The sequence below is a fragment of the Thamnophis sirtalis genome, unplaced genomic scaffold (assembly GCF_051295495.1).
Source record: "Thamnophis sirtalis isolate CommonGarterSnake01/CBP01778 unplaced genomic scaffold, rThaSir2_p1.2 scaffold_4, whole genome shotgun sequence".
NCBI classification, from domain to species: Eukaryota; Metazoa; Chordata; class Lepidosauria; order Squamata; family Natricidae; genus Thamnophis; species Thamnophis sirtalis.
In genome coordinates, this window is record NW_028261384.1 from 29,524,576 (window position 1) to 29,646,471 (window position 121,896).

A 121,896-nucleotide genomic window follows, 5' to 3' on the forward strand; every position below is an offset into this window, starting at 1 on the left:
GGTCTATAGTTTCCTGGATCTATTTTTTCCTTTTTTGAAGATGGGAACCACATCAGCTCTTTTCCAGTCCTCTGGCAGTTCCCTGGTGCTCCAGGATCTATGAAAGATATAGTTCAGAGGTTCTGAGATCTTGTCTGCCAGTTCCTCCAGAACCCTGGGGTGTAATCCACCTGGTCCTGGTGATTTGAACTCATCTAGGGTAGATAGGTAAGGTGACCAGACATCTCAATTTTGGCGGGACAGTCACGATTTCTAACAATTTGTCCCATGTCCTGGGGCGTTTTAAAAAAGTCCCTATTTTCTGGCTTCATGTTGAAAGCGCAGTGGATTTGCTTAAGAAATCCTAACCCAGGCAAGACAAAATACACTCTGCCTAACCTCTCTCTCTGTCTCAGTACTTTCATTGAAGATATTAAAACGTTAAAACAAGAAAATGGAACCCCCTCACGCCCCTTTTACTTACTTTTATAAGAAAAGATGACCCAGTACCATAGAGCTCCAGGAAATACTTTGGCTAGAGTAGTAGCGACTGTTCCTTCCTGGATTTCCCAGAGGGGAGGGGCAAGGAGGTTGGAGGTCAGCTCGTGTGGGAAAAATGGTGGTAAGGTTTCTTTGAAAAATATTTCCCTGGGACTAATTTCACCATTTTAATTTGCTCAGTTCTTTGTATTAACATCTACATCATTCTGGATTGACTTGGAATGCCTGCTGCTGGTAAGTGAGCCGGGTTTTTTTAAATTTTTTAATGTATTTTAAAATAATATTTTATTTATTGTGCATAGGATTTTTTTAAAATTTGTTTTATTCTGTGTGGATTCTTTTTTTAAATTGTCTTAGACTATTTAAAAAAAGATTCTATCCAAAATAAATTGAAATAAACCATTTTAAAAATTCTATGCACAATACTTTGAAATGTATTGTGCATAGAATTTTCAAAAATAGTTTTACTTCAATTTATTCTGTGTGGAATAGTTTGAAATGTTTTACTTCAATTTATTCTGTGTGGATTCTTTTTTTTAAATTGTCTTAGACTATTTAAAAAAAGATTCTATCCAAAATACAAAATACCAGCTGCAGTTATTCACTTAAGAACTGTGGCAAGAAAGGTGGTATAATGCATTTAGTGACCAAAGTTACAATGGCATTGAAAAAAGTGACCATTTTTCACACTTAGCAACCATTTTCACACTTAGTGACTGTTGCAGCATCCTCATGGTCACGTGATCAAAATTTTAATGTTTGGCAACAGATTCGTATTTATGATGGTTTCAGTGTTCTGGGGTCATGTAAATCGCCTTTTGTGACCTTTTGACAAAATCCAATGGGGAAACCAGATTCACTTATGTTATTAACTTATCAGCTGCAGTTATTCACTTAAGAACTGTGGCAAGAAAGGTGGTATAATGGGTTTAGTGACCAAAGTTACAATGGCATTGAAAAAAGTGACTGATGACCATTTTTCACACTTAGCTACCATTTTCACACTTAGCGACCGTTGCAGCATCCTCATGGTCACGCGATCAAAATTTTGATGTTTGGCAACAGTTACAATTTATATCCTGGTCAAAGGTGTCCCTCTTTACCAATCTGAAAATCTGGTCACCTTATAGATAGGTGCTCACTTACCATTTTCTTCCCTATTTCAACTTGTGTTCCTAATCTGATTTTTGTGGTGCTGTTTTTGATAGGTTGGACTGTTTCATCCCTTTGTATAAAGACAGATGCAAAAAATGAGTTAAATAGTTCTGCTTTCTCCATGTTGCTTATCACCTTCTTGCCACTTTCTCCCAGCAATGGACCAATTGTTTTTTTAAAGTTTTTCTTGTTTTTAACATTTTGGAAGAAGCTTTTTTTGTTATTTTTTTTACTTTTGTGGCAAGCCTTTCTTCATTGTGAGCCTTAGCTTTCCTCACTTCATCTTTACAGGCTCAGGCTATTTGCTGATATTCTGCCTTAGTTATGTCCCCTTCTTTCCACTTTTTATACTTATCTTTTTTTGTCTTCAATTTGTCACAGAGTTCTTTATGCAGCCATGCTGGTTTCTTTTGGGAGCTGTTATTTTTCTTCTTCCATGTGCTAGATTGGGCTTTTGTAATCTCATTTTTCAAAATTTTCCAAGCTTCTTGAGTTGTTTTCCCCTTGAGGATTCTCATCCATGGAATTCTTCCCAAACTCTAAGTTTATTGAAATTAGCTCTCTCAAAGTCCAATACTCTAGTTTGACTTTGCATAATGTTGAATTCCAATATTGCATTGTCACTTGACCGCAGAGTTCGTGTGGCTTCAACACCTTCAGAGGTGGGTTCCTACCAGTTCGCACCTATTCGGTAGAACCGGTTCGTCAAATCTACCGAACCGGTTAGAAAAGGTTCCACCAGTGGACCCGGAAAGCAGGCCACACCTACAGAAGAGGTTCCAAAATTTTTTGAAACCCACCACTGGTCCTTGGATATGATTATTCTACACTATCATGCTCATATTTATAAAACTCAATGCCTCTGTGAAAGGTAAGGATAACTACTGCATTTGTGATACAATCAGAACATTGCGTGTGTTGAAGTTCTTTTAACGCAAACCAAAGATGCCTTTAAAAAAACAAGTTTACATCATATTCTTATGCATGCCAGTGCTGTGTGTGAGGTAATTTAAGGTGGTTCTGACAAGTGTTGTCAGCATCTTCATATCCGGTCACATGGGCGACAAGCCACTCCCATCTGGTCACATAGGTGGCAAGCCATTCCCACAAAGGAGGCCACACCCACAGAATAGGTTCGAACAATTTTTGAAACTCACCACTGAACACCTATCATTTCCTCTCTTTTAGTGATAATTAAGTCAAATATGGCTGATCTCCTTGTTCCCTTCTCTACTTTTTAGGAAACAAAGTTGTCTGCTAGGTTTGTTAGGAACCTGTTGGATCTTCCACTTGGTGCAGAGTTTGTTTCCCAGTTGATGTCAGGGTAGTTAAAATCTCCCATTACTATTGTGGTATGCTTCCTACATACCTTAGTTAGCTGATAAGCAAAAAGTTCATCTACTTCCTCTGCTTGGTTGGGTGGAAATGTCATTCCCCCCCAACCTTTAATATTGACCCAAATGCATTCAAATAGTTCTCATCATTGTTGTGCTTTATTTCTGTAGAGATGTAGTTATTTCTTATATATAGTGCAACTCCACCTCCTCTTTTATTTGGTCTATTTTTAAAAAATAATTTAAATCCTTCCAGCTGTATGTTCTATTTGTGTGTTTCATCCCACCAAGTTTCTGTGATGGCAACAATCTCATATCTGCCCTCATTTACTTGAATTTCTAATTCACCCTGTTTATTCCTCATACTCTGTGCATTGGTGTATAGACATTTCAGTTCATTTTGATTGACCCAGTGTTTACTGTCTACATAACCTGTGTTATGCCTGACTGCCCCTATTTTCTTGCCACTTGTAGATTCATGCACATGGTATGGCACTCACTATTAAATGCTTGATTTTGCTTGACAGCAGGAGTGATAATCTTACCCGCACAAACTTCTATGTTACATGCACTGATAACCCTATGAATTTTAGATAGTTTGGGACAGAAATGTTCTGTATCAATTAATTTTCTGTCCCACTGTTCAGTTTAAAAGTTTATCCAGAAAATCTGCGAATTTAATTCCAAGTAACTCAGGCCCTTTCCTGGATGTCTTTTGTACAGTTTTTCAAGTTGGACCAGCTGCAGACATCATGACTAATAAAACCAAAGCCTTCCCTTTTATACCATTCCTTTACCACACACAAAACTCTGCTACACGCTGGCCCTTTTTGTTTCTTATATACTGGTAAAACCTCTGAAAAGATAAGCCTATAACCTGCACTACTAAGTTCATACCCCAAGCTCTGGAAATCATTCTGCACAGAAAGTACATCTTTTTGGGACAGATCATTTGTGCCAAGATGTATAATAGCATCAACGTCACAGTCCTTATTTGCATTCTTGACTATCTAAGAATATACCTCTTGTCTCTGCTGGCAGTAGCACCTGGCAGACACCTGACCTCTTTTAAAACCTCCATATCCTTTCCTAAATTTACATCCCTTATGTTTGAATCACCAACCAGAAGGTGACTTCTCTTTTTGCATGCCTTGCTCTTCTTGTGCGCCTTTCTGAAAAAAGTTCTTCATTTTGGATCACGATTCCCTGCTTATTTGAGTCATCATTATCACAACTACCTTGACCTGTCTCTTTAATGTCCCCATTAAGGTCAGCAAGGATGCTACATCTGTTATTCTGGGTCACAGCAAAAGCTTTGTGTTTATGGGTCATAGCTCTCACCCTGCCAGATCCCATGGTTGTCCAGACTGCTCTTCTCCTGCAGGATCTTTGCGGTAGAGGAAGCTAATAGCGTGGCATCTCCATAGAGTGGAATGGCTGAATTAGATACCTAATTTCTTCTTGAAGAGCACAGATTAGATATTCTAGAAAGGTTCTATTCAAGAAATTCAAACAACTATCAGCAGAGGTGGGAAACGCGGAAGACAAATGAAAAAAATATAGAACTACTGCTTAACTTTGCAGAAGTATTATGCAGAAAAAAGAAGAGTGGGGAAAAAATCAGAATGGGACCAAATACATTGCATGAGGTTTAAAGAGGTTAAAGAAGAGATAAAGTTGAAAAAAATATATACGTTGGATAAAATCAGGGAAAAAAGACTACATAAACCACATATTACAATGCAGAGATACCAACAGGTTAATCAAAAAAGCAAAACAAGAATCCTTGGGTTATTCTGGAAAGTCATTAGTGAATAATAAGATAATGAGCCTGCAAAATGTTTTTCAAAATAGTCAAAAGTATAGGGGAAAGGGAGGAGAATTATAACTCCTAGAAAAATAATCAATGCCAAGAAGAGAAAAACCACTTATAGCACCATCAGCAGTAATAGACAGATGGAAATGTATTTTTAAAAACTCTTCAACCTTCTAGGAGAGTGTCACAAGGTAACTGGGCAAGACTACAAAACAACTAGTGACATGCGGTGAGGTTTATGGCTGGTGAGGCACTGACACAGGGGTTTCAAAAATTTTTAGACTTGTGGACTTCAACTCCCAGAATTCCACAGCCAGGCATGCTCAGTTCCGATTTAAAGCGACAGCATTTGTTTTTCTCCTTTGCGAAAAAGTTTTCCTTCATTCTTTTTCTTCTCCCTCCCCCTCCTTCCTCCCTCTCTCAAACAGACACACGCACACAGAGAAGTTGGATCTCTCTCTCACTCACTCAATCTCAAACAAACACAAACACAGAAGTTGGATTGGATGTATTTTCCAATAGCTCCTCTGCCATACCCCACCATTCCTCTACTGCCTTCCAATCCGAGCCTTTGATTGCAGGTGGAGCCACAGTGCCTTTTCAAACTTGTAATCAGTGAAGCTGGGCTTATATACTTTTATCCAGGTGTGTGTGTGTGTGTGTGTGTGTGTGTGTGTGTGTGTAAAGGCAACGTAGCTCTGCACGCAATCAAACTACACTTGGGAAGGGATCTACACTTGAGGATGAAGTTTGAATTCCTCCCCCTGCCTCCGACCCACACATGTACCTTTTCCAGCTGTTTCAGAGAGGATTTCAACTCTGCTCTTGCCTGCCATCATGAAAAGAAAAAAAATGTAAAAGGAAAAAGGCAAGAGCTGAGATCAGGCTGAGCTAGTTGCTGCTAGAGTCACTGTGTGGATGACTCTGCTTAACTGTTTAAAAAGCGCCCTCTACAGGAGGCAGGAGAACCATGTGTCTCATTACATCAGGAACTTTTCGCCATTTAACCTTTGCTTAGCTCTGCTCGAGTGATCATAAAACCAGACTAGAGGAGGCAACTTGTTCTCCTGCCTCCTCCTGTAGAGGACACTTTTTAGAGGCTTTTTTAAACAGTTAAGCACTACGCAGAGTCATCCACTGTGACTCTGGCAGCAACTACCTCAGCCTTTTTCCTTTTATTTTTTTTTCTTTTCATGATGACAGTGGTGAGGCTCTGCCTCCCCTGACTGCACGTCCCTGAAAACAACAGTGTTAGAACCAGAAATAATGATTGAAGAAGTAGCAAGAGTAGATAAAAGGCACCTAAGCACAAAGCACCAGGAATAGATGGGCTGCCAACAAAAATAATTCAAGCAGCAGGGCAAAACAGCATCAGATAGTTACACAGAATTTTTAAGCTGCATGGACTCAGCTAACAGTACCCATTGATTGGTAACAAGCAATAATAATTCCACTATGGAAAAACAAAGGGGGTGGGCAAAAATGCACACAATATTGAGGCATCTCACTCTTGAACCATGTAGAGAAAAATTATGCGAAGATAATAGAAACAAGGTTAAGACTAGTTGTAGAACCACAATTAACAGAAGAAGAGATGGGTTTTAGAAAAAAATAGAAGCTTAAGCAACTAACAGAAAAGAATATGTGGTAGAATAAGAATCTCCTTGTAGGTTTCATAGGCCAAGAAGAAAGCATTTGACAGACAGGAAATACCATGTCAAACAATGGTCCAAGTAAACATCTTATTGGATTATATAAAACCTTATACAATGATTGCTGAAGTGTTTGGTGCAAAGCAAAGAACATTGGAACCCTTCATTTTATTGTACAATGAGTGAAACATGGAATTGTATTATTACCACCATTATTTATCACTTACATTGACACCATAAGCAAAGCACTGAAGCCCAGGAACAGAACTAATATCAGTGAACTATTCTTTGCTGATGATCAGGCACTGATATCACATAAAGCTAAGAAACTGCAATATACATCTCCTGTCCATGAACCAAGAATGCAAGATAATCCTCAAAGCCCCATAACTTTAATCTTAAATTGTCTACTGTCGCCCTCACCCCATTCCTAAGAGGTAAGTAGGGGTGTGCATAAGCGCAGCAGTGTGCCTAACATCCATGTCCTGCTGTCCCCATTTATTTGTACCCATTTCCTGTGTTCTTATTCATGTTTATTCTTATTCCTGTTATCTTGTACATGAGTGACAAACTAAATAAAAAAAATGTAGTATCAAAAAAGAGAAAATAGAAGTAAGGGCAATAGATAACAAAAAACATACTAAACACAGAGGACAAATATAAAATAAGTATTTTCAAATATCTAGGAATGACATTCACTGAAGATGGGAAAATGGACAAACAGATTAACATATAATGCAGTAAGGCGAACCAAGTATTGGGACAGTTAACTCCAGTTCTATAACACAAGACAGTACCAATCAGCACAAAAAAGCATTTCATGCAAAGCATATTCATCCCTACCTTATGTTACCAGTCCAAACATGGACACTTGCAATAAAACATAGGAAAAAGTCACCATGGAAATGAGATGTTTGACGTAAGCTGCTAGAGCGACCAGAAGGGATAAAATAAAAAATGAAATCATAAGAGAAAAAATTGGAATAGAACCACTCTTACACTACATACAAAAGCAGCAAGTGAAGTGGTTTGCTAACCTGGAGAGAATGTCTTCGGATTCCATACCATACAAGGCAACAAAAAGAGAACAAGGACAAAGAAACAAAGCCTACCTAGAAGTAGATGGAAAGGCAACATCAAAGACACACTACAACAGCATGAAATGACAATGGATGAGGCCTCCAGAAATACAAAAATCAGAACTTTGTATTTCCCTTGAACCTAAAGTGGTAAAAGTGGAAATTGAAGGAGGAGGAGCCAGGGGATTACAATTCTGTAAAGAGTTTACAGATTATTAATAGAGATCAGTGGTAGTCAACCTTTTTCTACCTACCGCCCACTAATGGAGCTTTCTTGATGGAAAAATTTCCTTACCGCCCACCAGTTTTTGCACAAGTGCGGAACATGAGCATATTTCTTTTTTTCAAACATGGGTTCTAAATTTGTTTCACAATTTGACAACTACTTTTACTCTTACGTTTTGATCTGCACGCCACACAGCGCTTTTTCCCCTCCTCTTTTCCCTTTTATTACAAACACCAAAAACAATGTTGTATTAGGTGCCAATTTTTATTAAGTGTCACCTCAAAACAAAAATCCTTTTCCTGCCTTCTTCTTTACCTTTCTTATAGTATTTCACTATATCAAGGATCTCTTTTTCCTTTTTTATTTTCTCTGTCTTCTTCCTTTACTTATTTCTTTATTTTATAAGAAAACAAAACTTATTTTATGAGCCAGACTAAACACTGCTTACTCTCCTCCTTTATTTTATCCCCTTTTCTCTTTTTTTCTTCCCTTTTTTGTTAATTTTTTTTTACCTTTTCCTTTTTATCTCCTTTTTTTTAACCTTCCTTAGGGCAATGTACAAAAGTAAGGCTGAGCTAGTTAGCTCACTTATTATTATTAGCCAACAACAATTCTCTCCCGCCTATAACTTTTCTTTCTCCTATTTTGCAACTGCTCTGCTCCGCTTTATTTTATAAGATAACAAAACTTATCTGCCTGTCCCTGCTATCAGTTTCTACTCCTCCCCTTCCTCTTCCCATGTGTTTGCTTGTTTGCGTGCACGTTGGTTTATTGATGTGTGCGCTCGCACTTGCCCACTCACTCAAAAGGAGGTTTTAACCTCCGAAGTCCCTACCGCCCACTTGGAATCCCAAAACACCCACTAGTGGGCGGTAGGGACCAGGTTGATGACCCATGATATAGATCTTCTAAAAAAGGTATAGACAATCTTGAGTTGAGTTCAACTCTTACTGGCTCCATCTAGGAATTTTCTTGGAGTATTTTGGAGGATTGACATTGCCTGCTTGTAGGATACTATTTGATTTTCTAATCAGCCCTGAGAATCCCATATAATCTCCTATCTAAGTACTAACCAGGACTAACTTTGCTTAGTTGGAAAATTATCTGCTGAGGCCTCCTAAAATCTCCCGTCAAAAGGCTCAGCTCTACTCCTTTTGGTAATATCACTGCTACACCCTCATAGTCTTGAAGACTTTTTCACAAATAAATTCAAAAAGTAGCAATCAACCAACCAAAAATAAAGTAAAAAATAAAAATAAAAATTGTCCTCCATTTTTCTAAAATGCTGTGACATTCTGTTATATTTGCTACAACAGGCAAGGAGAGTGTCCTAAGCTGTTATCAGTAAGAGCGGTTGCCTGCAGTTCAATGAACCAAACTATTTTTTTCCAGTATATTGAACTTTTAATTTCAGATTGAGGTCAGCTCAGGCCAGCTCTAGAGAAGCAAGATGAAGAAAGGAAAATCTCATTGGTGTTTTGTTATTTTTTAAAACACTGTCATTAATGAATCGGATTTCAGTTGAAATTCTTTATATTGTTTTATTTTAGGAATCTATTTTATACTACCCAGAACTGCAATATTTAGTTTATGCAGCCATATAAATGAAATAAATAAAAAACATTTTGTTCAAAGGATAAAGCAAGAATAACACTGCCCTGGATGGCTGTCTATCAATGTGTTTCTGCTCTCCTACCTTACACAAAATGCCATTCTAGCTTAAAACATTCAGTTTAAAGAGTAAAAATGGAAAAGGAGACTATAATCACCTAACAACAATTAATATCTAAATACTATACTTTAGAATCCTAAATACCAAATAATTTCATTGTATTTTTATTTAAATTAACTAAAATTATAATAATGATTTCTGAAAGTGGCATGTATGGATATGTAGGTTTTTATAAATTCCATGAATGTTCTATAGAACTTTGACTTTGGGAAATACATATTTTCATTGATGCCCAAGCAACTACTCTCAGTTGTAGAATGCTACAGAGGAACTCACTGATATATGTTGCATGTCAACATTTTCATGCTGCCTACAGGGCCGAATTTTCCTATAGGTTAACTAGGCTTCAGCCTAGGGCCTCAAGATCAAGAGGGGCCTACATTCAAATTGTTAGCAAAATTAAAATTATACTATTCTAAAAACAGTGAACACTAAAACACTGAACCGAAAATAAGGAGAAATTCTATGCATATGACTAATAAACAAACATAAAAGATCGTTCCAGCGCCATGGCAGTTGGGGAGCCTGCCCACTTTCCCAGCACCGGCGGTCGGGCGAGAGGCGCGGCCGCTCCCAGTAGCTGCCCCATCGACGTGGAGCCCACCAGCGGCCAGTCAGGTGAGGGCGAGGGGGCCGAGCCGGGCAGCTGAGCGCAGCAGGGGAGGCGGCTGGCCTCGTTGCCTTTGCCGCAGAGCAGAGCCGCCCTCCGTCAGGAGGCCAGCTATATATATTGATATATCACAGTAATGATGTATTTTATTGTCTCTCATGTAATTTGCAAACTTAAAAATGGGAGGTGAAAGGGCCTCATATGTTGAATAGCCTAGGGCCTCTTTTCATCTAAATCCGGCCCTGACTGCCTATGACATGCAACATATATCAGTGGGCAAATTAGAATTCAGTGGGCAAATTAGAATTCACTGTAGGGGATGAAAGAAATGTGCCTGCTAGCTCTGGGGACTGGTCCACCTTTCATGCTACCATCCTACCCAAGGAATCCGTTCTGTAGAACTAGTTCCTGTTAATTACAAAACTGAGTCATTGCTGAAGTGAGCTGTGTTTGCTTTTCAGTCTTGCCATTGCCCTATCTTCATTAATTTCTGCATCTGACCAGGATTAATATGAAAAAGCAGCACAGCCTTGTGAACTGTGAAATGCAAGCAAGACTGAAAATTAAAATATGCAAATCTAAAATGACATGCAAATCTCCTAGCTTAGGAACACAAAAGGCAGAGAGGGTTGTGCAATGGCTGAAAAGCTAGGAAAAAAGAGAGAGAGAGACTGTGCGGTTGCCCCATTATTCTGACAGGAGAGAATCAGGTTTTCTTGAAGATATTTCTGAATATATATTCCTACTGCATGCCGTTTGATTTTGATAATGAATTCAGGAATTCAGTCGTAATATCCTTCACCCTAGTGTTCGGGAGAGGTTTATTAGTTCTTAAAAATGCATTATGCCATGACAGTAGTGTGTCATTAAAATTGTCAGCTTTTGCAATAATGCCAACACTGGAAGCAGAATGGAATGTTTCTTTGCTAGATCTTCTCTGTCCTCTTGATCTGTATTAGCACAGCATGGGTGCTTATGCATATGTGTGTATGTGACCGTACCTACTTATATATTTGCATGTATCTGTGGGTGTCCACGCAAGTCTTTCTTATCCATCCGCCTTGTATCTATTTATCTGCTCCCCCTTCCCTTTTATATATTCACAATCATACCAGAAATGCATTTGAGGTGGAGAGATGATGAGATACTATAAGGAATAAGCAAAGTCACTCGATTCAGCGTGCATGTAAGCACTGACCAAATGGATATCAAATTCTCTCCCACAGGCCTCTCTTGCTTTATGCGTTTGTGAGATCCCTGAAGGAATGTCAGCCACAGCCAATTAAAACAAACAGCACTCATGTGAGGGGCAGATCAAAGCTAAAGCTGCAAGGACAATAGAAGTATTCCTCACAGGTGGCACAAGCAATTAATGGTCATTCCCTCTGAAAGAGAAGCGCCTTTCACACGTATGTGCTGCCTCTCACTGACAAATTATTTGGGCAGAGACAGGGTCCCCAGAAATAAACAAAAAACATAATTGAGAACAGACTGGTGGATAGTACTTGTTTTTAAAGTCCCAACAGGAAAAAAGAAAAATGGATAAATGGCTAGATAAATGGATGGATGGATAGGAGGGAGGGAGGGAGGGAGGAAGGAAGGAAGGGAAGGAAGAGAGGAGGGGAGGGAGGGAGGAAAAATCAGAAGATTTCTTATGATTTTTTAGAAATGAAATGTAGATTCACAACTTGTGCTAGAGGCTGAGAACACCCTGCTAAATTTGCTAAGAAAACCTTGAAACCTTCAGGAGTTTGTTTGCACTATAGTACACTGACAGGAGGGATGTATCCATACAGGCTTAGTTAAAAGCTGCCCAACTGAGCTTTTTCAGTCACTGCTTTAAATCTCTCCCGGCCTTAATGCAAGGTCACATATACATGGACATATTTTTTTAGAGTAATTATAACACTGTTGATATTTTCCCAGTGTTATTAGCTACTGCCAGAAAAAGGTCAGGTCTGTTTATATGGGCAGGAGTTATTAACTGTAGTCGCTGAAGTAGAGAAACATGTTTTTGCCAACTGAGTTCAGGGTAAAAGAACATCAGTCTTGATAACTTCACATACACAACCCGTGCCACCGGTGTTTTGTATAAACTTTCTGACATCCTGATCCTACTTCTGGTTTGGCAAACTAGTACTTAACATTTCAATTGACTTAACACTGGAAAGCGAAAGGACCTTAAAATACAATGCAGTTCCATGTTCCTCCATGTCTCAAATTTATTTTACGGAGTCACAACATTCTCAAAAGAACACTTTTCTGAGATTCTTTCTACAATTTCTCTGATATTGTATTGTCTGCATATCTTAGGCATGCGTACAAAACAAGAGAGAGAGAGAGAGAGAGAGAGGGAGGGAGAGGGAGGGAGGGAGGCAGGCAGGCAGGCAGGCAGGCACATAAGATATGCGGACAATACAATATAGGAGATAATATATTAAATTAGGATAAAACCATACTAATATAAGAATTGCAATAGGATAGATATTATAATTCGATAAGGAAGCTAACTATCTCACTGCTTCTGGTGTGACTGCAGTGATGTCATCCCAGGTGTCTTGAAATTTCCAGAGGGAACATTCTTGGACTATATGTGTTATAATTTGTTCCAGTGCACTACAGTGGCATTTCAGGCTCTCAGCCATTCCCCACTTAAAAGAGTTTTGCTAGTTCTGGCATGGCCTGTCCCGATTCTATTCATGTGTCTCCATATTATTTGGGTTGCTAGGTTGACAGAAGCTGGGACAAATAATGGGGGCTCACTCCATTACGCGGCACTAGGGATTCGAGCCACTGAACTGCCGATGTTTCTGATCGACAAGTTCAGCATCTTAGCCACTGAGACCGCATCCCTCTTATACAACATAGTTAAGTCACAATGCATGGTTAGCCAGTGTTACACTTAGCCATAATATGGTCTGTTTGGCTTTGGCTTCGTGTGAGATTAACTTTATACGAAGCATCACCAAGAACAATTTAAAAGCAGTATTGACTTGTGGTCTATCTTGAATGCATTGCTTCAGATTAAGTAAGAGTTAGATTTTAGGGCCTTATCAAGAAATTAAGATTACTTGGCAAGTTATGATTTATCTGTATAAACTCCTTCTTCTATATATATCATATTAAACTATTGGAAGAATAGCAGAACTAATTAAATATAAAAAGTAGTAATGTGGTCTTTTTATTTCTATAATGGTATGCTAAGAGCAGCTTCCCCAAAATTCTTACTTCCAGGTTGTGTTAGCCTATCATTTCTGTAATTCTCCTGCTAATATCTTCATGTGTTTAGATAGGTAATTCTACTATTCTCCTATAAAACATGTACAATATGTTTACTGACAGTAACTTTAGCTGAAACCAATAGAGGAAGCTGTGTACAATAATTAGTGAAAAAAGAAAAAAAAAGAAATATTGAAAAAACAGGGGAAAAAGAAGGCATTGCCATGAAAAAATAAATCTAATCTTTTCATACACATCCTCCTGATGCTAAGTGAATGGAATATTGTATTTTTCTTCCCTTTTCTGTTTTGAATTTAGTTGTGTGTGTGTGTTTTTAATGAATTCTAGATACTTAATTGCTGAGTATTGAAACTTGGCCAAATCCAGAAGGGAGTTGCTGTGGTCTTTGAAAATTTTCTAAATTGGAACAATATTGGTCTGTTATTCCATTTCTTCAAATATTATTCTATTTAACTGCTTATGTAAGCTTCAACAGTTTCTTTGTACAAAACAGTCTTTGTTTTCAGTATTCCTCATGAATTAATTTTTGCAATATTGGAAAGATTTCTCTCTCTCTCCCTCTCTCCCTCTCTCTCTCTCTTTCTCTCTCTGTGTGTATGTGAATATGAAATTTATATTTTCTAAAAAAGTAGACTATAAAAGGCATGTCAGACACTAAGCCAGATAGAGTTCCTTAAAAAAGGAGGCTGCACCAATAAAATAAGCTCCCTTTTGGGGAAAACAACTAGGTTGAAAATAATGTTTAGTTTTCTCTCTTTCTTGCAAGTAGTTTGTGGATTTCAAAGCCTTACTGTGAGAAGGGGGGAAATGTGGTACAGGCAAAATATTTCTGGTTCAGATCCAAACTCCTGTACTTTCTCTCATAAGAGCACTCGCAATTTGGTTTGGATCAAGACAATATCCAGATTGATCGTTATCTAAAGACAATATGGAGGCATGTAATGCCAAAGTTAGGGTTGTATTTTTTTTTTTTGCTCTTTTCTTCTGCATTCTTGAGTGAGTTACCTTCTAATGCCAACATGTGAGGATTCACCTTCTGACCTTGTAATTAAACAAAGCAATTCCAGAGGGCTGAAAGAATGGAGGACAAAGCAGATAGTTTTGGTCATTTTTGATATTTTTTATTCTTTATTTTAATTTTAAAAAAATCTTTACTTGTGAGTCAGAGGTGGATTCCTACTGGTTCAGCCTGGTTTGGTTGAGTAGGTAGTAACTCGGCCTGCTATGCCCCTGAACTGGTTTTCTCGGCAGTGTTGTAGGCGCCATCTTGTTTTTTGCAATGTGCATGCGTGCATAGCATGCATCAAGTGCATGCAGCATGTCCCTGAGCCAACCAACAGTAGCAGCAGCCAGAAACCACCACTGTTGTGAGCCATCCATAGTCATTGGGAGTTGTGTAAACAGACACAAACAAACCTGGGTTCTGGCAGGCACTACTGCCAATTCACTCAGGGACGTGCCGTGCTTGATGCACGGTGCACGTGCAATGCAATAAAAATTGTTTTGTGCATGCGCAGAAGTGAAAAACAAGATGGCAGCACCATAGGTGCCACCAGAGAACCAGTTCAGGCGCGTGGCAGGCCTGGGTCGCTGCCAGTTCCAGTGACCCAGGCAGCCAAACCACTACTGGTTCAGCTGAATCGGAACCAATCGCTGAAACAAACGAACAATTTTTGCCCAGTACTAGCCATTAGTTGTTTCATTCCGAAAGGCTTTTGAAATATATTGCACTATGATTAATATTATTTTAACTTGATAGGCACCCATTCCAAAATGATGACACCAAAATGCTGAGATGCATGAATACATGCTCCATCAATATATGCATGTACACATGCTCCATTCTTTGGCATTTGTGTTGAAGAGTTGCACTCAAATATGTAAGAGGTTCTGAATAGATATTTTGTGTATGGCATTCATATTTAGCTGTAGTGTTTTATTCTCTGGTTCTGGTCTCAATTTTAAAACAAGAGTCTTGATTTTGAAGTTATATTATTGTTGTCATTTAATTGCATTTGATGTTATTACATGTTTTAATTATGTTACTTTATATGCAGAAAGCTGCTGAGAAAGAAATTTTTGCAGAGTAGTATATCATCCAAATTCAGCAAAAATCTAGCGAAATATGCCAAATTTTTTAAAAATAGTTTTTATCTAATTAATTTGCTTAGGGCATATTTTTCAATTTTGAGACATGCTAATGAAGAAACAAAAAAGAAGTTACCATCAAAATATTATGTGCAATTTTTTTTTTCATATGGTAACTATCATACATAATTTATAGAGAAAGTTCAAGAAAAAAATAAAAATGGCTTCATTTAAAGTTAAAGGAAATGCATTACATTCTTAATAGAAGTGGGAGATAAATTAACATTTCTTTTCTATGAGAAAAGAAGGAGAAATAATTTAATTAAGTTAAATAGGGAATGTTTCTTTGTTCCAAAGACAGCAAAATCAGCTTTTTTCATTCAGAAAACTGAGATAGCCAAACCCATGGTGGAGAAAAAAATCTATTAAAAGAGGTACAAAGGAAGAAACACTCTTAAGCCAATACTGTCAAACTTGTGGGAGGAACCATGTGATGTATGTGTAGAGGTGATATTCCACTTTGTAGCAAAGGCATTTAGGGAGCATCTGTTCCTGAATTTTACATATGAAAAGTTAAAAGCCTTAATAACTCTGGTGGACCAGGAGGCAAAATCCATAAAGTTCAATTATATAGCAAAATAACTCTAGACTGGCTACCACAAAGACAAATAGTTGAGACCATCATTTGCTGTCCTATATTTTATTACAAATGTAATAGTTTGTAAACGTATATGCATTTGGAGAGCACCAGGTTAGAGAATGAAACAGACATAAAATCATTTGCTTTTAAGGCTATGAACTATGAAAGCACCACTGGAACTACTCTACAAATAATATCTGTCTTAATCCATGGCTATTTTATATGTCAGAAATCCTACTGGTGCCACTATATCTACAGACACTTTTCAAAACAGTCATTTTAATATATTTGAAGAATAACATTGAATCCTGTGGATGCAAAATGCCTGCAGATACCTCTATCATTTCCACAACTCTATGACTCTGATTTTGATCTGTTTATGGCAACCTAAAGTTTTAGCAGCTTGTCTCCTTCTATGTTTGGGGCCCTGAGCTCAATGGGATTTTCAGTCTGGTTTCAGGCCTGGGTACTGCACTGAAACCGCTTTGGTTGCACTTCCTGATGATCTCTGGTGGGCCAGGGATAGAGGACACTCCTCTATCCTAGTGCTCCTTGACCTCTCAGCGGCCTTCGATACCATCGACCATGGTATCCTTCTGCGACAGCTAGAAGAGGTGGGGGTGGGAGGCACCATTTTATGGTGGTTCTCCGCTTACCTCTCTGACAGGTTGCAATCGGTGTTGGTTGGAGGGCAGAGATCGACTCCTAGGCCCCTTAATTATGGGGTGCCACAGGGGTCGGTCTTGTCCCCCCTCCTATTTAATATCTACATGAAGCCACTGGGTGAGATCATTCGCCGGCACGAGATTAAATACCACCAGTACACGAACGACACACAGTTGTATCTGTCCACCCCGTGCCAACTCAGCGTAGCAGTGGAAGTGATGTGCCAGTGCCTGGAAGCTGTTAAGGTCTGGATGGGAGTGAACAAACTCGCACTCAATCCTGACAAGACCGAGTGGCTGTGGATGTTGCCCCCTAAGGGCAGCCCAGTTAGTCCGTCCCTAAGCCTGGGAGGAGAAACTTTGCTCCCCTCAGAGAGGGTCCGCAACTTGGGGGTCCTCCTGGATCCGCAGATGATGTTGGAACATCACTTGTCGGCTGTGACCAGGGGGGGCTTTGCCCAGGTTCACCTGGTGCACCAGTTGCGGCCTTATTTGGACCGGGAGGCACTGCAAACAGTCATTCATGCCCTCGTCACCTCAAGACTGGATTACTGTAATGCGTTCTACATGGGGCTGCCCCTGAAAAGTGTTCAAAGACTACAATTAGTCCAGAATGCAGCCGTGCGAGTGATACTGGGTGTACCAAGGTACACCCACACTACACCTATCCTCCGCAAGCTGCACTGGCTTCCTATTGGTCTCCGAGCACGATTCAAGGTGCTGGTTATTACCTTTAAAGCCCTACATGGCCTATGACCCGGATATCTACGAGACCGTCTTCTGTCGCACACCTCCCTAAGACCAATAGGATCGCACAGGATGGACCTTCTCCAGGTGCCATCAGCTGGACATCTGCTGCCGCTCCGGCCCTATGGAATAAGCTACCCCCAGAGATCCGGCCCCTACCCACTCTCATGACTGTCCGAAAAGCTATTAAAACCTGGCTATTCCGGCAGGCCTGGGCAGTTGACCTCTTGATTGAGGTCCAGCCCCGCTTAGACTGGGTGCATGTTGTGTTTCTTTTAATCTGCTGTGTTATTTGTTTTATTTGTTTTTAATTTTTTTTCTTAATTTTTATTTCTGTAAGCCGCCCGGAGTCCTCCGGGGTTGGGCGGCCTATAAATTTAATAAATAGTAATAGATTCACTGTTAAGTATGGTAGGGTCCCTTGTTGGCAGCACTTTTGAACCATGATTTCAAAAAATCAAGCAGGGTTGAACCTACTAAAAGATTACTAGAAATTTAAGATTAAAAAAATACATTTATAAAATTATTTTTATTTAAATAATTGTTTAGATCACCCCACTCATAAGTTGTGATTTTATAGCAGTGATGGTTAACCTTTTCGGCACCAAGTGCCAAAACTGGAGCATGTATATGCGGGTGTTAGAGCGCTGGTACCCGGAAGAGAGCAGCTGGTCGGGGTGCATGCGCGTGGTAGCCAGCTGCACTTCCAGGTTCCGTTGTGCGTATGCACGCCAGCCAGCTGTCAGGTGCACATGTGTACAATGGAACTTGGAAGAGCAGCTGGTGATGGCATGCATGCCCACAGAGAAGGCTCTGCATGTTACCTCTGGCACACGTGGCACAGGTTTGCCATCATGGCTCTATAGGCTGCATTTGGAAGTAAAAAAAAAATCTAGAAAAAAAGAGTAGCAATTCCCTTCGATATTTTCTATATGCCATGAAAATGTCACAGACAGTGAACAGCACACCTTGAATTGTGTTGGCGTTGTTGGAAGGAAAATCCATCTGGTTCAGTTTCAAGCTGGGAGAAAGAAGCTGGAAATAAAATAGAGGTTGGAGGTTGATGGGAAAGTAGGTCCATTTATTGATGAATGAAACCACCAGGGTTTGTGGTTCTGGGTCAGCTGAAACAAATGGTTGAATGAATGAATGGATCTTTATAGATTTCTGTGACTTTGAAGTATGAACTGTTCTGGGGGTGGTGCAAGAAAGAGGCTTAAATTCTAAAAGGGTGTTGGGCAATTCCTATTGTGGCTAATGGCTTTTGTCCTGTGCTGGATCTTGGGTGAGGGGCTGCTGTCTAATCCTACCATTCTCCCTTTGATAGCTGTCAAACTTTGCTGCAAAAAGTTTCAAAATATCCTGTCTTGAATGGGCTTCTGCTGGCAGTATTTGCTTTGCTTATGAATAGAGCCATCTAGATAGTTGTCTTCCTCCTTCTATAAGCTCTTTATCTCTTAAGTGCTGGTATCTGCTGTGGGCTATTAAGAAAGACTATGGGCCAGCAGGCTGCCTCTAAAAACATGTTTCTCAATTTCTCTTTTAGGGAAATATAATATTCTGCCTTTTTAATATTTCCCAAAATAGTTCATTCTTCAGGAAGAGGGGCTTTCCACAGCATACTATGATGAGTTCATCATGCCAACATTGCAACATTCTGAATCTGCTCTAACATGCAAGTGGACTCCAGACAACTTTCAAATTGATCTTCAGGAGACGCTCCAGATACATGGCTTTACAGTTATCTGCATGTGAATGGCTGGCTGAAGTTCATCCCAGTCCAGGAACAGGATGATTTCTATGAAGTCACATTGAGTTTTCTTGGCTCAAAGGAAGCTTTATTTTAAAATGCTGTAGGATTTAAGTAGAAATTCCTTCTCACTGTATCTATGAATAAATTAACACTGAACTTTGTAGGATTTACTTGACAAGTACAGAGTTGCATAGCTTATTTTTCTTCCTAATTAAGTCTGAAGTCCTAAAGTTGACATAAGCCAGACAATATAATGCACTGTACTACATCATGACAAACTGTTTTTTAAATGGGACAGGTTTCAAAGAAGCATCCTGTTTCAGTATGGAGAAATCTGCTGTTCAGAGAGAAATGAGGGTATGTGCAAATTTTGGGAGTATTTCTGAATTGCATTTATGCTGAGTGGGGGGAGGGAAGGGAGCTTGAGAAACACTATATGTTGCTTGCATGAAAAAAAAACCTCATGGATCTACATTACTTGGTATTCTAGCTACTCAGTGATTGCTTCTGCTAGAAGAAAAAAGGAAAAAAATGTTATTTTTGTTTTATTGGCTTTAAAAGTATCTTGTAGACATTCACAGTCTGTACTAAATTGGTAGTTTAACTTCAATATCTTTTTTTTATTTTCCAGGCCAATAAATCACTACATTAATTGGTATGTTTGATAAAGATATTTTAAATGATAGATTTTATTCAATGAATTAAACACACTGATTTGTCTTCTTGCATGATATACAAGCAGAAAAGTCCAGGGGGATTGCACAACTGAAATCTGCTCTTTTGAAAACACATGTTACAGCCATTGTAGCCATCATAACTCTATGGATACTTTCCCCAGACACCTTTGCATACAAATTGCCTTTATATCGTATTATAAATTCCATCCACAGTTGAGAAGGAATATTATAATTTGCAATATGTTATTAATGAATCAATTCTTTAAAGTATAAATAAAATAAAGCAGATCTTCAAATATTACTAAAAGGGAGCATATTTTCAAATATTAAAAGCACTTTTAAGCTGCTAATATATCATAGAAATGTTGTACTATAGACCAGAAAGTAAAGAAATTGTTTCTAACTGAATTTGACTGGTTTTTAATGTAATACTATAAGTAATTCAATCTTTGTGATTTGCATGATATAATTTGTAATTCAACATAGTGTGGGAGTTGAGGTTCAATAATTTATCCCACAACCTATGGTTAAAAACCATGGCTTATCATTTGTGAATCTAACCTTTCCAATAAGTTATCAATATGAAAATTATATCTGAGCTCTGTTTTCAAAATCTGGCACTGAATCTTGTCAAGGACCACTTAATAAATAAATTCATGGCTGAGTGGGGATGCACATATATATTTTATTTACTTTATTTATCATTCTGCAGCCAAAATCTCATATGCACCTACATTCTAATATAAGACATACTGAGTCTCTGGGAAATAATTCTAATTACAACTTTGCTTGGAACATAAAAATCATGAAATATGTGGCATTTTTGTCATAATGTAAGCATAAATTCCCTTTTCCCTTTTCTTTTCAGCACCAGCCTAATGCTTTTGAAACTTTATAATGAGTCATATATAATTAAGATTACCAGATTCTCTTCTTTAGTGTTAGGTCAATAAAGATATAGTGCTTTGGATCATCCTATTTTATGCACTTCTTTCACATTGGAAATTTTGTATCTGAGGTCTTAAAGGAATAAGGCCATTATCAATATATGTTTCTTTATTTGGAATGGCTTTAGATACTTATTTGGATACAAGGTATATAAGGCAAGGATAAAAAGGGAAATATTAAACCAGTCAATTTGTTATATTTTTGAATAGTAAAAAATATTGAATTGCAAGATGAGGGGATATCAAAGGTCAGTCTAACTTCCTCTGAAATCAATACAAGTGCTATATTGATTCCTCTAATGGAAATTAAGATTGGTCCAAAATCATTAAAAACACTCTGAAAAGCAAGGAGATAAGATGGTCAAAGCCGGCTGCAATATTAACCAGCACAAAGCAAGGATGATGGACATAAGAATTTCCTATAACACATATGCATTGTTTATCCATGATTCACAACCCATCCCATTAATAAATGTAAAATAAACTGATAAGTAAGAATGATGTCAACATTTTGTATGTATATGTCAACATATAGATAAAACAGTTTCTCTATAGCCCAGTGACATGGGGTGAGGATAACCATTGGTGAGGCAAGAGCGCGGCAGCAGTGAGAAGCAACGTCCCTGCTGCTGTGTCCGACAGGTGTCTTGCGTTTATGTCCGCATAAATGCGAGATGCCTGTCGAACACAGTGGTGGGGACGGAGAAGGCGGGGGGGCAAGGCGGCGGGCGGTGGCCGTGACAGTGCCTGGCGGAGAGACATGCACCGACCTGAAGTGGGAGTTCGGGCAGGCAGGGCCGGTGCGGTGGGCGGTGGCCGTGATGGCGTCCGGCGGAGAGACGTGCACTGGGCTGGGCTTCGTCAGCTTCTCCCTGCCGGAGGACGCACAGTGGGCCCTGAGCGAGATCCACATCGTCCTTCCCCGCCTCCTCCGACCCCGCCGCTGTGTCCGACAGGCCAGGCGTCTCGCGTTTATGGCGGACATAAACGTGAGATGCCTGTCGGACACAGCGGCAGGGACGGAGGAGGCTGGGGGGGGCGAGGTGGCAGCCGGCAAAGAAAGAGGAGAGGAGGAGGAGGAAAGGGAGAGGGAAGCAGGATGGGGCTCCCGGTGGGGGGGAGAGGGCTGCCCCTCTCTTCTCAAACAAGCTCTCTCTCAAATTGAGAGTTTGTCTGAATGAAGTGAAGAAAGAAACACACGCACGCACGCACGCACACACACAAACAAACACAAATTACTCACAATAAAAAATTACAAATTAAATTACAATAATTTTGAATCTCCCCCTCCGTCCGACCTACATACCTTTTCCAGCTGTGTCACAGAGGATTTCAACTCTCCTCTTGTCCGCCTGCCATGATGAATATATAAAAAATGTAAAAATAAAATGGCAAGACCTGCTGCTGCCAGAGAAGGAGGCAAGATAACCACGTGCCTCCTTTGCATAAGGAATTTTTCGCCTTTTAACCCTTGCTCAGAGTTAAGCAAAGGTTAAAAGGTGAAAAATTCTTTATGCAAAGGAGGCACGTGGTTATCTCGCCTCCCCCTGCAGTTAGCACTAAGCAGAGTCATCCACTGTGACTCTGGCAGCAACTACCTTAGCCTTTTTCCTTTTAATTTTTCTTTTCCTCATGACACTGGTGAGGTCCCGCCTCCCCTGCCTTCACATCCCTGCTATAGCCCTCTCTAATATTCTTCTTGTTTTACAGTATGTTATGTCCTTCCTCTGTAAGTACATAGAAAGATAAAATAGTAAATTTAATGTTTGAAATTATGGAGAAATTTAATAAATAATTTTTTAAAGACTCAGAGGACTTTTAAACAGTAAATGGCAATGCTTACAATAAATATTATTGATCTCAATTATATAAACATCTAGATATTTAAATATAAGGTGCTAGTCTTCTGCAAGATACATATATTTATCAAAATTCTGAGAGAACTTTGAAAAATAAAGCCAGCAATATTAGTCTCCTGAAAAATTCATATATTTTATTATTTTCCCTACGTTTGTTAGCAATGTTTCCAGTTCTATATTCCAAAGCAGAGAAAAGTTACAAACACAAGTTTTTTTTTCTTTTTTGGTATTTTAACCTTTTAAAATTTGCTTTGCTTATCTACTTTCCTTTTATTAAAAAAAACGCACACATACACACACATATGTATGTTTATACAAAAATATAATGGATACCTTATTATTCAGTTTAAGACTAAAATCTTTAATGTACAAAAATATTTCGCTGTAATTTGCTGCAGCATTTCTCTCTCTCTCTCTCTCTAATATTATTCTCTGTTCTGGATGAAAAAGCCAAATAATCTTATTATGCTTGTGATACTGACCATACTAAATTGTAGTTAATATTGACATTGGGAAATCAGGTTAGGTCAGCTGAGGTTGGTTCACCCGCTAAGGACGAGGACATAAGCTATTGATTTCAAAGGATGATCTGAGCTGATCTCCTGTTCTTGATACCTTCATCATACATACCTTCATTCATAATTGCTCTGAACACCTCTCCCCCCACTTCGCAGCAAATGCAGCACAAGAGAACGAGAGGGCGAGAGCACGCACCAAGTAATGCGCGGATTCGCGGTCTCCTAAAGCTGGGGTCTCCAACCTTGGCAACTTGAAGCCTGGAGGACTTCAATTTCAAAGCAAAGCTGGCTGGGGAATTCTGGGAGTTGAAGTCCTCCGGGCTTAAAGTTGCCAAGGTTGGAATGGAGACCCCTGCCCTAGAGGCAGCCAGACCAGTTTCAGCAGTCCCCTTCCTTACCCTCCCACAAGTGAGTCATCCGGCGACCAGGAGCCCCTCAGCCTGGACTCTCAGAGCGGGCGGTGGCTTTTCATCCAAGGAGCTCCCCCCCCCCTTCGTTCTTTCTCCCCCTCCACGTGCCATGGGAACACGTGGCGGGAATTCCCGGAGAGGTTGCTCCTTTGCTCCCAGCGGTCAGCACCATCCCGCCCTACAAAGCCTACAGCAGTAGCTTTGGGGGGTGGGGAGGAGGATAATGTGTTGCTTAGTAGCCCATCCCTCTGTCGCCCTCGTGCGGAACAGGAACGAAGGGAAGGGCGCGGCTAGATAAGCTTCGGGAAGTTGTGTTTGAAAGTCCAGAAACGTCAAAGAGGGAGGACAGTCGGTCAGCGGCGATCTTGATATAAAATAGCCCTTTATGCCCTGATATAAAATGAGCCAATAGGCTCATATTACCCTCTGGCTCATATTCTTTTCCATTTGTGTAAAACCATAAGCACTCAAGTTGAACTGAAAGCTCAAAACAAGTTTAGCACAATTAAAGGTTTCTATGTATTTGTGGTAAAAATAAAGCCACCTTAAGCTGTGCTGAATTGGCTCATAAGGATACAGGGACAACTTTGTAGTTTTCTTAGCAAGTAGTGAAGAAATGTTATTCTCTCTCCCCATCCTTCACTTCCTCTAATCATCATCATCTATCTATCGAATCTACATGGCTGTCCATCTCAACAACTGACTTGAGTGTCAAACAGAATTAAAATAAAATAAAAACATTACAGCTAGACACACTGGCTGGGCAACAATTAACCCAAATCACTAGCAAAACTAAAAATCATTTTCGTATTTTAAAAGCTGCTTAATTATATAGCTGTGGGATGTCCCCTAAGTGCTATCCAGATTTGATAGGCCAAACTTTCACTGAAGTTAGCCAAAATCAACAAGCAGCTGCTAATGGCATAATTTTAAATTTTAATTAAAACTCTGTTGATCCATGCTTTCTATTACCAAGATGCGAAACAAGCAATGGGCAATATTAAAAACTGATAATCAACATATAAAAACGGGCAGAGGTGAAGAATCCCTCACTCGTCGTGCCAAAATATAACCTGTATGCTTATGTCCAGCATACTTCAGAAACCTCAGAATCATATTTTAGGAAGGATCTTGGTGAATTAGAGCAGTGTTTCTCAACCTTGTCAACTTGAAGATGTCCGGACTTCAACTCCCAGAATTCCCCAGCCAGCGAATGCTTCAAGTTGACAAGGTTGAGAAACACTGAATTAGAGTATGTCTAGAGCAGAATAAGCAAGATGATAAGAGAAAAACTATGGAGGAACATCAAGAGGTATGAGGTATGTTTAGTCCAGAAGACTGCAGAAAGAAAGAAAGAAAGAAAGAAAGAAAGAAAGAAAGAAAGAAAGAAAGAAAGAAAGAAAGAAAGAAAGAAAAGACTTGATAAATAACCAAGTATCTGAAGGGCAGGCTTATAGAATTGTTCAGAAGTATTCCACAAGATCGGACCAGAATCATTAGGTTAAATTTCAAGGAAGCAAGTCAGAAAAATATTCTAATAGTCAGAGCTCTGGAAAAGTGGATAAAACTCCAGGGGAGATAGTGGAGTTTCCTTCACTGGAGGCATTTAAACAGACTTTGGAAGGCCATCTCTTCTGGATGGTCTGATAGTAGACATCTGCTCCGGTGTGGAATTTGGTTAGATAATCTCCAAGACTGAAACCTTATATTTAATAATTATATCTTTCTACAATTCCCAGGATTCCTTTTATCTGACTGGAATAATGCACTGTGCATCTATCTTTTGTTAGGGGCTTATTGTAGCTTACAGAGGGCAACACACCATCTTCTTTTTGATGTGCTTTTAAGATTCAGATCAGTCCCTTTAAGTCTGCAATATGGGTATTTCCACATTTCCTGAACTACCTCGTTATTAAACAGATACTAACAATACTAGTTGCATCGAAGAGCACTATTTTGCTCTACATGTATTATCATCTTAATTAAAGCCGTATTTAGGAAGAGAGTTACTTCAAAATAGTGTTCAATCTAAAGAATTTCAATCCAATTCTTTTTATTATTATTATGTGGTTAATATTTGGTGAGATTCACAGCCTTTGGGGCTGGTTGGTAGCTCAACAGCTTGAGTCCTAACCAAGGACCTAGGAACTGTTAAGGTAATGTCAGAGGATATAAGCTGTTCCAAGTAGGGTGGTTTTTCGTAGAGTAAGAATGTTCAAGTCCGATAAATTTAAAATTTCCAAATAACTAGGTAGCCCTTTAGGTATTGCTCCAAGGGCTCCAATTATAATCGGGACAACACTCAATTTCTTTTTCCACAGTCGCTCAACTTCAATTTGCAAGTCCCGGTACTTTGTGATTTTTTTTTGCTGCTTATCTTCAATTCACGCATCACCAGGTATTGCAATGTCAACGAACCAAACTTTTTTCTTCAATTTATTATATACTTTATTCATTAAACATGAAATTCAGCCAACTGAACATTCAAAAATTAATCACAAATACCATTGACTGGTGCTAATGGTTGATAAGAGTTGCTGCCAGAATCCTAGGTATCAACCAAGTACCTTCTTAAAATATATGATGTTCCGAGTAACACAGTTTTTGCAGTTCTGCTAGTGTTATTGCAGGAAGCTGCAATTTGTTGATGTATCTTATAAAATTCTTGGAAATAGTACCAAATATCCCGATGACAATGGGTATCACTGTTACATGTTTCATCCATAATTGTGTAGTTTCAATGGCCAGCTTGCAGTATTTTATGATTTTTTCCAGTTCTTTTTCTTTGACTCTGGCATCTCCTGGTACCGCAATGTCAATAAATTATATATTTTAGCCCTCTATAACCATGATATCTGGAATGTTGTGTTCCAAATTACGATCCATCTGTATTCGAAAGTTGTTGTTGTTGCTGTTGTTGTTATTCCTTACCCACATTTTGGGCCAGTTTATGCTCTCATTTCTTCTTAGCTTTAAAGCTCCCAGTTTATTTCACAACAATATTCAGTTAACTCAAAGAATAAATCTGAGATATTTGAAGCACCTGTACGCCCTGTTGTTAACACAACTTGTTAGAAAATAATTCCTACCTCCCTGGGGATATGTTCATCTGCAAGCAATGTCCTTTACTTGGCAGCTGTAATACTTAGATTTAGAGATTACAAGTGGTTTCCCTTAAAGCTCAACTGATAATATTCAGGGATGATGAATACAAAGTAGAAAATAACCAGATGGGCAGGAAAAGTGTGTTCTATTTTTGGGCCTAGATTCAGCTTTTAGTTTACTTAGTAATGACTAGATCCATCTGGAAGCAATAGAATGAATTACAGTAGAGAACTTCAATATGAAGACTTTGCACCAGTTCAGAATTAGTGCCAGATGTTTGATTGGACAATGTTAACTTATTTGGGGGAACTTATTTTGTTTCTGGTGCATTGAAACCAATGCAATTACAATGAGATGTAATTCAATTGGCAAGGAAGTACAGTTCTACCATCAGGAAAATGAATTAGTCCCCACACATTGCCAGCTGTGCCCAGATATCTAATCCTTGATTTATGATTTCCTAAAGCATGTTTAACTGATTACCTCATGTTTATTACATGCTAAATTAATGCGTATTGTATAAATTTGGTGTAGGAAAAAATGTACAAAGCTAGAAAGGTTTCAGTTTTTTTCACCTTGCATTTTAAAATCAACAATTGTGTGTAAACTATGAGCTGTAAACTCTAAGTCCTTTTCAAATTTGGCAACTTTTAAGATGTGTGAATTTCAACATGTTGGCTGGGGAATTCTAGCAGTTGAAGTCCACACAACTTAAAGTTGCCAAGTTTAAAGAATACGGCATTAAACCAAATAGGGTAAGCTTGCAGCACAATGCTTCTGGTGTTCTCTCCAATAGTTCTTTTTTGAGGCACTACTTTGGAAGATGGGCAGATTTAAGAATGGAAAAGTCAGCAGAATTATGATTTGCTGCCTGACTTGTCTCTTCCAAAGCAGAGGAAAAACTCTGTAGTCCTTAGCTAGTCTGACCATTTTTTTATCTTTTGTCTTCTCTTGTCTTTTTTCTTCTTCACAGTAAATGTCCTTTTCAGTTTTGAGAGCATTATCCTGCTGATGGACAGACATCTAGTTCCCGTCCAAATGATTTTGTACAGTTTTTATTTATTTATTTAATTTATTCATGTGAATAAAATTCTGGTGCTTGGCAACTGACATGAATTTACAATACATGCATCGTTCAGGTATCTATGTATATTAGAACAGCGGTTCCCAATATTTCCAGCTTGGTGGCTTGGCGCGCGTGTGTGTGTGTTTGTGTGTGTGTGCAAAAAGCTCGAAGCTATTTTATGCCCTCCACTTGTGTGAGTGAAGCTTTGGGCATACGCACTTGTTCATCTCTTCCACAGACTGGTTTTGAACAGACTGCAGCCCGGTAATGGGCTGCATCCTGGGGACTGAGGATCCCTATATTAGAAGACTGCATCAACCCTTAGCATTTTTTATATAAGCTAAAGAAACTCACTCTCATTAATTCCCCCCCCCAAGACTCTTCACTATCTTGGTAGCCCTTCTTCGAACTTGTTCGAGTCTATGACATGGCTTTTCAAATGAGGTAATCAGAATGGACAGAGTACCATATTGCAAGTGAAGCCTGATCAGGTCAGAGTAAAGAGAAATCAAAAGTTATGCAAATCATTAAGTGATATATATCTTGCCTCTGAAATTGTAATGTATAGAGATATTAAATTACACTGCAAAGTCTTACTTAGGCGACATGGTGCCTTTTCAAGCTTGGAAGGGTAACTCTATATCATAATCTGCTCTACTGAACTCACTTTAGAGAGCAAGGCTTTCCTCTGGAAATCAAGGATATTTATTACACACTAATGTAAGACAAATATGATTTCTTCTATTTTTAATGGGTATAATTCAATTGATTTTGGTTGTGTTTAAAAAAAATGATGACAGAGTATATCTATCAATATAGCCATTTGTGTTCTTGACATCAGAGATTCTCTGTGACTGATCACAGGTTCAAGCTATAAGTAACACAAATACTGTATGCTTTAAATTAATGTCTTTATGTTGACAAGGAAATAATAATCAGGCTTTGCTCCAGAACATGCGGTGATTCGGGTTATAGTTCCTTGCTAATTGTTCTGTCAAAAATTACTTCCTGCTCCTCTCCCAGAAGTGATTTGATCTCTCCAGAAGACATTTATTGTCAGTGTAAAGGTGGGTGTACAATGTTTGATAAAAACGTGGCCTGTGGTTATAATTCTGATCACAAGCATGTTCCACATACTGACTTTGCAGCTTTTTCTCCAAAATAAAAATCGATATGTCATTCTGGTTGTAATTCTGTTGCAAGTCTTTTTTCTCCCAGAGTGTTTTTAATTAAAATCTTTCTTTTTCTTTCTCTATCTGGAATATTTCCAGAGCAGAAGAGGGGAATCGTTGGTCCCTGTGTCATGCCCAGCCATATTTGGGGGTTTGAGAAAAACACACCACCCAAATTCACATACATTCAGAGTTGCTCTCCTCCCAGATTTCTCCCAACACATTTTCAGTTATTTCTTCAATGATGTCACTGCTGTGAAGCCACAAAGCTCTCTCAGAATTAGAGATCCTTATTTATTAATAGTAACATTTATTATGTAACAGCCATCTTAGAACAGTGGATTTTGTGATCTAGTCAGTAATACCTTCTATTCATAATCCTCCTGTGCTTTCTTACTATTTCTTCTACTGTCACAAAATATGGTAAGAAATCATATACCATTAAGGAGGCACAGAGAAATTAGCTATTGGTGACTAATAATGCAAAGAATACTTCATTAGAAGCATCCCTTACTTTAATCTACTAAAAAGGTTTATTGACTTGAATAGTTTGGCAGAAAGTGGGGCAGAAAAAAAATAAAACATGGTACAATAGAAATATAAAATCCAGCTGTTAAAATAACAGTGGTTTCCATCCTGGGTAAAGTACTATAAGCCTTAAATTGGCCCACTAGTTTATCTTGCTATAGGGATTGACTCCCTGTGTATACACTTTGAAGGCTGAGGTATGATGCAAAATAGGTAATGTATCATGTGTCAGACACGGCCAGATTCTCCCTTTTTTTGCAGCCCCCCCCCCAAAAAAAAAGAGAGTATAGAGAAAACTTTTTTTGGCTTTACATTACAAAGCTATCATTTTTTTATATTTTGATAACCAAAAAATGAGGAATGCAGGTAAACCTCAGACTGTACCCCTATTCTAAAACTCTCAGAACTGATGGGAAAAGGCGTTTACTCATTAACCCGTAGTCTGAAGATTGATTCATGGGGCGGAAAAGCAGAGAAAAGCAGATGATGGAGGCAGGTGTTTGTGCTCATTCAAAATAACAATGTTTTGTGTAGTTGAACATTTCTGCTGTTTAATGCATGGATGCTGCACCACAGTACATTGCACACTGGATACTGTGGATGCTGGATGCTGCACCACAGTACATTGCACACTGGATTTCAAAATGTGGCAACACACATCGCTAGGTCTCTTCCAACAAGGCTGAGAAGCCACAGTATGCCATGCTGCTCTCCAGGCAAATAGAATCCAGTGGTGATCCGACAGGCCTGGGGCTAAAGAGCTGTTGCCCCTGTCTCGAATGGTATGACTGTTGTGTGTTTTTAAATTATGTATTGTTATGTTTTTGTCTTTTATTTTCTGTCTGTACCCCCCTTCCCTGATTTGAATTGTGAGCCGCCCTGAGTCCCCTTCGGGGGAAAAGGGCAGCATATAAATATAATAAAATCAAAATCAAAATCAAATCAATAATAGCTTGTGGCCACCTTGACCCAAAGTAAATCTGAACGGTCAGACTGAGAGCATCTCACCATTCTGAGAATGACACTTCCCTTGTGCAATAATTAGATTATTCCTATGTCATTTCATTTTTTTTTCTTTAAAATTTGGATATTTATTTCAAGGGAAGCAGCAAACTGTTGGAATACTATCATCAAATTAATCTGACTGGATTTTAGTTGATCAATTTTTTTATTGATTTGGAGGTTGTGTTTCATTACTGTTTTGTGTTTACGCTTGCGTGCATATATGTAAACACAAAATGCTCTCCTAAATTGTTATAACTTCAGATGCAGCATTAACAAGAGGCTTAACATTTAAAAACAAAAACTACCAGCTTGATATGAGTAACATCATTGCTTCTTATTCTTTTTTGCTCTACTAAATTGTTAAAACAATTGAACTCATTTTGAACAAGAAGAACCTGATTAATATGTAAATATCTAATTTTAGGGTGGAACAATCAGAATTTGGAGAGGGAAAACGCAAGACACTAATATTCTCCCTTTCTCTCTACCTCCATTTTCTCCAAATTACTTTATTAACTTTTTGCTCCCTCAAGTGATTAAAAAGTTTGTCATAGGAGGGAAAGGCCAGCAAGGGACTAATAAAAAACTTCATTAAGCATGCTTCCTGTGCTGTTTGTCCTGTCTCTGTACAGTACTAAGAGAAGTTTTAAAATGAACATACATGCAGTCTAACTTTGTACAACTACTTTGATCTATTTTCTCAAACCAAACAGTGTTCTGATATTTTCCTAGAAGGAAAAGGTAGCTTAACCAGTCAGTCAAAGACACATATTTTGAAATTTCAGGTATGTATCCTTAAATGTTTTATTTTGCTCTTCATATCAAATAAGAATGTAGGATTTCTGACAGTTACCTGATTTTCCTATGCCGGAGAATTGTATTTGCATTTTCAAGAGCTATTCCACTGAAGTGAATTTAGAACCATTTTCACATCGGTACTTTAAAATGCTTTCTTGCCAGGAGAAAAAGTGATAATGTTAAAGCTGCATTTTTTCCTTTTTTAAATGTTAATGTTTAATGAGATAAACGTTTCTTTATCTCCAGCAGAGATTTTAAAACAACATTGTACACATAAAGTATTTCATGCCCAGCATCACTTCATGTATACAGACTGGCCCTGGTATAATAATTTACCAGAAAGAATATATTCTTATTTTCTCCCAAAGACCTACTACTACTACTACTGAATTCAACTTTTATCCGACTGATTTTTTTTGAAAAGCCACTCCTTTGCTGTTAAACCGTCATTCGGTAAGTAAGCAAAATGACTTGTGTGCCCCTGTATTATCCTTGCGCAAATACATGATTCAAATCAATAAAGGATCAAAGTCTTGCTTTGTTACAAATAGAAGTCCAAGTAGCTAGAATGACTTAAAAAAAAAAAAAGGATTTATCACTTGAGCCTTAGCAGCAGAGGCCATATTTCAGATAAAAAAAATACAGTTGGATTTCTCATATTACCCTAAAAAATATAGCAAAGTTAAAAGGGATGTTTATGATGAGTAGAATAAATGTTTTTCTGGGAAATTAGTATCACATATTAATTATAAAGTTCAAATAGCAATAGAAGCAGCTTTTTTATAGCAAGCTGTTGATGTGGATAGCCATTGTCTAGGATGTTAATTCCCATCATTGTTTAATTTGAGAGGGAAGACATTAAATCTGAGGCCTTGTATACGTTTTTATTCTTACTATTTTTCTTGCTTTTATGCCCTACAGTTCCTGCATGCATAATAGGTGGGAAGCCAAGCAGCTTTAAAATCAAATAAATGGACAAATGTAAGAGTTTTGACTCATTTGTTTAAAACTGGCTTTTCTTAATCTACTTTTATATAGGAAGTGTTTTCCATTTTTATTGTACTTTAGGACATTTATGTCCCAAAATTTTATAAAAGTTTCCAAATTTCAATTCCATAAGTGTCATGGCTTCCAGATTTTGAACATTCTATAAGTTAGCCCATTTGGGCTACTTTGATTCAAAAACTGTTGTCCAATGATGTCCCATTTTGCCCAATTAAACGTTACTGGGATAACTTTAGTAGTATGTCTGTTTGTGCACATCCCTGAGCAACAGCCCTTCTGTAATCACTGTATTAATTTATACTGTAGCGTATATGTTCATATAAAGCTACTTCCGTTATCAATTTGATCAGCTAAAGTTGGTGACTGCTAAATCAACCGCTTCAAAATATTTGTCAAAGATATGGTCAGATGAGACCCTTCAAGATTGAGCTATCAGGAATTGTTAGTTCTTCCAATGAGCATTGGACCTTCCTTTAAAGTAGCCTTGATCTACTCAATGGGGCAATTAGATTCTGCATTATGATAAATTTTATTTAAAGGGGCAGTATTTTTCTCCCGTATGCTGTGATTTATGAGAAAGTACTGCCTCCTAGAATGAAGGAGACTTGTCTTTTAGCAATTCATAAGTTGAGAAGCACAGCAATCTGTGGGCAATTTGTTGCAACTCTGACAAGATCTGTTTTATGTCATATCAGCCTGCTGGAGCATCTCACTTGTGCAGCAGAAACAAATGTGTTACCAAACCAACTCTGCATTTTATCAGCTTCAGTACGTGTATTTCCCAAGAGCTTTTAAACATTTTATTCCTCTAGGATTTAAAGACTTGGGATTACACTATTTTAAACCTGCTTTTAATGGCCATTTTACTTTACTTCATGTATGAATATTTGCTTTTGTTGTTGTTGTTAGTTGTGAACTCATGTCCAACCCATCATGTCCCCATGGACAACGTTCCTCCAGACCTTGTTTACCTTTAATCTAGTTTATTTTGTTGATGGTTGGAAATACTGAAACTTTCTTGGCATCTATTAAGAAACCAAACTATCTCTTAGACTTATCTTTGCCTTGGACTAGTCTGCCAAAATCTTTCTAAATAAAAGAAGAACAACAAAAAAGATCCCATGGAGTGTTCCAATACTTTTCTAGAGAAGAAACAGGGAATTGTAACGCAAGAACTGCTGAATTTTCCAGCACCATCAGTCACCATGGCCAAAAGTATGAATGTTCTATAGTTAGCAATATCTGTTGGGCCTCATTCTTCATAGCTGTTTTGTTGCAGGTAGCTAACACTGGTGTTCGGAGTTATATTGCTACCAACCCTCAAAATTGAGCTATTTTTTTTTTCCATTTTGAAAGCCATGTAAGCTACTGCTAAATATCAGATTTATCCAATACTGTATGCATTGTAGGAAATAGTATTTTCTTCTAAGCTATTTGTGATCTTTCTTGACTATTTAAAGACATTCTCAGATTTTTTTTTTAACCAAATGAAATTGGTGTTTTAAAATCAATTCAAAGAAAATCATGAATGCAGAGGAACTGCATTTTTTAAACATGTTGCTTAAAGATAATTAAATTATAGGCATGCGGTAATTATAATGAATTTCTGACTTTTAAATGGCAAATTCATTTCCTTCATAATATGTGGGCTAATTTGAAAAATCAGAGATAGAAACATGTGGCTATACCTTGATCATAGTCATAGTGACAAAGTCTCAGCGCTGTGAGCCGCAGATCATTAGCTACTACAGAGAACCGCACACGCATGAGGAGATCAATATTTGGAACATAATACACCCGTATTTTTTTTTAGATGACCACATAGCAGAATTATTGGCATAATAACCCATACTATTGGAGTTATTCTGTTTCATCCCCATTTTTCTTGATCTGTTGTTCTTGATCTGTGAAGTAAGCTTTAAATGAAGGAGAAAATATGAGAGACAAGGAAAACGAATAAAAATAGGACTAAGCCAAGTATCCAAGTGGGACTAACATTTTATGCAAATGTATGGCATTTCATAAATGATTGTTATCCAAAAGAAAAATGGAATGAGTTACATGTGAGTTTTATATACAGACTTACTGTTAGAGCCTTGATCAGAATTTCATCCTCTGCTTTGGGGCAGATTTTGGTTTTATATCATGTATTAGAATGGAGGCTGCTTTAGGTATCTTATCAATACCCCTCTCTGGTTTATATGTTTCAACTTGGGGTGGTGGTGGTAAATGAATATTTTCCTAGTATTTTTAAACAAACCTTTTCAATCTAGGTGTACATATTTATTATGTTTTATGAGCTCATTTGGACCAACCAAGCATTTTAACAGAATTGCACTGTGCAACCAAACCTTTATATGCACATTTGCATAATGACGCATAATTCCATTTCCACAGAAAACTATTTCTCCTTCTTCTTAGTAAGTTACCTTCAAGTTCCATTCTCCAACAAAGTGGAGGGCCTTCAAGATCTCTCAATTTGCCATCATGAACTTTGAATAGTCACTTTCAAGTTGGCGTAAATATTATGGTATACCATAAACTATATTTAATATCAAAGCTTAGGGAAGATATTCCATCAACTGTAAATCAATGAGAATTTGAACTATTATGGATTTGCTACATAAATGTCCGAAGGATACAAATACAAAGAGAGACAGGGTTTCCTAGCAAATCAAGAGTGCTTTATTTTATAAAGCCTTACTCATATCTAGAGTATATTTTTAGATAGGTGATACAATATGAAACTTCCTCACCTCTCCAAACAGTTTAACAGATAATGAATGGCAAAGACTATTACAGACAGAAAAGGGTGCTGAACGTATTTGATTAAAACACACATGGTAATTGGCCATAATGGAATTATTACTCTTTAATGTAACATGGTCTCCCAGAAATATTCTTGCAGTCTCATTAAACTTAGAAGCCACTATGTATTGTAAGAAATATAACATTCATATGATATTGGAGATCAGGAGTTTTCCATGTATGAGAGAAGGAATAAAAAACTGAAGCCAGTTATCAACTTAATACAGAAAAATACAGAGATGTACACACACATTACAGTACTATTAACATCACCAGGAGAATCAAATGGTGGTACAATTTAAAACCAATCTGGATTCTAGAAGGAGACTAAATGGACATCTACAGACAGGCATACTGGGATCATAAGAAAAATCTAGGTATGCCTAATGTACAGAGTAGTATTCCTAGCATATTGTGTTGTCCAAATATATCTCATTCCTGTCTTCTAATAATCGTGCTACATTGAATAAATGTTAAAAGTAATAGTAAACCTGGCTCACATATTTTCATGGTTGCTAAAATAAGGTATCCTAGGTTCTACCATTCAGTTAGATCTACTGTAGAACATATCACTTAAGTTTTAAATTTCAGATTCCTTTTCAGAACTGTTCATTAACCTTAAAAATACATGGAATCAAGTCAAAATGATATATTCTCCTATAAATGACCCATCTGGTGAACTAAAAATTTGTGTCAATTACATAATTAATAATACATATAGCAATATATGAATTCCCACCATAGTTGAATATTAACAAAATGTTTTAAAAGAATTGTTTTAAGAGTCCCAAGAAATTATGAACTTCAAATCCAGTAACCTTCGCAACTTGAATCTAAATTTTAAAGAGTGGTGAGATTTGCAATGAGCTGTTTGATAGTAATGGTATATTAAAATCTGCTAGCTTAGATTTCTATATAAGGTATGTTACTACAGCAAAAAATATTCTCTTTAATTGAACAAACTATGACCAAAAGCTCATCTTTGTAAAAAATCATCATGTGACAATTTGTATATAGTAACACGTGAAACCAACCAAATTCACAATAAATCAGCCCATAAGACAAAGGGAAATAAGTAGCAGACAACACTAAAAATGGAAGTGGTTGCCCTATCATGGATAGACATGGCTCTCAATAAATCAGAATGCAGAATCTTGAATTTAAACACAAACATATTTTTCCATATTGTATTCAGAATCGAAAAGCAGACTGCAATTTATTGACTCATTAGACATCTCTAACATAATTGAAGGTTGCACTTAAATTTGGATGGATATTGCCAGTGTCAGTTCCAAGATTAGAGCTTAAACTGCAGTGGCCAGTATGGGATGGAATAATTTATTGGTTGAATCCACCCAAATATTATGCCATAAAATATGCTTTACAAACATTAAAGTGGGTTCATAAAGTCAATCAATCACATTTTGTCTTAGCATAATGCATAAACCTAAGTTTTTTTTTTGCAATCAGACAAAGGGAATATTAAAGCTATCTACCAGGAGTCTGCTTAGATCCAAAGAAATTATTGTAACCATGCTGTAGCACAAACATACTCTCTGTGTGAAGCTCTTTAAAACAGCCATGCATTTTCCTGGAATCAAATGGCAGATACAGAATGATGCTACTTTCATTCTCCAAAGTACTCTTGCTGAGGATTTCCAAATTACATAGGACATATTGTCCATTCTATCTAATTATTGTTTAAAGACCATCAAGGCATTCAAAAAGAAATAAATACTGGGAATTTTAGCAAAAATAACTGAAATTTAAAATGTGGACCTGCAGTTATGACTGATAACGTTTAAGACAAAGAAACTGGGACAGAAGAGTACAGGTGAGAATGGAAAAGCTATCAATAGTAATAGGCACTTAACACACTGAGTTATTTTGGGAGTGTCTAGTTAATAGTATCTCCAAAGCAGTGCTATTGCAATTTGCAGACAAGAGGATCTAATCTGAAACACTTTCAGATTAGGTCCTCTGTCATTCCATATGATGTTTTGAAGATGGAAACGTCATTTAAGAAGAAACTGGGTTGAAAATTAACTGAAACAGTATTCAAATAGAAAAACAAAGGATTAACCATTTTGGAATTCATCTGATGGACGATCATAGTGCTAAACCATTAATTGGTTCAATCATGTGCAACAAATCATTAGGAAAATAAGAGTTCAAGGACAATAGTTTTATTCGGATAGGTTAACCAAACTGAGCAGTGCAAAAGGAAATAAAGGCTACATTTCTTTGTGGTAACAATAGCGCAGAGGATAAGTATTCCATTATAGATGGCATTCTGAGTGAAAAACACAACTGAAACTTGGAAGAAATTAGAAAAAGAAAGTTTAAGTGCCCTGGTTATAAAATGACAAAGCAATATAATAGATCAATATACTCAAATGTTAAAAAAGAGAAAGAAGAGATTGTGGCAAAATCTAAAATATAAGCTCTCAAAAAAACAATGTGACCTGTGGCTATCAGCTTATAGGAACTTTTGGGAATGCCATGCATTCAAAAAAGAGCAATAACCATATTTATAGGTTTTATATATACACACATATTTAAATCTTTAATTTAGTTTTGCTACTTATGAAGGACATTGTTTTATCTTATTGATAAAAGGGGACACTTGACTACAGAACTGGGGATAAGTATAATAATTAACCAGTCAGGTAGAAATTGGCCTGGAGAAATGCTGACTGTATAACAAATGAAACAGAATGAACATCCTTTATTTTAGGGGAATGATGCTTTCATAAAACCTATCCTGCCTTTTTAAAAATATAGCAGAAAAATAATCAAGGGAGAAAAACTGAAAGACATAGCATGTTTATCATGGGGAGAGATAAGAAACAAAATGAAGGTAACATTTGGAAATATGAACCATATTCTCCAACAGCTGCATCATACTTTATGCGGTGTATTAGGAGCTAGACTTGTAATGTGTGTGGAGTTGAGATCCATTTGGGCATTTAGAATTTTTAAAGGATGAAATGGATACCTTAAACCTTGCAGATTGCCCTTGAAACTGCAAAATTGGACAAAAATGCAATAAAATAAAAGGATCCAATATTTTCGGCTCCATTTTTGCACATTGACCTTAAGAAAATGTGCAGATCTGATTTTTGAATATTAATTTAAGAGGGAATACGAAAAGGAACTAGTAGTGGGAGCATTTGTCATTCTAGAGAACTACACAAAGGGGTGGGATTCTACTGGTTTGGACCAGTTCGGGCGAACCGGTAGCTCTGACAATGAACTGAGAGCAAACTGATTCCCCCCTGAGTTTCAGATGGGCCCACCCGCCTGCCAGCGCTATTTTCTTACCTTTATCTTCTCAGCTGATTCGCATGGCAGAGCAGATTGTCGCGCGAATCAGCTGTGTTACTCCTCCAAAGAAACCTGGAAGTGAAGATTTCTTAAAACTGCATATGCGCATGTGCAAAGCACATAATCACTGAACCGGTTATTAAACCAGGAGGATCCCACCAATGACTACATCTATCATTTTACTCTACACTGAAGCAAAAGCAGCATATAAGCCCATAATGTCAGGGAGCCTTATTTGAAGAGCCTAGGATTGTATAGAATAATAACATAAGTGAGAAAATACAATCTGTAATGCAGTAAAAATTAGTTACATTTATTAATAAATCTGAAAAGTCTCCCATGGTAGTAATATTTATGGTGACCCAATTACATTACATATCATCCAATTGAACCAGTAGAAATTCAGATAAGAAGAGAGGTACCATTTCATTAAGTGGCCATATATCAACTGGGACATAGCTGGTCTATAAAACAGCAACAATATCTTCCCTGTGGAAATTTGGAGTTCATTTATAAAGAATAAAATGTTTAAAGGCATGAATGTTATAAAAATAAATTGGATCCCAAGCAATAAAGGAGTTTCTAAAATAGGTATGATATTTAGGAATAATACATGTGTACACTCTATCCCTTCAAATAAATTATTAATCATTTTTCATTTTACCCTATCTCAGTGGTTCCCAATGTGGGGCCCATGCCCCACAGGGGGGGAATTTGATTTTTAATGGGGGCAATTTGAACCTTGTTTAAACCAAGTTAATGGCCTTTTAGGCTTCCTCTGTGTGAGTAGAGTTCACTTTTTCAGTAAAGTAAGCATTTTATGTAGCGGGGTGGGGGTGGGGATCAGGATTTTAGAGATGCTTAGGTGGGGCATGGTAAAAAAAAAGGTTTGGAACCATTGCCCTAACTCAAAACTTTTGCCATGTTATCTAAAACAGAAGGATGCGATTTTGAGTATCCTGTATGAATCAATTATTAAAATCTAAAACAGCACTTTATATTTTGAAACAACAAATAAAACTAAAATTGCTAAGGAAATGCATATAATATTCAGATATGTCACAGCTGACATATATTAAAATATTGAAATCAGCAGCAGTGTTAGGCAACAAAAAACAACCAATTGTAGACATTTATATAATGGGAAAAGAACAACATAGCTGGTGTGAAGCAAATGTAAAATATGCCTCTTTCTTCATGCAGTTACTGATAGTTTACATGCTTGTTGGAAAGTATCCCGAGCAATGAGATTGGGCAGCAGGATTTTCGTTGGTATTTTAAAGAAAAAAATGCTTTATGCCCAAATATACATGAATCCTGGAGCAGCTGAATGTTGTCTACACTAGCAGATCCCAGTGATCTCCAGAGGATCAGTCAGGAATCTCTTCTAGGTGACTTTACAGATTCTAGCAAGATAATGCAACACTTTTACTATGTTTTCCCGAAAACATGACCTGTCCTGAAACTAAAGCCTTGCCACATATTTCGGGTGGTCAAAAATATTAGCCCCTCCCAAAAATAAGTCCCCTGGACAACCCCCCCTCCGGCCAGGCAGAGCACTGCTCACCAACCTAGCAATATCCCGAAGGCGCCAAGCTGCGGGAACGAGGTGGGGGCAAAGGCGCTCACAGTGCTTGGTGCTTTCGGGGTACTGCTAGATCAGTCAGCGGCGCTGTGCCCAGCTGAAGAGGGGGGGTTTCCAGGCAGCTGCTCTCTTGCGAACAGGTTCCTGAAGCCTCAGGGTCAAATGGCTGTGTTGCACTGTCACAGCAGCAACACAGCAGCCATGAGATGACCATGCTCGCGAGCAGCCACCCGGCAACCCCTCTTTCCAGCCCAGCACAGCGCCACTAACCAACCTAGCAGTACCTGGAAAGCACCAAGCAACATGAGCGCCTGTTTGCCTCCCACGGCTCGGCGCCTTCGGAATGCCCCTAGGTGAGTGAATGGGGCTTTGCATGGCTGGAGAGGGGGTTGCACGAGCGGCTTCTCCACTCCCCGCTCGCGCAACTTGCAGGCTCACGATGCCCTTGGCTAACTGTACAGTACATGCAGAGCCAGGGCATCTCCACTGCTGGCGCTGCCCTCCGCTTGGTGTTTTTTTTTTTTTCAACTTTCAAAGCATGAAGGACGGATGCCACTCTGGAAGTATGCTCTATGGTTGTGGGCTGCAGAGCGTACAACCATAGAGCATACTTTCAGAGCAGCATCTGTCCTCTGTTGCGGCTTTTAAAGCACGGAGGTAGGATACTGCTCTGGGAGTATGTTCTATGGTTGTACGCTACCAAAGAGTGTACTTCCAGAGCGGCATCCATCCTCCATGTTTTGAAAGCCACAAAAAAACCCAAGCAGTGGGCAGTGCCAGCAGCGAAGATGCCCTGGCTCTCCAGGTACTGTAGAGTTAGCCAAGGGCATCGTGAGCCAGCGAGTCACGCGAGCGGGGAGCAGAAAAGCTGCTCGGGCAACCCCCTCTCCAGCCATGCAGAGCCCCATTCACTCACCTACGGGTATTCTGAAGGTGCCGAGTCGCGGGAGGTGGAGTGTGGCGAATAGGTGCTTGCGTTGCTTGGTGCTTGCGGTTACAGCTAGGTCCGTCAGTGGCGCTGTCTCCGGCTGCTCGCAAACGTGGTCACCTCATGGCTGCTGTGTTGCTGCTGTGCCCGACTCTTCTGGAGCCCGGTTGCAAGGGAGCAGCCACCCGGCAACCCAAAAACAATAAGCCCTCCCTTTTAATAAGCCCAAGGCCATATTTCGTGTGTCAAAAAAATATAAGACCCTGTCGTATTTTCGGGGAAACATGGTAGCATATATATTATGTACATTAACACTAGGTTCCCCCAATTCTAATTAGCTCCTTATTTAATAAATTCTCATTGGACAGTTTGAAAGGCCTGTGTAATTTGCTTTTGCATGGATACACAAAGACACATCTAACTTTGAAATGTCCTCAACTCTTTTCTAGACCAAATACAGTGTCAGGAGGAAGAATAGGGTTAGTTATTTTTTTAAAAAACCTATTAATTTTTGAAGCATTATTATTGGGGGGGGGGAACCTACTGAGATATATTTTAAAAAGGTAATAAGACCTTTTAAAAAAACAACCCACAGTTATTAACAGAGATGATATTGCTCCTGATCACATAAGATTGCAAGACCAGTTGTTATTTTATCAGAATATTCTAGTTAATGTTACGTGTTCCGAATTTGTAACTCTACTGACATTATATTAATAGAGAAGGCAATCTGGCACTCCAGGAATAAAATTATAAATTGCAGGGTGTTATTTCTCCTTAAAACTTGCCTACGAATGTCTACTTAAACAAAGAATTTTAAAAGGCACATTGTTTTCGTACAGGTCATACATACAGAATATAATTTTAAGCATCTCTAATTCTGTCCTTTTCAAAACCTCCAAAAATAAAAACCAGCAGATTGTAGGGAACAGCAGAGTTTTAGGCAATCATTTAAACAATATAATTTAGAGAGACCCAGAGCTAAATTAATATAATTAAAATAGCATTTAAAATACTTCAAAACAGTCTGTCACTGTTGTAAAAAAAGATTCTATCACAAGGGTGAATAAAATATATGCTCTGATACATTACTGCATGTTACAATTCAAGAAATTACTTTATCTGTACTGCAAAGTAACTTTACATGTAAACTTCAGATTCTCTAGCAAACTCAAGAGCATCCCTGTTTTCCTTCCAATGTAAACAATAAAATATAGGGCTTAGAAAAGAATATTTTAATAAAATATTTTAAAAACAGCACATATAAGCATTTAATGTCTTCTTTTGATCTCTTACAGATGAGCAAACCTTTCTACATCTTTGTTCATGTGGGGAAAATGCCATTATTGCCCCTAACAATTAATTTTTTCTAAAAAGCATATTTGAATTTCTTTATACTATACTCAGTTTCTATATGATAAACATACAATGCAAAATCTCCATGTTACAAGACAATTAAACAGTCTATATTTTTCCCCACCCTGATTCTCAAAATGAGTTTTGCCCTTGGCAAATACACAGAATGATTATGGCATCAGAATTTAATAAAACAAGAGCCAAACTTCTGTGTTGCTGGAAGACTCTTTCCTGTTGCAATGGGCTTACTTAGTAATATAGGTTTTAAAAAAAAACTGCCAAGAGGAAAAGCTTCCAGCAAATGGGGGTTATTCTTAAGGAGTGCAAACATGCAGGGTTGTTAAGTGTAACATTCACAATAAGATCAGAGTCATAATTACCACCTATATTATCTTGCATCTTTCAGTTCAAATTTTAAACTGATCCACAGTTTACAGCTTTGATTCCAATATTGTAGGTTCCAACATGCACATAGATTTTCCTTCCCTTTCCACAATATCTTTTTCGCATTCATTCTATTTCAGCTAATATCCACAGAGAGGTGTTGTTGCAATGCACATTGAGTAGGAGCTGATCTATTTTAGTTATTATTAGTTAATTTATATCCATTTTTGCACACTCATACACACATACAGTCTCACACACACATACATGCCAGAAATAGCTAAAACTATGCTGGGCATAATCAGGCAGCTGTAAAAGCAAATATTTCACCCCAGTAAGTCATCTTTGCCAGCAGATGTAAATGGGAGGGGTGGGGTGGGGGCTGCTTTCTGCAAGAGAGAGAACGAGTTCCTTTTAAAAGAAGCTTTCTTAAAGACCCTTTACACACTTGTAGCAATTTGCTGCTTCTTCCAGACCTTATACAGTCCAAAAGAGCATTAGGTTACGTTAAGATGTTGGCAATAAAGTCCAAGAACCGTTTTGAATACTGTTCAGGATTAACTGTTGAAATCTCTGCACCAGCCTGTAAAACCAGAAGATGATGATGATGAGACACAAATTAAATGTAAAAGTTTAGGCCATCTTACATCTGTATTTCCCAATCTGGTGTTGTTCATTTATGCTCAGCTATTCCAATTCCTAGCTTAGGATAGAAGATTGTCTAAGTATACTTTCCTTTGTGCCCGAAGGCTCCACAATCTATCCAATTTTATTTTTCAGAGTCTTTTTTTTAATGAAAAACTAGCATGCATCTCAAACATGTTCTTTATTTCAAAGAATGCTTTGAATGCTATTACCCTTAAGCATTCATTGAAAACAAAAATAATAAGGAATAGCAAATAGCAAATAGTTGATTGGTTAGGAAGAGGGAGAGGAAAGGAAGGAGGGGAGGAGGGAAGGGAAGGGAGAAGAGAGATGAAGGGAAGACGCTGAGATAGAACCTCCTCAAATACACTTATTAAATAAAATACAGAGAAATTGAAGGAAGCATTCATTCATTCAAGATCTATTTATTCCAATCTTTTATCTTATTCTAATGTAATTGCACTTTTATGTGAATATTTATTTATTTATGTATTTATTTATTTATTAAATTTAATTTCTAGGCCGCCCAATCCCGGAGGACTCCGGGCGGCTTACAAAGAAAAAAAAAAAAGAAAAGCAAAATAAAAGAATAATTTAAAAATTCCCAACACGCATACATTTCTAATCGGGGCTGGACCTTTACAATAAGGTCAACAGCCCCAGGCCTGCTGGAACAGCCAGGTTTTAACAGCTTTTCTGAAGGCCATGAGAGTGGGTAAGGTCTGGACCTCTGGGGGTAGCTGGTTCCACAGGGTCGGAGCAACCACAGAAAAGGCTCTCCTCCGGGGCTCCGCTAGCCGACATTGTCCAGCTGACGGCATCCGAAGGAGGCCCACCCTGTGGGATCTTATCGGCCGTTGGGAGGTGTTGACTGTCATATAATAAGGCATGTCCATTTACAGTATACTGAATTTTAAATTTTTGATTTGGTACCGGATTAAAAAAGTATATTCTGGTGCCCTGAAGAAGACAGGATGAAAATAGTACCATAAACTTTGCGTGGGCTTAAATTACTTATTTACCTTTAAATAAAACCCAAACCCCCATTCTCTCCATAGGGATCCTAGCCCTACCTTTGAGAGAAGTTTGAGAGAAATCTTCAACATGTTTTCAAAAATTGGGGTGATTCTTGAAGCAATGGAAATTACATTCTCAAGAAAGATTCTACTTTACAGATCTTCAAACTATTCCAGAAATTATTTAGGGTTTATAATAGCCTAGTTATAGGAGTTCCATAAATAAAAGAGAAAATCCCTTCAGAAGAAAATGTAATTTGATGAACATGGTTCATTCTCACGCAATAACACATTTCCAAAGTTAACTGAGCCATACTTGCATGACTGCTTTGTGGGGCAAAGTGGTAACACCTCTCACATCTGATCTCTCCTCATTGTAGACAGATATAGAGAGCCAGGGGAATGTAAGCATCTTTATTTGAAAACCCTTTAATGATCCAACCCTTGAAAATCCTTGACAGGACCCTGCAACGGAGGCCTACTCACCCCGTGTTTCACAGTTTTTGCGGCATGGGCAGCCTTCTTTTTGGCGTCATAATGAGTAAGAATGTCAATAATAGCCATGAAGTATACCTCTTTTCTAGCTGCATCTGTGGGGAAGAGAGTAGGGAAGAGATGGGGAAATAAAATTAAACGGTAGCTAGGGAGATTGTTAAATAAACAAATATAAATTGAGATAACTGCTTCAACAAATTCACACTTTGAATTTGAACCCACATAATCAGTCTGAACAAAAGTACCTCAAGTCTGACAATAGGAAGTATTGTGATGATATGTTACAGGTTTGGGGAACGAGTTCAAATATAAAACATTTTATTAAACCTCTTAAAATCAGCTGTACCTGGCCATAAAAGGAAGGTAGAATTCAGCACTTTTTATTCTATTTATTTGATTTATACAGCCACACATCTCACATATGTGACTGTAGGTGGCTTATAAAATTAAAACTTAATCTTAAACTGCAAGAAAATCCATGCAAATTCCACCAATAAATGTTTATATTGCAATGGTTTGATAGAAGACAAGATATGAGTTCCTAATATTTTAAAATCAGATAGGTCCTGATTGCAAAGTATATCAAGGTGATAAGGTACCAGAAGGAAAAACCTGAGAAACATTTGGAGGGGTTAGGTATGTTTAGTCTGAAGAAAAGACTGCAAGGATATAGGACAGCTGTCTTTATCTATCTGAAGGGCTGTCAGGTACAAGATGGAAGAATTGTTTAGAGTTGTTCCAGAAGAGAGGAAAAGAAACAGTGAATATTAATATTAGCTGGACATCTGGAGAAATTTCCTAATGCAAAGAGGTTCAACATGGAGAAGATTATTCAGGATGTAGGGAACTTCCCTTGGCTGGAGATGCTTAAACAGAAGCTGGATGGCCATCTTTACAGATGCTGCATTAGTGGATTCATATATTGGGTGGACATTATTCTAGATAACTTCAATAATCCTCCCTGCCTCCAATTTCATACATCTAGGATGCATTTTGAATAATGTAACAGAATGAATTACTAATATCACATGTATGTTATATCCTACAGAGCTGACATAAAGAGAAATATGTGTTATGTTGATTTGAGCCAATGTTCTTCTCCAAGAATCCCCTGATGTTTTCTTGGCAAGATTTTGGAGTTTACTTTCCTTGCTTGCTTTCTAGGCTGAGAAAAAATGGTTGGCACTGTGTTTTTCTGGCTATATGCCTAAAGTAGGACTAGAACTCACAATCTCCTGGTTTCTAACCTAATGCTTCATCTACTACCCCAAACTGGCTCCTAAGTTAATGCATATATAATGGTTTCATTATTTGAAATGCTAAACACTAGGGAGCCAAAATTTTTAAAAAGGCAATTCTTCTCCAAAGAGTGTTTTTTTTTGTTAGTCAGCTTCCTTTAAAAGATGGTTTGAAATCCTTTATTTTGTTTAAAAATTTATGAGGGCTTCAGTTCTGACCCATCTACTAAAGAAAATGATTGGGACTGAAAGAAGTTGGAGCACACATCTACATGTTTAAGCAGTGTCGGATACTAAGAATGTGAAGAATGGGTGTATATATGATGTACCATACTTCTGACTCCTGTCTTAATTTTCAGAACTCTTTTGCATTCTACAATTAATCTGTAATCATAATTGGAAGAAAGCTTCAACAAGGTTAAATAGATTGCTTCTGAGTAGACTTACATGTCTGTCACAAATACGTTGACAATGGAGAAAAGATTTAACAAAAAACATAAATATGCTATTTATTTTGCTTTAATATACAATACTTGGGTTAAATCTGCCAATTTTGAAATGCTATATGAACACAGACCAAGAGATCAACACAAACCTATTTACATTATCATTGTTGAGCACAATTTTTTAAAAGAACAATTTTCTAAAGAAAAGAAAATAGAAAAAAAATTGTGCTCAAAAGTGATAATAGAAATAGGTTTGTGTTAATCTGGAATATGGAACTGAGCTTCTTTTCTGCAGAAAAGACTAAAAATTTTGGGAAATATGCCAAAGCAATGACTTGCTTTTTCTTTCTATTCACCCACACCAATAGCTGTGGTTTATTTGACAATACTTAAAACAGTATTGTTTAGTAAATAAATTTTCTAAGTAAAATAAAAATACTTCTTCTGGGGTACTAACTAAGCATTTCTTAACTTTTCCATTTCCCTGAGCTGCAGAAAATAATTCTATTTGCCATCAAGTATGGATGTTTATGATGGAATAAATAAATCACATTATTATGGCCATGAGCTGTAGATTTTATGTCCTTGTATTTTATTTTAATTTTATTGTGTTTTATTGTTTTATTATATTTATTATTTTATTGACTTGTCTTCAGATTCGATTTGGCATTTTTGTCCATCTATTGAGTCCTACCCTTGGATAGGCAGATGTGGATATTTGATGGTATTGTTGCAGAATGTAAGCTATTCTGTATAAAGCTGCCTTTTGTAATTGATTGATGATGAATTTGTCAATGCTGATGGTGTTCAAATGGTGCACTAGATCAGCAGTCCTCATCTTTTTTGATACCAGGGTCTGGTTTTGTAGAAGACAATTTTTCCACAGACCAGTGAGGATGGTTTTGATTTTCCTCACTCGCCCTCTGCTCACTTCCATCGGTGGCCAGTTTCTAATAGGCCACAAACCAATACCAGTCAGTAGTCCAAGGATTGGGAACTTTCGTTCTTAGAAATTGAACCTAAGGTTACAATTACTATTGATGCTATCTTTACTTTCTTTTGCCCCAGTGATTCTACTCTATTTGTAGATCTTTGCGTTTTTGATTTTCTCATGTTGCTTATATCTTTACAATTTATATTGTTTTATTTATTTCCTAATATGATTTGATTGCTTATTAGTAACCTATGACTATCACTAAGTGTGGTATCTTATGATTCTTGATTAATGTATTCTATTTTATTTTTTTATGTACACTGAGAGCATATGCACCAAAGACAAATTCCTTGTGTGTCCAATCACACTTGGCCAATAAAGAATTCTATTCTATTCTATTCTATTCTGTTTTTGTCCTCTTCCCTTCTGCTTCATCCAGGTACCGTTTCATCCATGATTCAATTTTTTTTCTTTCTTATTGATAATTGTTAAGTCTGGGATATTATGTGCCAGATGCCTGTTTGTTTGAATTATAAAGTTCCAGAGCACTTTAGCTGCTGCATTATTATTATTATTATTATTATTATTATTATTATTATTATTATTATCATCATCATCATCATCATCATCATCATCATCATCATCATCTACTTTATTCATTAAATATGAAACAGTCAACGGAACATTCAAAAATGCATCACAAATACCACTGACTGGTGCTAATGGTTGATACGGGTTGCTGCCAGCATCCTAGATATCAACCAAGTACCTTCTTAAAATATAAGATGTTCCGAGTAGCACAGTTTTTTGCAATTCCATTGCAGGGAGCTTCAATTTGTTATTGTTGTTGTTATGATGATGATGATGATGATGATGATGTGGTTAATTTTTGGTGAGATTCACAGCCTTTATGGCTGGTTGCTAGCTCAACAGCTTGAGTCCAAACCAAGGACCTAGAAACTGTTAAGGTAACATCGGAGGATATAAGTTGTTCCAACTATGGTGGTTTTTTGTAGAGTCAGAATGTTCAAGTCAAGTAAATTTAGAATTTTCAAATAGCAAGGTAGCCCTTTAGGTACTGCTCCAAGGGCTCCAATTACAATTGGGACAACACATGATTTCTTTTTCCAAAGTTGCTCAACCTCAATTTACGGTTCCACCACAAAAGCGCGTAGGACAAAATCGCGCTCGACAAAAGCGCGCTGTGACGTCATCACAGCGCGACGAAAAAGATCGAAAAAATGTAAAAATAAAGCTAAAACCTTCCCCTAACCCCCCCAAACCTAACCCTAACCCTAACCCTAACCCTAACTCTTAACCTAACCCTAAACCTAACCCTAAACCTAACCGTTAAAGTAACGAAAAACGTAACGCTAACCCTTATCCTAACCCTAACGCTAACGCTAACGCTCTAAAGCTAACCCTAACCCTTAACCTAACCCTAACCCTAACCCTAACCCTAACCCTTACCTTTATGTGAATCGGCTTGCTTTAATTTAATTTTTATTAATTTTTATTTGAATTTTTCGATCTTTTTCGTCGCGCTGTGATGACGTCAAAGGCGCGATTTTGTCGATCGCGCTTTTGCCGTCCGCGCTTTTGACGGGTCACGCAATTTACAAGTCCCAGTATTTTGTGATTTTTTTTCTTGCTGTTTATCTTCAATTCGTGCATCTCCAGGTATTGCAATGTCAATGAACCATACTTTTTTCTTTTCAATTATTGTTATGTCAGGTGTGTTGTGGGCCAAGTGCCTGTCAGTCTGGATTCTGAAGTTCCACAAGATCTTGACTTTCTCATTCTCTAAAACCTTCTCAACCTGATGGTCCCAGTGGTTTTTGCTGTACTCAAATCCAAACTTTTGGCACAAGTTCCAGTGAATAAACTTAGCAATGTGGTCATGGCATTGTAGGTAGTCAGTTTGAGAAATTTTGCTACACCTACTGATCAAGTTGTTGTTGTTGTTGTTGTTGTTGTTGTTGTTGTTGTTGTTGTTGTTGTTGTTATTATTATTATTATTATTATTATTATTATTATTATTATTATTATATGGTTAATCTTTGGTGAGATTCACAGCCTTTGGGGCTGGTTGGTAGCTCAACAGCTCGAGTCCTATCCAAGGACCTAGGAACTGTTAAGGTAACATTGGAGGATATAAGCTGTTCCAAGTAGGGTAGTTTCTTGTAGAATCAGAATGTTCAAGTCTGATAAATTTTTATTTATTTATTTATTTATTTATTTATATTACTATTATACATTTTATTGTACTTTAATGTATTCTGTTCCCACTTGAAGATACACTGTGTGATAAGAATATGTACTTGAAATATGTAAATACAAAGCTAAATTGCTGTATTCTAAGCTGCAGACTTCCCATAATGTTATATACTGTTAACTTAGTTTCAACTTAGTTAACTTAGCGTTTACTAGGGTGAATAAAAAACTCCATAAAGCATATTTTTGATCATTTTTTTTAAAATGCAGAGATTCTACAGGAACCCTAATGCCCTTCACGTCTAAGAATTTATAGCAAAGCCACTTACTTTCATGGCATTTTATACCATAAACATCAATGGTTGGATCAAATTCTCCTGGGGCTAAAGGCTGCAAACTGTTCAGTGTATTTCCTGGGCTATCTGGAGGTGTTCCAACTGGGTGAGTCCCATCACTTTCTCCTTCCTCTTCCTCATTCTCTTCACATTCTATTTCCTCTTGCTCAGCTCGTTCAACATCATGAATTCCAACCAGCAAGCTGTAATCCATGAGTTTTAATTGAGCAAGGAACTATACAGCAATAACAGGAAAAAAAAGGAATCCATTATCAATCAGAAAATGATACCTTTACTACACTAAATGTTAGTTTGTATTAGCATAGATTTGTTCAAGTGAAAATAAAAAAGTGGGGTTTAATGAAAGATGCAAAAAGTATTTCAAGAATGTAACAGGTAAAGTTAAAGCAGTTAAATAGGATGTCTGCCCAAACCTGTAGGATTTCTGTTCCCACAGTCTATATTTGGCAATGTTGAAGTCTCCATAGGTTGTCCTCAAGATTATGTCCATAATGGACCTGCCCATTATGGTTGCATGTCGCAATGATTGTTAGATGAAATATCTCATCTAATGACACCCCCCCCCCCACCTCTGTTTTCTCTAATGAACGTTAAATGAATGCCTGGGCTGTTAAGTAAAAAATCGGGTGCCTCAGGTGGAAGCCTAGTACAGACACAGGTCCACATGCCCTGGCCCTCTCAAGGCCTCCTTCACCCCATTCCCTGTGCTCTACTCCCAATCCTTGGGTTTCCACAGGCCTTTTCACACTCCCACCAGGTTCAGGTGGGCCTTAGGCCTAATTTCTACCTGACCAGGACAAACACCCTCCTCCTCACTTATCCTTTGAAGAGCTTGGAGGCCTTCCAGAATATTGGAATGGATTGCTTCCTTTATGTGACCATAAGGTAAGTTATGGTAGTGGCCACCATTTTGTCCTAGCTACAAAATGGCAACCATGTCTGGATAATTGCCATGCAGTCTGGAAACGAACTGTTTGATTTTGTTTTCTTAATCAGATCTGCACAGTGCTGCAGAAGCTTTCTGTAGCATTCAGAAGCTTCTGTACAGATTTAGTTAAGGCAACAAATTGAAGCAGTTTTTCTGGGGGATGCCATTTTGTCACTGCCAACAAGCTGGTAGGACAAAATGGCAGCTGCCTTTGAGTCACCTCTGCACAGCCCAGGGACATGTGGCCAGCCCTCTTTCCCCACATGAGGTCCAGAGAGCTCCAAAAGATAAATGCGATGGGTGAAAGACATGTGAGGAACAGGCCCAAGCACTGTGGAGTTATGGCAGGGTGGGATGGGGGACAGAGACAGAGGGCACTGTAGCATCCCTGTGGTCAGTTTTAATGGTGAATGGCCACAGGAGCATTGCAACCTTTGTAACTTTGAAATAGAAATTATGTAATTTGGGGAAGTGTCTTGTAACTGAACATTTGTTAAGTGACCTGTCACATCTCAAGAACTGCTGGAATACCAAGGCCCCATGTTTCAGTTCATTTTGGTAGCAGGTCAAGTTAGGTAAATTGGATATGTGACAGACACAATTCTTTGCTACAACCCTAATCTGATTTTGATTCCTTCCCCTCCGTATCAGCTACCTGTTAAAAGTACCAGCCACAGAAGGTCACATGAAAAAATATCAGGCTTACTTGGGCCCTGAAAGTCAATCCTGAAAGAAAGACTGGAACAGTATCATATTTACTTCCTCCCCAGATTTCTAAGAGAAATGTTGATATACAAGCTATCTATATACATTAAGGAAATGAAAGCATATTGATTAGTCAGAGCACATTAGAATGTAAACTGAAAACTAAATGAATAATCAGACAGCTCCAGAAAATGCATCTCCTTCCATAAAAAGAACCAACACTATAGTTTTGAGATTTATTGCTCAACTCAGACTTCACATAATTCCCAGCTTTCATCACAAATTGGCAAGGCATTATAGTAACTGAAGTCTAACACATCAGGACCAAACCAGACTGAGGAAAATCACTAAAAAATAAAATATATAGTCAGTATGAAAAATAAAATGCATTTAAACTGAAATGTAATTGATGGAAAAGCACAATCTTTTGCAGCAGTGAAGTTACTGATCTATTTAATTCTCAGCAAACAATTTTGTTAAAAAAAATATGGTGAATATAAAATAAATTATATGAAGCATTTCTAACCTTTCTTTATCAACTTGAGAATCTAAACTTACAGTAATTGCTTACATACAAATATAATATTTCTATAGGGACTTTAAGGAATAGCAATAGCACTTAGATATATATACAACTTCACAGTGTTTTACAGCCCTCTCTAAGTGGTTTACAGAGTTAGCACATTGCCTCCAACAATCTGGGTCCTCATTTTACCCACCTCGGAAGGATGGAAGGCTGAGTCAACCTTGAGCTGCTCAGAATCGAACTCCTGAAGTGAACAGTGAGTTAGTTTGCATTACTGCATTCTAACCACTGTGCCACCACAGCTCTTGAATGCTTGAATGCACTAATCACCAAAAGACTAATCATATGGCTGATCATTTAAGAACCCACTAGATTTAAACAGTGGAAAGACAATTTGATCCATATTTCACAGGCACATCACCAAATATTCATAGTGCAAATTAACAATTCAAAGTAAAATACCAGGAATATTCAGGCATTTAAGAAAAGAAGAGGCAGAATTATTATTTCATAGTGATAACATCTTAGAGCGTTACATCTTTTCATAAGGGAGGAATCATTTTATATTTCAGGGAATAAAACGGAATTTAAAATGGTCAATCTCCGTTTGAGATCTGAAGCTTTTGACCAAAGGCAGGGCTTTACTATTTATTACCAGCTTGTTTTAAACCAATCTGGTGAATCCCAGACAGTGCAGACAGCAAAGATTCTTTAGCTTCATTCCTGTTGTTCATGAATGATGTGCCAGTTTTTGGGTATCAATTCTGCCATCTCTGATTCGTTGCATAGTTTTAATATTCATGAAAGCTGGCTGCCTTTTTTCTTGTTTCATTAACCCACAATGTTGTGGCTGCTTTTAAAGAACACCAGAGAGAGGTGATGCCCGCAAAGCAGATGCAAAGCAATTTTTCAAGGAATACACATATATTGAATGTATCTTTACTGGAGCATATTGAAATATTTAAGTTAACAGCCATATCAGGAGGTACAACTGTATAAGTGTTTCTGGCAAGGACAGTGCCTTTATTCTTACCTCAACATCCTTTTTAAGCTTTTCAAGGAACATCTTTTTGTTGGCTTCATTAATGTAAATTTTTTGACCATCATTAATGAAGTCATTGTCTTTAAATGTTGGCAGTTCTTTGGCCTAAGGCAGACAAACAAGCAAAAGTCATTTCAAAACAATGAAGGCAACAGAATAATGAAATATCAATTGTCTCAGCAGAACATAACTAATCATGAACAGACATCAAAATGCAAAGTAACAGCCACCAGAGGGCATTATAGAGCTACAGCACCAGAATTTATTGTGCCTTTTCAAACATAAGATTAAAAACAAATACATTAGCATCTTATTTTTTGCTTTCATTAACACATCCCCTGTGTTTTCGTTTGCTTACATTATTAAGGTACAAAACATTCTGATCTATAAATCAATGTTTGATACATTTCTTCATTAATTAAAAAACAATTGACAGTTTAAACATCAAATCCTGTTTTGCATGGCAGGAACTAGCAAAAGAATGTTCCAAATACATCACTCATAAAATATTCTGCAAGTAACAAACCAGGCAATCCTGTTCAGATGCTCTGCTAAAATGGGTGCAATCAGAAGTTCAGATATGAGGCTTAGGTTCTCCCCAATTAACCATGATAAGAAGATGCAACAAAGATTAATGAAAGATTCAAAGTAAGGCGTTCTTAAACTAATTTTATGCATTGCTTAGGGATCATAAAATATTGTGACTCCTAAATTGGACAATATTATTTATTTAATAATTATTCATAAAATAATTGTATTATTTTCTGGAACAAAAGTTTTGTAGAAAAAAGCTGCACTGTGGGCAAAGAAGATTAAAAATAAGAGTGATGTAATTATGAATAAAAATGTTAAGGGAATATTGTGAATATCTTTTGATAAATGACCCTAAAAATATTTGTTTCTGAATTATTTACAACAATTTATCAAAAGATGGCCACAATGCTAAATCCAACCTGACCAAACTACTGATTATGAAGAATCTGTGACTAGCAAAAAGCTATTGTCATCAAAACTTTAATCTGAATTTTTACCCTAAGAAAAGACTTGATGCCTAACTGCTTGTTCTATGATTGCATTAAACATATTTTAATAAATATAAGGTAAAGGTTCCCCTCGCACGTATGTGCTAGTCGTTTCCTACTCCATTTCAAAACCGAAGAGCCAGCGCTGTCTGAAGGCGTCTCTGTGGTCATGTGGCAGGCATGACTAAACCCCAAAGGCGCAACAGAATGCTGTTAGCTATCCACCATAGGTGGATCCTATTTTTTCTACTAGCATTTTTACATGTGTTCGAACTGTTAGATTGGCAGAAGCTAGGACAAATAACGGCACTCCATTATGCGGCGCTTGGGATTTGAATTGCCAAACTGCCAACCTTTCTGATCAACAAGTTCAGCGTCTTGGCCACTGAGGCATCCCATCCCATTTTAATATATACTAGTGTATGTTTCATGCAATACAAGAAGCAAAGCATAGGGAAGAAGCTGTGGAAATATATTCTTTAAGTAAGAGCTAATATTTGGTGCAACAGAAAAGATAAAGGACCCCAGACACAGCTGTATATGTTAGAACACAAGTACCTTATTAGCAAGACATTCAATCATCAACCATAAATAACTGTACACTAGAACTACAGTCATCTATGTCACATTATAGAACTCTAGGAGAGACAGAGAACCACAAAATGCTCCAGATTACTCATGCGTAATCTATATACACCACTAAAAATTAAGCAAAATCAAAGCATTGGCTGTCAGAATCTGATGATTGTGGAAGCCTATCACTCTTCTCTAAGCCAAGAAGTGGGTTATGTTTAAATATCTGTTTTTATAAAATTAATATTATCACTGTCAAATTGTCACAATGTAAAGAAAACACCAATTTTGTTCAGAAGTAACTCAGTACTGATTTCCCACAATCATTTGAACAATATTTAGGACAGCCTCACGATAGGAAATTGGTTTTGGGTTTCTATTTTAACAAGCAGGCGATTACTTTTGGATTCAGTTTAACTGGTTCTTCCACAATAATCAACTCAGCCTTCTCCAATGTGGTATAGTGTTGGAACCACAATCCAGGTTATATTAGATGAGAATTCAAAAAAATGTGATCTGGAGGTATTAGATTGGAGACGACTATTCTAGGTCAATATATATGAAGAATTCAAAAGATTTAGACAAGGGATGGCTAATCTTTTCCGGACCGAGTGCCCAAAGCGTGTACATGGACGTGCAAATACATGTGCGCCCAAACCACCAAAATGCAATGCGTGCGTGCCCCAGTGCATTCTCTCCCATGTGCTCGGCATGGCCCCTGCACATGCCCTGCCCCCCCCCCACATGGCCCCTTGGTACACAATCTGCCTTCTGGACATGCACAGCAGAGACCCGATGAACAGTTGGCCAGCGGGAGGCGCACGCGCATGCAGGGCACAGCTGAACTGGGGCAACAGCTGGTCCCAGAGGGCACTGCGTGCTACCTACGGCACAGGTGCCATAGATTCACCATCATAAATTTAGACCCTTGACAAGCGTTACTGTAAAAACAGGATCCCTCCATATTAAATTGAAATGTGCTTTTTTTAATCTACAGCTTCTGAATTCTAGTACTTTTGCCAAAACAACTGAAGTGTTTCAGATCTATAGATATTTTAAATAAATTTGTCCCATTCTCAACATTATCATGACTGTTTTCATTGACAGTAGTTGGAATAATTTATTTATATTAATTTTTCAGCAGGTTTCTAGTAAGACTTAGAAAAAAAAGTTATAGTCTCATGAAATACATAAGATTTGATTAGAGTAAAGTCATACTGGATGAAGCCTGTCACCAAGAAGAAGTGAAGCCTCATATGGGTTTGTTTAATTTGTCTTATGCTGGTTAAGTAGGTGTAGAATTACATCTAAGAAAGTTGCCAAGAATAATACACCACAACTAACATAAATTTTCCCTTTCTTACAAGTTGAAGGCAGATGACTAAGTATATAAATATAACTTTGCCACACCTTTTCTTTGTCACTAGCTTCTCTTGCTACTGTTGAGCCCTGGAAGAAAAACACAGCACATTTTGTCACTAGAACAATATTGAATAACACACTTATAGAAATGTTTTCACCATCAATTTATTTTAGTCCCTCAAACTTATTGTATTGTATTATGAACAAGTATAAAATTCAAACATACTGTATTAAAGTATAATAAGAATATAAATTTCTTTTCATGGAATTTAGATTTTCCTGGTCCTATCTTCTTTCACTAATGCATCTTCTTCTACTACATCTGGAATCTAGCATGTCAGCCATAACCATTCTTTAACAGAGGAAGTGTCCCCCGGTTAGCAATACTCTGGTAAAAGTCACACATAATTATTATAAACTATTATAAGTATTACCCTGTTTCTATAGAAATCTTTTAAACTTCAGCCTGTTCAAACATGAGAATTTTAGTGGTTTTCCTTAAATCTCTGGAAGGAATTTAAAGTACTGGTATTAATAAAACGGTTGTCACCTTGTTTTATAATCTGCACATATGTGTCCATTGTGTAAGCGTGTATCTACGCCCGCCCCCACAACTATCCCACTTCCTGGATAAATCACTTGTAATTCACTTGCAAGATGATATATAGTATATATATATATATGGTATAGTGCGTTTTTTTAAAAAAACATACATTTTATTATAAAATGAATCCAAAATATTAAGAGATCAATTAACCAGTCAAATATGTGTCGAATATTTTAAAATATTGATATGATTAGAGGATAGTGAAATTTAATATTTTATGCGAATTCAAAATAAAGAATTATAGGTGTGAAAATTAAAATAGTAACACATCTACCAAAAGTTATGTTATTATATTTTACTCTTATACCAGCTAACAAAAGCAGATGTAGTGTGTGTGGGGGGGGGGCATCTAGCTCTCATTTAATATTATCACAAGTAGCATCACAATAAAATGTTCAAAAGGTGAACTGCCATTTTCCTGCTAGTATTTTTGGAGCACAGGTAGTCCTTAGTTAACAATAGCAATTGGAACGAGAACTTCCGCTGCTAACCAATGCTTTCATAAAGAGTGATGTCAAGCCCTTCCAAAGGACTTTAAGGCCCCTGTGAGTTGGAGACTGGCATATGCTGGCTTGGAAAGAATGCCTAGTACACCCAGCCATTGTCTGCTGGTCGTGCCTTGTCAGCAGTGGGAGGAAGATGGTGAAAGCATGTGGGTACGACAGAGGCTTTGTATTATGGCTAGCCAAGGCTTAATCCCATGGGGATCGAGAGAAAACACTCCTCAGTGATGATGGCAGTGCCAGGGCTGAAGTGAGAGCCCAGGGGTGGCGGCTGTCAGCTCAAATAGCTAAAGGCCTGGGTCTTTATTTTAGTCCCACTACTGCCAGAACAGCCAAAAGGACAGAGATGGAAGGGAGATTGGCAGGTGGGATGAATTGAACTGCTCCAGTAATCATAAGTGCAGACTAATTACCAAGCACCTGACTTTTGACTATGTGATTGCAGGGTCTCTGCAATAGATGTAACTTTGAAGAGTGGACCTAAATATCATTTGTTCAATGCAGCCATAACTTCAAAGAGTTTCTGAATGAAAGTCATTAATCAAGGAACAACTATGGTCAAATAATCAAGAGCATGAGGGTACGCAGAAAAGATACAGGTAAGGAAGGAAGAATGTGTGGGCACTGAGGTTGGGGAAAGTGAGCAATGGTGTGAAAGTGGTTGGGGAAAGTGAGCAATGGTGTGAAAGTGGTTGGGGGAGGTGAGCAATGGTGTGAAAGTGGTTGGTGTGGCATGAGTGGAAAAGGGCTGGAAAAGGGTGTGTGGGTGGGGGACACTTACCCCTTCCCTGCTGGCTTCCCCACTGACATTCTAGGTAAGTAATAGGGAGAGATACAAATGTAAGGGCAAACCAGTTGCCGAGCACCCAGATAGCAATCAGGATCACAGGAGTGCTGGGACAGCTGGAACTCTTGAGGACTGATCGTAACCAACATTTGTTCAGTGCCATTGTAACTTTGAATGGTCACTGAATAAACTGTTGTAGGGTAAGGACTACCTGTGAATCCTAGTTTTCCTCTGGGAACTTTTACTAGTAAATTCTAGGCCACATCTAATGAAATGGCTTTGATTTCCACTTGAATAATATTTATAGGTCCAGGAGCTAAAATATTTGTTTCTTAAGACTGTTACTCATTCATGGTTGATGGAGGGACAGAGATTTTACTGAAATAAGAAAATGGCACACCTTCACATCCAAGGATGTAAAATAAACTTGATAGCGACTTTTTGAACACCCAGGTAAATTGTTAATTATTATATTTTTAAAATAATGTTGATAAATAAAACATTAATAATTTACATTCTACAACTGAGCTATCACATTCTATAGTCTGCAATTATATCAGTCCCTCTTAGCAAATCTGAGAATCTTTTTAAAAAATTATATGGAAAAGCACAATATTTTCTTCTGCTAATATAGCATGTATCAACTGCTTAAAATAAAGTACTGTGAAGCCTAGTTGACAGAAGTCAATCAATCTCATGTGTAAGGATTTTTGTCTTAGCCATCTCACTTCCTAACCCCAAGCCTAAGGAAATGAAGCAGGATATGGTAAACTAATTTAAACCAATCAAACTTCAAACAACAACTGCATAATCACCTCTTTATCCACTCAGAGGAAGTAAGATCAATGAGACTTACTTCCAGGTAAATGGATTTAGGACTGCCATTGAAAATATATTTGATAGAGATGACAAAAATAGAAATGGCTTAGTATGGCTTTTTAGTAATTTGCTAAAATAGTTTTAATATTAAATGATGCAGGGTACTGCTTTAATCTATTGCAGTACTTCTATTCATTAGGGAAAAACATATCTGTGTGCAGAACACAGCTGCCTACAAAATGCATTAAGGATAAAATAGCCTCTTCAGCTATTTTTTTTAACCTTTCAAATGGCTTTGATTGAAAGCATTAGCACTTAGCTACTTTAGCTAGCAATTCTCTGCCTAGTCACTTTACAACACACATTATGTTATTTTCATAAAAGGTTTTGTTGGATAAGCTGCAAATGTTATTTAATAAACACATCTCAAAAGGATAATTTGTTGAAATGTTTTAATGCAGTGTAATTACAAGTTTTTAAGTATTTAATAGATTCCTTCCTTCCTTTTCCTTCCTTCCTTCCTTCCTTCCTTCCTTCCTTCCTTCCTTCCTTCCTTCCTTCCTTCCTTCCTTCCTTCCTTCCTTCCTTGCAGGATTATTAACAGAATTACCGTAATGCCCATAGGAAAAAAAGTGCTTACCTTTAAATCATATTTTCTATAAACAGATAAACGATGGCTGAATACGTTTCTTGTAACAATCATGTACACTTCAATTCCATCAACAGTAAGCCGGTACATGCCCAAAAATTGTGGAAGTAGTGTGTTTCCATGACATTCCACTATAAACTACAATGGCAATATTTAAAACAATATTAGATGTTATTACATATTTTTCTTATATAGATATCTAAAATGATATCAAACCAGACAAGTAAATTACTATGAAAAATTGCAGTATCAAGAAATAGTTAAAATAAACGTTTTTGAAGTATCTAGATCCTTTAATTACTGATGGCATTTGCATGATGAAGATTGCACAGAATTAAACATTCAATAAGGCTGTGATAGGTGAACATGCAAAATTTTCAATTTTATTTGAATGTGTTTGATTTCCATAAACATTTGGAATAACCATAACCTATCAATTCTCTTTTCTACTAGTTCTCACCCCAAATCTGTACCTCATGATTAAAGAGTTCACTTGAAGCAGATAGAAACTATGTACTTTCATTTCTAGGTTTTCAGCATTCTCTCACAAAAAAAGAAGTCCTCCTTCGAGCCTGCCTTTTGCAGATATATGAGAGCTCTATACATACATACATACACAGCTCTATACATACATACATACATACACACACACACACACACACACACACACACACACGTATATATATGTATAGTGTCACAACCCCTGGTATGCCCAAATATATATATCCCCCTGGTGTATGTATATATGTATGTACACATATATATATGTATATTTATATGTATATTTATGTATGTATGTATGTATGTATGTGTGTGTGTGTGTGTGTGTGTGTGTGTGTGTGTATGTATGTATATATCAGAGGTGGGTTGCTCCTGGTTCGGCCTGGATCGGGCAAACTGGTAGTGTTGGTGGCAGGTTAACATTTTGGTCACTTCAATAAATTCCAATTTAATTGTGCATAGAGTGTCCAGCATATATTTTTGTCAAAAGACACGCAGTTTTTATTTGGATTTGAAATTTTAAGTATATTCTAAAATTTTGCAAGTTCATACAAAGTGAATAAAAATCAAATTATATAAAACTGAAAGGCATATCTGAATTTTTATTCCCATAGTATAACATCCTGACCTATAATGCTTCATGTGATAATAACACTTAAAAAATAGAACTGGTTCAGATTCTGTCAGTTTTAAAACAGAATTCTACAGCAAGGGCCTGGAACACTTCTTTCACATTCATATTAATCACTGGTACAGTTTGATTAGACCATTTTCTAATTAGCTTTGGGAAAACATTTTTACAAAACTTTTAGACTATCAACTATGAAGATGTTTAAAGGTGCTATTATTCAGAAGTTGTAGAAATCTGAATCATTTTGGTTCTGTCATAGGATAAATTAAAATAAATATGCAATTTCATTATCTGGACCAGGGGTGTCAAACTCGATTTCATCAGGGGGCCAGATAGGCATCGCCAGGGCAGGCGTGGCCAGCCCGACATCACTCATGTCAGGGATACCTGTGGCTGCTTCGGAGGAGCTGGAGGGATCCTCCTGCAGTCCTCTGCCAATGAAAACAGAACTTTGGAGGGGCATACATGCCCCCCTGAGCTCCTTTTTCACTGGCAGAGGCACCGCGAGCCAGTCCTTTGCTGTTTCCAGGGCAGCCCCAGCGGGCCAGATCTAAGCACCCCACGGGTGGCTTGGATCCGGCCCACAGGCCTTGAATTTGACACCCCTGATCTAGACCAGGGGTCCCCAACCCCCGGGCCACTACAGAGTGAGGTTTATTCTAAACCAGGCTGCAGGAGAAATGGGTAAGGGCGCAGGCGTGAAGCTCCAATTGCACGAACGGAAGGCATTTCCGCAAATGGAGCTTCATACACAAGCAAGAGCATCCTCTGCTCAAGTGCCCTGTTCGTGTAAATGGAGCTTTGCGCATGAGCGCAAATATCCTCTGCTCATGTGTAAATCTCCATTTGGGCATTTGGAAGGTGCATGCATGCCACTCACAAATGAAGCTATGGGTGCTCCTGCCATTCACACACTACTTGCACCAGGCTGGGCTGCCAAACTGAAAAGGTTGGGACCGCTGATCTAGACAGTGATGGCCATGCCTTTTGTTATCTGAGATGGCATCAGACTTATGATGTGCAAAATTGGGTGTTTTAGGAAAATCCAAGCCTGACATGATACAAAGAGGAAATATTTTTTTAATTTCTTTTTTTCATCCTTAATTAGAAACATATATCCTTCACAATCATGGCTAATGTAGCTCTTCTGCATTATTTCTTTTTGATATGCATATAGATAGCCGCTGACATACAACTGGTCACTTAAAACCATTTGAATTTGCCATAGCCTTAAAAAAAGCATTTTCACTGGCAAAGGTATTGTGGGCCAGTCCTTTGCTGTTTCCATGGCAGCCCTGTAGGCCAGATCTAAGCAGCCTGAGGGCTGGTCGTGGCCTGCACGCCTTGACTTTGACACCCCTGAAATACAGTGTCAGCTGATGTTCATTTTATCTTCTCCTAAACCTAATCCCATTTGCAAGGTTTGGAATCCACCTCACATCCTCACCCAGTCTGCCCAAAGTCAATATGTGAAGATTTTATACAATACAATACAATACAATACAATACAATACAATACAATACAATACAATACAATACAATACAATAGCAGAGTTGGAAGGGACCTTGGAAGTCTTCTAGTCCAATCCCCTGCCTAGGCAGGAAACACTATACCATTTCAGACAAATGGCTATCCAACTTCTTCTTAAAGACTTCCAGTGTTGGGGCATTCACAACTTCTGGAGGCAAGCTGTTCCACTGATTAATTGTTCTAACTGTCAGGGAATTTCTCCTCAGTTCTAATTTACTTCTCTCCTTGATTAGTTTCCACCCATTGCTTCTTGTTCTGCCCTCAGGTGCTTTGGGGAATAGTTGGACTCCCTCTTCTTTGTGGCACCCCCTGAGATATTGGAACACTGCTATCATGTCTCCCCTAGTCTTTCTTTTCATTAAACTAGACATACCCAGTTCCTGCAACCGTTCTTCATATGTTTTAGCCTCCAGTCCCCTAATCATCTTTGTTGCTCTTCTCTACACTCTTTCTAGAGTCTCCACATCTTTTCTACAACATGGCGACAAAAACTGAATGCAGTATTCCAAGTGTAGCCTTACCAATAAAGTGGTATTAACACTTCACGTGATCTTGATTCTATCCCTCTGTTTATGTAGCCTAGAACTGTGTTGGCTTTTTTGGCAGCTGCTGCACCCTGCTGGCTCATATTTAAATGGTTGTCCACTAGAATTCCAAGATCCCTCTCACAGTTACTACTATTGAGCATTTTATTCTTGGGTCTGATCAGATAATTGTCAAGATATTTTTTTCTTCCTTCCAAACCTTTCATCATTGTTCTAATAACAGAAGATTTTGTATAGATTTTGATTTTATGCGGTAATTTTGAAAAATGCTTGCTAAGAAACACTCATTATATATTTTCAACTACTATAAAAGAAGCCAACATAAGTAAATAAATGCATAACAATTATAAAGATTCATTCATTTTCTATTCATTCATAGATTCATTTTAAATACAAAATAAGATTTAAAATTTAACAAAACTTCTAGAGATTTCTTAAAGGTTTTTTAAAAAAATCTATGGGTGTTACAATATACAATAAATGACAATTTCAAGAAAAATAAATTGGCAATAAATCTAAGTTGTAATGCCCATTTCTTAAGGCATTATACAAAAATTTAATCAATGAAATGTAATTACAACTCATTCTCAAAGCAAATAATAAATTACCTGGTGGTATTTCTTCAATATATTGTGCATTTCTGCTACATCTTCACTTGTTATAGTTTTGATGACATATCTTTTGTCATAAGAGCTGTGGAATCGGGCACCACTCCGAGCTGCAGAATCATTAGCAAGTGGACAACTTCTTGTAAGAGAATTCTGTCATATTAATTAAAGATGGGATTAGAATTAGACATTAATGTAATTAATAAAATGTCTAACTGGACTTGCTATACTCAAACATTACTTGGATTATATCAGAAAGAACTTGCAAAAAGATCAATTGAAAATCAATTAAATTGTGACATTTGTAAATAGATTTCTAAAGAAGATTTCTAAACAAAACAGGATAATAAAACAATACAAAAACCAGAAATAAAACATTTCATTAACTGTAACTTGAGGGTATACTGCAGCTGAGAAAGAATTTTTTCAGTACAAAAGTGCTTAGAAAAGGTAGGAAAGTTTCTGAAAGCATAAAGTTCCCAATATCTGTCTCATATTTAGATAATTCTGCAGGTTCATTTTGATATTTTGAAGTGGAATATCTTGGAGCCAATCTACTTCGACCATGTAATAAAGGATTGCACACTGAAACAAATGATTCAAGAGTGAATATATTGGTGAGTATAATGTGCTCAAAATATACCATTCATTTTAGTACAAATTTAATTTAAATTGACTGTGCTTTGTCTTGATCTTCATGCTTAACAGTTAGGAGAAGTGAAACAGTTTGTATTTGTAATTGGAACTAAAATCAAACTTTATTTTCTGAATTGTTATTTAATTTAACACCATATATATAATTTAATACAAAGAATTAATACCTATGTGAGAAAAAAGAGAAATACAAATGAAACATGCTAGCCTGCCAATCATCCTATAAACTACTAACAATAATCAGAAGCCTATCCCTATTGCCATATCAATCTTTTTGAACATTAAGATAATATTCTAGTTTCCAATTCACTTTCAACAGCAGAGGCAAAATAACTTTGCTTTGGTTTTTTTTGGTTAAAGCTATTTAATTCCTAATTTAGAATTCCTTGGAGTTCTAAAAGCATTAAGCAATGTCTTATACAACCTCTGGGCTCTAAGTCCTAATATTTTTGTGTTTTAACTTTTGGATTTAATGCAGCTTTAAAAAAAACACATTGTACTCCAATTTTTATATAAACTGATCTGGACTTTTAAAATGTTATTATTCTACACTTCATGTATCTACAACATTTTTATGTAAAATAACTTACCAAAGCTCACTACAGCTTTTCTTGATCTATACTAGAATTGAAGAGGATGAACAGATTGGTGGCACCACTCTTTTAAAGCAGAGATGGAGCGCTTATCCAATTCCGTGATCTGGCTCAGAAGGCCAGAATATCTCAGAAAGAAGTTTTGGGAAGATTTTTTCTCCTTGAGGCAGCAGTTCTTCCATTTACTATATAGAAGGAAGCAGCTGCTTTCTTGCTTCCTCTGGCTATTATTCAGGGAAGCAGTTTTCTTTTACCCCTTTCCTCATTTAGTATGGAAAACAGAACTGAGATGAGGATTGGCTTTCAGGAAGCAAGATTTTTTGCAGATTAGGAAAATCCAGTTACATCCAAAATTGCATTCTTGATAACATTCCCATTTTCTACGTTTTTCAAAAACAAAACAGAAAACTACTTTTTTGTCTAACGGTCCATATTTCTGCCCCAAAATAGCAGAAGTACTAAACAACATCAGTAAGAGCATATATCATTAAATCATGCTCATCAAAGTGTGATTATATCAACATTAACCATTGACTTAATGCAACGGTCATCAACCTTTCCAGCTCAGCATCTGGGCCTGGCCTGGCATGCACACAGCTCTATTTTCGTGTGTGGCGCGCACACACACCCTCCACTTGTGCTGTGTGAGTGGCAAATACCTGTCCTTGCATATAAACTCAACCAGGATGAGCAGAGGGCATTTGAGTGGAGGGCGCTTCTGCTCACGCACAGAGCTCTACTTATGTGGAGGATGCTCACGCATGTAGCTCCATTTGCATAAATGGAACTTTGCACATGAGTGCAAGCTTCCTCCACTTGTACAAGTGGAGCTTTGTGCATGAGCACAAGCTCTCTCCATTTGGCAAGTGGACCTTCACACGCAAGCCCAAGCGCCCTCTGCTTGCACAAGTGAAGCTTCATACACATGCATGTATTGTCCACCACTTGTGCAAGTGGAGCTTTGTGCGCGCAGTGGCTTGCCCATTTCTCCCGTGGTCCAGTTTCAAACAGACCGCAGCCTGGGTGTTGGGGACCCCTGATCTAATTAAACAGTATCTATGGCACAGAGAAATCACTTTGAGTAAAACAATAATATTTAATATTTGAGCTGATTATCCTGCCAAATAATTGAATTAAGCAGTATTTTATCTTGAGAATTCCAACCAGTTCTTAATCATAAGTTTATTATTTTTGCTAGTATCTTAACTTTTGTAATCTATCTTTAAAGCAGTAAGTTCTTTTGTCTCCAATTAATCTATTATTTATTGTCTGGATTGCTGGTATCTTTTTACATATGCTCCATTTTATTCAGTATAGAATTTCTGTTCAATCATGGTCTTTCTGATCTGCTTTCTTCCACCTGCATATTATTGACTGGGTTGCTGTCAGACCCATGTGACACTCTCCACATTGGTGAAATACTATTTTAGTTAACACATAAATAGACACACATGATTTAAAGTCCATCTATCAATAAACATTTGCTACACCAGCTGTCAAAAGGAGTCATTCAGAGGTTCCCTTCACCTTGTGAGGGAACATTCCATTAAATGGGAAAAACATTCTGCATTAAGCAATTTCAAACTGAAAGATAAAATGTGTGCAAAGTAGATGATAGATAGATAGATAGATAGATAGATAGATAGATAGATAGATAGATAGATAGATAGATAGATAGATAGATAGATAGATATAGGACAGGACAGGATAGGATAGAATTCTTTATTGGCCAAGTGTGACTGGACACACAAGGAATTTGATACCCATCTTTAGTAACTTCTAAGACTTATTAAATATATTATGTATCTTGGATATCCGAATGACATATTTGATTTAAATGTCCTATTGTGGCACAAAATCTAAAGGCCACTCACTTTCCCTGATTCCTCAAGTATTTTCTTGTCAATCTGAAAATCCAAATAGACACATAGATGTTCATTGCTAGTTAAAATCTCAGTTTTTCCAGATAAATAAACTACCTTTATTCTTCTGATAAAATCCTCCAATATTTGGTACACTATATTGCCAAAAGTATTCGCTCACCCATCCAAATAATCAGAATCAGATATTCCAATCATTTCCATGGCCACAGGTGTATAAAATCAAGTACCTAGGTATATGCAGACTGTTTTTACAAACATTTGTGAAAGAATGAGTCGTTCTCAGGACTTAGTGAATTCCAGCGTGGAACTGTGATAGGATGCCACCTGTGCAACAAATCCAGTCGTGAAATTTCCTCGCTCCTAAATATTCCACAGTCAACTGTCAGATGTATTATAAGAACGTGGAAGTGTTTGGGAACGACAGCAACTCAGCCACGAAGTGGTAGGCCACATAAACTGACGGAGCGGGGTCAGCAGATGCTGAGGCACATAGTGAGAAGAGGTCGCCAACTTTCTGCAGAGTTAATCGCTACACACCTCCAAACGTCATGTGGCCTTCAGATTAGCTCAAGAACAGTGCGCAGAGAGCTTCATGGAATGGGTTTCCATGGCCGAGCAGCTGCATCCAAGCCATACATCACCAAGTGCAATGCAAAGCGTTGGATGCAGTGGTGTAAAGCACGCCACCACTGGACTCTAGAGCAGTGGGAATGCGTTCTCTGGAGTGACGAATCGCGCTTCTTCATCTGGCAATCTCATGGACGAATCTGGGTTTGGTGAGTGCCAGAAGAACGGTACTTGTTTGACTGCATTGTGCCAAGTGTAAAGTTTGGTGGAGGGGGGATTATGGTGTGGTTTTTTTTTTCAGGAGCTGGCCTTGGCCCCTTAGTTCCAGTGAAAGGAACTCTGAATGCTTCAGCATACCAAGACATTTTGGACAATTCCATGCTCCCAACTTTGTGGGAACAGTTTGGAGCTGGACCCTTCCTCTTCCAACATGACTGTGCACCAGTGCACAAAGCAAGGTCCATAAAGACATGGATGACAGAGTCTGGTGTGGATGAACTTGACTGGCCTGCACAGAGCCCTGACCTCAACCTGATAGACCACCTTTGGGATGAATTAAGCAGAGCCTTCTCCTCCAACATCAGTGTGTGACCTCACAAACGCGTTTCTGAAAGAATGGTCAAAAATTCTCATAAACACACTCCTAAACCTTGTGGACAGCCTTCCCAGAAGAGTTGAAGTAAAGGGTGGACCAACGTCATATTGAACCCTGTGGATTAGGAATGGGATGTCACTTATAGTAAGTTCATAAGCAAGTAAAGGCAGGTGGGCGAATACTTTTGGCAATTTAGTATATATGAGTGCTGCTGGTTACATGACTGGAATATAGTTCAAGAGGGCTGAGATTTTAGGTGTGTTAGATAAAAGATGCAATTAAAAGGAAATGCATGAATAGACTTGAGACATTCTGTCATGGTACCCAAGACTGATAAATCATTTTGGCACTTTGGAAATCCCCACAGGCAATATTCCCTCAGTATAAAAATACAATTAAAAAATTAACTAATGATTTGCTACTCTTCTGAGACATCCCAAACTAGCTGCTAAAGAGCTGTCTAATGTAGCCAAAGGCATATGGAATTTTCACTAGAACAGGACAATTTGGCAGTAGGTTTGGCAAGTCTTGGGGTATGTAAAATGGGATGAGACTAATTACAATTAACATTTCTGTAAGTTCTGTTAGAAAAGCTGCAAATGCCTCCCACTATTACCTACAATATATTTGCTAGGAAAAAGGATTAACAAGAAGAAACATATTTTCCCCCTTTTCAGGAAGTTTATCAAAGTACAAATCTGTTACTACCATAAAATCTGGGATCCTAACTCTTGAATAGAAAGAGTTCAAGAATTATTGTTTGCAAAATTTCTCAAGTTAGGAAACCATCACACAATTGCACATCAGTTTGGCCATATCCTGAAATTAAACAGAAATGTCACAAAGAAACTGTTTACTAATCTTAATGATAAAAAGCTTATTCCAACTAAAAAAATAATTAGGAAGGAAGTTTAAATTACCGATAATGATGTTGGACTTGGAAATAAACCTGGGTCCTTTGCTCCAAGCAGATCTTGCTTGTCTTTTAATAACTTTGGCTCCAGGCTACTTTATCGCATTTATAGAGTCCCATTACATTTCTTCCCTCTCTGTGAGATTATATAGTTCTTTATTTCTGCACTGGAATTAAGACTTTTTGGAGTATAATATGCAAACATAACAGAGTTCCTTCAACATCAATATAATGGCAAAAACCAAGCAACTCAGAAGTTGAAATTTGCACCATATTAATTTGGTATGATGGTTAAACTGGTGGGTTAAGCCTGAGGAGATCCAGGGTGAAGCCTAGCTTCAAATATAGACTCCTTGGGTGACTCTGGAACCTAAACTCATAGGATTGTTGTGGAACAACCTGGGAGAAGTAGTTCTGGTCTATCCTCTTGAACTAATTGTGTATAACTAGACAAGAAGTCTAACACACAAAGAAGTGAGAATGGGATGTCAGTTCTCATAATGATTCGAGTACTGATTCTTTCATGTCTCAGAGTAAGAGGTAGAAAACATGTCGATCACTGTTTCATATTTCAGTGAAATGATATCTTTTTCTTCACATTTAGTAAGTACCAATCTTTTTTTATGATAAAGATAAAGAACCAGCAATCCCAGGCATCATTTCTGAGGCCAAGGCTACATCATAAGGGACCATCTTAGCCTAAATTAAAGGAAGTTTAAAAAAAAATATACATATCTTTTCTGTACATTTTTAATGTACAGAAAACAAAGTTATCTTGACCATACAAAAGGGAAAATTATTACTGATGTGAACAAATTTAGTTTAAAGAAGTTATCTTCTATGTTAAAGGAAGTTACCAGTATGTAATGGCATTGGGTAAGGGAATTGATGAAATCTGTAATCCTTTTCCTGATTATGTAATTGGACTACTGTAAAACAACACTTAAGCTTAAGAGACAAAACAGAAGAAACAAGAAGTACTATTTTAGTGCTGCTGTAATCCAGGAGCCAATCTACTTATAGGCATGGAATAAAATTCTGAATGTTTCCAGAATTTTAAACATACAAAATCTGCCTCTGATCATTTAACTATCCATTATAGGAGTATAAGACGCACATTTTTTCCTGAAAAAAGAGGCTGAAAATCTGATACATTGAATACAGCATTTTTTTGCCTGCTGAAGCCCCGTCCCTTCACAAAAATGGCCGTGCATACCCTTATGGTGGCTTTCAGAGAGCTCTTGGGAGCTGGGGGGGGGCATAAATGAGCAAAAATGGGCCGTTTTTGCCCCCTCCAGCCCTCAGCAGCACTCTATAAGCCTCCACAAGGCTATGAATGCAATTTTTTTTACAAAAAACAGGCCCGTTTTTGCAAAAAACGGGCTGCTTTTTGCACGTTTTTGGCCTTTCAACCCCCTGCAGCACTCTGCAAGCCCCCCCAAGGCTATTTTAAAAAAAGCAAGCACGAGGTTTGCAGAGTACAAAAACTTTTTTTTCCTTTCAGAAAGCTCTTTAGTTAGAGTGATTGATAAGAATTACATTGATCAAGTGCTGTGCCAGCAGAAACAAGTCTTAGGTGCTGCAGGTTGTCAGTGATTTCCTTCTGCAGCACATGGATAAATACATCTGGAAATATCTACCTACCTATCTACCCTCTCTCCATCCCTCCCTACTCTATTTCTCTCTCTCTCTATCCCACTATTTACCTATCTACCTACTCACTCTCTCTCCCCCTACCTATCGACTGTATTTCTCTCTCTCTTTCTCTCTCTCTCTCCCCCTACCTACACCTTCTCTCCCTCTCCCTCTCCCTACCTACACCTTCTCTCCCTTCCTACCTACTGTATTTCTCTCTATCCCTCTACCTACCTACTCTCTCTCGCTACCTACCTACTGTATTTTTCTTTCTCTCTCTCCCTCTATCTACCTACCTACTCTTCTCCCTCTGTCTACCTACCTACTGTATTTCTCTTTCTATTTCCCTCTCTCTCTATCCCTCTACCTACCTACACCCCCCCTCTCCCTACCTACCTACTGTATTTCTCTATTTCTCTCTCTTTCTATTTCTCTCTATCCCTTTATCTACCTACCTACCTACCTACCTACCTACCTACCTACCTACCTACCTACCTACCTAACTATTCTCTCTCCCTACCTACCTACTGTATTTCTCTCTCTTTATCTCCCTCTCTCCCCCTCTGTCTATCTACCCATCTACTTTTTTTAAAAAAAAGCCTCTTCAAAACCTTGGTGGGTCTTATACTCTGGTGCATCTTATAGTCCAAAAAATATGGTATGTCTTTTAAGCAAACTTTGGTTGCAAATGTCAAAATATATTTACACAGGTGAATAAAAAGATTACTCTTAGTGTACATAGACAATCATCAAGATTATTTGTAGAAGTTGATAAAATATTAACTGACTTTAAAGTTTCAATCAAACCAAGCAGAAATCCCATTACAAATGGATACGGGCACTTCTTGTTAGATTTACTATAGTACAGATTTACTATAGTACAGATTTACTCATGTACATAATAGATGAAAATCCAATTGTTCAGATTTAAAAATGTAAAATATAAGTGAACTGCAGTTGATCTAAAATGCTGCAGTCTTTATATTAGTAAAGTAAAGCTATTGTTATGCTTACAATATATGACCTCGGTGTTTCAGGCTCTGTGTTGACTGAATATATAGGATTTAATCCAACTAGGAAATAATAAAAAGTGTCAAGCACTATTGCTAGAACTCCCTTTTTCAAAAAGGAGAGCAACTAACATACCAACCAAAGTGGACAAATAGCTGTTCTGGTTACTTCTTTTACCTACCTGATCAGCAGCATTAAGTCTAGAAATATCCCCAAGTTGTGTTCTTTAGGAGGAGTGAGTTCCAATTACCACAAGGGTGAAGAAAGAGTGACAAATAGATTTTGGGAAAATAACAACTGAGTCTTATGAGATCCATTTTCAATCTGTCCTGTCTATTGAAATTCTTATAATCCATAGACACTGAAAACCATTGAGAGATCCTAAGAAGACCAGTAGTAGCACCTTCTCCACACCTATGTGCCTCCACAATTCATCCACTAATGACCAATATAGATTTCATCCCATGCCCACATCTGAACCTGACTTAAAAGTGTCCAAATAACTTGCTTCTTATACATTTGTTTGCAGCTTACAATTTCTTTCTACCATCTTCTATCAAAGAGAAGTCTGGACGGTATCTGGATTCTAAGAGAGGCTTTTTCAGGAAGGGAGTGTATGATACCTCCTTTTTCAAGGCAGCTCGTACTACAGCATACCTTCTTCTAACAAAAAGCTGACAATCTCTCTGTAATCCAACTACGAACCTAACTTCTGTGGAAGAATTCTGTTTAGGCTGGGGTATAATTCATAAGCAATGATCTACATACTATAAAGCATCTTATCCATTTCCTCATTTCCTGAAAAATACCCCACTTAATATGGCACAGTTCCGTTATTGTTTCCTCCAGATTCTCTCTAAATGAATCAAAATTTGGGTGAATTTAAACATTATTACTGGTGAAATATTATCAGGAACTGTCAGCACTGCTGCCACTTACTATAACATGGAAGAGGGGTGGATCAACCTAGTATCCCAAGTAATATTTGCCACTGATCATTATGTTATAAGCACAAATATGAGTCTGTTTTCAGCTATTTATAGGACACAACCAATAGAATGGTTTGTTATGTGAATTATTATCTAAACTTCCAAGGCATCAACACTCCTGAACTCAACTGCTTATTTTCTTGGGCTTGTGTGGTTAGTGCTTGAGACTGACAAAAGATGCAGCTTCTTGAAGAAGGAACAAACACGAGTGTGCTCATGCCTTATCCAGAACAGTTTCAGTTCAGAATTATTGCAGTTTATTTAAAAAAACAACAACAGGGGGAAATATATTGAAGTATTTAGGGCAGTTTCTATGGAATTACCTTTCAAGTCTTAGATAAGACATATTGAAGTTTATTTCATCAAGTACTTTATATAGTTATACTTTTATTAATTAGCCCATTGCTACAATTATCAAGATCAAACAGCTAATTTAGCTGTCAATATTTACTTTCAATTGATAATCTACAACAAAACATACCCTTATTAAGATCAAACAAAATGACCCATACCTTTACAAATAATAATTCAATGATAGCAATCAAGACATTATTTGCTTACAGATGCATATAAGACCCAAAGACCAATGTATTCCAAGTCCTATTACTTCTATGGGAAAACAAGGACAAATGAAAACAGAAGCAACAGCTGCAGCAATTGGTCCAAACAAAAAAAGGAAAATATTTTAGTAATTAGAGAGGAAGAAAGTTAAAGACTTCCAGAATGAAGCGTTAAGTAACCTTTAACCAAGACTGCATTTGACACTTTGGAATGCAAAATAATGTGAATTGACTTTCATTTTTAAAGATGGGTAAGATACCAGCTCAAAACTGGAAAACCCCAATACTTTTTTTTGACAAAAGGGAATTCCAGAGACTGCAAATAAACTGTCCATGGAAGACATGGACTAACCAAACACTTGAATCAAATATAAAATATTGCAGAGTAGAAGAAAAAGAATAGTGAGATACTGAGAATAGGCCAAGTGTCAGCATAAAAGATACTGAAAAGCAGATAAAATTATGAGAAAAATAATCCTTATGGCTCCAGTCTACCAAATTTGAATGTGAGACAAGAACTCCAAATAGCAATATAGTAAGTTAACTAAAATTCAAGATCATTTTTTAAAATAACATCATATATTCCTCATTAATTTGCATAATTCCTGCTTATTCTGGTTTTTCAGACAGAGGATAAATGTCCTCCTACGTAAAGGAGAACATGTGCTATGTTAATACATTCTCAGTAAAAAGATTGGATAAACGAAAGCAATGGCAACTTTTTTCCTTTGAAATCTATCTGCACCATAGGTGTTTAGAGATTAGCATTAAACTCCAAGAGAGCAGGAAGGATTTAAAGGTCAATTTAATTAGCTTCTTCTAATCTCCAATCTTTTCTACTTCTCACTGGTATATTAATATCATTAAATTATAATTCTTAATTTTTCAGAAAATGAAAACATTTTTATAGACGCATGTAACCTATTTAATCTATATGCTATCATGTATGCTAATAGTTGATATTAAAAGGGCTTTCAACAAAACTAAAGTTTTTTTTTTAAAAAAAGAGGTCAAACTTATAAAAGTAGGAATGAATAAAATTTTAAGCTGAAATTATTAAGCCAAATAATATCTGAATAGGGAGAGGGTAATTTGAAATGGAACTTCCATGGTATAGGGGCACAGACACACACACATATACACACACACACACACAGGCAAATGTTTCTGCTAATGTCTAGTTGTACAATGCTCCGTACTACTTAATTGCCTTACTAGAACTTTACTACACATCTCCAAACCCAAAATATGAATCGGATATTTTAAGGGACATGTGCATCATTTTTGTCATGTAAATGATTATCTATCATCTTTGAGTGGCGTAACAAAAAAGCAAATAGGATCTCCTGGAGTTGTAAATGGATTAATCCCCTAGAAAGATAAAATGAAGGCACTAAGCCTGAAAGAATGTGGAATATTTTTTTTAAAAAAATCTAGGTTTCGCCGATTCCAAGCTAAAGTACTAGTACAATTGTAGGAGATTCCAGATAGCACTGCTGTTGACCAACCAAGGAATTCTGAGATGTATCACTACAACTGCGCAATAACAGAGTGGAGTGGGGTAGGGTAGAGTAAAGTAGGGTAGAGTACAACTGTGCAATAATAGAGAAGTCACTACAATCACTACAATTGTGCAATAATAGTGTACTGCACTGTAGGGTAGGGTAAGGTAGAGTAGACTAGAGTAGGATAAGTAACTAAGTAACCCTCTATAGGCAGTCCTTGATTTATGACCACAATTGAGACTAAAATTTTCATTGCTAAGCAAGGTAATTTTTAAGTGAATTTTTCTCCATTTTACAACCTTTTGCCACAGTTGTTAAGTGAATCATTGCAGTTATTGTGAATTGTGTGGTCATTAAGCGAATCTGGTTGCCCCAATTGACTTGTTGGAAGCCAACTAGAAAGGTTACAAATGGTAATCACATGACCCCATGGCAGTGCAACAGTCATAAATACCTATGGGTATCAGTTACCAAGTGCCCAAATTTTGATCATGTGACTATGGGAATGCTGCAATAGTCGGAATAGCAATAGCATTTAGACTTATATACTGCTTCATAGTGCTTTACAGCCCTCTCTTAGCGGTTTACAGATTCAGCATGTTGCCCCCAACAGTCTGGGTCCTTATTTTACCAACTCAGACTGATGGAAGGCTGAGTCAATTTTAAGCGCGAAAACCAGTTGTAAGTCACTTTTTCAGTGCCGTTATAACAATAGCAATAGCAATAGCAGTAGACTTATATACCGCTTCATAGGCCTTTCAGGCCTCTCTAAGCGATTTACAGAGAGTCAGCATATTGCCCCCAACAATCTGGGTCCTCATTTTACCCACCTCGGAAGGATGGAAGGCTGAGTCAACCCTGAGCCGGTGAGATTTGAACCGCTGACCTGCTGATCTAGCAGTAGCCTGCAGTGCTGCATTTAACCACTGCGCCACCTTGGCTCTAACTTTGAATGGTCACTAAATGAACAGTTCTGAGGACTACCTGTATAATACAAACCTTTTCAATTTGCTTCTTTCCTGATAATTCCCATCACTGCCATCATTCCTAAGGAATGGCAGTTGAAGAAACTAAGTGGCACTGCAATCCTGAAAAACTGCAGGGAGCCAGATTCAGGGGTGCACGGCTAGGAAAGGGATAATATAGTAAAACTGTAATTGGTCCTGATTTTAAAATGCTAAAAATCAGTCAGTTGTCTGCTTTCACAAAAATATAATAAATGCCGAGAAGCAGTTTAGCACACTTGACTTGCAAAATATGCCGAGAATGTGGCCTTTTTAACCCTCTCCTCCCATGAACAAATTTGTTGTTCAGGACTTAAAAGGGAATTGCACTCTTTGGCTTTGAGAGATTAAAAAAATGTGATAAAACATCCAGAAAGTAGAATTGTCAATACTATGAAAAAAGGCTGAAGAATGTCTCTAAATACTGAGACTACAAATGCAGATTGCCAGGCAAAGCAACTTGTTTCCAAATGATACATTATTTGTAAGCATACTGATTATGTCCGGGAAGCCTTTTGCTTGAGAAAGGTCAAAGTCTTCTGCTAATGACTGTCCTAGTTTTGTGACAATGCTCTGACAGCTATTGATTAGGTCCCTCAGTAGTCTGAAAATACATTAATCAGCTCAAATCAAAATCATATAGGATTTTCAGTTCATGTAAAGATTTGAATAATTAACAGTTTGCAAACATCTTCAGAAAATAGATGGGTAGAAAACTCAAGAATGCTACTTCAAGTATTTGTGATTTACAAATGAACAGAACAAAACTAGGTGTATGACCTACTTAGAATAGATGTCCTTGTATAGAAATTAAATGTGACAATTTGCAGAATTTAAACTATTAAAAAGGAAGTGTAAGTTAAAAATATCATTAACAACACTATTCTGCATTTTATCATATAAAGCTTCAAGTACTTCAACAAAATGAATTTCCGCTTGAAGGCAATGGCCACAGATTCATCCACGGACTATCCTTGAACTGCAGTTTAGGAACCCATCATGTCTGGAACAACTTATCAAGAATTATGTATTGATATTCCAAAGACATCTGGGGAAAGGAGTTGTTTTAATTACATTGACATGGATTATTAAGCAACCTGGGAAATCTGCCATTTTGCTCATGTTTGCCCTGAATTGTTCTATGCTAAAAGCATAGCTGACAATTAAATTAGGTTTGGTATTCCCAAGCCACAGTTTCTCAAGTATTTAAAATCAAGAGTTATCATAAAAAATAGGTATAGAGAAAACCTGAGTGGGAAACGCACCTAGCTCAAAGGCAAAAAGTTATGATTGTCTCTGTTTGAAAAGGTCAGGAGCAGCTGGTGATCAGAAAGGCTAATACCGGGTCAAATTGAACAGCAGTAAAGATATAAAGAAAACATCATATATTCAATTCACTATGTCTGTACACAAAAGAGTTACCTAAGATAGTATTTTGTTGGAGATTTCAGAGAAATAATTGTTGGTACCACTCACTCACTGAGTGACAGACGAAGTCCACCCCTGTTCGTGTTCTTGCTTTTTAAATTGTTGTTAATTTTAATGTTTTTGTATTTATGCTTTTATACTATTATAAGCTGCCCAGAGTCACTCAGAAAAATGAGATGGGCAGCATATAAACAAACGAACAAACAATGCTTCTTCAAAACACATGCTTTTACAATGTCCTATACTTACTGTACTACATTTTGGGAGAAAGTAGACTATAGATAATCCAAAACTTATGACCACAACTGAGAGTGGAATTTTGGTGGCTGAGCAATGTGGTTGTTAAAGAAGTCATCAACTATTTTTATCATAGTTGTTAAGCAAATCATATGATTGTTAAACGAATCTGGCTGCCCTCACTAACTTTACTTGTTGGAAGCTGATGGGATGTTGCAAATTGCAATTATGTAACTGGATGGCACTGCAACTGGTTATAAACAAAAGTCAATTGTCAAGCCCGCAAATGACAATCATGTGATCAGACGGGTGGTGCGATAATCATAATTTCGAAGACAGTTTTTAAGTCACTTTTTTCAGTACCATCGTAATTGAACCATTGTAATATTATGGTGATAAGTGGAGGATTGCCTGTATACAAATGTGATTATGTGAAAAAAGTTAAAATTTTCAGAGGATAATTCTAATTCCATGGTACATGGAATTTAACAATTGGACAATGTAAATGGATTCCTAATGCCTTTACCTTGGCAAAAATACTGCAACACTGGAAAGATAAATGCATGTCCCTATTAATTCACTGGATCGAAGATCTCATTATACTGGCCACCTACGTACAAATTGTCTATAGACATAGACTTTGTATGGATAAGCACAATGAATTATGTGACTCATTCATACAAAATAAGATTGAAAAAGCATGATAATTACATAAATGTATTAGAAATATATACATTTTTGCATAATATTTGCATTTGATAATTAGAATTGAAATTGTTTACTATTATAACAATATTTCATACTTTTGTTTCCTTTTTTCTGTTGTGTTTTTGCCACTTTTTATAAGTATTTGTTGTGCATTTTTGATGATGTATGCCTAGCATAAATACTCCATGTATCTTTTTCTGTTATTATTTTAAAAGCAATACAAATAAATATTTAATTAAAAAATTTTTAATATAAAAGCAAAATTGCAAATTCAGTTCATATGAATTACCTTCTCTCTCAGATTAAAAATGAAACCTCCTTTGTCTACAATAAAAGACACAGTGTATATCAAATGAAATCTCACTATTCTATTCCTCCAGAAAGGTTTTCCAACCATGAGATTTGAGCATGAAAGAAAAGTCCATAGGTAAGGAACCAATGTTTGTTGCATAGATTAAATGTACACAGGAGTGCAACCTTTTTTAAAAAATGATCCTGTTTGAAGTATCTGCAAACAGACTTCAAAGATACTTAAGAAACAAGTTTAAGCTAAACTTGGACTGCAAAAGGAAATGAAAAACTAGGTTATTTGCATTTATCTTTAGATAACATTTCCAAAAAGATACCTTGGCCACATATTTTTTATACAGTTACAATTACTACTTTATTTGTAAAGACAATTATAAACACAATATGACAAAATCATAGTAATTATTAGATGATATTAGCAAACAATGAAACTAGAGGAAGGGGCAATCCCACTGGTAATTTAAGAAGAGTTGCAGAACAAAAGGAGAAAGAGTCTTCTCTGCAACTAAAAGGAAGGAAGGAAGGAAGGAAGGAAGGAAGGAAGGAAGGAAGGAAGGAAGGAAAGAAGGGAGGGAGAGAGGGGGGGGAAAGAAAGTGTAAATCTTTATATTTTAGCTTCATACCAAAAGTTCACTTCAAGAGTATTTGAAAATACTCTTGAAATTTACTTCAAAATTCTACATTTTAATCATACCACTTCCACAATTGAGAGGGATACAATGACGGCAAATTATAGATGCTTGAGTCCAACATATTCTGCAGCAGAATCGAGCTGACTTCTTCTTACCTATGACTTGCTATAAGCACTACTTACCTATGACTTGTTATATGCACTTCTCATTACAACCATAAGGGCTTAGTGAAATACAGAAAGGAAATTTAGAAAATAAACACACCCATTAAATCATCTTATATGTCTTACAATTACCAGCTGAATTTAGACCTGGAAATTTGCAAAGGTTTATCTTTCATTCCACCTATCTTTCTCCCAGCAAAGAATACCTAATCAGACATCTGCCAAATATCAAGATTTATTTACCATGATAACCAGCTTACCTGAAAGTCTTGATCATCAATTCCAAACCTCTCTCGCAGATTACGAAAAACCATTGGACAATATTCTTTGAATTTGAAATGGCTTGGCATGTTTTCTCTGAAAAAGAGATTTGATACTCAGTAAGGAGTTGCATATAGAGGTAGTCCTAAACTTGCAACTATTTGTTTATCGACCATTTGAAGTGATGATGGTGCTGAAAGAATGATTTACAATCAGTTATTGCATTTGTGGCTGCCACATCATTCCACATAATCAAAATCCTAATCCTGCCAATTGGCATGTATTTAGGACGGCTGCAGTGTGTCAGGGACACATGGTTACCAATTCCAACCTTTCCAGCTGACTTCCAACAAACTCAATGGAAGAAACTCATTTGCTTACTGATTGTAGTAAAAAAAGTTGGCAAAATTAGGCAGGACTCAGTTGATGAAAGCCCTATTCATCTGTGTGTACCCCTAATGAAATCAATATTTTTCATATACCAGTCTCCAAAGCATGGCTTGATTCATTTGTTGAAAACTAATTTAAAGTTAACATTTCATATCATTCTTTTAGAAGATCACATGACACAATTCAATAATCAACTAACCTCCCCCTCCCCCAGTGTTTTCTGCCAAGTGATCCTCCTCCACAGAGCCTTTAAGAATATACAGCTCCAGGCAGTGGTCATCTGTCTGACTGCTAAACCTGCCTAATTAAATTTTGAATCCTTAGATTTTCTTCTTTACAAAGGTTCTGCGAAGGCAGGTTCCCCAACCCCTAGGCCATGGTGCACTTCTGGGCCTCTCTCCCTCTGCACAACTAAACCAGAAATGTTTGGGACTATTGTTCTAAGGTATTTTATTTATTTATTTTGGTTTGTCAAGCACATATGAGAAAACAAGTATAAGTATGAATATAAACATATAAGTATAAGCAGGTACACATATATACGTAAGAAATGAGTACAAATAAATGGGAACATTTATTTGTACTCATTAAGAGCCGAGGTGGCGCAGTGGTTAAATGCAGCACTGCAGTTCAGCAGTTTGGCTGTTCAAATCCCACCAGGCTCAAGGTTGACTCAACCTTCCATCCTTCTGAGGTGGGTAAAATGAGGACCCAGATTGTTGTTGGGGGCAATATGCTGACTCTGTAAACCGCTTAGAGAGGGCTGAAAGCCCTATGAAGCGGTATATAAGCCTAACTATTGCTAACTATTGCTATTAACAATAGGACAGGGACAGTAGGCAGGCTGGCACTTATGCACGCCCCCTTTACAGACCTCTTAGGAATGGGGTGAGGTCCATGGTAGACAGTTTAAGGTTAAAGTTTTGGGGATTTGAGGATGTAACAACAGAGTTGGGTAGAGCATCCCAGGCATTTACGACTCTGTTGCTGAAGACTTATTTTCTGCAATCGAACTTGGAGCGGTTTACTTTGAGTTTGTATCTATTGTTTGCCTGTGTATTATTGCGGTTTAAGCTGAAGTAATCATTGATAGGTAGGTTGTTGCAGCAGACAATTTTGTGCACTAAGCTTAGGTCAGACCATAGGCATCCTTGAGTTTATATCCCCATTAATTATTACTGACGCTGCTAGCCATTTATCTAAACAAGTAAGGATAAAATTCTCTGTGTACCCAAGCGGCATTGGTCTGAATGTATGTTTTAAAAGAAAGAATAAAAATGTTAAAAAAACAAAATTTCAACTTGATTGGAAGAAAGCAGAGACCAGTACATGGTTTCAAGTAAGACACACTTACATTGCAAAGCTGTGCTGACTAAAGTCATAATACACCCCTGGGTCTCCCTCCTGTATTACTTGGGGTGGCAAAATAGAATAGACCCAGTAGCTATCCAGTTCCACCTCTGATATAGCCCAAGATTCTTAAAGAAAAAGGATGTAAAATTGTGGTAGATAATCAAAGAAGGGTTAGTCTTTTGATGGTGCAAACCAGCAATATTCCAAGTTAACAAGGAAATTGCATCATCACTCAAAAATAGTCAAATGGCTTGATTTTTATTTTGGCAGGCCAATGACCTGAGATTGTTGTGTTGAACTGAAGAACCAGTGGGGAACAACCAGACTTCCTCTAAACATTGGCTTGTCTCATGAAAATTCTGTAACTATTTCAGGGAATCTTGTTCTGAGAAAATGAAATTAGTATAGTCCAATAGACTTTATGTTGTAGGGTCTTCAGCAATACTGGGTGGAGTATTGATAGCTCTTGCTCTGTTCTGCTCTGTACAATTGAATCAGCAAGAGGTCTGCTTCTAGCCCCTTGCTTGTTACTTATAGACCCAATTGCATGTCTTGGTGTGTTTGAGAACTCCTCCTCAGCTAAAATGGAGGTTTGGATCAGCCCAAGAATCCCTGGTTCATAAGGATCTGTGGAGTTATGGAATGGGGGATAATATCTAGCCATTCCATTCTCCATTGAGGGGAGATAATACCCACAGTTAGAGAATGAAGGCCTATCAAAGGCTTAGCTGTGACTATGGTATCAACAGACTGCTTTCCTCAGATTTTCTAACTTGTGCAGTATATTATCTTGTTGGAACTTTGCTAAGGAGCCAAAAGTATTGATAAGGCCAGCTGGAGAATGTTCATTTAGTAAATCTGACTCCCACGGTCTTGCTTTCTCATATCTAAGGATGGTGCAGTGGCTACCTCAGTGACATAGAACTGAACAGAGATTAATCTTTCTGTCACAAAAGACTCCATGGATAAGATTTGAATGTGCTTTGTTCTTAAATAACATCAGTGGGATGGTAAATTGTTTGAAACATAGAAGAATCCACTTACGGTTTAAGACGCTTGGGAGTTATTCAACAGCACCCAGATCTATCTGGTGTTTTGGCTATGAAGAAGTTGGCCTAGAGAAATTACTATTGTTTTCCAAAACAGTTTGAACTAGAAACATTCTTCTGTTGCAGCTGGGGATCTTCAACGTGTGTGAAGCCCATTCTCTTCATTTTGTCAAATTTTACAACTGTAAAACTGTATTAAAGGGTCGCAGCATTAGGAAGGTTGAGACCCACTGTTTTACAGTGATATTAGAGTAAACATTTGGGTACTGTAACATCTTCTCAGCTTATTTTATGTTTTATTGTTTGCTGTTTAACAGACACATGCCTCCGATAACAAGGTTAGATGGACCAATTGTATCAGCATTGATATGCATGAAAAGTTTAATTTCATGCTTTTGAATAGAAGCCTCAACATTACATTTCAGCATCTTCTGTCCATATTTTATAACTGAGAGATGCTCGAAGATTAACATCACAATTTTTGTAGTGAACAGGTATTGGGTTTGCCATGAACTTTACCAGATTTTCTCAGGGAGCCTTATTTTGGTTTTTATTTTTAAGCTTATTTTTAGTTCCCCTGAGACTAGTCACAATGAGAGTCCATGAGGGAGTCCTGATTCCCATTTAGTTCTTCCCTAGCAGATAAGGAATGCTGTGACAGCTGTTGTTTTTCTATTTCTGTTTGAAGTTCCCATTCTAAGGCATCAGATTTGTTTGAAATAAAAGGAACAGTTGTTTACTTAAAAGATACTTTTCTTGCGAAATGTTCTTCTATCTGTGGTTATTTGGCTGATTTCTGTAAAGGGAGAGAGCTGGGCTCTCATATTATTTCTTTTCCCCATATCATTCAAGTCCACAATAAGTCCTTTTATCTGTGCCTTTGCCTTCACATTCATCTCATCCAAACAGTGTAACTTGAATTAAAGAGAAAGTCCCGTTAAAAATTGCTAAAAACTAATAATACGGTTAAACAGGAAGGGGCTAAAAGAAATTGTGTTACTGGACTGATCACTCTGCTCTCCCCCCCCCCCAGTTCCAATTATGGTTGTAAGTTGAAGACTAACTATAGCCGTGATGGTGAAGCCATTGCACACGTGCCAGAGGTGGCATGAGAGTCCTCTCTCTCTGCTGAGACGTATGCCGGCGCCCCAGGTCAGATCTCCATGGCATTTCTTTCATGAGCTTCTGTTTCCTTGCAAAAGACGAAACAGAAGCTCATAAAATAAAAAGATATTACTTCTTGCCACGCTGCCAGTGTTGAGATACCCCGCCTCCTGCCTGCCAGCTGGTCTTTGGGTCTCTGCTGCGCATCATACACCTTTTAGTTTGGGCATGCGTGTGCGTGCAGTTTGGGTACTCGGTGTCTAAACGTTCGCCATCACTGATCTTTAGTGATTAACATATAGCCATATTCTTTCATATCTTTCAAATCAAGGATACACCCAAACACAATTGTAATTATTATTATTTAGAAGCTTGCAAAATTGCTGTATCCTAAAGACCTTTGCACTACAATTCCAGATGTCACATTGACGCCAATTTTCAACCAGGCAAAGATGGACTTAAAACTATTCTGAGATTTGTACAAGGGAGTCTCAGGTGGTATGGAGACATTACTGGAATAATTGGAATAGTTATGCAGGTGGAGCTCTCTTCTTTACAAGAGTCAATTTAGTTAAGACAAAATGAATTCTAGATATTCAATAGCATAAATTAGCAGAAAATTTCAAAACTTTAGGGGCACAAAGAACTGGATTACAGAATACTCAAATGATTCACAATCAAGTTATTAAAGCAACCATCTCTTTTTTTAAACTTATATTAGTACCCAATTAAAAGAGGTCCAGTATGTTCCAAAATATTTATTTGGAATTATTCTTGAACTGTGCATAGTCCTAGTGTGCATTTCTGCTCTGCTAGTCAAGCAATTCTCCATAAATCGCAGAATCTGCATCTAACTTCAGAAAAATATTTTCTTCCATTCCATGGATATAAGTCTCTGATACAACTTGCAGCCTTCAGCTCTAATCAGTCTTTAAGCCTTTATTTCTGCAACACTAATCCAATATTAATATATACGACACTGAATTAATAGAATATTCCACTTGTGCAGTTCCGATTCTAATGATTGTGTGCATATGGAATACATCAACCCTGTGCTTCTATTTCCTAAATACTTCCAGAAGTAACCTGTATTTGATTTAGCAAATCCTCAATAGTTTTTTTGTTAAGTAATAGATAAGTAAATTGACTTAGCAAATCTTTAATAGGTATAACAATCAATTTTTAAATTAGCTATAACTTTTCAAACTACAGAATTCCCAAACATTAACAGCAGCATTAATCTCTACCTCTTAGAATATTTTAAAATGAATTAATAGCACCCTTTTAAGTCATGTAAACATCAAGTCTAAACTGTAGAACTATACTGAGAAGCACTATTAGTTGATGCATACTAATGGAGATTTTCTTAGACCAGAGCTGAAACTTTGGGAAATTTAGCTTCGAAGCAACCTTTTGGAGAAGTGATAACTTCCAGGACATCAGGCCTACACAGGACGGTAAGCACGTTGCTTCCTTCACTCCTTTGGAATTCCTCCTCTTCCACCTTTCAATTTATTTTGGGATCCAAGTAGAAAAAAATATAATGAAAAACCAACTGCACAATAGAACTGCTGATATTCTTACCGTGTTTCCCCGAAAATACAACATGTCCTAATCGGGCTTTTCAGCACATGGATTAAACTAACAACCCCCCCTCCAAAAAAATACCCCCCCCCCAAAAAAACCTACTTAAACGCATGTGCGACGAGAGATGGCTGGCTTTTCGGACGTATCAAACCCAAAAGTTAGGGGTAATTTGTGGTGGGGGGTGTGGGTGAGGAGAAAGGAGAGGGTTGTGATTTTTTATGTGTTTAAATGTGTCACATTTTGCACCCGGGTCTCCTCAGCCCTATGTTGGATGGTTGCAGTGAGTTGGGGGTGGAGTTCAGGTAGGCCCCTTGGTTGCCCTCCAATACATCCAGTTGGGAGAAGTGGGGGAGGAAACTTGCCCCCAAAGATTGGCAGGGCTCTGGAGAAGCGACACGTTGTGCCCAGCCCATCACATGTCACCCGGTGGTCATACAACAGAAGGAAGGAAACCCAACATCCCTGCCACCCACCCCACCCCCTCTATCTGTCTTTCCCTCTCCACATGCCCCCTAAAGTTCTCAGGACACTGCCTGGCAAGGTATGGTGCTCCCTTTTGGCAGCTCGACTGCCTTTCTACCTTTTTGTTAAGCGTGCCCGAACAGCCATAGAGGTATGCTCAGTGGCAGCCGCCGAAGTCACTCATCCTTTTCTTTCCTCCAGGTGCCTTTTGGAAAGTATTGCTCCCACAGAGGGACAGGTAAAGGGAGGAGGAGGAGGCTGTGCGAGTGGAGAAGCTTGGAGGTTAAAGTAAGAGGGGAGAGGCGCTGAGAAAGTCAAAGCCCTCCCTTTCTCCTTTCCTTTTTTTCTTCAGCAGTCTTTTCTCCCCATCCCAAGTATCCCACCCGCCTCATCTCCACCCTGTCCAGCTGGCACAGCTCTGCTTTTTGCAAAGAAAAGAAAAGGAGGAGGGAAAATGTTCCTTGCAGGATATCGAATATCCCATTAAGCTGCACTCCCCCCCCCACTTTCACTTCCCTTCTTCTCCCACCCTTCTCTCTCTCTCTCTCTCTCTCTCTCTCTCTCTCTCTCTTTGATGAGCCCCACCAAGTCCAAGCCATCACAGCCAGCCAGCCCCGCTTGCTCGGTAGTGCCATTTTTCAGAAACTGAAGCGGAGTCTTGCGGCCTAGTCCATTCCCTGCCCACCCACCCCGATAATAAGGTCACAGTCATATTTCGGGGGTCAAAAGAAAAGAAGACCCTGTCTTATTTTTGGGGAAACATGGTAGCATATTTTTAAAAAACCTACTCAGAGAATCAAAATTAAGTAAAAATGTATTTATTTCAACTGAAAAATATAAAACAAAACATAAGTGGCATAACTTACTTATTGAAAAGGTGGTTGTCCACTTTTATCTTTGAATATGCTTTGAAGTCATCTGGCATCAGCATAATAGGGATTTGAACATGGCTCAGTTCATTGATCTACAAAGAAGACAAAAAGGAAATTAAAAAAAAATGAAATATGAGAAGAAATTAATTTCTTCCTGCCTCAGTTGGAAAACATGAAGACCTCCAGATGTTGACTTTCTAACCATCATGAATACTAGTCATATTTTACAGGACACACAATTCATGAAATTCTTCATCTTAAAACAAACCAATTACGGAGAATATGTGAAAATTATTCCATAGTTGATGTGCTATAAACTATAAAATAGATTTATCTCAGTTTAGAAATCAGATTTTCCAAAATCTGCAGAATAATTTCTTTACTGCAGAAATTATGAAGTATTAGTATTATATTTATTTAGCATATTTTTATGTCTGAATTAAATTTGAATTTGTTGTGTTCATCTATGGCAGTTTAATATGCCGTTTAGTATTTTCTTGCTAATAATAAAATTCCCTCCAAATGCACAATGCTTTTTTTCAGCAATTATTAAATTACAGATAGCATTACTTACTACAGGGAGACAACAGAGAATCTACAACAATGGAGACAGGCACAGCAAGGCAATCTCTTGACTTGTCTTTGTTCTCAGGCAATGTTCAAAAGCAATGCTTCTTTAATTTAAGAATATCAAACAGAAAATAGAAAAAGAATCAATTGTTTCCAGATTTTGGTGACCGGCTTCAAGGAACCAGCCACTATTGAGGCTTTCTGTGCCAAAGGCAAAAATGGTTTTGCATCATCTGCTACTTACAGAATCAAATAGCATGAAAACAATAGTTAACTTGTGTAATAACAGTGACACAAATTAAAATAAATGGTTGCATCAGAAAGAAGACCCCCACATTTTTGCAAGGAAAAAGCTTATATAATAATAAAACAAAATCTGTGCTTTTCCTAGTAGAAAGTTAGTTTATAAAAGCATGTAGAAGAACCATTGTTAAAAAAACACAACATCTAGAGTTCACAACATGTAGTTAGTCCCTGTGGTCTTGAAATCAAACTATCAGGTAGCATCTGAAAGGCTTTTGCTAAAACCTTAGATAGCTACCAATGACTCACACGATATAAAGCAATTTAAAGCTATCTAAAATCCGCTCTGTGATATCTTGGATATATCTGAATGATAGTACAATTATAAGCCTTGTGATACTTTAAAAACTCTTTAAAGATTCCTTTGCTTAATCCCAAAATTATTAAATAATATATTTTTAGAATAATTTGTAGGGAAGGAGACAATATGCTATGACATGTGGGCTTATCTTCTAGAATATATATTCAGATGTCATAACATGTTTCCATATTAGACATTATAACGTCTGCATTAGAGAGATAGAATGTGTCTTTTTTACATTTTAAACATACATTAAGATTCATATTTAAAAATAAATTAAGATTAATTGCTCAGGGCACATTGCGACATCATTATGCAAACTCAATTCCTTTTTTACATATGTCTGCCATTGTAATACATATACAAACAGGTGTATGTTTGTTTCATGATGCACCTTCATCTAAGCCCGGAGTGTCAAACTCAAGGCACGGGGTACTTAGATCTGGCCATGTGACTGCCCTAGAAACAACAAAGGACTGACCTGCGGTGATTCTGCCAGCAAAAAGGTCAGGAGGGTCCTCCCAAGCCCCATTTTCACTGGCAGAGGGTTACAGGAAGCTGTCGCAACCGAAAATGGAGCTCAGGAGCCAGTTTTCTCTGGCAGAATGCTCAAGTCACCACAGGTTCCCCCGACACGAGTGATATTGAGTTGGCCACGGCCACTCTGGCCACAGCCACCCTTCCCCCCGAGGTCAAACACAAACCTGATGCAGGCCTCAATGAAATAGAGTTTGACACCCCTAATCTAGGCTTAGATCATTTTAGAACACTAGATTTAAAAGTTAACATATTTTGATTAAAAAACATTGGCATGAACTCATCACAGCAGTCTTGCTTACCACGTGCTTGCTGTAAATTATGAGATTTGGAATCTCCACATATCTACAATCAATCCATACCTGAATTCCTATTTGGAAAGATTTTACATTGTTTAAAAGTAGTGAAATTGTCCTAGTTAACATAAAAATATCAAGCCTGAAATTTCTCCAATAAAATCTTGTCAATAGGGGCTTCACCTGTCATCCAGGTAACTTCTGGGATCCTCAAAGATTATATCCTTTCCTTTTTTTCTTGCATCTTATTATACATAATGGTAACCACACTTGAAAATCCACTTCAACAAAGCATAAAGTGAGAATTGACATTTCTGGATAGCTGTATTGATATCAAAATGAACCTGTAAATTAAAGTCTTCTTCAATTTGATCTCAGTTACTGCTGACTCCATGATTATGGCTATGATAATTTTCATGGCATTAGTACAGAAGTTTTATCTTTTCTGCTTACCAGTTATATACTTCTGATTTTTCTTGGTTTTCACTATCTAAGTACAAAACAGGGGCAACTCTGTTTAAGGGTAATTAACATTAACCATTAACTATAAATCCATACCAAGCCAATTAACTGCATTAAAAAAGCATCTACACACACCTATTTCCTATTGTTTTCTGCCTTAGTGAATCTACCACACCGAGGCAGCTTCAAGCAGTCATCATTTTGCTATGCCTTCCTCAGTAAAATGTGTTTCTGGAAATACTCCAATCTCATTGTGTGACTTCCCTAACTAACATAAAATGGACATACTGTTACTATGGCAAAATAACCCAGCATTATTCATACTGGCACACTTAATTGTACTACTTCCTTTTTTGAGGGGAAAGTTTGTCCATCAGGCAAAAGCCAAGATGTGGGGCATCAATCTTGCAACGTATAATTGAGATTTTTTTTTCCTGTCTGAGAGAAGAGATGCTACCGCGCCTGCTTACGTACATACAGATTCTCTTTCTGTCTAAATCATCAGATAACTGTTCTCCTCATTTCTATCATGCATTATAATAATACTGTGGGGACTGTTTTCAGAAGATGCCTTGATTCTACTAGCTTTTCACCTCACACCAAGAGAAATTTTTTTCTATATCCCCTTATCTAGGTTACTCAGAACAGCAACACTTGGTGGCAGTTCCAAGACTGGGCCAAAAGTAGAGGCCTGGGTCTCAACTCCAATTCTACCACTACCACTGTCATGGGCCTTGGGAAATAACACAATGGCCCCCATGACCCGGCAGTCCCCAAGATCTATCACACACTGCTTACCTTCTGTTTGTGTTGACGGCCTCCTAAAATCTACCTGAGGCTACTTTGGGTTACATAAGGCTTTTGTTCTTGAAGTAAGCTTTGGAGAATGCTTACTTCAAGCCAAGGTGGCGCAGTGGTTAAATGCAGCACTGCAGGCTACTGCTAGATCAGCAGGTCAGCGGTTCAAATCTCACCGGCTCAGGGTTGACTCAGCCTTCCATCCTTCCGAGGTGGGTAAAATGAGGACCCAGATTGTTGGGGGCAATATGCTGACTCTCTGTAAACCGCTTAGAGAGGCCTGAAAGGCCTATGAAGCGGTATATAAGTCTACTGCTATTTCTGAGATTTCTAAAGCCTCCAAAAACTGCATGAGAATGTGGCCCTCTTTGCGGCTCCTAGAAGCTGTGCAAGAGCACATCCCATTCTCACACATCCTCCACAGCTTTTGAAAATCATGTAAGATCAGGGTCTACTTTCAATAGTTGTCGCGTGTTGTAAACACTAATGTGTTACCCAAAATGTCATGTGATGTCATGGATTCACCATCACTGTATATTACGGTAATTAGAACCAATCAAGAAAACTTTGCTCTGAATCGTTTTTGATATGAGGCAATGTTGACTAATCAGTTGGAATTGTTTGTGGTATGTATGTGTGCCTTTGAGTCAATGTTGATGACTGTCTGGGCTAGTTACTGCAGTTTACTTGGCTAGGTTTTTCAGATGCAGTTTGCCATTTTTTTCTTCCAAGGACTGGCAGCTCAATGTCTCCTTATTGGCTTTGTGACTATGGCAGGACTAGGACTCATACTCTCCCAATTTCTAATCTGGTACATTAACCACTACATGAAACTGGTTCTTGCTTTCACAGCTAGATTTTAAAAATGCCTAACATTAGATTAGTTCAAAAGGGAGAAAGGGAAAGACAAGACTACAATTTAATCTGATTATGAGGAAAAAATCTATAATGCTGCCAAATGATATAAAACAGAATAGTACTGTACTTCCTGTGCATTTCAAAAAATTTTCTAGGAATTATTTTGCAATAATTGTCACAGTTCTAGAGAAGTATTTTTTTAAACTCAATAACTTTAAGATGCCTGGACTTTAACTCTCAGATTTCCTCAGTCCACACCTCTTAAGAGTTGCCAAGTTTGAAAAACACTATAATAACCCAAAATATGCTGCATATGAGTACTCATCCTATATTTCCTTCTGCTTTGTGACCCCAAAGCTTAGAGATCTTTTGCTTGGAAACCCCATTTTCTAAATTAGCAGTTGAGAAAGTTATTATAGTCTGAAAAAGCAACTGAAAACTGATTGTTAGGTTAGGGGGCAAAGTAAGCAATGTTCACAAAGATAAAGGAATACTTTCAATTATTGAACAATCTTAAAAGAATATCTATTTTGCTTAGGTACCAACTTTTATATTTTAGGCATTTAAAGTTTTTCTTTTCTTTTTTTTTATTATTTAAAAGTTATCAAGAGACAGTTCAACTGAGGCATCTTAAACATTTGGCAACTAATGCTAAATAAATGAGTACATATTAGAATAAAGTACAATCCTTTTCCCTCTTAAAAAGTAAGTTACAAAAGACTTTAAATTTTAGTATCTCAAGAATAAAAACAGAAACAAAAATGTATTAGTAGAAAAATTCTGTATTAAAATAGTTCCATATTTTTAAATCCAAAATTAAATATTTTTTAAAAAATGAAATGTAGTAACATTTGAATGATTATAATTATAGGATGGCAATATTTAAACTACCTGTTATTGTTATATGCTATATGTTATAAATGGGTAATTAATCCTAACACGTTGTAGGAATTTCCATTGAATATTTTGATGTAAAGTTATACTGATTGCACTATGGCTAATTATTTTATATATGGTAAGAAAAATGGAAAAGATCTCAAGCTTCAAATAGATCTTTTCATACTATTATACAAAAAATAATGTTTATGTGGTTTCAATTACCAAATGAAACAACTGATATAGGAACCGACATGTTTTAAAAAGAAAGTAAGATTATTCCAATCTTAACAGAGTAACAGAATGAGAAAGGACCTTGGTGGCCTTCTAATCCAAATCTTAGTCTAAATATTACAAATGGGAAAACGAATGGGAAAAAAAGAAAAATCCAAAATGATCCTTAAGAAAGATGATAACTACAAAATGTTATGTCTGGATAACTGATAAACTACGTCACAGAATTTCTTCATGTACAACATTTTATCTGTACAGTCATTTGAACTAGTCATTGTTTTTTGGGTTTTTCTTTTTGTATTTTATAACACATACTCTTCTAGTTTTTAAAAGTTGGGTCCTGGTATAAATATTGAAACTACCATTAATCTGATCAATATTTTTTATATAAAGAATGGTTGCTGCAATTGTGTATGTCTAGTTTAATGAAAAGAAGAACTCGGGGTGACATGATAGCAGTGTTCCAATATCTCAGGGGCTGCCACAAAGAAGAGGGAGTCAAAGTATTCTCCAAAGCACCTGAAAGTAGGACAAGAAGCAATGGGTGGAAACTAATCAAGGAGGGAAGCAACTTAGAACTGAGGAGAAATTTCCTGACAGTTAGAACAATTAATCAGTGGAGCAAGTTGCCTCTAGAAGTTGTGAATGCTCTAAAATTAGAAATTTTTAAGAATATATTTTCTGAAGTGGTGTATGGTTTCTTGCCTAAGTAGGGAGTTGGACTAGAAGACTTCCAAGGTCCCTTCCAACTCTATTCTATTCTATTCTAATTCTAACTCTAATTCTTATTCTATTCCTAATGCTCAGCTTCTAAGATATTCTGTATATATTTAAAAAATCTCTTCTTCTGAGTGGGAAAATAAGTTTTTTGATTTCATCTGTTTTTATGAAGTAGTTAAAATCTCCTTTAGAAAGGCAAGTTTCTTTAATTATCATGAAACTAGAATGCAAAATTAAATAAACAGAACAATTTTACATCTCATTTCCTTCTTTTATGAGCTACAAGATTTGTACATTACCTTTGCCATAATCAGTCATAACATTTCAACTCATTCCACTAAAGAACCCAGACGTCTGAAAATGCCTTTTTTATTCCAACTAAATATTTTTATCTTCCAAATAAATCAATGTTAGTAGAACAAGAGAATTAAACATTCTAAGATAGTTTCCCATCTCTTGAGACTGCAATATCTAATCTTGAAAAGTAACCATTTTATAACCTATTCCATCCCATCCCCCGCCCCCCGGTATTATCAATACAGGTAGTCCTTGTTTACTGATTGCTTAGTTACAATGCCACTGAAAAAGTGACATGACCATTTTTCACATTTACAACCATTGCAGCATCCCCTGATCACGTGATCAAAATTCAGATGCTTGGCAACTCACTCATATTTATGACAGTTGCACTGTCCCAGAGTCATGTGATCATTTTTTGCAAGTCAACGGGGAAGCCATGTTCACTTAACAACTGTGGCAAGAAAGCTCGTTAAATGGTGCAAAACTCACTTAGCAAATATCTCACCTAGCAACAGAATTTTGAGTTCAATTGTGCTTGTTAGTTGGGGGTTATATGTAGAAACTGGTAGCAGGTAAACAAATAAGCTTCAAATTTCACCTTCAAGTGCGTAGAACACTACATGCATCGTTGCCAGATAGTCACAGGGGAGGAAATAAAACTATGTAGTTATATTGCATTAAGATAGTCCCCATGGGCTGGAATATTGTTGAAGGAGAAAAAGGCAAAATGGAAGTGATGATAATAAGAAAAGCCCATTATTCCATGCTTTTAAAAAATGGATAGCTTTAATTAGAAACTGCTTTCACACACAAATCAGTTTGCCTTGAACCGGAAATGCCTATGTAGAACTATGTGGGAAGTTGTACAATCGGAGAATTTTTCCATATCTATTGGTGATAAATCAGTTTCAGAACAGATGAAGGTCATTATAAAAGATCACTAAATGATGTCTGTTATCCTTAAAAATTAATTCAGTTTATAATAAGACTGGGCTTATTACCCTCCCCTGGAAAATTTCCCATGAGAAAATATTATTCAGAAACTTCTCTGTATCTAATATTTCATACTGCCCAAATATTAAATATCATTAAATATCAACCCAAATTAAAATATGAAGGCCTTGGCACTAAAAGTGTTTAAACCAAAATATTTAACATTTCAGGAACATCTAGTAAACATTTCTTGCTTTGATGTTTATTATTACCCCAGAGAACAGATTAAGTGTTCTACTGAGAGCTGTCATAGTAGCATGCAAGCATGAAGACACAAATGCTGTTTATCTCATTGTTGGAAACTCTTTAGGGTGCCTAACAAAAAATGGCAAATTCCTGTATTTCGCTTCAATGCTTATTCTTTCCATCAAGTTTTGAGGTGGACTGGAATTCTCTTGCCCCTGACTACCAGCTTGTGCCTAAACAATTTAACTGCCACTAAAAGCTCAAGAATGGGCAATGGATGACAAATAAAGACCCTATTTACTATTTTATAGCTCCTGAAGCTATCCCAAAGTGCAAATTGAATGTTCAGTATCATTTCTATTGGAAATGAAACTGAGAGAGCAGTCTCAATCCACTCGTTTAAAAAAAGAAAAGAAAAACTACATCAAAATTATTTTCAGTTAAAAACCTGCTTCAGTATCCTTCCAGAAACATAAAAGTACAAAGTATATGAAGTTGAGGATACACACAGAACTTTAAAAGATAAGGAAACTAGAAGAATTTCCTGAGTTAATGGTTGCTTGATTTCCATGCCAAATCATAAAGAACAATCATAATGGAGAAAGTACAATGTAGTTATGCAAAAGAAGCAATGCTTGCTCAACTTTAACATGTTGTGTTTGAGTATCAGATTACTCTGTTCCCTGACAAGACAAGCTTTTACCAAACAGCTGTTATAGCTAACTACTCGGAGTTAATGGAACAGATCCAAATACTATTGGGTCTTTGAAAAAGTTATTTAAAGCTATAACTTTTGAAAGCTGAAATTCTATATTTAAATAAATTTACCTTCAAAAAAATAACCCAGCTTTTTCTTATTGATTTTCATATCGGAAAATCAGGCAGATGGGATGCATCCGCAGTTGCGCAGTGGTTAGAGAGCAGTACTGCAGGCTACTTCTGCTGCCTGCTGGCTGCCTGAAATTTGGCAGTTCAAATCTCACCAGGCTCAAGATTGACTCAGACTTCCATCCTTCCAAGGTAGGTAAAATGAGGACCAGATTGTTGGGGGCAATAGGCTGACTTTGTAAACTATTTAGAGAGTGCTGTAAAGCATTATAAAGTGGTATATAAGTCTAAATGCTATTGCTATTGCTCTCCAAGACCAGGAAACCAATTTGGGGATCTAATTTGCATAGCACACAAGGATAAAATATTATATACTTAATTTAGCATGTTGCATGAACCTAATAATTATGGCTTGCAAACTTCCATTTATAGTTTAGCATTCTATATGAATGCAGGAAACTGTAGTTTATTTAAAAACCACGATTAACCATTAACCATCATATTTAGGTTTAATATGTTATATGAAGCCAGTTTAAATAGCACATTTCCAGGAACTGCACATTTCTATTAAAATTATCTACATAATTTGTAATCTACAAAATCTAACACAATGTTATATAGTAGTATAGTGTGATTCTTAAAAGAAAGCTAATTAAGGCACCACGTTAGAAACTGAGAGATTATAAACTGTAGTCCAATCTCAGACACAAGCCAGCTGGGTGATGTTGGACCAGTCCTTCTCCTTCAGCTTTAGGAAGTAGCGAGGCCAAGCCATCTCTGAAATTTTCCCAAGAAAACTACAGGGACATGTCCAAGAAGTTCCCAGGAGTCTACACTGACTAAAGGAACCAAAAACAAACAAACAAACAAACACAACAATTTATTCTGTTGGTTATGTATGCATTCATCTCTTTTTAATAAATTTGGTTTCTGGCTGTAAATAAAATAAAATAGAATAAACTAAACCATTTTGGAGTGCAACTTGGGGGTGGCAGGTGGGGAGGGGTAGGGAGGAGGAGAAGCGAGACGCACATCTTACCTGACTTCCGGCTCCGTCAATGGCGAGAATAGTCTTACCTCAATCGGTTGTCAAGAGCTTGGCCCCGATTGAGGATCCCTGAGGTGGAGCCCACAACCCAGTGCTTGAGAGGGTCTTTGGAGAGAAAAGCCCCTTTACGCAACCCAGCCTCTCTTTCAAGTGGGCAGGAAGCTCCCTCCTACCATGCAGCCAGCTGGTTGATAATTGGGCAGTCCTGGTAACTGCTCACCAGCTGGACACGGAACTCCGGCAGGAAGGTGCCTCCTTTGGGCTATTGAGCACCAGCCTGCACACCTGCTTGGTGTGGCAGGTGCCAGGTTACAATCCTGGGTCTGGTGGGTGCTGCAGCTCTCATGCCAGCTGTGCATGAGGTAGTTGCAGAGGGAGGTAGTGGAGGCTGCTGGGCAGCAACCAGGGATTGGCGGTGGGCTGCACTGGACGGAAGGTGAGGTGGCTACAGAGCCACTGCAGGCAACCAGAGCAGCCCCATGCTTGCTTGCCTTGCAGAGCTGGCATGAGAACTGCAGCGGCTGTCAGGGCTGGCACTCAACAGCCGAAACATGTGACAATGCAAGCCGATGCCTATCACGTGCCCAAACACTTTTCACCCGCTTTGTCTCCCTCTGGGCGAAAAGTGCCCAGTTCAAGAGATTGAATCTGTGTCTGTGTGTGTGTGTGTGTGTGTGTGTGTGTGTGTGTGTGTGTGAGAGAGAGAGAGAGAGAGAGAGAGAAGAATCGAGTAAGAGGACCAAGCCTCCCCTGCCCAGAAGCAACATGCAGGCAATTCTTGTTACTTTGAGAGGCTGAGCGTTGCAAAGAAGAACGAAGCAAGGCAGTGGGGTGGTAGTGGAGGAGGATGAAGCAAGGCAGGGGCTGCGGAGCTGCCCCAAAGCCCCACATCAACTTACCTGAAGGCACTTCAGTCAAGCCACCCATGCCAAACCCCTGCCCCTCGCCAGGGCAGCCACATCCCTTCATTCATCTGTTTTCCAGCTCCATTCTCCACTGCGCGTTCAGGACAGGAAAATTAGTCTGTGTGACTATGGTAAAAAAATACCAGCAATTCAGACCTTCCAACTTCTCGCCCAAAAAAAAAAAAAAAATTCTCGCAAAGTTTGAAGTAGTCCCAGACTACTTTTATTGTCCTGCACGTGGCAGTGGAGAATGGATCAGGAAAGCAGGTTAGTGAAGGGATGTGGCTGCCTTGGGAGGGGTGGGAATGACGGACTTGTGTGTGTGTGTAAGAGAGAGAAGGAGAGAGGGGGGAGACATGGAGAGAACTTTGCTGCCAGCCCTGGATAACTCTCCGAGGTTGGATCGGATCTCCCTTCCCTCTCTCTCTCTTACATACACACCATTCTTTCTTTGGGATCATAGCATAGGCTCCCCTCCCAAGATTGCAAGACTGAAGGTTTCTGATGGAGCATTTTGGGAATATGTGTTGTGCTGCAATCCCAATAAAGAATGAAGGAAAAGGGAGAGGAGGCCAGCAGCTGGGGAGGTCCTCTGGAGATCTGAGCCAAATTACACAGCCTTCGTTGGCTTAGCGGATTAGTGGACAACAATTAAGGAGCTAAACCTCCATGAGGTGACCGGGAAAGGGAAGGGCTGCCTCCTATACTGGCTGCGCCCATCCCTTCACTAAGGCTTATTTTCAGGGAGGGCATTAAAGGGCTAAACCTCCATGAGGTGACTGGGAAAGGAAAGGGCTGCCTCTTATGCTGGCCACACCCACCCCTTCACTAGGGCTTATTTTTTGGGGGGAGCATATATTTAGGCCCACCCCAAAAATCAACCTCAAACAACATTATTCAGATAAATACAAATGCACTGCAACAACCCAGAAAGCCCCAAAAAGGAAAAAGGCCACTTATGTAACATCTTTGAACAAAATGGATATCCACAGAAATGTGTCAAAAAGGGCCTGACCATTTAATCCAGTTTAGTAAAATCAATGTATGAAAAAGATAACATCGCCATACATCCAAAACATTTTAGAAATAACCAATGGACTATTGCAATCACACAGCATCACCATAGCACACCAACCAACCAAAGCCCTCAAAACATTTTAAGTAAACCACAAGACTAGAGAGCCCAAAAAGAAAAAAACAGGAGGCATCTACTACATGCAGTCTAAGAACTATAATAAACACTATGTAGGATAAACAGGGAAAAGATTTGAATAGTGCACCCATGAACATCAACTAGCAATTAAAAACATTAATCCCACCACACAAGGAAAGATTCAGTCATTGTTTCAACTGGGAAGCTATGAACATCCTATATCAGATTTAAAAAGAAAGAAAAAAGTTAAGGAATTCCTAGAGGCCTGAAATTCAGACAAATCAGTCATTAGTAAGACACATAGAGATAATCTAAATTTATATATTATTCAAAGGAGATGAAAAGAAACCTAAAAAGGAAACAAAAAGACCAGAACACACCACCTCGAGCACCCTGTACCCAGATAAGTGGGAATTAACATCAGAAAACAATTAAGCAAACAGAAATGATATCCTAATCAAGGAACTATCAAAAAGAATACTGGCATTGTGCTAGCCCCGTCAGTCAAGGAATTCCAGCTGGCAGGTTCCAGAAGAGGAGCCTTTTCAGCCATGGCTCCTTGGATATCATACTCTCTAAGGTGAGATCTGCACGAATTCTCCTGACCTTCAGTAAAGGCCTAAAGATCAGGTTTTGCCAGTTGACCTGGGGTCCCAACGGGGAGCGGGGATCACTCTGGAGATGATTATCAGACTAAGAGAAGACCCAGGTTCTCAGTGTTCCCTTCTATCTTTTAATGATAAATGGTTTATTGCACAGTCAGCCAGATGTTCAGACTGGATTTGACATTTTTATCCACTTAATTGAGTCGTTCCCAAGAACCTGGGATAGGAAGATAAGGATTTGATGGCGTTATAGGTATCATCACAGGGTGTAAGCTGTTCCAAGTAAAGCTGCCTTTTGCAATTGACTGATAGTGAATTTGTCAATGTTGATAGTGTTCAAATGTTTGCGGGATGCACCTAAGGCATCTATGACTATTGGTGCTAGCTTTGCTTTCTTTTGCCACAGTTGCCCTATTTCTGTTTGCAGGTCTTTATATTGATAAGTCTGTGGTGTTAACAAAAGCAATAGCACTTAGACATAGCAATAGCACTTATATACTGTTTTACAGTGCTTTGCAACCCTCTCTAAGTTTACAGAATCAGCATATTGCTCCCAACAATTTGGATCCTCATTTTATCAACCTCAAAAGGATGGAGGGCTGAATCAACCTTGAGCTGATCAGAATCAAATTTCTGGCAGTGAGCAGTGAGTTCACCTGCAATACTGCATTCTAACCACTGTGTCACCATGGCTCTTTGTTATGTTGTATTACGTGATAGGTGCCTGTCTGTCCCACAGCACTTTAGCTTCTTAATTTTCTATTACTTTTTCTATGTTATGGTCCCATCAGTTCTTGACTGCAGGCAAATGATATTTCTTGCAAATCTTCCAATGCACCATTGTTGCTACTTTGTCATGCTGTGGTTTACAGTCAGTCTGTGCAATCTTCTTGCAATCTTCTTGCAGCAGATAACCAGGTGGTTCACTGTTTCTTCAGCTTGTTTGCAGAAGCAACAGTTGTTGTCTGTTGCTGTTTTCTCAATTCTGGCTTTGTATGTGTTTGTTCTTAAGGGTTGCTCTTAGGCAGCCAGAATTAGCTCATGTTTCTTTTTCAACTTTCCTGCTCTTAGGTATTGCCAGGTCTTGTTATTATCTATTTTCCCCACTATTTTTTAAATGTATTGGCCACGTAGAGCTTTATCTTTCATACCTCTTTTTTGTTGTTCATTTGGTCTTTCTTGCAGGCCAAGTTTGGTCTCAAACTCAATAAGCTTTTCTGGTATACTAGCTTTAGTGCATCTTATTCACTATCCTTCAGATACTGTTCCAATGCCTTTTCTTCTTCTTGTCGGATTTGCAACATAATGCCCATATTTTCTTTGGCAAGTAGAGTCAGTCAATACTGCTGCACAAATGAAGGACATAATTCATTATCATTATTTGTCTGGTGTTCCTATCTAGATTTTTCAATTCTACTTTTTGGCCAGTCTGCTATTGTTTATCAATAAAAAATTTAAGAAACAAACAAGGTGCTACTTATCACCTATAAAGCCTTTCATGGTAGTGGGCCTGGGTACTTGAGAGACCGCCTACTGCCAATTACCTCCACCAGACCGATTCGATCGCATCGATTAGGCCTCCTCCGAATTCCATCTTCCAGCCAGTGCAAACTGGCAACTACCCGGAGGAGAGCCTTCTCGGTGGCTGCTCCGTACCTTTGGAACGAACTCCCCGTGGAGATTCGGACTCTCACCACCCTCCAATCCTTCCACGCTGCTGTAAAGATCTGGCTGTCCCGGCTGGCCTGGGGTTAAGATTATAGCCCCACTCGAATTGTGCGATTGTTGTGTTTTTCTTTTTTTAACATGTTGTATTGTCTATTGTTTGTTGTTTCCCCTTCCCTTTTGAATTGTGAGCCGCCCTGAGTCCCCTTAGGGAAAAGGGCGGCATACAAATAAAGCAAAAGTTAAAAAAAAAAAAAAGTAAAAGTAAATAAATAAATCTGACTTAAATAAATTTAAGCTTTGGGATATCACTGATACATCATGTCTATTAAGTTTCGAGATCTTAATTTTCCCTGCAATGCGATTTTTTATACCTACAGGAGGTGCGCAATTCTACAAAGAAAGTTTTTATATTTCCTTCACAATTCTCTTTAATATTTTATGATTTAATATTTGAAAATGGCATCTCGGTAGATCAATTCTGTCCTACTTTAAGATGCAGTACAGATAGTTCCCAATTTACAATCACAATTGAGCAGCAAATTTCTTTGCTGAGAGATATTTGTTAACTGAGTTTTGCTCCATTCTTTGACCTTTCTTGCCACACTTGTTAACTGAACCACGGCAGTTGTTAAGTTAGTAACATGGTTGGTAAATGAAACTGGCTTCCCCATTGACTTTGCTTGTCAGAAGGCAGCAAAAGGTGATCACGTGACCTCGGAACACTGAAAATGTCATAAATATGAATCAGTTGCCAAGCACTTGAATTTTAATCGTGTGACCATCAGGATACCGCAACAGTCATAAGTGTGAAAAATGGTCATTAAATCACTGTTCTCAGTGCTGTTGTAACTTTGAACAGACACTAAACTAATTATTAAGTGAAGGGCTACCTGTATGTGATTTACTTATATTGGTTTCCAAAGGAAAATGTCTATGGAGATTCTCAGTCATCCAGGTCATAGTTGCCCCAAAGATGTATTTTCAAGAGAGGCAACGACTTTCTGGTTTTTCTTTGAAGATATTTCACTTCTCATCCAAGAAGCTTCAGCTTCAGTCAGAGCTGAAGAAGCTTCTTGGATGAGAAGTGAAATGTCTTCAAAGAAAAATCAGAAAGTCCAGTTGCCTCTTGAAAAAGCACCTTTGCGTTTCTAAAGGAAATGCAGCAACATGAAATTTAAGCAACATTTGCAACAATGACTAAGTAATTAGAATTCAGAATATTCTAATTTAATCTGTAAGAATGACCAACCTAATAATCTATTTTGACGGGCGTTGTAAGAGTTAACTTGATTTCATATCTGAAGGGGCATTGTATCAGAGAATTCTGAATTACAACTATTTCTATAAACTATTAGGAAGAAATAGATGGTCTTCTCAAATAAGCTTGGCATTAGACGCAAAGGGAGAAAAGGCACCCCTCTGAAGTACTTGAAAACGCTTTTAATTTATCCTATACAACAAAGAGGAAGATGGTGTATGATTTTCTGCCATCCATTCTAAACGTCCTTTGCTTTTGTAGGACAATTCATAGTTCAAAAATCAATACATTTATGCTTCAGGAATTAGGTTTATCGTTATAACATTACAGAATGGTTGACAGTTCTTGAAGTATCTTTCTAAAAAGAATGGGTCTGGTTTGTACAAAAGAATCAGGATTTAGAAACATTCCATTGAGATATGAGTCACCACTGTCGGAAGACATCTCAACGAACAAGCATAGACAACAACAACTATGAATAATGAAAGTGTGGTCCTTTGACTAGTCTTTCAAAGGTTTCTGAAAAAGCAAAGAACAGAAGATTGCCCAAAAGTGCTGTGAATGGCAGCAGTCTCCCATGGGTTTGAGCACCAAGAGCCGACACTTTTGTTCTCAGTAATAGTTGAGTCTTTATAAAGCAATAAGCCAGCCAAACTCATTTTCCAATCACATTTAGAAATGTTCAATGTAACCATTTTATTGCTATTAGAGACCTTCAAAACAGTGAGTTGAATTTTACATCTGGTGAGTTTTATCTTAAATCTTTGGATTTAACAAATTTTAAACAGATTTAAGAATTTAAAATAATATATAATTGACAGAAGGCATGCACGCGCGCACACACACACACTAGAATTTTGGTATAAGAAAGTTTTAAATAGAGCTGTAAGATTTGGAAAAAATATAATTAAATAATATATTCATGGAAAATGATTGAAATGGAAGCCGACTCACATTAGAAACTGAGGCTTGATGAAAATGGAAAAGGACACTAAAGGGAACTAAAGGACCAAGTAGAAATGGCTAAGCTAAAACTTTTGGCTATAAATGACTATAACTTTTTGTTATCTTGAAAAGTTTTTGAAAGATAGACTTAAATATTGATAATTAATATCTGAAACGGGATACAAATTTCAATGAATAAATGGAAGATAAAAACAACTTTAAGAAATCTTTTATCTGATATGGACATTACAGAGTTTTTAAGCCATGAAAGACAAAAATTGAAATTACTAATACTAACAGGAATACAATAAACAAATCTAGAAAAGGATGTTTCATTTGTAACAGTAAACGAGAGTGAAAGTGTATGTCAGGCACAAGCAACCAGAGTTGCTTACAAATAATTGAGGTAAAAGTTTTATTGACTTCTATCTATGTTACAAGAATTTTCCTAGACTGCTTGCCTTCCCCTGGGAATGATCAAATAATGGCTTTATGAATCTTGGGGGAAGTCAAGCTTATGTGTTTTGCGGCTGTGCAAAGACTCTAAGCTAGGTCTCACTCCTTCCAGCCCACGGTATTAACATATTCTCATTGTGACGAAGCTGAAAATTATTTCTTTATTTTCTTTGTTGCCTTATTTTACTTTTTTTTTCTGTGCCTTCTGAACTTCTCTTTTATAAACTAATTTATCTTTATTATGTTTATTTGTATCAGGCCAAAGAAACCGAGAAGAATATGAGTAGTTAGTTTAGAGTAGTTTCTTTATTCATCTTCCCAGACTAAAGACTTATCTGTATAAACTATTTGATATATTGTGCAAACCAACTGAGGGGAGGAAAGCCTTTGTTCTTTTCCTGCCTATCGGTTCCAAGATATATTGTGTCTTTGCTCCCTGAATCATCCCCTCCCTCGTGATTCTGGATTACATTCCACCATAACTAGAAATGTCAACAAAGTAATTTAAAAAAAGGCTTTAGACTATTAAGATGACCTATTCAGATGCATGCATGTATGTATGTATGTATGTGTATGTATGTGTACATATGTGTAGGTATGTGTATGTGTGTGTATATATATCCATGTAATTGCACTAATTATGGGAAATATTTAGTATAAGATATTAATCAAAGCTATATTATCAATGACAAAACCAGACTGCTTAACATGAAATAGTTTGTCTCTAAAGTCAAGAATTCTTATTTCATTAATAACTGACCACAGAACTATAAAAATATTCTTAAATTTTGTGGCAAAATATTTACTAGTCTTTTGGGTTTCTTTTGAGGATCTAGTACTGATATATTCAGAAGAATCTTTACCACTGATTTCGATTTTTTTTAAATCAATCCCACATATGAACTTTTAAAATTTAGTTCAAGGAGGCATTTTTATTTATCCTTGGACTATTAGATCTGGAATGCAAAAGTCCATATGGCCACTAGATGGCAGTTAAGAACTGTCACATGATGCTTCATTGGATTCCCCCCCAAGCCCAAATGTGATAGTAATTTTCTAAACAAGTAGACCAATCTAATAAAGTATGTACTCTCAAAAGCTAATCTTTATTTTAAAAACTCAAAGACATTTAAATAGCCATTGAATGAGTCAGTATTAATTACTTTAGGATACTGTGTGTTTACTTATGTTAGCTCAGCAGCTGTTGTAGATTTTGCAACTGTAATTTTATTCTGGACTGTATTATGTTACTTTATCTCAAATTGTCATGAGTATATATTGAAGATGCAGGAAATCAGTAAAAATGTACTGTTATTTTTTAAGCAAATAATTCTCTTGCCTTTTTTAAGCCAACACCCACAGTCAATATTCAGTTTTCAATCACTGACATACTAAAGTATTCAATACTTTAGGACAATTCAGACACCAAATCCAAATTTCATAGAATGATATGCCTTTAACTGACATTTAAATACTGTACTTAATGCATTATGTGTCCTAGCTTGATGTGAATCCTCACACATAAAATATGGAAAGGGAAGTGTAAAAAAAACCCAAAAACCAATTTTGTTGTATTTAAGTACAATGACAATAAAGATTATACTTATATACCAAATTATCGAGAAGCCAATGTATGCAATACCAAACAATTGTTAGCTTGATTTTGTAAAAGTCTTGTTTAGAGTTGTCAGCAAATTCATTTCTTGCCAACAAATATCTAAGAGCTCGTCAACAATCTCCCATCAAAAACACATGGATACATTTAGTAATTCCACACTAAAGGAAATGTCCTCTAAAAGGTAAGTACAAAGTAAGAATAGGTGATCAGTTCTCATACTTTTATGGAGGGGGAATCCCAAATACTTCACATTTACTTTTTCATTTGTTTATTTGATGTGAGATATAAATAATTTGACAGAGATGAAACATTTAGGATAACACAAAATAACTGGTGATTAGGATGGGCATTCCAGCATGAGAAAATATGAAGTGATGAATAGAGTTGAAAAATCTACAATATATTTGTGCTGCCTGAACTATTAGTGGCAGAGCAAAAATAGAATTCAGGACTGTACAAAGCAGCAATATAAAAAAAAAGGGTAATACACTGAACAAAAAAGAGAATAACACGGTCATAATCTCTGCGCAACTCTGTAATCAAATACGCAAGATGTTTAGGCTTTGGCTCCTATCAATTCCAGTTGGTGGCAAGGTTTACAGGAGCTGTTGTGTGAAAATGTAGAATTGTTGAGAAAACAATTACTTGCCAAATGAATATACTACTTTGAACAGTTGAATTTAACTGAAGATAAAAGGAAAATTTAACTCTCACACCTCCTTTTCTCATTAAAGGTAATACTTGATAGTGAAACCAGTAAAATGTATATTTTGAGGTTTACCTTTAATATTATTACAATTCAACATATACTGTTTTCTGAATTATGAGTTGAGTTTCTTTTCACTTATTTAAATTCAAAACTGAAGATGCTGTATAAAATGCATTTTCCCAGATGTACCAGGTTCTTAGCACTGTATTAACTCTGGAAACTCTCCATAAAAATTTAATTCATTATAAGCAACTTACAACATTACTATTACAAATAACTGTTTACACAATCAATTATCAGAAACCATCCTCCAGATCTGCTCTCTTCTCTTGAAAATATAACAGTATTAGACTTAATGGAAAGTTTTCATGCAGATTTCCTCCTTTTTCATAAAAAAAGTCTTGTTAGAAATTTCAGCAAAGGACAGTGCAAACTAATATTCATGTAACTTTGAGGGAAAATAAAATTCTGCTTATGCAATGAAAGGTTAATGTTACCCTACTTTTGATTTCTCTAAATCCTCTATTTGTATTTCAAGAAGAAAGAAAATGTCTACTTTAGAATCAGAGGCTGAATTAGCAAACTTCCTCAAACCTCCATATTCATGTGTGGTATGAGCAAATATGTGCACATATACATACATTCATCTCTGCTCAAGGAAAATCATCTATTGTATTTTATGTATAGCATTGTCAAATTAATCACAAAACCAATAGTTGGCTACCAGTTCAGCCTACAGCAGTGGTTCTCAACCTTGGCCTTTTTATGAGGTGTAGACTTATGTTCCAGAATTCTACACCAGCCATGTTGGATGAGGAATTCTGGGAGTTGAGGTCCACATCTCTTGAAAAGGCCAAGTTTGAGAAACAGTGGCCTAGTGTTTGTGAAATCATAACTATATGTGATGTGAAAGTTGCCATTTCCCTCAAGTTAAGGAAGTTTTATGTTTTGAACACCCCTTTGTATGAAAGTTAATCATGCCCAAGCATTTTCAATATAAGCATTCAATGAATTTATCTGTACTCATATTTACAGCAGGGCACAGGACCAGCTTTCCAGGAAAAAGAAGACAGTGAATTAACCAGATTTTAGAATCAATGTGCAAATACCAAATATAGCTTCTACTAAAAGATGTGGCAGCTAATATATGTGGACATACACATTATGCAATAAAGCAAATTCTCATTATATTAAAGTCAGACAATACTACTAGGGGGGGAGCACATGATTTGTGCTCTATTAGCTATTTCTTTAAGCAGCTTTTCCCCCTTTAATGAGATGTTAATTCTTGTGCTGAATAAAAAAAGGAAACAAATTTCAAAAGTTCACAAGAAATAGCCCGCCATAATCTTTAGAACCAATCTTTGTTGCCACTCTGAACAAAACCCTGCATATTTGGTCTATGTGCACACATGCGCATACACACATACTCACAAACACACACCTGCAGTATTACTTCCCCTAACTAGGTGAATATAATTCTCATACAATTACAATGACACACTTTCTATACCATCCACATTCTGTCATTTCTAACAGCTTAGATCACATGAGTTTCATCATTATCAAAATCATGTTATCTTCAATAGTATTTTTCTTCTGTCAAACTACATTTTACATTTCTTTTCTCTCTGGTCTCACTAGCATAATACTGCATAGTTAAATGAACTGTTATTCCTAGCTGAGAAACAGGACACTGCAGTAGTCCAAGACAGCACATTGCCATCACCTTCTCTACTATAGCGACTCTACCATATTTTATCCAAGACATTCCTTACTGCTCTGCTTCCAACTCCATGATCCATTGAATGTACTGGGGATTAGAATGAAAAGTTTCCCAATTCCTCTGCACTGTTTTATGACTGCTTTTGTAGCAATACTATGAAAAATACATTCAAATGGGGGGGGGCACTAAAACCATTAGACAAGTAGACATTCAATTATGTGCTGTCTATCAACCATCACAACAAATATGCATACTGTGACATGTGCACTGGGTTTGGACCCCAGTGTTCTCTGGGTGAAGATGACCCCAGGAAATTGCATAAAAATAGTTATTTGTCCAACCAAGATAATGTCTGTATAGCATTATGAAGAGTCATCTTTGGGTGCTTATGGCAAGCACTAAAGGAAATATTCTAGCAGCTGATATTTAGCCCTTGCTTGAAGCAGAATTACTTATCCTACCAAAATACTGACAGTATCATAGGCACTGAAGGCTTTGCAAAGATGCAGCCACGCATAAGAACAGAAAAACAACGGGAAGCTGCACACCCACAGCTGTTGACATCCCAAAGGAAACATGGCACTGCATTAGTGAATCCAAGAGGTTATCTATGCTTTCTGCAGAAGAGCATCTCTTTCCCCGGAATGAAATTTTGTATCCTCTTTCAATCAACTACACCGATCCTGTTATGGAGCACCGCTACTTCTGAATTCCTGCAGATTAGTCTAAATCCGAGGTGTGAAAGAGCAAGATGGCCCTGCAAGATTGGGGGGAGGGAGGGGGGAGTTGCAGTCACAGGGCAGCAGCAATTGATTAGAAGACGAGAGCTACATCAACCCCATCACACCTTTCTAATGAAAGGAGGGAAATTAAGGCAGGCGGCAACACACCTGCAAAACCGAAGGGAATCCTCCTCCCTACCTGACGGCTCTCCACAGGCGCGGGACTATAGTTCCCATCGTGCTTAGCCGGCAGCTAGCCGGGTCTGATGGACTATCTCCGCAGCCCCGTTGCGCCAGGAGGGGGGAGAAACTACAGCCAGGAGAGCCTTTCCCGCCCCCCGGAGTCGTCTGCGCGGCAGCGGCGTCTCTTACCGAATGGTTCACTCCCCACATGAGGACGCTGAGCAGCGGATCGCTGGCCCGGAAGAGCTTGACTTTCTGGGCCACGAAGTGCTTCTTCTTGGTCTTGGTCTTACTCGCCATAACGGACACGATATTACCCGGGGCCGCCATGGGAGCCGCCGAGGAGCAACCCAGGAGGAAGAGGAGGAAGAGGACGGCGAGGGTCAGTGCCCCGGAGCCGCCAACGGGCAGGGGAGGGAAAGGAAGAGACGGCGGGAAAGGAGGGGCCAGTAAAAGCAAGCAGCCCTGCTGGCTGGCTGTCTCTCAGGCAGCAACACGTCGGGCGCTAGCGCGGCTGCGGCAGGGAGCGAAGCGGCGGGTTAGTCCCTGGCACGGCTTCTGCTACTGCTGCAGCTGCTGCCCCCGCAGGGCGATACCAAGAGCATCCTAGCCCGGACGCTCGCACCGCTCGCTGGAAGGGCCTGCGCTCTCCCTCTCTCTCCTCCCCTCGCAGGCCCCGCCTTCCAGCCTCTGGCCGGGAGGAGGCGAGGGCGGGAGGGCGCCGTCGTACCGCCCCCTCCCTCTCCCGGCCTTCTCTGTATCTGAGCGCCCCGCCTCTCTCCCCCAAGAAGACGCATCGCTCTCAGCGCGGAGTTGTAAGGCTAGAAGATCCAGCCGAGGCGCGCGCCTCCTCCATGAGAGCATGCGCAGAAGTTCAGGGCGTGCGCGGCAGGAAAAGTGAAGTCTTCGTGGCATTCTCTTTGCCCGACGTTGGGTCTTGCTTTCTCTTCTTCCCTCTTCCTAGGGCAGGTAGGGGATGCAGGGTAGCGGATGAATGACAGGCTTTCATCACCACAGCCCACAGTGAAGGGATTTGTCTTTTTTTTTTTGTAGCCAGATAGTCAAGTAAACAATGGGTAAAGGCTGCAATCCTAAATCCAATTCTTAGGAAGAAATATTATAAGAAATATATAGGATTCAGATAATACTGCTAAACCATAATGGTTTGAAATTAGGGTACAGTGTTAAGCCAACAATTATGGTTCATGCAGTAATCTATAATTTATAATACAGTTTCTCAACCTTGGCAACTTGAAAATGTAGAGATTTCCAGAATTTTCTCTGCACGCTACCTCCAGTAATATTGATGTACAGCTCTGCAGTGCATTATAAAAACTCAGTTCAATATACCAGTGATGGCAAACCTATTGCACATGTACCACAGGTGGCACGCAGCACCCTCTCTGGGCACGCAAGCCATTGCCCCAGTTCAGCTCCACCATGCATGCATGTGCACCTCCCGCCGGCCAGCTGGTCTTCATATTCTGTTGTGCATGTGTGGGGTGGGGCATGTGCAGTGGGTGTGCACGCATATGCAGGGCACATGCAGAGACATGCATGCATGGCGGTGTGGCACATGCAGTGGTGTGCATGCATGCATGGGGCATAGCAATGCACAGAGGCATGCGTGCATTGCATTTTGGGGATCCAGGCACGCAAATGCGCATTCGTGCACATGCGTTATGAGCACTTGGTTTGGAAAAGGTTAGTCATCATTGTAATATACCATACTTAAACCAGACTTTAGAACAATTTCCAGGCCTAGCCCAAATAAATTCATACAGTGTATCCTAACTGGCCCCCTAGGAAATCTCACTGCATTCTTCATCGTGATGAGGAAGTAAACTATATGGGATGTAATAATATCCCGTTTAGACAAATTGCAGGCTTTAAAATTTGTGGAACAATTTATCTGGAAGCATCATGGATACATATGTAAGAACAGAAGCAGGTATGAAATGCTGAATAGGTAAAGCAACTCTGCCTTCTAACAAATGCACTCAATATGGACCACAGATCCACTATAATCACAGCAACCAAGATCAGCTCATTTAATACCATTGTCATACTAACTGCTATCTATGTCAATGAGACCTAGAAATCTACAAGAAGAATTCATAAGAGCAATGTCTTTCAACAATATTGTCTCAGAAAGTTCTTTATATCTCATATCGGTCCCAAGTCACAAATGAGGAAATACTACAAACAAACAATTCTTGAAGACTCTTGAGATAGTCATACAATGCAGAACATGCTTTGCTGGACATGTGCTCCAGATGAGTGAGCAATGTCCAGCAAAGATTGCAATCAATTGGGTACCACCAGATGGTTGGAGAATAAGAGGAAAGCTAAAAAAAAATCTGGTGCCAAACATTTCAGGAAGAACATCAACCTTAAATGGAAAGGTGAGATGTAGTCAAGTCTGAAAATTGTAGAATATGCTTGTAGTCTAATGTGCTTGGCACATGATGCAATCATGATAATAATAATAATAATAATAATAATAATAATAATAATAATAATAATAATAATAATAATAATAATAATAGGTATATAAATAAATGTGGATAGATTGCACCATTGTTATCTGATTCAACAAATGTTACAAAAATTCAGTGTAAACACTACTTACAAACTATCAATGAAAACTGTGTTCAGCCATGGTAGTAGTCATAACCAGGGTTTGCAAGTCACATTAACGAAGTTTATGTCTGACACTGAGTTAAAACCAATGAAACAACATTTGTAGTAAAATATACGAGGATTGCACTGGTTGGACACAGAGCTTGTCAGCTGGAAAGTTGCCAGCTGGGGTTCTAGATATGAGGGTTGCTCAATGGGTGAATTCCCTTTACTTGCCCCAGCTACTGCCCAGTTAACAGTTCTAAAGCATGTACATATATACATAAATTATGTATTGGTTCCACAAAACACCATGCTGCTCAAATAATAAATGTGGCATTTACTTAACTGCATTAACAATTGTCACTGCAGGCTATTGGTGTCTCCCATTTTAGCACAGTACTGCATTACTAAATCATTTTTATTGAATTACTCTGCTTAATCCAGAACAGTACTATTTCGGCTGTTCTGAATGTTCCCTGATATTATTATATTTTGTTACAGCATGGGTGCTTTTTACTAGCACCCTATTCAAGTCTGATCCAAATTAAACTAGTGGTGCTGGTACTAAGAACCTGCCAGTCACGCATATACCAATATACTAGTATGGCAATGTTTTTAAGTAATTCTATGGAGGATCTTCTTCCATTTCTCACCAGAGTGCGTTAGTGTTATTATGCTGTGACCTCCTAAATCTTGACAATTTCTAAATTGATACTTGTTTTACTTATGGATGTATAGATAGTCCTCAACTTACAATCACAATTGGAACTGGAATTTCCATTGCTAAGCAAAGCAGTTGTTAAGTGAGTCGTGCCTGATTTTATAATCTTTTTTGCCACAGTTATTAAGCAATTCACTGCAGTTATTAAGTAAATCAAGTGGTCATTAAGCGAATTTGGGTTCCCCCATTGATTTTACTTATTTGGAGCCAGCTGGGAAGGTCACAAATGCTGATCATGGGTTCCAGGGATGTGCAATCATCATAGTTACATGCTGTTGGTTGGTATCTGAATTTTGATCACAGGTGTAAGGATCTATTGTAAGTCATACTATTTTCAGTGTCTTTGTAACTTTGAACAGTTGCTAAGTATAAGTCAAGCATTACTGCATACATATGAAACTGAATTGCAGACAATTATTTTAAATAGGCATGATTATATTTGGTTAGTTGTTAATAAGTGTTTACTAATTTTATTGGATGGATGTTTATCTAGCTTGGACTTATGTCTTGTCAAAAAAAAAATAGCCATTATTATTATGTGGCTAATGTTTGGTGATATTCACAGCCTTTGGGGCTGGCTGGTAGCTCAACAGCTCGAGTCCTAACCAAGGACCTGGGAACTGTTAAAGTAACATTGGAGGATATAAGCTGTTCCAAGTAGGGTGGTTTTTTGTAGAATTATAATTATAATTATTATACAATTGTATCACAGCGGCCAGTTGTTTTGCCAGATTTGGCATTGGTTACTAGTCGGGCCCCACCCAGGGGCCTAGGACGTCGTAACGTATTTTCGTAATATGCGTGCAGATCCAAGCAGTGCGGCTTTTTGCATTTGACTGATGGTGATTTTGTCAATTTTTAACTGTTTTAAATGTAATTCCAGTGCTTTTGGAATAGCACCCAGTGTGCCAATTACCACTGGAATTACCACTACTGGTTTGTGCCATAGTCGTTGAATTTCGATTTTTAAGTCCTGGTATTTTGCTATTTTTTCATGTTCTTTCTCGGCGACCCTGCTATCACCTGGTATTGCGATGTCTATGATTGTGACCTTATTTTTCTCAACCAGTGTGATGTCTGGTGTATTATGCGCCAGTATTTTGTCCATTTGTATACGGAAATCCCACAAGATCTTGGCCATCTGATTTTCGGTGACTTTTTCAGGCTGATGTTCCCACCAGTTTGTTGCTGTTTTAATATTATAATTTTTGCACAAATTCCAATGGATCATTTGTGCTACTGAATTGTGCCGCAATTTATAATCAGTCTGTGCGATTTTTTTACAGCAGCTGAGTATGTGATCAACAGTTTCATCAGCTTCTTTGCAAAGTCTGCATTTGGCATCATCAGAGGATTTTTCTATTTTGGCCTTAATGGCATTTGTGCGGATAGCTTGTTCTTGCGCAGCCAGGATTAGTGACTCTGTTTCTTTTTTTAATGTACCTGTTGTTAACCATAACCACGTTTATTCACTGTCCACTTTATCTTTTATTTTTTCCAGAAATTGGCCATGCAGTGCTTTGTTCTGCAACTCTCCATTCTTGATTTTATCACATCTTTTCTGTATTCTTGTTTTGTCTGTTGGGCCTTCAGTAGATTTTTGTTTTTTACTTCGATTAATAGATGTTCTTGACTTTCTTTTAAATAATCAGCCAGTGCATGTTTTTCTTCTTCAGCTGTTTGCTTCACTTGTAATAATTGCCACCTGATTTTCGGGGCAGGTACAGTCTATCAGTATCACCACGTGGATGTAAACTGTAGTGCATTGTCATTAGTTTCCTGGTTTTTCGGTCCAAAATGTCCAAATCAGCTTGTATCCAGTTAACTATACCAGCTGTGTATCTTATAACTGATATTGCCCAGGTATTTATGGCATTGATTGTATTTCCACCATTTAATTTAGATTTCAAAATTTTCCTAACTCTGTTGGTGTACTCTCGCCTGACAATAGTTTTTACTTCTCCATGCTTGATGTTATCCAACTGCAGAATGCCTAAGTATTTGTAGGCTTCATTTTCTTTGCATTTAATTAGTTGGCCATTGGGCATTTCAATTCCCTCAGATGCAGTGATTTTGCCCCTTTTTATGGATACAGTGGTGCATTTTTCCATGCCAAACTGCATTGAAATATCGGTGCTGAATACTCGGACTGTGTTTGTCAATGATTGGATTTCTATTTCTGACTTTCCATAGAGTTTCAAATCATCCATATATAGTAAATGCGAAATTTTTTCAGCTTCTTTGGCTGTTTGGTAGCCTAATTTCATTTTTTTTAAGATTACTGATAGTGGAATCATTGCAATGATGAAGAGAAGAGGTGAAAGTGAATCACCCTGGAAAATTCCTTGCTTGATATTATCCATTCCTTAGATCTCATTCCCTACTGCCAACAGTTCTCCATTGTTTCATCGCCTTTTCAGTAAAGGATGTAATATTTTTGCTAATGCCAGTTGTTTCTAAGCATTTTATGATCCAACTATGTGGCAGTGAGTCAAATGCCTTTTTGTAATCAATCCAGACCATATTCAAGTTCATTTTTCTGTTCTTACAATTTTCTAATATCATTTTATCAATTAGGAGCTGATCTTTTGTGCCCCTGCTCCTTCTTTTGTTGCCTTTTTGCTCTACTGGCAAGATGTTGTTTGTTTCCAAATAATCCATCATGTTATCTGCAATAATGCCTGTGAGTAATTTGAAGGTTGTTGGCAAGCATGTTATTGGTCTGTAGTTTTCAGGTGTTGTTCCTTTAGTTGCATCTTTCTGAATCAAGTATGTTTTTCCAGTTGTCAACCATTTATCAACTTGGCCCTTTTGTAAAATTTCATTCAGTTGCCTGGCCAATATTGCATGTAAACTGGTCAGATATTTGAGCCAGAAACCATGTAATTGGTCCTTTCCAGGTGAAGTCCAATTCTTTACCTTTTTTACTCAATTTTTGACCATCTCAGTTGTTATTTCTAATACTTGCATTTGTTTGTTGCCAATGCTTTTCTCAAAGTCATGTATCCACTTTGCTTCCTTATTGTAATCCTTTGCATTTTCCCACAATTCTTTCCAGAATTCAACTGTGGCCTGCTTTTCTGGTTTTTCACTTTTGGTGTCATCATTCACATTAAGACTTCGATAAAAACGCTGTTGGTCTGATCAAAATTGCTGATTTTGTTTATATTGGATGATTCGTGCCTCATATCTTTCAATTTTTGTAGCTGTTGCTGTTATCTGCTGTTTTACAATCTCTACAGCTTCATTGATGTTTCTTGTATCCAATCTATATCTTCTGATTAGCCGATCTATGATTTTGTTGTTTTTAAGCCGTTGCTCATGCATGTTCTTTAAGTTACGAGCATCTGCCTTTAATTTTTTGACCTTTTGTTCTAATCAGATTTTCCACTTTGGCTTTGATGCTTTTTCTGTTGTGTGACTAGGTACTTTGATTTTAATGCCTAGTTCATTAGTGACTATTACATCTGCGCTGTACATTAACTGGTTCGTTTCCAAGATGGATCCCGATTCAATTGTTGAAAACACTGCATTAACCATTTTCATGATAAGGGGCCAAATTTTTCTTAGGCACAGTTTTTAGTGATGGTAAATGTTGCCTTTCCTCATTAAGCAGAAAATGCTCCATGATCTTATCCTTCAATTCTTTTTGTTTTTGAGTTAGTTCATCAGTTGGTTCAGTGATAACTGGTTCTAGTGGTGGTGGTATTATTTCCTCCCCAAAAACTTCTTCTGGGAGTTCTACTATAATGTCTTTAGTTGTGTCTTGAATATCAGTTATTTCCGCTTGTGACATTGTTTTTTTGGTTTTTTTTGGTTTTGCAATTATACAATTGTATCACAGCGGCCAGTTGTTTCGCCGGATTTGGCATTGGTTACTAGTCGGGCCCCACCCAGGGGCCTAGGACGTCGTAACGTATTTTCGTAATATGCGTGCAGATCCAAGCAGTGCGGCTTTTTGCATTTGACTGATGGTGATTTTGTCAATTTTTAACTGTTTTAAATGTAATTCCAGTGCTTTTGGAATAGCACCCAGTGTGCCAATTACCACTGGAATTACCACTGCTGGTTTGTGCCATAGTCGTTGAATTTCGATTTTTAAGTCCTGGTATCTTGCGATTTTTTCATGTTCCTTCTCGGCGACCCTGCTATCACCTGGTATTGCGATGTCTATGATTGTGACCTTATTTTTCTCAACCAGTGTGATGTCTGGTGTATTATGCGCCAGTATTTTGTCGGTTTGTATATGGAAATCCCACAAGATCTTGACCATCTGATTTTCGATGACTTTTTCAGGCTGATGTTCCCACCAGTTTGTTGCTGTTTTAATATTATAATTTTTGCACAAATTCCAATGGATCATTTGTGCTACTGAATTGTGCCGCAATTTATAATCAGTCTGCGCGATTTTTTTACAGCAGCTGAGTATGTGATCAACAGTTTCATCAGCTTCTTTGCAAAGTCTGCATTTGGCATCATCAGAGGGTTTTTCTATTTTGGCCTTAATGGCATTTGTGCGGATAGCTTGTTCTTGCGCAGCCAGGATTAGTGACTCTGTTTCTTTCTTTAATGTACCTGTTGTTAACAATTATTATTATTATACAATTGTACTGGCAAGATGTTGTTTGTTTCCAAATAATCCATCATGTTATCTGCAATAATGCCTGTGAGTAATTTGAAGGTTGTTGGTAAGCATGTTATTGGTCTATAGTTTCAGATGTTGTTCCTTTAGTTGGATCTTTCTGAATCAAGTATGTTTTTCCAGTTGTCAACCATTCATCAATTTGGCCCTTTTGTAAAATTTCATTCAGTTGCCTGTCCAATATTGCATGTAAACTGGTCAGATATTTGAGCCAGAAACCATGTAATTGGTCCTTTCCAGGTGATGTCCAATTCTTTACCTTTTTAACTCGATTTTTGATCATCTCAGTTTATTATTATTATTATTATTATTATTATTATTATTATTATTATTATTTCTTTTATTCATTAATCATAAAACTCAGTCAAGTGAACATTTAAAGATGTGTCGCAAATACCATTGACTGGTGCTAATGGTTGATATGGGTTGCTGCCAGTATCCTCTGTATCAATCAAGTATCTTCTTAAAATAAATGATGTTCTTAGTAGCGCAGTTTTTTGCAGTTCCACTGGTCTTATTGCAGGAAGCTGCAATTTCTTGAAGTGTTTTGTAAACTTCTTGGACATGGTACCAAGTGCTCCAATGACAATGGGTATTACTATTACATGCTTCATCTATAGTCGTGTAATTTCGATGGCCAGGTCGTGATATTTCATTATTTTTTTTCAGTTCTTTTTCTTCGACTCTGGCATCACCTGGTACAGCAATATCAATAAACTGTACGCTTCGGCCCTCGACAACCATGAAAACCGGTGTATTGTGTTCCAAATGACCATCCGTTTGTATTCGAAAGTCCCACAAAATCTTCACCGTCCCATTTTTGGTGACCTTTTCCACTTAGTGCTCACATGACTTTTTGGATACGGGTATGTCATATTTTTTACATAATGACCTGTGGACTGATTTAGCAAAAAAATAAGACATACCTGTATCCAAAAAATGTTGTTATTGTTGTTGTTACTATTATTATTATTACTATTCCATTGATGTTCCATTGATTTCAACTGCCAGGAAAGAATTGTGATCTTAAGGAGTTCTTTTAATACAGTACTCTCTACACTTATGAAGTCCAGGCTTTAGTTACTAATGTTCCTTCTTAATGAGTTCCTCAGAAGCTAAACTTAACAGTTTCTTCATTTTATTTCCCCATTCCAAAAAAGTTGGTTGGACACTATTATGAATCCTTTTTGACAAATAAGGCATCATTTCTGTAAGATAAAATGTTCACTATATCTCTAGGGCCGCCTTTATGCCTGTAAAGTGCAGAATATATTGTACACTATGGAAATGGCTTGGGATTATTTGTATTCCTATGTGGAGATAAATCATAAATTATCTTAGAGGCTATGTAGAATATAGGGCTAATGGGGTAATAGGCTAATGAAAACCATGGTTCACCATTACAGACAACATATTATTTGCTACTTTAAATTATTTGTAAAAATAATAAGGGCAGGATACAAATAAGTAAACAAACAAGCAAATCTAAGAACGGAGTCAAAATAAGGTACTGTATCCATGTCTTTAATCTTCTGTCATCTATAAGGTTTGCCCTTTGCAGACTACTTTATAAGGACAGCCCACTCTGTACAGTTAACATTGCATTGAAATAACCCCTAAAGTTAAATTTGAATATATTATTAGCCCTTATAAACTTGTAATGGTTTCTGGAACTAAGAAGGACCAAATATATCTATATCTATATATATATTATGAGTATGCTAAATGCTGCTGCTATTTGCTTCTGCATTGGGTTTTTTGTTGTTGTTGTTGTGGTTTCCTCCATTCCATGCCTTCCTAGATTTGCAGATGAAGTTGCTGCCAGCTTCCTCTGCAAACCAGTAACAGGTCAGCTCTCAATGTTTGCAAACTGCAGAGGAAGTACTGTACATTTTTGTTAAGGAAGAAACTGTGAGTCAATGCAATTATCAGGTCTTTGATGTTAATTGTCCTGTACTGTTACCTGCTGCCTTTGACAGGAGGGTAATAAATACCCAACTCCATGTGTGCTTTTCCAGCAGTTAAGCCCAACTGTACTGAGATGTACATTGATGATAACATGTATATTTATTAAGAATACTGTGTATTTTCAATTCACCGGGCTGGTTAAGATCTAACCAAGATCTAATATCTTGTTATGGAAACAAACTTCAATAAACATATCAATTTCATCCAAAGAAGTTACTTGGTTTTTGTTAAAGAATTTTTTTATCAAGATTCTTCTGTATCTTAAGCCTATCTTCTGGAGCATTGTTTATACTTACCCGTTTGGTATTGTTGGAAGAAATGTCCATCTGGGTTCAGTTCCAAGTGGAGAGAAAGACATTGGAAACATAGAGGCTTATTGGAAAGATGGTTTAATGGTGAAGCAGAACCACAAGCATGTGTGATTCTGGACAGCTGACCACATAGAGTGGAGAATGAGTGGTATTTATACTCTCTCTTGGGCCTTGCCCTTGAGCTTCCTGTTCCTGTGGCAAGGGCATGTATTTTATTGGTTGCAGTCAGACTCCCATGTGGAGTCATGTTTGTCCGAATCAAGTTGGGTTGAACTTTGCTGGGTGATGTAGTGAAAGGCTTGGTTGTGTCATGTGGTGAACTCTGCTGATAGATAATCCTATTATGTCCTAGATGGTCATGAGGTCTTTTGTTTTGTAGATAGGCTGGCCCAGTCCTCAATGAGCACCAAGTATCTGCTGAGGGCAGGGAGCTGCAAGGAGCTGCTCTTTGTCTTTAGAAAACATGTTTCTCCTTTTCTCATCCAGATAAATATAATATTCTGCCTTTTTAATATTTCCTAGAATATTTTATTCTTCTAGGAGAGGGGTTTCTACAATATCATCTGCAAATTTGATTAGTTTCCCCTCTATCCCCTCATCTAAATAATTGATGAAGGTATTGAAGAGTACCAGCCTAAGACAGAACCCTGGTGTATCCCACCACATATTTCCTTGCATGTAGATGCAGTTGCATTAAGGACTCCACATTGAATGTGGTTGGTCAGCCAGTTAGGAATCCATCTGATGGTGATGTTGTCTAACCTACATTTTTGTATCTTGTCAAGCAGTATGTTATGGTCTACTTTATCAAATACCTTACTGAAATTCAAGTTATATCCACAGCATTTCTCTGGTCCACTAGTTTTGTCCGTTTATCAAAGAATGCAATAAGATTTATCTGGCATGATCTGTTTTTGACAAACCCATGTTGGCTTTTAGTTATGACTTTATTTGCCTCTGGGTGTTTACAGACTCATTGCTTGAATTTTCCTAAGTATTGCTGTCAGACTGATAGGTCTGTAGTTTCTTGGTTTCATCCTCCCCCCCCCTTTTTTTTTTGAAGTTGGGAACTACATCAGCCCTTTTCCAGGCACCTGGCAGTTTCTCAGTGCTCCAGGATCTTTGAAAGATATGGTGAGACCACGCCTGCCAGTTCCTTCAGAACCCTGGGGTGTAATATATCTAGTCCTGGTGATTTAAATTCATCTAGGGTGGACAGGTGCTTTCTTACCATTTTCTTGCCTATTTTAACTTGTATTCCTAACCTGTTTTTACGGTACTGTTTTTGACAGGTTGGCCTGTTTTGTTCCTTTTGTATAAAGACAGATACAAAAGGCGAGTTAAGCAATTCTGCTTTCTCCCTGTTGCTCATCACCGTCTTGCCATTTTCTCCCATTAATGGACCTATCTTTTCTTTGCCTTTTTTCTTGTTTTTACATGTTGAAAGAAGCTTCTTTTGTAATTTTTGACTTTTGTTGACTTAGTTCATTTTGAGCCTTAAGCTTTCCTGACTTCATTATGTAGGCCCAGACTATTTGTTGATATTCTGCCTTAGCTATGTGTCCCTCTTTCCACTTTTTATACTTGTCCTTTTTATCTTTCAGTTTATCAGAGAGTTCTTTATGCAGCCATAAAGACCTGACCTGACCCTGCGAGACTTATATGTGTTCTGGTACACCCCTGATGCCACAGGCTTGCCTGAGGTCTGGGCTGAGGACCTTCTTGAAGTGGTGAGATTGAGGTTGAGATTTGTTTTATTTATATGCCGCCCTATTCCGGGAGGGACTCAGGGCGGTGAACAACTCAAAGGGGGGAAAGGGAACACAGAGTACAATACAAGTAGTTAAAATAGCCAAGAATCACACAGCCACACAGGTCGAGAGGGGAAGGGAACTCATCAACCCCAGGCCTGCCGGCACAGCCAGGTTTTGACGGCTTTTCGGAAGGCCTGGAGAGAGGTGAGGGTCCGAATCTCTGCGGGGAGTTCGTTCCAAAGGGCCGGAGCTGCCACAGAGAAGGCCCTCCCCCGGGTGGTAGCCAGATGGCATTGGCTGGTAGATGGAACCCGGAGGAGGCCGACCTTGTGTGATCTAATGGGTCTTTGGGAGGTAATTGGCAGCAGGCGGTCTCTCAAGTACCCAGGTCCAATACCATGAAGGGCTTTATAAGTTACGACTTTGAAACGTATCCGGAGACCGATCGGTAGCCAGTGCAGCTCGCGGAGGATAGGTGTAACGTGGATGTACCGAGGTGCACCCATAATCTCTCACGCGGCTGCATTCTGGACGAGTGGTGGATGAGGAGATGTTCTGGCCATTCTCTCAGCTTCCAAACTATCTCCAAAACTCCCAAATTAGTTATTTAGGGAGCCGGCCTGCTTGTATCAGCGCCTTAATCTCGGATTTAGCTTCCACTCAAGCCATGTCTCTAGTAGGCCCCACATCATTTGGACAAACTCATTGGCATCTTCCAGCTCAGGGGCTTCTTTGTCATGAAGTTCTGTTATCCAGTCTGCCAGCTGGTTTCTTTTGAGACCTATTTTTTTTCATTGGAATTGTGCTAGACAAGACTTTTATAATCTCACTTTTCAAAATTTTCCAAGTTCCTTGGATTGCTTTCTCCTTGAGCATTCTTGTCCATGGATTGCTTACCAAAGTTTAAGCTTATTGAAATCAGTTCTCATAAAGTCCAAGACTCTAGTTTGATTTTGTTCTATTGCTTGTGCTTGCATAATGTTGAATTAAAATATTGTATGACCACTTCTTCCCAAGGTTCCTGTAACTTCAACACCATCTCTCATCTGTTAGTAAGAATTTAGTCCAATATGACTAAGCCCTTGTTCCTTCTCTATTTTTTGGGAGAATTGAATAATTTCAATACATTTAAAATGCTAGTAATCAACATTGAAAATAATGTTCATATATTCTTAGCTTACCTTTAATCTAACACATAAAAATCTATTAATTATAAACAAATCATAACATTTAATAATTCACAATATTTCTCTAATCAAATCAAATGGAATCCTCAAAGTCCAAAGTCAAAACTTCATTTTCCTCCTTTTCCTATAGGAACTCTAACTATGATCTCCAAGCCACAAGGAACGTACTGAAATCTGTAATTAAAGCAGTCAATTTTGCCATCTCTAGCTCCATTAGTTTCAAATTCTGTTCTTTCTGTTGAATACTGGCTTGCGGGCGGAGCCGGTTCAATGTCTTCCCTGATTGGCCGAGACACTCGACGCCCCATTGGCTCACTGCTCAAACCCGGGGGTATAAATGTTTGGCGCGAACCACGCCAGGTTAATCATAGTTTACTCTGCTAGAATAAAGGTTGCTGTTTTACTACCTTCTTGTCGCGTCCTCCTCCTTCCGCTCCAAGATGCAAAACTGGCGACGAAGGTGGGATGAGATTCCCGTGACCACAGAGAAGAACAAACCAGCTTGCCTCCGCGTTTGAATCATACTTTTCAGGTTAGGAACGCCGGCAGCGAACAAAAATCTTCTCTGTTTCTTCTTTCCTTTTCCCTGGCTTTTGCATCAGAATGGCAACAGCGCTTCCTCCTTTCGCGCCGTTTGGGTCTGCGGGAGAATCCTGGGACGGCTTCATGGAGCGTTTTGAATGCTATTTAATCGCGTCAAAGAACAGGGCACAGACTGACGAGGAGAAGTGCAGCTTTTTCCTGTCTTGCTGCGAGCCCTCTATGTTTGCTTCTGCGAGAGCCCTGGCCGCTCCGAGGCCAGCTTACAAACTTGGGTGGGACGAGCTAATGTCCAGGTTGAGGGACCATTACGCCCCCTCACCTTCTTTGATTGCTCGTCGGTTTACTTTTCGCCGCCGAGTGCAGAAGCCCAGCGAATCTATCAGTCAGTTCCTCGAGGCATTGCGCACAGTGGCCGCCCAATGCGATTTTGCAGACCTAGAGGAGAATCTTGTGGAGCAGTTTGTATGCGGGGTCCGCGACGTACAATTGCGCAGCCGTATGTTCCGGAACCACAAGATTACTTTGGCGCAAGCTGTGGAGACTGCGCGAGCAGCAGAACTTTCCGAACAATCCACGGCCGACATGGAACGCCTTCAGCTGAAACCTTTCACGCAAACCGCTGCGGGGCCTTCCAATCAGACGAACCTCGTTGACGACCTCTCCCCCACGGAAGACGAGGAGGAGGAAACCGTCGGACAGATGAGGACGCAGCCGAAGCAGAGGCCACACCAGCAACCACCGACGTCCGTCCAGCCAGCTTCAAACATGCCTTGCCGTGGATGCGGCGGCCGCCACAGCCGCGTATCTTGCCCGTTTCGTTCCGCTGTCTGCCGCCGTTGCCGAGGAGAAGGACACCTCGCCAAGGTTTGCCGGGCTCTCTTGCCAGCCCCATCGTTCATGCAGCCCAGCAACCAGCGTCAGACATTGCAACGCCGCCAACAACCACGTCCAGCGAGGCGAGCTGAGGACTGCTATTCAACCCACCAGCTCCCTAGTGCTGAGTGCGTAGTCTATCAGGCTTCCCACGTCCCTGCCGGCGGTCGC

General features: G+C 38.0%; 1 protein-coding gene and 1 long non-coding RNA gene across 2 annotated transcripts; one reads left to right on the forward strand and one right to left on the reverse strand.

The window, feature by feature from the left end:
- Window positions 1-42,169: 42,169 nt before the first annotated feature.
- PIP4K2A (phosphatidylinositol-5-phosphate 4-kinase type 2 alpha) lies at window positions 42,170-107,768 on the reverse strand. Its single transcript, XM_014067705.2, has 10 exons — window positions 107,291-107,768; window positions 85,838-85,935; window positions 79,026-79,122; window positions 63,379-63,531; window positions 59,554-59,700; window positions 56,246-56,284; window positions 53,232-53,345; window positions 50,013-50,253; window positions 44,843-44,946; window positions 42,170-43,278 (listed from the first exon to the last, which is right to left on the reverse strand). The coding sequence occupies exons 1-10, from the start codon at window positions 107,429-107,431 to the stop codon at window positions 43,198-43,200; spliced, it is 1,215 nt and encodes a 404-aa protein (XP_013923180.2). The 5' UTR covers window positions 107,432-107,768; the 3' UTR covers window positions 42,170-43,197.
- On the forward strand, window positions 107,398-120,545 carry LOC148045793 (uncharacterized). Its single transcript, XR_015696331.1, has 3 exons — window positions 107,398-107,483; window positions 118,973-119,098; window positions 120,440-120,545. It is a non-coding gene; the product is annotated as an uncharacterized LOC148045793 (long non-coding RNA).
- The last annotated feature ends 1,351 nt before the right edge of the window (window positions 120,546-121,896 follow it).

What these genes read in the sequence shown, in the direction of transcription:
- PIP4K2A (XM_014067705.2), bottom strand. Translation starts at nt 107,431, where the DNA reads ATGGCGGCCCCGGGTAATATCGTGTCCGTTATGGCGAGTAAGACCAAG. An exon ending in GACAACCACCTTTTCAATAA is followed by an intron (nt 79,123 to 85,837) that starts GTAAGTTATGCC and finishes TCTCTTTTTCAG; the next exon opens with AGAAAACATGCCAAGCCATT. An exon ending in ATAGAAAATATGATTTAAAG is followed by an intron (nt 56,285 to 59,553) that starts GTAAGCACTTTT and finishes TTTTTCTTCCAG; the next exon opens with GGCTCAACAGTAGCAAGAGA.